We start from the raw sequence: 144,179 nt of genomic DNA, 5'->3' as shown, positions 1-144,179 counted from the left end.
TACTAATTATTTGTCATGGCGTTCAATTCAAGATGCCATTTGATTGAAGGAAGCCGAAATTGGATTCACGTCTAATGTTAGAAGGCAAGTCAAGTTAGACACACTACTTTGAGACCAAGCGTTGGATTCACGTCTAATGTTAGAAGGCAAGCGTTCGAGTCATCAATGTAGCACATTGCATTCCAAGGTCATGGTCGCCATGTCAAGTGGATAGCAACATTCGATTCCATAACATCCAAATCACAAGGCTGTAGGCATGAAGGGATGGGACTCGCTATATCTACATTTGATCCTATTGTGAGGGCACCACTTGGGTAATAAGAAGAGTCGATCAATACGCCACGTAATTTCCTCATAATTTTGGACCTTATTCTCATTCATTCTAATGGCAGCACATGTCACAACAACTTGCTTATGCAACTAATCTATCATTGTGGATCTACAACCATTACACCATCCCAACAATAAATCTTCTCATAGAATTTGTTCTCTACCTTCTATTGTGTATATTGATAATGAGCATTTGTAGTTGGACTTGCTTGTTCCACCATCTTTCTCCTTGTTGAGAGGAGCCAAAAATTAGAATCGAACACCTTGAGTTGGATGAAGCTTTGAGTCAGACCATCGAACCAAGTACAATTGTAGTTCTTATATTTCCCCTTGAGGAATTGAATGAATAGGAGGTTACCGCTTTTGTGAGAGTCAATTAAAGATAGAAGCTTGTGTCAAATCATAGCCTCATCTTCCTCCCAACACTCAATCCAAGATAATTCCTATTAGACACACCTTTGGGATACAAGTCTTGAACCTTGCTTTGTATTCTAATGATTGAACACATTGAAATCGATGGAGGCCTTTTAGAATGGTGCATGAGACTTGTCTCTTCACCTTGAGCTTACAATCCTTGCTCTTGAACCAATTGGACATAGTGCTCAAATGAGGGTAGTGTGATCTGAATGAAGTACCCAAGGAGAGGAAGCCAAACAAGCAAAGGAGAGGAATCAATGTAAAGATACTCTCCTTCTCCTTCCAGTTTTGAAGAGATCTAGGCTCTCGGACAATTGTGTGCCAAGAACTAATCGTGTATCTAAGGAAGGGAATTGGGCTATACATGTTGTTCAATGTATACAAGTATGTATGAATTTGAGTCTATCTTACTCGAATAGGTATTCAAGTCTTGTTCTCATGTTTAAACTCTATCCTCCATGTGGACCTTGAGATGGACCCACCCACATTCTTTCGAATGACCCACCTATATTGTAGGCAAAGGAAAATCTCTTCTTTTATTTGTAATAGCATTTCGGGTTAGTAGGGTTAACCAAACATGATTAAAAGTCAAACTTAAATATGCATCTCATGCTATGCCTTATGGTCCTTGTAAGTGTTTCAAGTACATATTGCCTCCTTGTGCTTATGACATTGGAGAGTGTCTCATTCTTTTCATTTGTTGTTCAAAGATTGACCCACTCATCTCAAGTCTCCTTGTTTGATTTTGATTATCAAGTTGAGTGTTTTGACCAAGTAGTCAAGGAACTTGACTTGCATCTCTCCTTGACCTGTGAGTTTTAGACCTATACCCAACCTTCCACTTTAGATTGTGCACCACAACAATTACTTGAGCCAATTGGCAAACTGAATCCACATCTTGAATCGGGACACCAGAGCACATGCGAATCCCATGACCCTACATGTCAATGCACACGAGATGCTTAACCTCCCTTCTCGAGTGTTCCTAGAAATGGTCTAAAATCTATTTGTAAAAATGGACTTGAATTCCTCATCAAATTCTTCTCAATCTTCTAAAACTAGGCTCAAAGTAAGACCCATGCTTGAATTCAACCAGATTAGGCCCCATCTAGCAAAGATAGCCTAGAAAGAATACTGATCGAGATTAAGGAAACTAATCTGGAGACAAGTCATGAAATCAACTTGACTGGGGAGTGAGCTAAAAGCAATAGATAAGACCCTAAACCTAAAGTAATGTGAACATTAAGAGCGATAATCTCAAGTGGGGATTGGACTAGTGATCTGAGAGGACTTGGCTATGCCCTATGTGACCCTCACAATGTTGAGATATCGAGCTCCACTCGTGATACGCCAGGGTGACCGTTGTGTATTTATGTCACCGACTTGTCAGTTGCAGACGCGGTTGGTACACCGCCCATGAATAATAGCTACATGATAGCTATCCTTATCTACTCTAGTTCGTGGCTCAGTTAGTATGCCACCTTAGTTAGTTAAGTTTGGTTTGAGACCCATATATAGGGTTCTTCTATTTCTTTGTATTAGAGTTCTTTTGGCTTCCACAACTAAGAAGAGGAAAACTGTTTTCAGCCTCCACCCTTGTGTATCTTCCCCCATTGTGCAAGCAAGAAAGCTACAAGTGAGACTCATTCCTTCTCTCCCACAATCTTGATATGGTATCAGAGCCTTGTTCGTGGTAAGGAGCTCAAGAAAGCAAGCCAAGCTCGCGGTGTTCTAGTAAGAGGAGCAGTGTTGCTTTCATTTTCTGTTTTGGGAGCAGATCTCTGCAGGTAGCACAGCCGGAAATTGCAGGAGTGCATTGTCTCAGGTTGAGACGCCCTTCGCGTTGAAGCAAGAGGGCAATATATGCTGCGGGAGAGATCTTTAGCTCTTGGCGACCCTGTTTTTTTTATTTGAGGCCATTTCGGGGCCTGTTTTGGAGACAGAAGTTTTCTGCACGCACTCAGGAAAAGGCCCAGTTTTATGCTGTGCAGCCACTGTTCTGCAGGTCGGTGAAAAGTTTCTGTAGAAATTGCATCGTATGCTTGTGCGCAGAGACATTGGGAGTTACAGAATCATCCCTGTTGCCTGTTGATGCAAAATCGTCACTAGGAAGTGACTGTGTGGTCAAATACCACTTTCGCCAGTTTTGCAGATTTACCCTTGTGAGGGTGAAGCTGTGTTTTTTGCAGTGACAGAATTTTTTGCAGTATTCTGTAATGGCATCTGATTCTCTCTCACAGATTGTCACTGAAAAGCTTTACAAGAACAACTTCCAAGCATGGAAGTTTAGAATGACGAATTTCCTTATGGGAAAAGGATATTGGGAATTTGTTGCAGGAAATGAAGAAGAACCAGTTCTTCCTGATGTTCCCAATCAATAGCAAATGCAGGCATTCAAAGCATGGCATGAGAGAGCCAGGAAAGTTATGTACTGGCTGTCTATCAGCATTTCAGACTCTATGATTGTGCATATTCAGGATGCAAGTACGCCAAAGGAGGCATGGGATACTCTGTCAAAGATGTATAGCACAAATACGCAAGCCAGGAAAATGCAGCTCAAGCAAGAGTTGCAGAATGTACAAAGAGAAAATATGAGCATCAATGACTACCACATGAAGGTGAAGAAGATTGCAGATGCACTTGCTTCCATTGGGTCGCTAGTGGAAGATGATGATTTAGTTTCTGTGACCTTGAATGGTCTAGGAAAGGATTATGCGCAGTTTCGGACATCCATTTCCGTCCGTGAAAGATTTCCTGATTTTGAGGAGTTGATTGCTCTTCTAATTTCTGAGGAGCAGAGAAATGGTGGTGCATCTTCTTCAGGAGGAACTTCAAAAGAAACTGTCTTCTACTCAAATGCTGGAAGAGGTAGAGGCAGAGGTAGAGGAGGCCGATTTGGAGGCCGTGGTAGAAATCAGAATATGCAGGAAACTCAAGAAAACCAGTCCTATGGAGGAGGACGTGGTAACTCTAGAGGCAGGGGGAGCCAAAGAGGTCGTGGTGGATGGCAAAGAGGCAAAAATGCAAACAGTAATGTTGAATGCTACTATTGTGGTAAAATGGGTCATACGGCTAATTTAGACTGCTATAAAAAGTAGAATGACATCATGAATGGAAAACTGCAACAAGGAAATTATGCATCTTCTAGTAGACAGGGTGATGACAGAAATGAGCATTTGTTTATGGTGCAGCACATGAACAATTCTGTGACAAGTGCAGAAGAAAGCAATGATGTGTGGTATGTTGACTCAGGTGCATCAAACCACATGACAGGTCATGCAGAATGGATGGAGGATGCAAGGAAAATGGAAAAACCAGGATTTGTGGAGACTGGTGATGATACTGCACATCCGATTGTGCAAATTGGAAAAATTCCTTTGTCTATGCAGGATGGGAAAAAGAAATACCTGGCCGATGTATTTCATGTCCCGAATATCACCAAGAATCTGGTTTCTGTTGGTCAAATGGTTGAACAGGGCTTGCAGGTCAGATTTAATCCTCATGGATGCTTTGTTGAGGATATGAAAAATAAAGGTCGCTTGATAGCAAAAGGAAAGAAGAAGGGCAGAATGTTTACATTGGATGCAGACATGCCTGAATTGAGTGCAGCAATGTTTGCACATGGGACCGGTGTAGTTGCAGATATTGATATCTGGCATAAACGCATTAGTCATGTTAATGTACAGCGACTTAAATCAATGCAGGCCCAAAATATTGTTGCACGATTGCCTAGATTCAAGGTTGCAGAAATGCATAAGGTATGTGAAGCCTGTCAGTTTGGAAAACAGGCAAGGAAACCATTTCCTAGACATGTTCAAGAGAGTAAGAAGCCATTGGAATTAATCCACTCTGATGTGTGGACTACTAAAGCTGCATCTCTTGGAGGCTGTCATTATTTTGTCAGTTTTATTGATGACTATAGCAGAAAAGTTTGGGTGTATTTTATGAAAAAGAAAAGTGAAGTTTTTGGGCATTTCAAAACTCTTAAAGCTATAGTTGAAAAAGAAACAGGCCTGCAAATAAAATGCCTAAGGTCAGATGGAGGGGGAGAGTACCTCTCAAATGAGTTTGCAAGGTTCTTGCAGGAGCATGGCATAAAGAAGGAATATTCATACAGTCATACCCCACAGCAAAATGGAATTGCAGAAAGAAAAAACAGACATATTGGAGAGGTGTCTCGTGCCATGCTCAATGAAAAAGACTTGCCAGATTTTTATTGGGCTGAAGCAGTTGCTACAGCAGTCTACATAATGAACAAGACTCCCACTGCAGCAATACATGGAATGACTCCAGAGGAGAGGTATACTGGTAGGAAACCAGATATTTCTCATTTGAAAATTTTTGGTTGCATTGCCTATGTACATGTGCCAGATGAGTTGAGATCCAAGTTGGATCCAAAAGCTGAGAAGTGCATCTTTATTGGTTACTCTCTGCAGCAAAAAGGGTATAGATGCTATAACCCTTCTACTCATAAGTTTACAGTGAGCAGAGATGTTGTTTTTGATGAGATGAGTAGCTGGTATAAACCAGTAAATGTGATTGATGATGTAGATGCACAAAATGGTAATGCTGCACAGAATTCACAGCAGCAGTCACAAAATATTAGTGGACCTGGAGCGTCCTCTAGCAGTGGTTCACATTCTTCGCCATGGACAGGTAGATTGAGATCAGGAGAATCTTCTCAAAGCAATGCAGATAGTGGTATGCAGGTATCACGAAAAGGAAAAGAGAAGGTTGATCAGCCCATGTTTGATGTGAATGCAGGTCACTCTTATGTGGATGGTGAATCCAGTGGCTCAGAACAGAGCATTGATGATGAGTTGGGTATTCCTTCTATTGTTACACCTGGAGTAAGGAAGACCAGGGATGTTTTGAGAGCACCTGGGAGTGAACCCACTTTGCGCAGGTCTACCAGAGTTAGGTATCCTGTGGATAGGCTGAAATATGATGGATTTACAGCCATTCACTATGCATATATGGTCAAGGTGATACAGGAACCAGAACCCACTTCTTTTGAGCAAGCCATGGGAAAAGAAAAATGGGAGAAAGCCATGGATGAAGAAATGGATGCCTTGGAAGCAAATGCTACATGGGAATTGGTACCTTTGCCTAAAGATAAAAATGCAATTGGCTGTAAGTGGGTTTATAAGGTGAAGCACAATGCAGATGGTTCTGTGAACAGATACAAGGCAAGATTAGTAGTCAAGGGGTATGCACAAACATATGGCATTGACTATGAGGAAACATTCAGTCCGATTGCAAGGATGGCAACCGTAAGAGCAGTCATTGCTATGGCTGCATCAAAGGAATAGTCTTTACATCAAATGGATGTAAAGAATGCCTTCTTGCATGGTGACTTGCAAGAAGAGGTCTATATGGAGCAGCCACCAGGTTATGTGCATGATGTTCATCCTGAGTTTGTTTGTAGGTTGAAGAAAGCCTTGTATGGCTTGAAGCAAGTACCTAGAGCATGGTCTGACAAGATAGGACAGTATCTTGTCACTATTGGCTTTCAGATTTCCAAGGCAGATTTCTCACTTTATGTGAGAAAAACAGAGAAAGGTATTATGCTAATTGTCATTTATGTTGATGATTTGATTATGACAGGTGACAGTGATGAAGATATCCTTCATGTGAAAATGCTATTGAAGCAGAAGTTTGAGATGAAGGATTTGGGAGAGCTGCGTTATTTCTTGGGCATTGAGGTGATTAGATCACCAAGTGGGATACAGCTCTTGCAGAGGCAGTATGGATTGGACATGCTGTCCAAATATGGGATGACAGGCTGTAAGCCTATTTCAGTTCCTTTGGAGCAGAATGTGAAGCTGAGCGCAGATGCAGGTGAGCTTCTGGAAGACCCTACTATGTACAGACGCATAGTAGGAATTTTGATTTATATGACTATTACCAGGCCAGATTTGAGCTATGCTGTTGGATTGGTAAGTCAGTTTATGCAGGCTCCAAGGAAACCGCATTTGGATGCGGCTAGACGCATACTCAGGTATGTGAAGTCCACATTGCAGTATGGACTATTTTATAAGACTGGGGTTCAGATGCAGCTGCATGGATACACTGATGCTGATTGGGCTGGTAGTATTTCTGATAGACGATCTACCAGTGGATATGTGTTCTCTTTTGGGAGTGCTGCAGTCACTTGGAGCAGCAAGAAACAGCCTACAGTTGCCATGTCGAGCACAGAGGCTGAGTACAGGGGTGCAGCAATGGCTGCATGTGAGGTAACTTGGTTGCATAAGCTACTTTATGATATGCATCAGTCTACAGATGGGCCAGTTGTCATTTATTGTGACAACATGAGTAGTATACACTTGGCAAATAACCCAGTCTATCATGCTAGAACAAAGCACATTGAGGTGCATTATCACTATGTGCGGGAGAGGGTTTTACTAGGTCTTATTGATCTAATTTATGTCAGCACAGAGGATCAGGTAGCTGACATATTTACGAAAGCATTGGGCGCAGAGAAACTGCGCAAGTTCAGAGACCTACTTGGTGTGTAGGAATTGGGATTGAGCTCGAGGGGGAGTGTTGAGATATCGAGCTCCACTCGTGATACGCCAGGGTGACCGTTGTGTATTTATGTCACCCACTTGTCAGTTGCAGACGCGGTTGGTACACCGCCCATGAATAATAGCTACATGATAGCTATCCTTATCTACTCTAGTTCGTGGCTCAGTTAGTATGCCACCTTAGTTAGTTAAGTTTGGTTTGAGACCCATATATAGGGTTCTTCTATTTCTTTGTATTAGAGTTCTTTTGGCTTCCACAACTAAGAAGAGGAAAACTGTTTTCAGCCTCCACCCTTGTGTGTCTTCCCCCATTGTGCAAGCAAGAAAGCTACAAGTGAGACTCCTTCCTTCTCTCCCACAATCTTGACACACAAGTAGTCCCAAGGGATTGGGTCACTAAGAAGGGGATAGCAAATTCACAAAGTGAACGGATGCATTAATTATGATTGATGCTTATTTCTACATTGAAATTGAAAGATAAACAGCTACTTGAGCATGATCACCATGGAACCATTTTCATTGCACTGAAATACATTAATTGCAAAAGAGCAAAAAGCCTAATTGAGCACATCACACTTGCACACACTAACATGAATTAAAAATTGGTTTCTTGAAAAAGAACAAAAAAACTAAAAAGATTAAATTAAGAAGGAGAAATAGAAGAGCAATTTTATTTGACTCATATGCAACACAATAAAACTAAAACAAGAAGGAAGACGAAAACAAAGGGATTGAATAATCATAGATTAAGAAGGGAAATGCACTAAAAACAAAATACCCACCATCAAAAATACCTTAAGAAGACAATCTAATCATCAATATACCTTAGCAATAAATGAAGGTTACCAAGATGAGAATTGGTTTGATCCCAAGTGACCAACATGTAGATCATTCAACAAACTCTAAGAGCAAAAGGTACACTAATAACTTAATTTTCAAATTGATGAACATTAGTTTGAAAGATAGAGAGGAGATTCATGATTGTATTATCTATGTTTGGATACTCTTTAAGATGATTTCGATTCTTGAATAACCTACTCAAAAAGCAATCCGCAATGGACTCACATTAACAAGACCAAGAATGAGGAACTCTATAAAGTGCTAGCAAGATATTTGAGTCTACAAAGAGATATGATAGTCAAAATATTCTAGGAGGCAATATATGTGGATGACCTACTAAAGGAAAGGAACATCAAGGATATTCAACCTAACATGTGCCATTACCATTCAAAATGAAAGATCCACAAGCACTCAAGACAAAGGGAATTAGATCTTGGAGCTTACACAAGAAATGGTAAATTTCAAGTTAAAGCTTGCAAAGCATAAGGATAGGTTGATACTACCTACCAGACCACACATTCAATGCATCCATGGCAAGAAAACCATGTTTTGTCAAAGTGCCCTTATCTATATCCATGCACTTGCACAAACTATGGAAGATTTGGATATGTGGCCATGCATTGTAAGCTGCCTATGAGGCTGCCTTACTCACAACCCTACTCTCAACCATTCTATCTAATGAATAGAAAAATCAACTAAGAAAAAGGAGCCCCACTAGCATTAGCTATATTCAATGAAGAATGACCTGAACCCATCATCACTCACCCACTTAGTGATGTTGGGAGAATTGCTAGAAGAAGAATACTGTGTGAATCCTTATGTCACTTATGATGCCTAGGAGGATATCCAATTCTAATGGATTTTAGGAAAATTCTAGTTATGGATTTGGAAAGGGGATGAGGTTGAGGTATGGGAGGAAGTCAACTATAGGAAACTCTCACGTATTGGATACCTACAACCACCCAAGCCACATCTCATCAAGAAATCCCAAAGAGGAACATGCTAACAAGGACAGAGCTTACTCAGTTACTAGTCAAACTTTTCAATGTCAAGACACTCAATGATTATGCTACTCTAATTCCTATGAACATGATGACTAGATCCCAAGCATAATAGGTGGGAATCTCAGCACAGCACACAAAAAACTTTCACTCAAGATGGATAGTGCTACAACACTTGAAAAATGAAAAAAAATCTCTGATATGCAAAAGTAGAAATATCTACTCCAAGGACAAACACTACAAGATACAGGCCTCATACCGACATTCAAAGAAACAAAAACATTCATAAAAACATTTGCCCCCATTGTAGCTAAACGCATTAGTATTAACATCTCAATGAAAGCATCGCTATTGGCCTCGATATGGATGTCAGTATTTTCATTGCAAAAGCGACACAAATAGTGATGCCACTAGTGACAATTTGCGACACGTATTGTGACACCAATAGTGACATGTGCAGTAAATTTGCGATGCTAATAGCCATGGTTACAGAGAATAAAAAATTATGGCAGGCAACACATGTAGCACTATGTACTGTATTTATATTCTACAAATGGATTACATGTTAAGTGTGCAATGGTCGTCAAAACGAGCACAAAATATACTTGAACCCACAAAAGTAATACATGGAATAAATACAAGATCACTGATGAAAACTCATGGAATCATGGCAAGGTGCAAAGGATGATAATAACATAGTATGTCGAAGATGCCTGCATAAATGACAAGACCAAAAAAGAAGAGGATGTGCACTCCATGAATCCAAGTGCGAGCTATAGATCCTCACCATCTGAAACCTCATCCCGACGCAAAGGATCATCAAATGGAGTTTGCAAAAAAAACAATTGCACATCAGTCCACCATACATAATGCATTTTAATAAAAATAGTAACTACAGACAAGAAAGATGAGTGACTTACTAGGCCGTCGCATACATACAATCTATCGATCAATGTAGTGAGACTGTGTCTCTCTACATATGGAGTCTCTAGGCGGGTGGGATCACGGTTTTTGAAATGGATTACTACAAAGAAAAAAAAATACAATTGTTAGAAATATGATTGTCAGTACAAGCGATACTGCAAAAAAGAAAGCAAGAAGAACAAAAGAAAAACTTACAAAGTCCTCCAAATAAGTCCTGTGGCTGCCACTCCCAAGATGATGGACCACCCCTACCTCCAGTCCTGCCCTCGCTGCCTTCCGTTGCTGTCTCCAGCCAACGTCTTAGAGAATTTGTAGTCTCCTCCCTGATTCTCTGCCAGTCATCTGCATCTAGCCACTCGAGATTTGAGGCACCACTCTTGAGTGCCTTGCATGTGTTCTCGATCGTCTGTGTGACATGTATGCACACATCTCTATCATCCAGCCTATGGAAAACTTCTCGGCCACAGTGGGTATGAGAAACTCCTCATGCAAGAATGCTACTATATGTCCTTGCTCCCCTCGAGTATGTTCTTCCAATGGTCCAAGACATTGTGCCAAAAAACTTGTTGGCACAACTCTCTCATACAAGGCATCACCCTCCTCCTCTCATCATTCATGATCACAGCTTCTATCTTGTCATCTACAAGGTATCCATATCCCTCTCGGGTATGTCTAAGATGTGTCATCTCCCACCTACTACCGCAATCCTGGGCATAACTAGGAGGCCCTTGTATATATGGTGTACCCATAGGAGTCACTGGAGTAAACGTTCCCATAGGTGTAATAAATCCTACATGTAACACAACTCCACCAATCCAATGAGAAAGAGACATTGCATCGATGCCTCCACAACAACTGCTTGAGCCACCCTCTCTCAAACCTACATGAGAGAGAGGAGTAGCACATGTATCTCAAGTCAACTACAGGCTCACTCAATACACGTCTCTGCAATATCCCCCAGAACCACTCCCTCCGTTGTTCGAGCCCTAGAGCGTTGACCTCGTCTTGGAAATCAAAGCATCACAGCATGTCGAAGTAGATCTAACAAAACGGCCTAATGGTTTCTGAGACAACTCTTGGTCTGCCATATCTTTGAATCAAGCCATCTGATCTGGAGACATATGTGTAAATATCTCCTGCAACTCCTTGTCTCTCATCCCTTGACTCATCGTGCTCAAAGATCATCTGCACGGATAGAAAGTGATGTTAGCATAATCAATATAAAGATTCAAGCAAAGCACAATAATATAACTCTTAAAAAAATGATGTTACTTAAAATACATATTCTAGAGTACTCTTATAAGTGATTCATCAATGAATTGAGTAGGCGGATTGTAATATATCAAATGGAATAATGCAAATTTTTTTATTTTCCCTCCCCAAAACCGACTGTCGTGCTGTAAGGGGAGGGAAATAGAATGGAGGACTAAGCTCCTTGGTGGAGCTCGGTGCCTTCCACCGCCATGCACATTGACACATAAGGAGGGGGAGGATTCCCCTCCCTCCCCTATTTAAGAGAGGGGTTGCTACCTCCATGAAGAGGTGGAGAAGACCACGTTGCCCAGACTCGCCGTACGGAGGAGATGAAGTGAGGAGGAAGAGGTGGACGAGGAGGAATATCGCTGAGAGGGCCGCCACCTACAGCCGTCGACCCCGGTTCACAGCGCCGCCTGCTTCAATACTTGCCTTTGGTAGAATTTGCATACAATGCTTCTTACCAGCAAAGCATTCAGATGACCCCTTTCCAAGCATTGTATGGTCATGATTGTCAAAGTCCCCTAAACTTTTCTGATCCAACCCTAAGGGTTGAAGCTTCAAGGCTAATGTTGGAAGAGATGGATGGCCAAATAAAGTCAATAAGACAGGACATACAAGCGGCCAAGGATAGACAGAAAGCATACGCGGATTTGAAGCGTCAAGAAAGGGTCTTCGAAGAAGGAGACATGGTCTTCATTCGCGTACGTCCTAAAAAGAGTTCCCTATCCTTAGGACATTGCAGAAAGCTAAGTCCAAGGTATTGTGGGCCATACAAGATCCTCAAATGCCTAGAACCTAATGCTTATAAATTGCAACTCCCTGAGAACCTAAAAGTTCATAATGTATTCCATATCAGCGTATTGAAAAAGTATGTACCTAATCCTAACCATGTACTTGACGATCAAGAAATTGTGATGCCTAGTCAAGGGGTCCTTGAACTAAGGCCTGACAGGATCTTAGATGTTAGGGAGAGACAATTAAGATCTTGAACCTTGAGAGAATGCCTCGTCCAGTGGAAAGTCTATTCCGAAGAGGATGCCACTTGGGTAGATGTAGGCACACTCAACCATCAATATCCCCGGTCTATCTCGAGATGAGGATGTCTCGATTCCTCTAAGGGGGAGAGAATGTAATATATCAAATGGAATAATGCAAATTTTTTTATTTTCCCTCCCCAAAACCGACTGTCATGCTGTAAGGGAAGGGAAATAGAATGGAGGACTAACCTCCTTGGTGGAGCTCGGCACCTTCCACCTCCATACACATTGACACATAAGGAGGGGGAGGATTCCCCTCCCTCCCCTATTTAAGAGAGGGGTTGCTGCCTCCATGAAGGGGTGGAGCAGACAACGTTGCCCAGACTCATCGTACGGAGGAGCTAAAGTGAGGAGGAAGAGGCGGACGAGGAGGAATATCGCTGAGAGCACCGCCGCCTACTACAGCCGTCAACCCCGGTTCGCAGCCCCACCTGCCCGTTGCCAACGTGGTGTTGAAATTCTTAAAAGAAGCTTCTTAAGGGGGCTAATTAAGCCCCCTTTCACCCCCCTCGTGTCCCCATTTAATCCCCCCCCCCCATTTTATCTTCTTAAGGGCCTTTCACCCCCTTGTGTTGCCCTTCATCTTTCCCCTCTGGGTTTTAAAACCCCTAAACCCTTTTTCACCCCCCTTGTGTTCCTTTCACCCCCCCCCCCCCCCCTTGTGTTCCCTTCACCCCCTTGTGTTGCCTTTCATTATTACCCCCTTCCTATACCTTTCACTCCCGTGTCCAAAGATCTCCCAAGGCCCCCTTCTTATGCCTTTGGAACCTCCCCCCCGCGTTTTAAGCCCCCTCATCCATGGGTGTTGGAACCCCGTAATTTAAACCTTTTTTCCCCCCGTATTTAGCCCTTAAACCCCTTTCTTTTGGGCTAGTTACTTCCCCCCCCAGTGTAACCCCTATAGGGCCTTTTCCTTGGGCTTTGTAAGCCTTTCCCTCCCAAAAGAACTAAGACCTTAAAGGTCTTATTACCCCCCTCCTCATGGTTAAACCCTTAATTGTTCCTTGCCTTTCCAAAATACCCTTGGGACTTAGTTTTTCCCCTACTCGAAAAAGAGAAGAAGAATATTGACGTGCAAGGGAGCGACAGTGGAATTCCGAAAAGGAGTGTAAAGCTGCTTCCACATTCGAAGGACTACAATCGTGATGCCTCCTAAGAAAGTCCAAGGAGTAGTTGCGGGAGGGTCATCTCTCGGTATCCATGTGGATATCTCACCCCAAACCCAAGTTTTTTCTTCTTATTTTTATATCGTTATAATTCAATCATGCAAGATGAATTGTTAGGGATAGGATATATTTTGTCCTAGTTGTTCACGACGAAGGAATTTAGTTTAATGGAACATGTAAAATAGATAAAGCATAAGCGTAATTTTTTTTTCAAATAGCTTTATGCATGGAAAATGCAAATCATGAAAGGACTCTTACGATGCATAAACTCTATGAAATTATCATTGTTAACTGGCATAACTTAGCAAGGAAAAGGTTGCTTATTTGGCATGAGTTTTGTTTGCAAGGAAAAAGGAAGATTAATTGAATTAACCTAACCTCAAATCGATAAAGTTTAGGAGTGAAAAATCAATTGACACATAGATAACAAATCATGCATAGGTGATCTCGATATTACCTTCTAAAGTTAACCAAGTTAATATAGACTTAGAAATACCTATGCTGCGAAATATTCATTGGGAATGAATTAAAATCCAAGAAACGTTTATACCTTAAATACTTGCCCACATTCCCTGATTGTAGGGTCAGTAAATTGTAAACATAAAAGAAACTAGGGTTTGTCCCTGCGTTTCTTAAAAGAAAATAATAAATCTAGGAAACCCTAGGTCTAACAACGTCAGCTTAAAGAAACTGAAACGGATTGTTTCGTAACTCCATTATCGCATAGTACGATGCAAGACTTGCACAGCAAGTACGAATTCATATGGTCTTGTGATTGAATCACAAGAAGAAAGGCTAAATTCTCGCAACAAGGATGGCGGATCCTTATGCAAGTTATCTTGCAAGAGGATGTATACTTTGATATCCTTCTGAGTAAGGAAGGTTAAAAACCAGAAACTGAAGTATCCAATGAACTTTAAGGTTTGACCAAGTTGGGTTAATAGGGTATGCCCTAACCCAGAATATAAGGGATCTTGCCAAGTTGCAAGACACCCCAGATCGAGTGCTGGATGCATTCGAAAGGAAAGATTCCTTTCTTAGCAGTTTGCCAACAACAAAAATGATCAAAGGAAATGTTTGTGCTTGCTAGAGATTTTAGAGCACTGTTTGACTTGTTTGACCAATGAATTACAAATTAAATAAATATCCATACTTCAAGTTGAAGGCCTGAAGGGAGAGGCATCTTCAGTTACCCCTGACTGCCTGCCTGACCCTAACCAAGGGGGTTGTTGACCGCGCCGGGAACATGGACCGATCCCGTTGCGAGAGGTCTCTCCGTTGAACGCTACTTGGAGCAAGAGAACACTTGGGTGCCAGGGGGGCTCTGGCCGTAAATCCCTCGCCTTCCAGGTCCTGCAGAAGAGGCTAACGTGACTTGAGATTGGATCTCGAGGCCCGCATACTAGTTGTCGGGCGAAAACTTGGAATAGTGATCCCTGTGGATTGCTGGATAGCCTTCGGGCAGATTGTGGATAAGCCTATGAGCGGAACTCTTGTATTTCAAAGTTAAATATGATGACCTATTAATAAAGAGCTTGTCTAATATTGATTTTCTATGTCAAGTGATAAGATTACATGAAAGAACCAGTGCTTAACGGGTTAATTAAAGAAGCTGGTTGTTACATGTCCAACTATTGTATTAGATAATTACATAACTAAAACAACCTAAGGAAAGTGTGAAGGATGGGCCATGGGTCCGTCCTACAGTTGGGTGGTCCCAGTTGGCCAGGAACTTTTCTCAAATCACGAAGAACAACGGGATGATTGTCAAAGGACACGAATAACAAAAGCGTTGACCTAGAGTTATGTCTTATCCTGATTTACGTTGTTTTAGGGGAACGGAATGGGACTATGCCTTATGGCAGAGAGGTTGAGCTTTGCATCCCTCTCATTTCCCATTCTCCTTGAACCAAGTGCAGCGTGAATCCACTTCGGACCTGTCGTTTCTGCGTAAAGTAGTTCGCTTGGGTTCAACGCTAGTTGCTATTAGGAAATGACCAATCAGGAAAACCCTAATTCAGGTCGATCCTAAGTGGGAACGGCTAGAATACTTCCGCTACGTGGCGGACGCGGAAAGCCCTAGATCGCAAATCCCGTAACATTCCATGGGAGTGCCGGGCGAAGCTTTCTAGACATCCTTTCCGATGGACTGCTAAGACGTGTCCTGGATGATACTAGTGGACACATTACACGGATGATGCAAGTATGACGTTCTCATGCCACTACACGGACACAGAGTGAAAAACTTTGGAGTGCATCATCATCCGACTTTCTTATTGATCAAGAGAGTCAATGTGATATGAGTCATTAGTACTAGTGTGAGTGGAGGGAATGGTACAAAAATACTAGATTTTGGACAATTTTAGCCTATTTTTTATATTATTATTGTAAAAATCCAAAAAAGTTAGAAAAGCTTCTAGATTATGATGATATGAAAAAAGCAAGTTGCTTTTTGAATCAGTTTTATTATGCAGGTACAACAACAACAATAGGTGATGCATGCTTCTACTCAAACACAAAGTGTTGTGATGAATGCTCTGCAAGCAATTGAGCGTGAGATGAAGTTATTCAATGGCAGGAATGTATCTGCATATGTAGATACCTATGCTCAAAAGATGGAATTCATTGGGGTGGCTCAACTTGCATGGAGCCGGTATTTTGTACGTGCTACTATACATGAACTCAAAGCGCGAATTATTGAATTATTCATGCAAGATGTTGACTGGGTAGCTTTCAAGAAGACACTTAGGGAAGAATTTTACACTGAGGATACCAATTTGATTACGTACAAGACTTTCCAGGAGTGGGTTTTACAACCCAATAAGGGTATTGTGGCTTCAAAATTATTAAGAGAATTTGAAAGTCAATTTGAGCAATTGGATCTTGTAGAACAACAGGATCTTGCAAGTCAAAAAATTGCATTGATTCTACAAGCAATAGATCTTGAGAAGCTTGATGATTTGCTAGAAGATCAAACTACAAAGATAGGTCTGAAAATAGAGTGGAGACATCTCAAGAAAGTTGTTACTGCACTTGTGAAAAAGCATAGAAGAAGAGAAAGATTGCATGTCTCTAGCTTGCCCACTGTTACGGGCAAAACAGTTGAAGTATCCAGTAAGCCATCCACTTTTGTGGCTAACCCTATGGCTGTACTTGCTATTTTTCCCTCTGTTAGGGCAGATGTCTTAGACTAATTGGTCAAAGGCATGTAGGATCTTTAATTGAAGATTGCAAAATTGGATGAAAAATGACAATAGGAAAGGGGACGAGCAACAACCCCTAAGGCAGGAAATAGATGTATGTGGTGTGATACTACATGAGAGAAAGGATTGTGCTGCCTATCAGGAGGCCTTGGCAATGACATATCATCTTTTGGGAAGATGGCAAGATCCATGACAAGAAACGCGATTGCCTTTTGCTTTTAATTTTGGAAAGGGAGGTATGCAGAAGTTGTTGGAAGAATTTGCTATTTGAAATGCTGATGAGGTGGTACATGCTTCTACTTTTCGGATAGAATGCATGGCCAAGTGTGTCCGAAGGCTAAAATATGGACACATGCTTTACATGCAGCTAAAAAGAGAAAGGTTACTGATAGTGAAATGTCTCATGCAGGGCAAGACATTTGTGAAGTAACTAGATGGGAATCACCGGTAGATGCATATTCAGTGTATGCATATTTAGCAAAGGTACAAAACATGGATGTACTTGTGGAAGAGAAACAAAAACGAGATGAAGATAATGCAGGGACATCTAAAAGATAATGCATCCTAGAAATCATGATACACTTCGAGAGTCTCCTTTGGCTCCAAATTCTAGGGAACTTAAAGGCCTAGATTTTCATTAAATATTGCTGTAATGTGGGGCTATAGTAGTGTTGTTCAGAGGATGTACTCATCTCTTGATGGAATGAATCATGTATTTACTATTGGTTATTCTCAGTGTACAACAAATAGTTCATGTTGGTTTTAGCCTATGGAAGCTATGTGCAAGGCTGAACGCATATCTATGAAATGGGTTACTAAGGAACTGAGAGCATTGGGGCTGTTAGCTGAAAATGAAGGCATTTCAGGCATATTTTATGGGCTGAATATTAATGACACTATGGCTGAAATTTCAACAACTATACATGTAGAAAATGAGGCTGAAAATAGAGTGTTGTCAGTATGTTCTTTGGACATGTATGATGTTATAGCATTGTTTGCTCAACAAGAAGGATTACAATGGGCTAAAGCACTTGTGGAGACAAAGTATAAGACAGTTGACAAAAAGGTGAACCCAATTGCTTTGCCACTTCCACTAGAAAGGGAGGGTATGTATAAAAAAGTGTCAAGGCAACCAAGCTTATAACGGGATACTAAAGAGATAGGTCATTACATGAATTGAAAGTTGGTGCAGAAGGGTTCCTTTTGCTTGCTAAAAGAAACTATTTTATGTAGATGTTGGCTAGGCATGGAAAGGCATTCGCATTTCAAACAATTGAAATAGGTTGTGTGGATCCAAATGTTGTCTCTCCTATGGTAATATTTACTGTGCCACATGTACCATGGAACTTGAGGCCTATTCTTGTGCCTAAAGCTTACTTGCTAAAGCTGATGGATTTGCTAAATGAAAAGATTCCCATGAAGATCTTGGAGCCCTCTTCAGTTTTGTACTTAAATCATTGGTTTACTATGCCCAAAAAGAATGGGGCTTTGAGATTTATTCAAGACATGCAACCAGTCAATAAAGTGACCATAAGAAATCTGAGTGCATGTCCTGTGGTTGATGAATTTACAGATGCTTTTGCAGGTAAAGTGATCTATTCTTTGGGTGATCTTTACTCGGGGCATGATCAATGTCAACTTGCAATTGAAAGGAGGGATATCACAACCATGAAGACTCCTTTGGGGTTAGTACGGATGTGTACTCTCCCATAGGGTACAACAAACTCAGTAGCACACATGACAAATGCTATGAATAGGTGTAACGTTCTAAAAAAATCTTTTTCGCGTGGACTACCTCTTGTTAGGAAATAAGGATAATGAAAAAAAAAATTATTCCCCTTATCCCCCAGCCGACTGACGAGCTGGAAGGGGAGGGGAATAGAAAGAGTAATTAAGCTCCTTGGTGGAGCTTGGAGAGAAGGGGAAGGCATGCGTGATGCCACGCAGGGAAGGGAGGATCCCCCTCCCCTCCCCTATTTAAATCAGGGGCCGCAGGCTGAAGGGGGGAGCCACAATGTTGCCGTGGAGGAGGGCCCTGCCATAGAGTAGGGCCAGAACGCCGCCAGGCCGAGAGAAGGAGAGGGGGAGCTGAGATCGGACGCCGCCAGGCTGAGGAGAGAAGAATTCTGCACCGCCATCAGACATCATTGCACATCGTCTCCTCTTCCTCCACGTGGGCCACAAAAGCTTCCAAGAATCTTCTTTGGAAGCTTCTAAGGGCCTTAGGAAGTCCCCCCTTCTTGTGGGCTTTCCTAGGGCCTTCTCTAAGTGGGTTTTATACCCCCCGAGATTTAAGCACCCATTCCCTTGCTATTTCCACCTAACCCCCTTTCCTATTGCCATTTAAACCCCGGGATATTTTAAAATCCCCTTTTATTTGCCTTCCCAAAGCGATATTTTACACCCCTTTTCCCTTGGAGTTTAAGCCTTTTTCTCCCCTTATATCCCCCAGAAATTAAACCCTTTCGGCCCTTGGTTTTCCCAAAAGACACCATAGCCGGGTTCTCTTTTCCCCTTCTTGTGGATCCGCAATAGCCGAGATTAAAACCCCTTTTTCATTGGCTCTACAAAGGGGTTTTTACACCCTCGGAATTAAGGCCTTTTCCTTGCATCCTTGGGAATTAACCTTTTCCCCCCTTGCATCCCCCAAAATCCATTTACCCAGTCGTAAACCCTTTTCATGGATTCACTTAAAGCCACACTAGCAGGTTTTAAACCCCTTTTCCCCCCTGGGTTCCAAAGCCCCTTTCCCATGGGCCTTTCCTTTTTCCCTTTCAAGTGGGTTTAATAACCCTTTTCCCCCTGGGATTTAACCCTTCTCAAGCAGTATTTTACACCCCCTTTTCCCCCTTTTTCAAATCCACTAAGTCCATTTAGAACCCCCCTTTTTCGTGGGGTTCCATCCAAGCCCCTCTAAAAGCCCAAGTCTCACAAGTACAACCTTTTAAAGATCCAAAGTTCCGTGAAGGCATCTCCTGCATACGAGGGAGAAAGGTAAAGATCTTGAGGCTACGTACCAAGGTGAGAAAATTCACCGAATCGTGTAAAGACAAAGGCAACCTGGAAGTCCAAAATTATGCCCACAATGGCCCAAGAGGTTGCAAGTCGGGCCTACACGGGAGGTTCTTCTCCTAATATTCATGTGGATATCTCCCTGAGCCCACAAGTCCAGGTATTTACTATTTTTTTTTATTCGTCACAAAAGTAAGGCATTATGCACGATAAATTCATGGACTAGGAAGCACCTATGCATTCAAATTCACCTAGCCTAGTTAGATGCAATTTGAAATAGATTGACTATTGAAATAATTAGCTCATGACATGAAGTGGTCATTGGTATTTCCAACATGATGAACAAAATAACGTAAATCATCTATGCATCTCACGATCTTATTAGTAGTTTCCCTTGCATGCTTATCAAAGTGACGGCCTAGAACACCTATTGCCTATCCTTATAAGGTTAAAAAATTTGTTAAAGTGCACCTTTGATTAAGCATGGAAAGATTAATCCCATGTTGCATTTTTAGACAAATTTTCATTGAATGATTCATTAGGGAAAGTCATTAGTCCCGTAGAAAATAGAAGAGCCTAGAAATAATTCTAGAAATTTGCGTGTGGCATGGATTGTAAATTGGAATAATTAGTTAACTCTAGTTTTTTTTTTTGTTGCATAAATCTCAATCAATTATGTAAGTAGTTACGAAAGTTGGTGTATTGCTCATTTAGCCTACGAATAATTCATTCAGAAATAAAATTAGGAAAAGGCTGGGAAATACCCCCACCCCAAACGGCAACTCGAGGCTATAGCCAAAGTCAAGGAGTGGCTCAAGGATGCCCAACAACACCTTAAGGACGTAGAGCCCATACTAGAAGACCAAATTGAAGATCTCTCTAGTGTGAGTACACCTGTTTCACCATCGCAATCTCAATCAGGGAACACACCCACACCACATGAGATGCCACAGAGGCAAGACCAGGAAGAAGCATATCAACAAGCTAACCAAGACATATGGCCAAAGAGTGCTGACCAAGGAGGAAGGAAACCACCCAACAACTGTTTTCTCTTGCATAAAGAGGACCATAAAGGGTCAAGCCGCAATGGAGTACTCACTTTCCTTATGGAGCTAGAGCTTATGAAATACCATCATTCTCTGGTCTAGTACATTCATCAATGACAACCTTGAATTAAGCATACAATTCATGTCCATATTGAACTAGATCCTGTCCATATCGATCAAACTTGATGACTTCACGTGCATCATGGTATTTGCTTCCAAACCATCGGTTTACAGGGGAGCTCGATGTGAGCGCATTCCCAGACGCTATACAGCAGATGGTGAGTAATTACGATGCGCATGCCCGGTACGAGCACCGTGGCAGGACGGCAGATGCAATCATTGCGGACCTAGAGGAGGAGAGAAGGCTATCCCACAAGGCATTGAAGGGCATAGCCATTTAACATAAACCCCAAAAGCCTAGTAGCATAAATCATGAAATGCATGTTTAGAAGGGTCAATGAAAATTATGTCGTAACTTAACCTATGCCTTGATCTTAACCAGGAAAGTTAGGGTTGGTAAATCTAATCATATACAGGCAATGAATCATGTAATTATGAGAATTGTATCGTAAAAATCTTCAAGAAGAGACAAGTAGATTAGTTCACTCTAAACATCTAAACCGCGACGGACTCGCTTGGAAATGGTTAAATCAAAGCAAACATATCCCAAGTGCTAACTAGGATTTAAAACGTTGAGGACGTAACCTAGTTGTTCTTATTGCCAAGTTGAAACTCTCATACCCTAAAGACCTGCCCACATTCACGGAATGTAGCGAAAATAGGACATACTTGCGAGAACGATCTAGGGTTTGTTACCCTAAGGGTCGCTCGCTAAAAGGATGAAACTCGGTTTGAATTGGAACCCTAGGACCGACAAGGTTGGCCTAGTGCAATCAGAAATGGATTAGATATGAGGACACCCTAACCCTATTTCCTATTAATCATGATTTCGTGATTAGAAGACGACATTCGATGGGAAAAATAGTCCCATAGGTTAGATGCAACACTTGTGCAACAAATTGCAAAGTTGCATGACCTTGTGGGTTGTCCACAAGAGAGTGGCCAATTCCTCGAAATGGGATTGGCAGATTCTTGCGCAAGTTTATCTTGCAAGAGGATGAGTGGTCATCCTGATATAACACCTTTCTTGGGAAAGGTGAAGAGGCTAATGTGACTCGGGATTGGATCTCGAGGCCCGCATACTAGTTAACGGGCGGAAGCTTGGAATAGTGATCCCTGGGGATTACTTGATAGCCCTCGGGCAGATTATGGACAAGCCTACGGGCGGAACTTCTTGTATTTCAAATATAAAATGATGAAATGTTAAAAAAAATAACTTGCTTGATATTGTTTTCTATGTCATGTGATAAGATTACGTGAAGGAACCAGTGCTTAACAGGATTAATTAAAGAAGCTGATTGTTATATGTCAAATTAATGTGTTAGATTACATAACTAAAACAAACCGAGGAAAGTGCGGAGGATGGACCATGGGTCCGTCCTACGGTTGGGTGGTCCCGGTTAGCCGGGAACTTTTCTCAAAAATCTCGAAGAACAATGGGATGATAATCTTCATCAAAACGAATAACGAGAGCGATGACCTAGAGTTACGTCTTACCCGATTTACGCTGTTTTAGGGGAACGGATTGGGACTATGCCTTATGGCAGAGAGGTTGAGCTTTGCATCCCCCTCGTTTCCCATTCTCCTTGAACCAAGTGCAGCGTGAATCCGCTTCGGACCTGGCATTTCTGTGTAAAGTAGTTTGCTCGGGTCTGACGCTAGTTGCTATTAGCTAATGACCAATCAGGAAAACCCTAATTCCGGTCGATCCTAAGTGGGAACGGCCAGGATACTTCCGCTACGTGGCAGACGCGGGAAGACCTAGATCGCAAAACCCGTAACATTCTATGGGAGTGCCGGGCGGAGATTTTCTAGACATTCTTTCCGATGGACTGCTAAGACGTGTCCTGGATGATACTAGTGGACACGTTACAATAGGGTACTTAGGGATTTTATACCACAATTGACAATACCCTTCTTGGATGATCTTCTAATCAAAGGGTGTGAAGTTGATGAAAAGAATGAAGAAATAGATGTGCATGGCTGAAAATAGTTTGTTGTAGACCATATTGTGGATTGTGAGACGATTTTGACGCGTCTAGAAGAGGTGCATTTAACTCTTTTTGGACAAAAGTTTGTCTTTGGAGTTGAAGAGGTTTTGATTGTTGGGTATACGTGTGGACCCTATGGGTGAATACCATCACCAAAAAAAATAGATGGGATTAATAGAATGCAAGATGTATGCACGAATGTATCAAAGGTACGTAGATTTTTAGGAGCATGCGCATTTTATTTGATATGGATTCCTCACTTTGCACATGTAGCTAATGCTCTATATCAGCTTCTAAGGAAAGGTCGAAGATTTCATTGGGAAAGGAAGTATCAGAAAGCAATGAAGAAATTGAACCAACTCTTTAAATTTGCTCCTACATTGAGAAAGGCTAGCTATTCACATGGAAAGCCTATCATTATTATTGTTGATACAAGCCCAATCGGAATTGGATGGGCAATTGGGCAAGATGATGAGGAAGGGCAAATACATGCAATACGCTTTGGTGTTAAAGTATTGAATGAACGACAGAGAAGGTATACACAGGTAAAAAGAGAATTATGGGGAATTGTGACAGCCCTTAAATGTGATAAGGAGTATTTTATGGGTGCTCATGTAGTCATTGAGACCGATTGTTTGCCGGTATTGGGTATGATTACTAGTTGTGATACCTCAAAAATTGCTATGCTACGGTGTATTGAATACATCAAATCTTTAATCCCTAAATTTTAGAATATTTCAGGAAGAGATAACCCACTAGTGGGCAGACATGTTATCTCGGGCACGCTATGAGAATGAAGATGGGATGATGGATGAGGAGGAAGATGATGAATTTCTTGCGGCTGAAAATGATGTTGTAAGAGTGAATTTAGCAATGCAAGGTGTTGTTATAGCATTAACAAAATCTTAGACAACAAAGAGAAGACACTTTAGATATTTTGTATCTTGTGTAGAAGTGTTTCTAGAAAATAAATATGTAGGAGAGTGGCTGAGAATTAGTCAATACCTCAGTACATTAATAAAGAGAGATGAATGGTCAAATGAGGAGTTCAAAAAGATCAAGAGGAAAGCCTATGGGTTTTTCTTGAAAGATGGATACTTATGGAAACATGCTAAAAGAAACAGGGTATACCATTATGAGTTTTGGGTGATAGAACTTCACAAGTAAATGTTATGCAAGAATTTCATGAAAGCTTGTGAGTTGGTCATAGAGGTGTCTGGCGTACTTTTGTAAATATCAAAGAAAGATATTGGTGGTAGGGTATGTATAAAGATGTTGCTCACTTTGTGAAAACATGTATGACATGTCAAACGTATTCATCTGTGAGACATCAGGATAGATTGCAACCCACATATCCATTGTCTGTTCATTTTAAGTGGATGGTGGATTTAGTCAAGATGCCTACATGTCTTTATTGGCAACTAACGTATCTTGTACTTGCCCGTGAAGACTTGACTAATCGAGTGGAAGGGAGAGCTTTACATACTAAGACAATAAATGTTGTGTGTACTTTTCTCTTAGAAGAGATATTTTGTTGGTATGGCTGTGTGAGAAAAATTACACCATATAGGGGTGAGCTAGATGCAAATGGGGCTCATGACTTCTTTGCATGGTTGGGGATAAATCTTGATTTAACTTCAGCAGCCTATAACCCTGAAGGAAATGGAAAAAGTGAAAGAGGTCATTCACTTATTGTGAAGGCATTGGCAAAAGCATGTGGAGAGAAGATAAAAGAGTGGCCAAAATTGCTCCCTTATGCCTTGTGACTGACAGAACAACTCATAGTGTTGTTATAGGATATATGCATGCAGAATTGATGTATGGTCAAAAACCTATCATGCTAATAGAAGAGATGACACTTACATGGAGTGTGCTACCTTGGGAAGAGGAGTTGAATCGAGAGGAGTTGTTGACCTTACACATTAGACAGTTGGAAAGAAAGTCAGAAGACATAGAGGCAGCAATTACAAAGTTAAGGGCAGCAAGGATACATAATAAGAAATGGTTTGATAAAAGATATAGATTGAGGCCAAGAACCATACAAGATGTGGATTGGATATTGGTTCATGATAGCAGCTTAGACAATCAGTATAGTGCCATGTGTAAAGTTTCCAAAAGATGGTTTGGACCCTATGTGGTAAGATAGGTGTTTGATAATGCTACTTATGCATTAAATGAACTGGATGGGACAACCATAAAAATTCTGATAGCAGGGAAAAGAATCAAATTATTCAAGAGGTGAGAATCTACTACCTATGAGTTGCTAGAATTGGAAGAAAATAGTGGCCATGATACAGGGGCTAGCCAAGAAGATATGGAAGATAAAGAAGCAAAGGATATGGTTGTAGAGGATGAGGATGACTCAAAATCTAATGAAAAGTAGGATTTTGGCACATACCGGAGGATGTGCAAGTTTAGAGGGGATGCATATCGTGCCACTACATGCGGATACAGTGTAAAAAACTCTGGAGTGCATCATCATTCAACTTTCTTATTAATCAAGAGAGTCAATGTGATCTGAGTTATTAGTGCTAGTGTGAGTGGCATGAATGGTCTAAAAATACTAGATTTTTGGATAATTTTAGCCTATTCTTTATATTATTTATTATAAAAATCCAAAAATTTTAGAAAATCTTCTAGATTAGGATGGTATGCAAAAAGCAAGTTGCTTTTTTTAAGCCAGTTTTGGGATTTTCATTTAAGAAAAATATAGGCAATATCACGCACATTGCGATCGCTATTCACAAGTTTAAAACTGCAAATTGAATTGGAAGAAGAGGAAGGAATGAATTGGGAGATCCTAGAGTAGGTGTCTTGCAATTTTACCCCCCTTTCAAAGCCAATAAAGCCATTGGATTTGGGTTTCGAGCAGTAGAGAGGGAGATGTTAATTTTGATATACATTTTTGGTCTACGAAGGAGCTCTAGCAGATCTGATGCCTGGAGATTACTTCTGAGTAGTGCTAGACAAGGGATTCCAGGTTCTGTCAATACATATTGATTCGATTCATTGTGCTTTGTCTTTATTGTGTTTACCTCTTGTCTATTCTTTTCCTTCTCTTTCATCTCATATCTCTACTTCCTTCTATCTTTGATCCCTGGTGGATACAACCTTTCGACAAAAACCCCTCCAAAAATGTAGCCGATGGTCCCATGTCCCACCATTGATAGCCACTGTGAAATATGCACTAACACCTCCCTCACCAACCAACCTTCAACCATACTACCTCTTGGCCGAGCTCATTGTTGCACAAAGCCTTTCATGGTTTTCATGAAGCGCTCTAAGAACACTACAAGATATAGACCTTATACCGACGTTTAAAGCGACAAAAAAACAAACAACAAAATTTGCCCCCGTCATCGCAAAAAGCGTCGTTATTGATGACACCATAGAAACGTCGCTATTGGCATCGCTATATGCATCGCTATATGTGTCGCATAACGACGCAAATAGCGACGCATATAGCGACGCAACCAGTGAATTTACGATGTGCATAGCGAGGCCCATAGCGACGTGAGCTGTAAATTTGCGACGCAAATAGCGACAGTAATAGGGAAAAAAAAATTTGTGGCTGTGTGCTGTATGACAGCCATACAAAATAGTTTCTGCACTACTGCATACAAAGCGCTTGCAAACAAAAAGAATGTATACTAAAATCATAAAACTGATACATGAAATAAATACATGATCGCATAAAATGCGATTGGTACAATCATGAAAGGATATCACTAATACATAGAAAATGTCTACATAGATCAGGCGACAAAAAACTAAAGGTGTGTGAGCTCCAAGGATCCAAGGGCGAGCTATAAATCCTCGTCCCCAGAAAGCTCGTCCCGCCGCAAAGGAGCATCGAACGGATTCTGCAGAAAAAGAAACAACATGTCAATCCACCATACAATAATGCATTCAAATATCTCATGGTAACTATGGACAAGAAATATGAGTGACTTACAGGGCCGCCGAGTCTATACAATCAGTCGATCAATGCATTGAGACCGTGCCTCTCTGCATATCGAGTCTCAAGGCCTTGCAGATCGCGATTTGTAATGGAGTGCTAAAAAGAAAACAAAATGCTAACTATTAGAAACATGATTGTCAGTACAAAGAATATTTCAAAAAAACAAATAAGCAAAACAAAAGAGAAACTTACAAAGTCCTCCAAATATGTCCTGTGGCCGCCACTCCCAAGATGATGGACCACTCCGGCCTTGAGTCGTGCCCTCGCCGCCTCCTGCCTGCTGATTCCAACGTCCTCGCAAATCTGTAGCCTCCTCCCTCAGTCGGCGCCAGTCATCTGCATCTAACCATTTGGGCTTTGCAGCCCCACTCTTGATTGCCTTGCGTGCGTCGGATCGTCTATGTGACATGTATGCACGTATGCAATCCATCATCCAGCCCATAGAGAATCTATCTACTGCGGCTGGCACCAGAAACTCCTCATACAAGGATGCTACTATGTAGTCCTTGCTCCCCTCCGGTATGTTCTTCCAATGATCCAGGACGTTGTGCCGAAAAACTTGTTGGCACAACTCTCTCATGCGAGCTATCACCCTCATCGTTCATGATGATGGCTCTTGACCTACTATCAACCAGGTATCCATAACCCCTAGGAGTCTGCCTAAGATGGGTCCTCTCCCATCTCCGTCTACGCTCCTGGGCATATCCAGGAGACCTCTCTACATCCGGTGTACCGAGGGGGTAACCTCTCTCGGAGTGGCACTCAAAGGGGTGCCACCAAAGGAGGTGCCACCTGCTGACGGCTGCGCAAAAGCCGGAGTAATTGGAGTAGACGTCCCCACAGGTGTGACAAATCCTGGAGGTGATGCAGCTCCAGCTGAACGACGAGACGGAGACACCACATCCGTGTCTCCACAGCAGCACCCCCTGATCTCGATGCAGTCCCTCCCTCTGGCCCAAGTCGTGAGCCTCGAGATCGTCTACTCGAAGCTGAAGCATCTGATTGCGCTGAAGCAGATCTAGCAGAGCGCCCTGACGAAGAACGAGACAGCTCTTGGTCTGCCATCTCTCTGAATCTCGCGAGCTGGTCTGGAGACATGCGTGCCATCATGTCCTGAAACTCCTCATCACTCATCCCTCGACTCATCCTGAAAATATCACCTGCACAAATAAAAAATGGTGTTAGAATAATCAATTTAAACTATACAAAGCACAGTAATATAAATCATTTTTGAAAAATCCCTCTTAAAATGCATATCTTATGTACCTTTATGGAAGATCTAAACAACGAATTGAGTAATACAATTCTCCAAGAATGAAGTATTCTATGGTCCCATGTTAATCTCCTGACACAACTCTGCATACACTGGAAGGTCGATTAGACATGTAACCACAAAAGAACGAGTCTGCCTCGTTCTCAAAAAATTCTTGGACTACTGTATTTCCATCATTGTTAGTCGATGCGGGCTCCAAGCTTGCGGTGGCCTCCACCCCTTGTAATATCGACCCCTCTATTTGCATATTTTCTTCATCTATGCCCGGAACATCGCTTTGATCATATACTCTCGCAGTTCGAGGAGTTGAAGGTATAGCATACCACCATCGAGGTTGTCGGGGGTTTGGATAGAAGATTACATGTTCACAAACACGTACAAAGCGAGTTCAAACCATTGTGACATAAACCATGTCGTATTACAATTAGCAAGCAAATGACTCTATGCACCTGTTCACAATGGGACGGCAACACAAAGGTGTCGCGCAAATCCGTCCATTTTTTTCGGAATCTATTTCGAGAAATCCAAATGGACCTCGTCAAACTGTTGCTCCAGCTCCTCCAAGTACCACTTTGAACCATTGCACATCGAATAGTATCATGGAGAAGCTACGGTAATCCACCGTAATAATACTTTGCAAGTTCCCAAAATACTCCATCTCATCCACAATCGTGTTCAGATCCGTTGCTCGTCGCCGGATCTCTTGCTCAAACCTTGCCATGACACCACAGTCCATTGTGGAGCGCATTTTGTCAATACGCTCCACGTGAAAATGCCGTCCGCGCAACCATGCGGCACTATATATTTTGCATTGTACATTGAAACACTCAAATTAGATGTCGCATATAAAATTTAGATACGACACATTCTAAACCCCTCATCACCTTTGGACTACATCCCCTCAAGAACTCCCACTCCTCCATTGAGACCTCTGTCCCTTCCCTGGATGCTGCGGTCAAGGCTCCATGCAACCATCGTATTGACATAAACCGTGGCATCTCCTCCATACCTTCGGGATATCGAATCGGTCGATGATGCATACTGCGTCGGAATTCAGCTCGCGCTTCCTCACGATCTTGCCTTGCAATCTGGTACTTGGCAAGCCACGTCTCCATGGAGGCATGGTGCAACATACAAAAGCGATTCACCTTCTCTTCCATTGAAGCATCCATTCTTTTTTCTACCCCATTTCCAACCACCACATCTCCAGTCAGTCTATCATCGTCCTTCAGCGTCCATAGCATTTCATTGTCTGGTTCCACCGTTGGTAGCCATTGTGAGATACGCACTAACGCCTCTGACACCAACCAACCTTCCGCCATGCTACCTTCTGGACGAGCTCGTTGTCGCACAAAGCCTTTCAGGGTTTTCATGAAGCGCTCCAGGAAGAACATCCATCGCGTATGGATAGGTCCAGCAATCTCCACTTCGTCCACAAGATGCACAAGAAGGTGAACTTGTATCGTGAGCATGCTAGTGGGCATGTATTTCTCAAAGAGACAGACCGTCTCCACTGCTCCCCGCCTTGCGGATTCAATAGAGGATGTCTTAATCTCTTTTTGTGAGATCCATTGCACCAAAGTCGACAACTTGTAAATAGCCCCGCGAATTTTTGAGTAAGGCATCCTGCGATCGCGATCGGTAGGACAAACTGCCACAAATGAGAAAGCATTATGAATAATGGCCACTTTTCAAATTGCAAAATGCCCACACTAATCACAATCCATTCTGTTCACAAACCTGACATATCTTATGCCAATCATGGGATTTTAGCCCCGACAATTGGTCATCTTTAGAAAATGCGGACCTGAGAGAACGCATCATACCCGTCGGAGTGCGGATAGACTTGATTACTTGCTTCACAATGCGCTCTTCTTTGGTGGACAAAACCCAAGGAGCGCGAGGAAGCTGCACTCCCCCTTCAGCACTCGACTGCGGCCAAAGCGCCTCCATCTTACCTACCTCCTTCAAATCCATTCGTGACCCTATAGTGTCTCTCTTTCCTGTGATGTGGTCCCATATCAAGTTGCCCACATTCTTGAAAATATGCATGGGATCCAACAAGTGGTCAACCTGTAATAGTGGGTCCAATATGGCAACTCGTAGAAAACTGAGAACCGTCGCATTCCATTTGGATGTGATTCCGGGTTTACCATTTTCAGCTCGTACCAGCTTGCAGTGTTCATACGTTTTGGAGGTCGTCCAAGAAAACCTTCCCTGAGTTCATGATCCTCCGGCAAGAAAGCGGCGTGTCCTTGATATACCATCTTCTTCATGGTTCGTGACCTTCGGGAGTCTAACTGTGGCCCACACAATGGACATGCATGATAACCTGAGGTAACCAGACCTGTAAGGCGAGTCACGACCTAGTGAGTACTTGATTGAATGAAATAAAATATAGATATTACCAGCGAGAATGGAGGTCTGCTCACCTGAGCACTCTCCCAGTCTCGGAAAGTCATGCATCGTCCACATGAGAATGGCTCGAATGTTGGCTGACCGCCGACCATCGCGCCTACTCATATCTTGCACAGTGACCCCCTTCTCCCACAAAATCTTAAGCTCATCGACTAATGGACAAAGATACACGTCCATATTTTTTACTTTGTAGCGGCCCGGGACGAGCAAGCTAAGGATGAGATGTCCTTTCTTCGTAGAAAGCCATGGAGGGATGTTGTAGTTGACAAGCACTATAGGCCACACATTATAAGAAGTCAAGCGCAGACCGAATGGGTTCACACCATCCATGGCGAGACCGAGCTAAAGATTCCTTGGCTCTCGCGCAAAGCTTGGGAAGGTAGAGTCAATGTGGCTCCATGCGCGTGAATCCACTGATATTCGTTGAACTCCATCCGTGGACCTATTCTGCACATGCCACGTTGTCAAGCTTGCCATGCCAGACGTGCGAAACATGTGGTTTATGCGGGGGATGAGCGGAAAGTGTCTGAGAACTTTTTGAGGGATGGTTTGCCCTTGCAAGTCCTGTCGATACCTGTGAGTACCACACTTTGGACATGTCTCCATAGTCTCGTATTCATCTCGAAATAGTATACAGTCGTTGATACATGCATGGATGTTATTGTAGTCCATGCCAAGCTTCCGTAAAACATGTCATGCATCATCACGAGACTTAGGCATGGTATTTGCAGGTGGTAATATATGATATTTCAATAACCTGAAAAAAATCATAAAACACCTTAAAAAAGCACAAATGTTTGCAATAATACTGTTAAAAAAAATCAATGAAGCCTATGTGCAAGGTACCTGAATAACTCAGTCACACTCGTATCACTCCAACCGTATTTTGCTTGCACACTTAAGAGTGCAAGCAATGTCTTCAACCAAGATACTCGGCACCCATCATATAATGGTATGGATGCTTTCTCTCTAAGTGGGCCAGATGTCTCAACATCCATGGGAATCAATGCATCGATCATTGCCTCCATCTCAAGCTCCAAGATTGTAGGTAGGTTGGGAAGGTTGTCTGTCTCCTCTGGCATTGACGGTATAGATGGGCCTTGCGAGTGGTGGATTGGCTCCTGCAATCCATCCATCGCACGTCCACGAACTCTTCTAATTGGTCGCAAAGGGTGCACTCCCCCTTGGGTCGAGACATCACCCCCCTGGATAGAAAATTTGCCAACAAGACCCAATCTTATTGTGTATGGTTTTCAATTAGCTTGCGAGTACAATGCATGCTTAATATTAACTTCAAATTACCATTTGCTGAAAATCCGCAATAGCCTGATCAATGATCTCAGATTGAAACTCGCCAAATTGTCGTACATGTTCTATAGACAATTGGCGTTTTCGTCTAATTTCCAACTTGCATTGAGAGCAAGGACATGGGACACGCTGATTAAGATACGTCTCGCGGTCTTGAACAATAAGACCTTCTTTGTTTTCCATCTTATCTACATTACAGCAAACGAAGCTTAAATGGATAGCTTTATGGAGATGTACATCAAGTTGCAAGTTGACCATAAATCTTGCATTGTACATAGTAGTTGAGAGATTTTTTGATGTTATATCTCGGCCTTGTATCATGCTCAAGAATTTGTTTGTCCCGATAGATAATTATTCGTTATTGTAAAAAACTGCACTAGAGGGCTTTGAGTATAAGTAATCCATTTATGAGCATCATTGAGGATCTCTTAGTCTAATAATAAATCAGTCTCAACAAAAAGCATCTTAGAAATGTGGTTTTTTGTCCTAGGATCGCGTATTAAAATTAATGCCATCTATGAAATTTATCAACTATAGTAATAAAATTTATTTCAATCAATTCTACTCATAGTCATAAGACCTGAGAGAAAATATCCTATACTCAATTTAAGGGATTCTTATTCTATAACAATACTTTTGGGTTCATTTTGATGAAGTACCGTAATGACGATTAGCTAGGGTATCATTTTCTTTTAGTCCTTCCGTTGACTAGTTGGCATGATTTCTAATTTGTTATGCCTATAAAGTTAATACAAAAACAATGAATTATGCATATCACAATTAGATCCCCTACTTGGACATTATGAAGGACATGACCAATTTTAAGCCATCTTAAAGAGTCACCAATGTACGTGGCCCATGGCAAAGCACATTGCATACCATTATCGATAAGTCTATTATCTTAAATTTCCTTCCCCTCCCTCTCCCTCTCTTTCTCTCCTTCTCTCTCCCTCTGTCTCTCTTTCTCTCTTTCTCTCTCATTTTCTCTCCTAAACAAGCAAAAAAGAAAGTGATTCAAACATTAAACAAGCAAGAGGGAGAGTGAGAGAGAGAATGCACTCTCCCTCCCTCTCCCTCTCCCTCTCCCTCTCCCTCTCCCTCTCTTTCTCTTTCTCTCCCTCTCTCATTTCCTTCCCCTCCCTCTCCCTCTCCCTCTCTTTCTCTCCCTCTCTTTCTCTCTTTCTCTCTCATTTCCTAAACAAGGAAAAAATAAAGTGATTTAAACATTAAACAAGCAAAAGGGAGAGGGAGAGAAACAATGCACTCTCCCTCTCTCTCTTTCTCTCCCTCTCTCATTTCCTTCCCCTCCCTCTCCCTCTCCCTCTCTTTCTCTCCCTCTCATTCTCTCTCATTTCCTCTTCTAAACAAGCAAAAAATAAAGTGATTTAAACATTAAACAAGAAAAAGGGAGAGGGAGAGAGAATGCACTCTCCCTCCCTCTCCCTCTCTTTCTCTTTCTCTCCCTCTCTCATTTCCTCCCCCTCCCTCTCCCTCTCTTTCTCTTTCTCTTTCTCTTTCTCTTTCTCTTTCTCTCCCTCTCTCTCCCTCTCCCTCTCCCTCTCCCTCTCTTTCTCTCTTACTCTCTCGTTTCCTCTCCTAAACAAGCAAAAAAGAAAGTGACTTAAACATTAAACAAGCAAAAGGGAGAGGGAGAGAGAGAATGCACTCTCCCTCTCCCTCCCTCTCCCTCTCTTTCTCTTTCTCTCCCTCTCTCATTTCCTCCCCCTCCCTCTCCCTCTCCCTCTCCCTCTCTTTCTCTTTCTCTCCCTCTCTCTCCCTCTCCCTCTCTTTCTCTCTCATTTCCTCTCCTAAACAAGCAAAAGAGAGTGATTTAAACCTTAAACAAGCAAAAGAAAGAGAGAGGGAGACTCACCGATGAGATATGGCGAGCGTGGGGTGTCTCCTCTTTGCGATGAAGGCTCCTCCTCTCCTTCACAAACAACGGCGGCGGCGGTGGCGGTGGCGGCAAGTCTTCTTCCTCTCCTTCTCTCACGAGGGTCGCTCTCTCCCTCGCTCTTGCACTCAAAACTCACAATGGAGCAAACGCGAAATGAAAACCGTGCTCGGTTTCGGCCGCTTTTTTTCCCTGTGGAGCATCGCTATTTGTGTCGCTATTTGCGGCGCAAATAGCGATGCTATTAGCGATGCCAATAGCGAGCCGCTATCCGCCGTCGCTAATTGGCGTCGCTACTAGCTCAAATCCTTGTAGTGTCAAAGAACATCCATCACGTATGGATGGGTCCTGCAATCTCCACTTCATCTACAAGATGCACCAGAGGTGGGTTTGTATCGTGAGCATGCTGATAGGTAGGTACTTCTCAAAGAGACATACCATCTCCACATTTCTCCCCACCTTGCGGATTCAATAGAGGATGTCTTGATCTCCTTTTGTGAGGTCCATTGCACTAAATTTGACAACCTATAAATCGCCCCACGTATTTCTAGAGTGAGACATCCTACGATCATGATCGGTAGTACAAACTGCCACAAATGAAGAAGCATTACAAATACCGACTAGACTCCAAATAGCAAAATACACATGCCACTTACAATCGTGGCAAGTACAAACCTGGCATATCTTATGCCAATCATGGGATTTTAGCCCTCATAATTGGTCATTTTTGAAAAAAGCGGATCTAAGAGAATGCATCATACCCATTGAAGTGCAGATAGACATGATAATTTTCTTCACAATGCGCTCTTCTTTAGTGGATAAAACCCAAGGAGTGTGAGGTAGTTGTAAGTGACCATCAATACTTGACTGTGGCCAAAGAACCTCCATCTTACCTATCTCCTTCAAATCCATTTGTGACCCTACAGTGTCTCTCTTTCATGTGATGTGGCCGTCCCATAGTAAGCTACCCACATTCTTGAAAATATGCATTGGAATCAACAAGTGTTTGATTTGTAACTCATAAGTGGGTCCAATATGGTAACTCATAGAAAAGTGATAACCATTGCATTCCGTTTGGATGTAATTCCGTGTGGACCGTTTTCAACTCGTACCATCTTTAGGCATTCATTCATGCTAGAGGTCATTGTCACAGCGCGTAGGGTTGAAGGTCACCATAGGGGTTTGGCAAGAGAAGAATGTATGGGGGTTCAAGAGCTTAGACTTCAGAGATGGTAGAGATAAGAGAAGGGTTGAAGGTTAAGCAAAGTTCTTGAAGATAAGAGACAGCAAGGTGTAGGTAGATTCAAGGAGAGGAGTAGACAGAAGAGAAGGGGTTTGAAGAGATTGAAAATGTAGAAGAATACTCTAAAAAAGAATTAGAAAATATAGAAGAATACTAATAGAGATGAAGCCTGTCAATTTCTTTCAGCATTATGAGAAAATATAACTCTAATAGACAAAAACGTGTACAAAATAATACCTTTCTCTATGCTGCTCAGATCGCCAATTTGATGCTTCCAATGGCTCCGAAAGGGAGGTTAAATACTAGGATACCTGCCCAAAATCTTTCCAGATCACTCCTTCTTCATCTCCCACTTTCGAAGTGCCGTTCATTGCCTGAAAACAGCGATTGCACATCACGCGATTTCGTTAATCTCTTTTTTTACATAAAATCCTCTCAAATTGGCTAAAAGCTACATGCTTTCCTTTACATGTCCTCCTAATCTAGAAGTTATCTATAGTTTTATGGATTTTACAAGAGATAATATCTAGAATATCAAAAATTAACTAAAAACTTGTCCAAAAAAATCTAATATTTTGAACCATGGAGACTAATACTAATGTCTAAAGTGGCATTGGCTCTCTAAATCTAAAAGGAAGCCACACTCTAGATTTTTTTTACACGATGTGCCTGTAGCGACACGACATTCACCCCCTCCTAACCTGCACATCCTCTAGCATGTGCCAAAGTCTTACGGATTTGTAGTGTCAAAAGAAGTATCTTCTGCCATATTAATGTCTTCATCTTCTGCCTCTTCTTCTTCCTCTATGTCTTCATGCTCTTGAATTATATTCAAGTCTTCTAGCTCATATATTGAACTTTCTCTTCGTTTGAAGAGCTTGATTCTTTTTCCAGCTATGGGTATCTTCATGCTTGTTCCATCCAATTCAGCCAATGAATATGTGGCATTTTCATGAACGACCTTTACCACATATGGGCCAAACCAACGCTTTACCGTCTTCCTAGAAGCACTGTATTGATTGTCTATGCTACTGTCATAGACAAGCACCCAGTCATTTTCTTGAATTGCTCTTGGCCGAAGTCGATGTCGCTTATCAAATCTTCTTTTGTTCTTTAGTCTTTCTATCTTTAGCTTCTCAATAGCTGCTTGAGCATCTTCAAGCCTTCTTTCTAGCTGCCATATGCGCAAAGTCAGCAACTCTTCTCTGCTGATGCCTTCCTCCCAAGGTAGAAGACTCCATGTGAGAATAGATTTTTCAATTGGCATAATTGGTTGTTGTCCATGCATAAGTTTAGTTGGCATATAGCCAATCACTAAACTGTGAGTCCATCTCTTGATCTAGGGCTATATTTTCAGTAAGCTTTGGTTGTTCAGATGTTCTTCTAGTTACCCTTTTTGAAGGGCCAAAAGAGGAAGGCCCTGGTTCATCTTCTCTTCTTCTCTTTTCTTCAACCAAGACTTCTTTATGATTGACATCAGCCAAATGTGAAAAGGCAGAAAATGAATCTATCAATTCTTTCGAACCAGTTATTCCTCGAATATATTGACTAGTGTTAGCCAAATCTTCTTTGGCTGCTTTACCACGTTCCATTTGATCTAGTGCCTGCATCCATACTTTAGACTGCACATTAGCTTTACATTCATTCAAACTTGATTTAATTGTCTCAATTTGCAGCCCATAGGTAGCTGCATCAATTGTTGCATAGGCATTCTTTACAGCTAAATCTTCTAATCTTTTATTCATTCCACCATTGCCAAAATTTGGCTCCAGTGGAAGACTAGTTTCAACCGCATGAATTTTTCCGTCTTTCCAAAAGACGAGCTTCTGTGCTTCAACCTCACAAAGGCAAAACACTCCCTCTTGTCATGTTATTGGCTATCACACCAAATACATCGCCTCTTAAAGCCTTCTCTCATGGGTCTTTGAGTTGATGCTCGTCCTCGCTCTTCGACTTTGACATCCAGCTTCTCTACTTTGGAACTAATTTCTGTAAGATTCAGATGAAGGTCACGCATGATTTTAATAAGTTCATCCATTACATCATTTTTAGAAGGAACAGAAGAAGAAAGAGCTGGTTGATTAGTCAAACGAATAGGAGATTTTGTGAAACAAGCTTCATCAATGGAGTTGTTGAAGTTGAAGTAGAGCCCAATCTTAGTCACATCCTCTCTCTTCGAGAAATCATGTTAACTGCATCAGTAACATCTGTCCATGCAATCTTGACTCCAGATTCGGAGGTAGCATCTTCTAGGCGATCAATAAGCTTCTCTTGCAAAATGGGATCTGCAGCCTTAAGGAATAATTCAATCTTCTGACCTTCCATACTTTGTTGGTCTTCAACATCAAGTTGTCTAAATTTACTTTCAAAATCATGGTATAGAGTTGTTGCAGCTAAACCTTTATTGGGTTTTTCAACCCATTCAGTGGAACTTTTCTTTGTCACTACGCCAGAGTCTTCTAAGAAGAATTCTTCGCATAGGGCTTTTTTGAATGCAACCCAATCTGCATCTTGTTGAAAAGGACCATGGATTCTTTCTTGAAGACCATGCTTGGCTAGTCTGGCAAAATAACGGCTCCATGCATGTTGTGATACACCAAAGAAAAGCATTTTTCAACATATAAGCGAATAAAAACAGAGACATTTTGACCATTAAATTGTTTTAATTCATGCCCAACTTCCTCTAGGGCCTTGATAGCTGTGGACTCAATCTTCTCTTCGTATTTTCTTTGTTGTTGTTGTTGTAACATTTGGATTTGTTGTTGCTGAGTCTGCTGCAGTATGCACATCAATTGTTGTAGAGTATCTCTTAAAGAATCCCCCATCTTAGAGTTCTCTTACACCAACCTTCACGTCGGGTACACCAATGTTGCAACACGTAGGGTTGAAGGTCACCACAGGGGTTTGGCAAGAGAAGAATGTATGGGGATTCAAGATCTTAGACTTCAGAGATGGTAGAGAAAAGAGAAGGGTTGAAGATTTCAAGTCAAGTTCTTGAATATAAGAGACAACAAGGTGTAGGTAGATTCAAGGAGAGGAGAAGACAAAAGAGAAGGGGTTTGAAGAGATTGAAGATGTAGAAGAATACTCTAAAAAAGAATTAGAAAATATAGAAGAATACTAACAGAGATGAAGCCTGCCAATTTCTTTCAGCATTATGAGAAAACATAACTCTAATAGACAAAAACGTGTACAAAATAATACCTTCCTCTATGCTTCTCAGATAGCCAATTTGATGCTTCCAATGGCTCCGAAAGGGGGGTTAAATACTAGGACACCTCGCCATAATCCTGCCAGATCACTCCTTCTTCATCTCCCACTTTCAGAGTGTTGTTCACTGCCTAAAAATAGCAATCGTGCATCGCACGATTTTGCTAATCTCTTTTTTTTACATAAAATCCTCTCAAATTGGCTGAAAGCTACATGCTTTCTTTTACATGTCCTAATCTAGAAGTTATCTATAACTTTATGGATTTTTATAAGAGATAATATCTAGAATATAAAAAATTAACTAAAAACTTGTCCAAAAAAATCTAATATTTTGAACCATGGACACTAATACTAATGTCTAAAGTGGCATTGGCTCTCTAAATCTAAAAGGAAGCCACACACTAGATTTTTTTTTACATGGTGTGCACGTAATGGCACAACATCGTCTAAGAAAACCTTCCTTCAGTTCATGACCCTCTGGCAAGAAAGATGTATGTCCTTGATATACCATCTTCTGTTGAGATATCGAGCTCCACTCGTGATACGCCAGGGTGACCGTTGTATATTTATGTCACCGACTTGTCAGTTGCAGACGCGGTTGGTACACCGCCCATGAATAATAGCTACATGATAGCTATCCTTATCTACTCTAGTTCGTGGCTCAGTTAGTATGCCACCTTAGTTAGTTGAGTTTGGTTTGAGACCCATATATAGGGTTCTTCTATTTCTTTGTACTTGAGTTCTTTTGGCTTACACAACTAAGAAGAGGAAAACTGTTTTTCAGCCTCCACCCTTGTGTGTCTTCCCCCATTGTGCAAGCAAGAAAGCTTCAAGCGAGACTCCTTCCTTCTCTCCCACAATCTTGACATGGTATCAGAGCCTTGTTCGTGGTAAGGAGCTCAAGAAAGCAAGCCAAGCTCGCGGTGGTCTGGTAAGAGGAGCAGTGTTGCTTTCATTTCCTGTTTTGGGGAGCAGATCTCTGCAGGTAGCACAGCCGGAAATTGCAGGAGTGCATTGTCTCAGGTTGAGACGCCCTTCGCGGTGAAGCAAGAGGGCAGTATATATTTTTTTGGTTTGAGACCCATTTCGGGGCCTGTTTTGATTTGAGGCCATTTCGGGGCCTGTTTTGCAGACGGAAGTTTTCTGCACGCACTCAAGAAAAGGCTCAGTTTTATGCTGTGCGACCACTGTTCTACAGGTCGGTGAAAAGTTACTGTAGAAATTGCATCGTATGCTTGTGCGCAGAGACATTGGGAGTTTCAGAATCATCCTTGGTTCCTGTTTATGCAAAATCGTCACTAGGAAGTGACTGTGTGGTCAAATACCACTTTCGCCAGTTTTGCAGATTTGCCCTTGTGAGGGTGAAGCTGTGTTTTTTGCAGTGACAGAATTTCTTGCAGTATTCTGTAATGGCGTCTGATTCTCTTTCACAGATTGTCACTGAAAAGCTTGACAAGAACAACTTCCAGGCATGGAAGTTTAGAATGACGAATTTCCTTATGGGAAAAGGATATTGGGAATTTGTTGCAGGAAATGAAGAAGAACCAGTTCTTCCTGATGTTCCCAATCAACAACAAATGCAGGCATTTAAAACATGGCATGAGAGAGCTAGGAAAGTTATGTATTGGCTGTCTATCAGTATTTCAGACTCTATGATTGTGCATATTCAGGATGCAAGTACGCCAAAGGAGGCATGGGATACTTTGTCAAAAATGTATAGCACAAATACGCAAGCCAGGAAAATGCAGCTCAAGCAAGAGTTGCATAATGTGCAAAGAGAAAGTATGAGCATCAACGACTACCACATGAAGGTGAAGAAGATTGCAGATGCACTTGCTTCCATTGGGTCGCCAGTGGAAGATGATGATTTAGTTTCCGTGACCTTGAATGGTCTAGGAAAGGATTATGCACAGTTTCGGACATCCATTTCAGTTCGTGAAAGATTTCCTGATTTTGAGGAGTTGATTGCTCTTCTAATTTCTGAGGAACAGAGAAATGGTGGTGCATCTTCTTCAGGAGGAACTTCAAAAGAAGCTGTCTTCTACTCAAATGCTGGAAGAGGTAGAGGCAGAGGTAGAGGAGGCCGATTTGGAGGCCGTGGCAGAAATCAGAATATGCAGCAAACTCAAGAAAACCAGTCCTATGGAGGAGGACGTGGTAACTCTAGAGGCAGGGGGAGCCAAAGAGGTCGTGGTGGATGGCAAAGAGGCCAAAATGCAAACAGTAATGTTGAATGCTACTATTGTGGTAAAATGGGTCATATGGCTAAAGACTGCTATAAAAAGCAGAATGACATCATGAATGGAAAACTGCAACAAGGGAATTATGCATCTTCTAGTAGACAGGGTGATGACAGAAATGAGCATTTGTTCATGGTGCAGCACATGAACAATTCTATGACAAGTGCAGAAGAAAGCAATGATGTATGGTATGTTGACTCAGGTGCATCAAACCACATGACAGGTCATGCAGAATGGATGGAGGATGCAAGGAAAATGGAAAAACCAGGATTTGTGGAGACTGGTGATGATACTGCACATCCTATTGTGCAGATTGGGAAAATTCCCTTGTCTATGCAGGGTGGGAAAAAGAAATACCTGTCCGATGTATTTCATGTCCCGAATATTACCAAGAATCTGGTTTCAGTTGGTCAAATGGTTGAACAGGGCTTGCAGGTCAGATTTAATCCTCATGGATGCTTTGTTGAGGATATGAAAAATAAAGGTCGCTTGATAGCAAAAGGAAAGAAGAAGGGCAGAATGTTTACATTGGATGCAGACATGTCTGAATTGAGTGCAGCAATGTTTGCACATGGGACCGGTGTAGTTGCAGATATTGATATCTGGCATAAACGCATTGGTCATGTTAATGTACAGCGACTTAAATCAATGCAGGCCCAAAATATTGTTGCAGGATTGCCCAAATTCAAGGTTGCAGAAATGCATAAGGTATGTGAAGCCTGTCAGTTTGGAAAACAGGCAAGGAAACCATTTCCTAGACATGTTCAAGAGAGTGAGAAGCCATTGGAATTAATTCACTCTGATGTGTGGACAACTAAAGCTGCATCTCTTGGAGGCTGTCATTATTTTGTCAGTTTTATTGATGACTATAGCAGAAAAGTTTGGGTGTATTTTATGAAAAAGAAAAGTGAAGTTTTTGGGCATTTCAAAACTCTTAAAGCTATGGTTGAAAAAGAAACAGGCTTGCAGATAAAATGCCTAAGGTCAGATGGAGGGGGAGAGTACCTCTCAAATGAGTTTGCAAAGTTCTTGCAGGAGCATGGCATAAAGCAGCAATATTCATGCAGTTATACCCCACAACAAAATGGAATTGCAGAAAGGAAAAACAGGCATATTGGAGAGGTATCTCGTGCCATGCTCAATGAAAAAGACTTGCCAGATTTTTATTGGGCTGAAGCAGTTGCTACAGCAGTCTACATAATGAACAGGACTCCCACTGCAGCAATACATGGAATGACTCCAGAGGAGAGGTATACTGGTAGGAAACCAGATATTTCTCATTTGAAAATTTTTGGTTGCATTGCCTATGTACATGTGCCAGATGAGCTGAGATCCAAGTTGGATCCAAAAGCTGAGAAGTGCATCTTTATTGGTTACTCTCTGCAGCAAAAAGGGTATAGATGCTATAACCCTTCTACTCGTAAGTTTACAGTGAGCAGAGATGTTGTTTTTGATGAGATGAGTAGCTGGTATAGACCAGTAAATGTGATTGATGATGAAGATGCACAAAATGGTAATGCTACACAGAATTCACAGCAGCAGTCACAAAATATTAGTGGACCTGGAGCGTCCTCTAGCAGTGGTTCACATTCTTCGCCATGGACAGGCAGATTGAGATCAGGAGAATCTTCTCAAAGCAATGCAGATAGTGGTATGCAGGTATCACGAAAAGGAAAAGAGAAGGTTGATCAGCCCATGTTTGATGTGAATGCAGGTCACTCTTATGTGGATGGTGAATCCAGTGGCTCAGAACAGAGCATTGATGATGAGTTGGGTATTCCTTCTATTGTTACACCTGGAGTAAGGAAGACCAGGGATGTTTTGAGAGCACCTGGGAGTGAACCTACTTTGCGCAGGTCTACAAGAGCTAGGTATCCTGTGGATAGGCTGAAATATGATGGATTTACAGCCATTCACTATGCATATATGGTCAAAGTGATACAGGAACCAGAACCCACATCTTTTGAGCAAGCCATGGGAAAAGAAAAATGGGAGAAAGCCATGGATGAAGAAATGGATGCCTTGGAAGCAAATGCTACATGGGAGTTGGTACCTTTGCCTAAAGGTAAAAATGCAATTGGCTGTAAGTGGGTTTATAAGGTGAAGCACAATGCAGATGGTTCTGTGAACAGATACAAGGCAAGATTAGTAGTCAAGGGGTATGCACAAACATATGGCATTGACTATGAAGAAACATTCAGTCCGGTTGCAAGGATGGCAACCGTAAGAGCAGTCATTGCTATGGCTGCATCAAAGGGATGGTCTTTACATCAGATGGATGTAAAGAATGCCTTCTTGCATGGTGATTTGCAAGAAGAGGTCTATATGGAGCAGCCACCAGGTTATGTGCATGCTGTTCATCCTGAGTTTGTTTGCAGGTTGAAGAAAGCCTTGTATGGCTTGAAGCAAGCACCTAGAGCATGGTCTGACAAGATAGGACAGTATCTTGTCACTATTGGCTTTCAGATTTCCAAGGCAGATTTCTCACTTTATGTGAGAAAAACAGAGAAAGGTATTATGCTACTTGTCATTTATGTTGATGATTTGATTATGACAGGTGACAGTGATGAAGATATCCTTCATGTGAAAATGCTATTGAAGCAGAAGTTTGAGATGAAGGACTTGGGAGAGCTGCGTTATTTCTTGGGCATTGAGGTGATTAGATCACCAAGTGGGATACAGCTCTTACAGAGGCAGTATGGATTGGACATGCTGTCCAAATATGGGATGACAGGCTGTAAGCCTATTTCAGTTCCTTTGGAGCAAAATGTGAAGCTGAGCACAGATGCAGGTGAGCTTCTAGAAGACCCTACTATGTACAGACGCATAGTAGGAAGTTTGATTTATATGACTATTACCAGGCCAGATTTGAGCTATGCTGTTGGATTGGTAAGTCAGTTTATGCAGGCTCCAAGGAAACCACATTTGGATGCGGCTAGACGCATACTTAGGTATGTGAAGTCCACATTGCAGTATGGACTATTTTATGAGACTGGGGTTCAGATACAGTTGCATGGATACACTGATGCTGATTGGGCTGGTAGTATTTCTGATAGACGATCTACCAGTGGATATGTATTCTCTTTTGGGAGTGCTGCAGTCACTTGGAGCAGCAAGAAACAGCCTACAGTTGCCTTGTCGAGCACAGAGGCTGAGTACAGGGGTGCAGCAATGGCTGCATGTGAGGTAGCTTGGTTGCATAAGCTACTTTATGATATGCATCAGTCTACAGATGGGCCAGTTGTCATTTATTGTGACAACATGAGTAGTATACACTTGGCAAATAACCCAGTCTATCATGCTAGAACAAAGCACATTGAGGTGCATTATCACTATGTGCGAGAGAGGGTTTTACTAGGTCTTATTGATCTAGTTTATGTCAGCACAGAGGATCAGGTAGCTGACATATTCACGAAGGCATTGGGCGCAGAGAAGCTGCGCAAGTTCAGAGACCTGCTTGGTGTGCAGGAATTGGGATTGAGCTCGAGGGGGAGTGTTGAGATATCGAGCTCCACTCGTGATACGCCAGGGTGACCGTTGTATATTTATGTCACCGACTTGTCAGTTGCAGACGCGGTTGGTACACCGCCCATGAATAATAGCTACATGATAGCTATCCTTATCTACTCTAGTTCGTGGCTCAGTTAGTATGCCACCTTAGTTAGTTGAGTTTGGTTTGAGACCCATATATAGGGTTCTTCTATTTCTTTGTACTTGAGTTCTTTTGGCTTACACAACTAAGAAGAGGAAAACTGTTTTTCAGCCTCCACCCTTGTGTGTCTTCCCCCATTGTGCAAGCAAGAAAGCTTCAAGCGAGACTCCTTCCTTCTCTCCCACAATCTTGACATCTTCTTCATGGTTCTTGACCTTTGGGAGTCTAACTATGGCCCACACAATGGACATGTATCATAACCTAAGGTAACCAGACTTGTCCCAACACCTCTATTTAGTGAGCACAAACTTAAACAAGCTATGATACATATGACCAATGAGAATGGAAGCCTACTTACTTGAGCACTCCCCGAATCTTGAAAAGTCGTACATGGTTCACAAGAGAATGGGTTGTATATTGGCAGACCATTGACCATCGTGCTTGCTCATATCTTCCATGGCAACCCCCTCCTCCCACAAAATCTTAATCTCATCGACTAATGAATGGAGATATACATCCATATTCTTGACTTTCTAGCAGCCAGGAACAATCAAGCTAAGGTTTAGGTGTCCTTTTTCATAGAAAGCCATGGTAAAATGTTGCAGTTAACAAGGACTACATGCCACACACTGTAAGAAGTTGAGTGGAGACCGAATGAGTTCACAACATCCATAGCAAGATCGAGCCAAAGAATCCTTGGCTTTATGTAAAGCCTGAAAAGGTAGAGTCAATGTGGCTCCATGCATGTGAATCCACGGATATTCATTGGACTCCATATGTGGATCTATTCTACACATGCCACATTGTCAAGCTTTCCATTCCCAACATATGAAACATATGACATAGATGGAGGATAAGTGGAGAGTGTCTAAGAACTTTCTTAGGGATGGTTTGGCCTTGTAAGTCTTGTCAATACCTACGAGAAACACACTTTGGACATGTCTCCATAGTCGCGTACTCTCCTCGAAACAGTGTGCAATCATTGAGACATGCATGGATGCTATTGTATTCCATGCAAAGCTATCGTAAAACATGTCGCATATCTTCATGAGACTCTAGTATGGTATTTCCAAGTGGTAATATATGATACTTTAGCAACCTAAAAAGAAATCATAAAATATCCTGAAAAAACACAATTGTTTGTTATAATTATGCCAAAAAGAAATCATTTAAGCATATGTAGAATGTTCCTGAACAACTCGATCACATTCGCATCCCTCCACCCATATTTTGCTTGCACACTTAGGAGTGGAAGCAGCATCTTCAGGCGAGATACTCGAAACCCATCATATAATGGTATGGATGCTTCCTCTCTTAGCGGATGAGATGTATCGGCATCCATGGGCATCAATGCATCGATCATTGCCTCCATCTCAACCTCCAAGATTGGAGGAAATTCTGAAAGGCTACATGTCTCCTCTGGTATTGATGATATAGACTGGGTCATGCCTTCCAAGTTGTGGATTGGCTCAGGCACTCCATGCATCACACACCCATGAACTCTTCTAACTGGTTGCAATAGGTGCATTCCTCCTTGGGATGAGACATCACCTCCATGCATAAACTTTACGGCCACGTCATATATTTTTGTATATGATATTCAATTAGTTTGCAAATATAAGGCATGATTGATACACATTTTTCTTACCCTTTTTTCAAAGTTTGAGATTACCTTATCAATGATCTATGATTGAAACTCATCGAAGTATCATATGTGTTCTATAGACAAGTGATGCTTTCTTTGATTACCAGCTTGCATTGAGAGAAAGGACACCGGACATGCTGATTAAGATATGCCTCATGATCTTGAATATCACAACCATCATCATTCTCCATTTTGTCTACGTTAGGACAAACTACTGGTTTTTGTTATCTTTTCTTTTTCCTTTTTAATTTGTTTGAAAATGGATTTCTTCTCTTATAACTCAATAAAATTAACGTCAACTAAAACGTCTTGGTTTACAACACATAACAAATTTAGATACATGGAAATTAGACACATTAACATTGTGGTTAACCATAGATTCCTTCAAAATAAATATTAAACAACGTTTAGATTTTCTATCCACTATATCTACTTAAGGTTAGTTCTAATATAGGAAAGATGATCCGCATTGATAAAGCAACATATGCCATTCCATATCCAATACCTTTCATAATGTAGAAAGATCATAAAGTCAATATAAGGTGTGCACACATTGATCCCTTTTCATCCAAATTCTAGAGAGTGTATGGCCTTGTGAATCTAGAGACTATAGTCATATCTAGATGCATATCTATATTTGTAACACGTCTATCCACCGAATTCTAATGGCACAAACTTATCAAGAGGTAATCAATGTAACTTCCGCTCAAAACTCCCTTGTAATAATTGAACTATATTACCTCAAACTAGTTAAGTCTACCTCGTAGGGAAAGTTCCACGTCGACCCCACAAGGATCAACCTAAAGCAAGCCTTAATCGTGACTATAGTCTCGTACCACGGTTATCTAATATTAGCTTAAGATAACTACTTTGCTATCATCTCTCAAACTTAAGTAGAACATTGCATTTGTTTAAAGAGAGTGAGAAATGAGGGGAGTAATATGCATCAACCACTTTATTAATAAGGTATAGTCTCAACTCAGGCCCCCTTAAATAACATTGATTTGGATCTAGGATAGCACACTAGGATAGTTGACATTTGATCATTCCTAACTTGACCTAATCTAGGATTTCAAATTTTTAATAGAATTCTCTTGGCTAGTCAAGACTACTTTACTATATAAAAAATCCATGGGCAATTTAAACACCCCCTTCACTCGAAGAGTAGCTTTATTTTTTTAACTAACCTAACATAATTTATCCACCTCTCTTTGTGCTCTTCATTTCATGTTCTCTCCCCCTTCTCTCTCTCTCTCTGTCTCTCTCTCTCTCTCTCTCTCTCTCTCTCTCTCTCTCTCAAACTTTGTTGCCCCTCTCTTTGTTTCTCTCGACCCCCTCATTTTTTCTCACTCATTCTCCTCTCTCCCTCCCTCCCTCTCTTTCTCTCTCTTTCTCTCTTTATTTGTTATCATGTTTATTCTCTCTCTCTCTCTCTCTCTCTCTCTCTCTCTCTCTCTCTCTCTCTCCCTTTTCCTTTATTCTTCTCCCTCTCTCATTTTCTCTCTTTCTACCTCAATGCACCTCATTCTCAAGAAAAACAAACAAAATAAAAGAAGAAAGAACAAGAACAAATGAAGAGGAGGCAATGTACTCACCACAAAGGCCCGAGGATGGATTCTTCATCTCCTCTTTGCGAGGACCCCTCTTCTTCCTTCATACACTTCCTCCTCTTCTTCGCAAATGGTGGCGGTGGCGATGGTGAGAAGCTCTCATTCTCTCTCTTTCTCTCTTCCTCTCCCTCTCCCTCCCAAAGCCATGATCTCTTTCGCTCTCTCTTAAGGAAAAATGCAGCGCTTGGTTTCACCCACGTTTTATTTCTCAGAGTACCATCTGTGTTGCAAATGCCTGTCACTATGCCCCTATATCCTTGTAATGAAAGGAGAAAGAAAGTGTGAAGACTAGGGAATATCTTAATTCTAAGCAAAAAAACTGGACATAGTGGACAAGATTGGAATCTCAGTAAGAGAGGCACAAGCATACCTTGAGTATGTTGAGCCAATTCTAGATGATGAGTTGCACGAGCCTTCAAGGTTGAGCTCATAGGCTTCAGCTGCATATGTAGGAACAAAAGGAAATCAAATGCCACAAATTCTATCTCACAATCTAAATAGTATAGCCATGGCAAATCGTCTAGCTCAAGAGCATGGAAGATGGAACTACAAATAGTATGCAAAAGATAAACCAAATGATAGCCTATTAGCTACATTGATCTCAACCTTAGTACGTCTATCATTGGGAGAGTTGTTGAAGCAAATCCCAATGCTCTAGAAAGATCTAAAGCAAAAGATAGAATTATAAATTCATCTAGAAGAAGTGATTATGCAAGGCCATGATGTAGATAAATATATATCTAGCTTAGCCCTAAACTCTATGGTAAGAACTCCACAGGTAAGTGCCCTTTGGAAAGAAATTGAGATGCATGCGCTTCTACCTATCATCGCATTAGGAGATTCTGCTAGAAAGAGGATTATGGACACAAGAGGACAAGTATGTGTCCTTAGCCATACAATTTTGCAAGCTTGGGGTGATCCACCTCTAGAAATTGTGTGCTTTAATGTCATGTTGGCCAATGCAACAAAGGTTGGACTATTTTGCATATTGAAGGATTTCCTTATTAAGATTGTAGACATCAGATTTTGAGTCAACTCTATCATTATGAAGGGAGTCACCCATGACATCTTACTTGGTTGACCTTGGATGAGGAATGTGCAGATAACCGAGGAGGATTGAGGTAATGGCCTAATGTTCTTTAGAAACTATAGAGAGTTGGTATATCCCAAATGTCCGATTGCAAGGTTGTTTTTATGAGTTTCCCACAAAATCTTCTTATTCAACTCCTAGTTTTTTGCTCGGGTAAGTTACTTATGAATATATGTGTGCATCACGTGAGTTCAAATAATGTATTTTTAAAATATTACTTTTATATATTTTTTACATATAGAAGGGTGTAATATAAAGGGGTTATTTACAAATTGAATAGAAAAGGGTTATGTTTTATTCAAGAAAATTTCACTGATAAGGGTATTTATAAATAGGCCTTCAATGCATGTGATGTAGAGGATATGCATATAGTGACTTCCCCGATGTTTTTTGATACATAAAGCCTTTGATGATAATAGAGTAGCTCATTTTTTGTAGGAAATAATTCTTGAATTTGGCCTTCTCCTTCAAGATCTTCTTTTCTAGATAAATAATCCTCTTTACTTCTAGGTAATCTAGATCTTTAGGACCTTGGTAGCCATTGCTTCCAAAATGGGGTTAGTAGGCATTGAGATGAGGCTTGCAAGACTCTCTTACCTTATGGGGTCTTCAATTATTAGGGTGCGTTGGAAGTCCTTATGACTAAGGGCATTAGCTATCACATTCTCTTTGTTAGGGTGATAACAAATCTTGAAGTTAGAACTCTTGTAGGACTTCTATCCACCTTCTTTGCCTTATATTGCGATTTGGCTAGGTGAAGATCTATTTTAGGCTTCTATGATTAGTGATGATGAGGGTGAATTTTCAACAAACTAGATAATGGTGCCATAATTTAAAAGCATGAATAACTGGGAGAAGATCTAAATCATGCGTAGCATAGTTCTTCTCATAAGCTTGAATGTTCAAGAAGAGCATGCTATGGATCAATGTTCTTGTGAAAGCACACATCCCACTACAATAATGCTAGCATTAATAAAGACTTCAAATTCTTGAGAGAAGTTAGGAATCTTCAATATTGAAGTGGTAATGTATTCCTTTACCTTATCAAATATATTTTGCTCTATAAGAATCCATATTATCTTGATCTGCTTCTTGAGAAGTTCTGTCAAGGGAGTGGGAATAAGGGCATAGTCCATAATGAAAATGTGATACTATTCTGTGAGCCCCAAGATCCTCAAAATTTTTGGATGCTCCAGAGAGGTGGCCACTCTTGGACATACCTCTATTTTACATAGTCAACCAAGATTCCCTCAGTAAAACAATGAATCCTAGATTCGCAATCTTCTTTTTGAAGAAGATGCATTTTCTCATCTTTACATAGAGCTTATTTGTTCTCAAAGTATCAAGGACATTTTTGAGGTGGTGGGAATGATCTTTCTTTTCGTTGAAATAAGACAAAATGTCATCAAAGAATACAAGAATGAATTCATTGAGGTATGGTCTAAAAATATCCTATACTAATCTATTAAAGGAGTTGGTGCATTAGTCAACAAAAAGGATATTACAATAAATTCAAAATGGCCATGCCTCACATTAAAACTAGTTTATAAAACATCCTTGTCCTCAATCTGAATTTGATAGTAACTTGACCACATGTCTATTTTGGAAAATAGTTTGGATCCTTGAAGTCTATCAAGTAACTCATCAATCTGTGGGATGGGATATTTAATTTTAATGGTTTATCAATTTAGCCCATAATTATTGATGAAAATCCTTAAAGTTTCATCCTTTTTCTTTTGAAAAAGTACAAGAGCACCTTAGGTAGTTTAGTTAAATATTTGGAAAACATATATACATACTCACTAAGCCACAACGATTCCTCAATATCCATAGGTAGATCTACCTTATTTAATGTGACTAAATAAATGGATAGTCCCTTCCTTAGATCTTTAAGTAGCTGACTTGCTTTTATAATAAGTAATATGGATTTTCTTGCCTTTCCTAGGCTTAAACTAAAGTTTTATCAATGTTGTTAAAGGTGATTGTCCCTTGTCCACAGTGAATACTTGCCTGATTAGGACCTAGCTAGTCCATACCTAAGAGACAAGCATATGTTCCTAAGGATAGAACTCCAAAAGCTTGTCCTTGTGTATTGATTCTTCAAATGAAGACCAATTTTTTTATAATTTGATTTGATTATACTTCTTTTCCTTTTAGTAGTTTAACTACAAGTACTATAGTGGGCTCAGGTTTCAATTGTAATTTCTTCATGTCCTTACAAGATTTGAATGAATGAGTAGCACCACAATTAATAAGAATTTGGAAAGGTTTATCTTGGTGCTCCATAGACACTTGCAGGATGGTGAATTGGCATTCAGTGTCTCAGTTATTGGCCATGTGGATAGTTTCTCTCTCCAATTCTTTGTAGAGAGCAGGATCTTCTTCCTCTTTCATCTAGAAAGAAAACAAGCATGGCCACTTGTCCCCATCGTGGATTGTTCAAGTTTTCCCCAACTAGAGGGTTATGAGGAGGATTGGCATTGTTTGTACAAATAAGACATGGAGCCTTGAAGTGGCGAAGTTGGTTTCATTTAAAGCAATGATCGGGATTTACAGGGTGAGGATTTTTGTTATTGTTGGGTTGGTTGAGGGCATCCAATTTTGATTTCCCATCTAAAGATTGATCCTAGCTTTCTTTAGATATAGGAAAATCCATGGTTCGGGTAGTAAGGGGTAGCCCCAAGGTTTCTTCTTGGGAGTGATTCCATCAAAGGTTGAGCCCTAGCAATGCATCTTCAAGGTCAGAAGGTTTCATGGCCTTCAATTGCTCATTTAGGGGTGGATTTAAGCATTGATAGAAGCATGCTACTTGTTCTATCATAGTCATTTTTTAGGCTGGCGTACTTCAAGAGGGAGACAAAATGGAAGTAATACCCCTCCAAGATTAGGCCATGTTGCCTTAGACTAAAGAAATCATCCATTCTTATGAATTTGATAGGTTGGAGACATTTATCTTCTTTGGATAGCTACCTTGATTTGTTCCCATTTGGAGTGTCATAGTAAAAAGCTTATTGCAACACCATTTTTTCCACCATAATCAAGCTTCTCCAATGAAACATAACTAGGCAATCATAGCCTAATTGGCTATGCTCATTCCAATGGTAGAAAGGTAGTATTCCATCTATTTGATCCACATCTCGATATTTATTTCTATATTTAAGCCTTCACCATTAAATTCAATTGGTTTAACTTGCTTTGATAGAAATTTATTTTCCTATTGATTACCCAAAGAAATTTGTGGCAAGGATACCTGAAAGATGTATAGTAACCTTAGAAAACATAATTCATAACAAGAGTTTTCAACTAATATCAAAAGCTCAAGTTTTATTACTTCAAGATATAAATTATGTAGCTTTTCTATATGTTAAAAAAGGCTTTTAGTTGTGAAATTTCCACATAAATATTTCTTAATATACAAGTGGTTTGTCATGGACTATAAGAAGTCGATAATGGCTTAGCTAATCAAGAAATCCCTTGACAATGTAATCATTACTTTTTTATTTACGTAGGTAAGTTATTCTGTCAAGCGAAAAGACATTGGTAACTTTATCTAAATATACCAATCTTGATGGATACTTTTACCTTTCATAGTTATAATGGTTTTTACTCATGGCTCTTAAAACATAATTTTCGTAACAAGTTTGAGTTCCTCTATCCAATAAATTCTTTTCAAATTAGTTTTAAGATAGGCTAGCCTTTCGGCATCAATAAAGCAATAGTTGTTATGCTGGGTCCATTGTCTTTCTTGATAGTATTTGAGAGGACAATACAATCTTTCCAAGATCTTCATGAAGTCTTTTTGCCAAGCATAGTCCAACAAATGCATAATAGATTGATACATTGTGTGAAAGACCAAGAAGTCATGCCAAGGTTCCACCTTAAATCTATATCTGACAAAGTGGATTAATTTAACACAATTTTATATATATATATATATATATATATATATATATATACTGGATAAAATAGCTTAATGAAAACGAAAGAAAATTAATTATATTACTCTTTATTTGTATACAATTATTTGGCTCAAAAGTTGTATGATATACAAATCAAACATGAAACTGTTGAAGGGAGATAGCTTTATATTCAAATACTTGACTATGAATATCTAGAGCTAGATACTCAACAGGAAGATCAAAATATCCCTCCACCTAATAACCAAAAGAACAAGATCTATGTGCACTTGGTTTATTGATCACACGCTTAAGTGTAAACACTAACTAATCCATTTAAAAACAATTGTTTCTTATATTTATTATCATATGTACACAATTGCTTCAAAAGTGAGCCAACTTAAAACCAAGTTACCATCCTTGTCATGTTTATCCCTGGATTTCAACACTAAACCACATTGGGCTCATATAGATTTCCAACCCTACCTTAGGTCTAGGATAGAGATTACAACTCAGACTAGAGTCTTGTCAATTCTTGCTTGTTGCCATAAGGTTAAACCTCATTATACAAAAGAACAAAAGGTATCTAGTAGTGGTCAACCACATTGCGTAATATACAAGTAATCAATTTAAAGAGTCATTGAGGTGGTCCTAAGGTTAGCATCACACCTCATTCTTATCTAGAGTAGGACTATAATAACCAAGAATACACAAGGCTAAAATATGTTTGGAGTCCCATGCAAGGATTTTGTTTTCCTTCTCATGTTCTATCAATATATTGTGCTCCTTGGAGAAGTGCTTGGGCTTTTTCTACCAAGAAATCATCTAAACTTATTGATATTTGGACTGTTTGGACTCTTTGTCTTGGATGTACATTAGAGTTTAGATGTAATATAGGCAGAGTCTAAAACATTGAGCTTTGTATTTATCTTGTGTAAAGACTTTGAAAAACTTGGTAGAAGGTTTTGGGATTCATTTGAATCTCTTGCCTATTATTTTTCTTCTCTTATATCTCATATTCTCTACTTTCTTCTCTCTCAGACCCGTGGTGCATATATAACCTTTCGACCAAAACCCCTCCTACCTACAGTGTTGTTTGTTGCTTGAAAATTGCAATCGCATGTCATGCAATTCAGGAGCCCTTATTTTTTATGAGATTTTTCAAAACTGACTAAAAAGCCACTTACTTTCTACATGTCACCCTATTCTAGAAGTTTACTACACCTCTTCTAAGGATATTTATAAGAAATAATATCCAAAATATCAAAAATAAGTTAAAATCATCCAAAAATCCCATTTTTTTGAGCCATCCATACTATGGATACTAACACTAATGACTAACATGATATTGACTTTCTTGATTAACAAGAAAGCTAGATGATGATACACTCTAGGGTTGTTTACACTGTGTTCATATAGCGGCATGACATCCACCCCCTCTGAACCTACACACCCTCCGATATATGCCAAAGTGCTAGTTGTCACCAGATTCAGAGTCCTTCTCATCACTATAAAACTCCAGCCAACAATATTCCTTTGGTAAGATCCTTGGTGACTACATTTTCAAGGGTTTCATGTGCTTGAGTTTGGGAAAAAAGTGAGTTGGCACACAGCTTTGACAAGATGTACTTGAAGACATTCCTTCCAGAAAAAGATGCTAATATTTTTAGGCTTCTAGTACACCATAACCTATGGCAATAGGGTCCTAAAACGTGCCAACACCTCATTGAGACTATAAAAAAGGAGGTATCTTGTCACAAAATTCAAATTTACTTCCCCTTCTCCCAATTTTCTCCCATCATAGCTGCTAACTTGCATTGAAGCCTTCTTATCCAAATACTATTTTCCATCTTTTGAAATAGACTAGGATCTAGAGGCTGATATGAAATCATGCATAAACTAGGAATAGGAGAGCTATCCTTGTTGAATCCATAACTTATAATCACATCCATCATATAAAGTATTTCTAGCTTTTTCCCTCTTCGAAAGTCCATGTCAAAGTTCAGGTAATCTAGATCAATGAGATGAACATATTTGAATTGCTTACATTCCCACAACCATCAAATTGTGCAACATAAATAGCATCTTCATGAGTATTTGCATCTGAGACAAAGCAAGAGTCCTACACTGTATATTTGAATCTGATATTGGTTTCATGTCAAATCCATCATCAAATGGAAATCCTCCATCTTGAAAGTTGGGATCATCAAACTCTATAAAAGTATCTTCAAAAGGCACTTCCAAAACAAAATCCAGACTTGGTTATTTCGATTGTGTTGAAATTCTATTGATGCTGGGAGTAACAACAATAACACCAGTCAAACATGTCAGGGTGCTCTACAACTCTTCAAAAATTTTTCTATGAATGCCATTGCTAGAGTCAAAAATCATAACCAAATTCTTTTGAACTTGATCTTCAAACCCTTCAAGATATGCTTGAATTGCTGGTAGTTTTGAGGTAAGTTGCTAGGTACTTCGATTGTAACAACTCATAGAAGCTTTTATGTAGTCAATGGCTCTTGGATTACCAAGGTCATCTCTTAAGAATGTAAGAGACTCATTCTCTATAGAGATATATTATCTTGAATCTGTATTTCACCGTCATTAAAACCTAGATTGGATGACTCTCCAACAACCCAAGCACATCTATGTTCAATTTCCTAATGCAAGTCTCTTCAACTGATTCATGATCCAATTGTTACTTCTAGGTAGCTTGTTTCTTGCCGAGGGAAAACTCATCCTTCAAACTGGATATTTCTCAGTTGACAAGTGATTGCATAGATCCTAAAGTCAAGGAAATATCAAGAGATCCACTCACACTGAGAGTCTCCACTTGAGAAACCTTCTCTATGGTTGATTTAACAAGTCCAATTAAGAGTGTCATGTTCTTTACCTGCTTTAACCCCATCTATTATACAATTTGTAAAAGTAGACCCAATAGGAAGAGATTTTGACCTCAATAAAGCTTTTGGAGATCCGCCTGTGTCTTTGATCTTCTCGCTAATCCTTATGAAAGGATGTGTGTCTCCATTAGTAGGTACTGTTCTTAGATGAGCATCCTCTTTTAAGTTTGCACATAAGTATGTGTGTCGGTTGCGATCATGACCAGTTATGTAGTGCTTTCTAGAAGTTTGTAAAAACTTAGATTTTGGGCAGAATGGCAATTACCTTCTACGTATCTTTCCTTCATCAGTTTTATTTTTTGCTCTTATAGTAATAACTTTTCTAAGCATTCTACACTAGTTGCTCTTATTTCACTAGGCATGCTTCTTGCATCACTACCCTTATCAACATAGGCCAATTGAAACTTGTTGTCTAGTTGGGATGACATAAGGTTTTATTCAGGTGGTTTAGCAATATTTGGCTACATAGAGACTTCTCCTTTTCTATTGCGAGCTATTGAAATCCCCAAATCAACCAAATCTCTTGTGACATTTTCCCTTACCATCCTTGCAATTTCTTGAGCAATCTATCTAGGATCCCTTAATATCCCCTTATCAAGTTCAACACTGGTAATCACTTGCATGGTTCTTCAGTCATGGCTAGGCTTGAGGCCACAATCATTTCCAAGCTTTTCCTTCATATTCTCAAAAATATCTACACCATGCTCCTACAAAATTTTCTTTCTGCTACTATCTTTGAGGGAGGTTCCGTACATAGGAGATGAATATTGAATGAACCTCACTTTCCCATGATGTGGCTTCAAGACTACTATCCTAGTAGGACTTTCATTACTCCTTCCCACCATCACAATAGTAGAGGCAATGAACCTTTGTTGTCACGAGACATAGTATTTCAGTGATTCTTTAGTCCCAATGAAGGACCCACTTACAATTTTCCTTTATAACATACTCTTTTCACTAGCGGACAACTCTTGAAAATGATTCTCAGTTTGACACTTTCTCTGAAATTATGTTAATGATCTCATTATGAAATTCTAACTTGGTAATGCCAAGAACCTCTCCCAAGGTGAACTCCACGCAAATGCTTAAAATCCATTCCTCAAGAACCTTCTTGAGATCCCTGGTTGTCTCAATATCATATTATTGTAGCTTATATCTTGGTTGCTTGCCCTTCTTTTTGCCCTCTTATTTGTTATCATGTTTTCGCTCTTGCCCAACCTCTTTAGTAACATGCTCAAGAGGTGGCTAATTTGTAGCTTTAGGCTGATCCACACTTATTCTTGTCACACTCTTAGATGTCCCTATATTATCCATCTCTCTTCCCTTTCTCTTCCACAAGTACATCCATCTTTTGCACTTTTTCTAAACACTAATACACCGAAAATGCGTCTACTTGCAATTCCCAACCACTCATGTTAGGAATGTCTTGCCTTGCAGCATGAGACATTTTAATATCTATACCTTTTATATTTTTATCTAGATACAAAGCATGTGTCCCTATTGCATACTTCAAACCAACCATCACTTGGCCAGGCATTCTATCCAATTCTAGGCCAAAGGTAGCATCATGTATAGCCACATAAACATTTCGGATAGCCAAGTCTTTCAACAACTTTTGCATACCTCCCTTTCCAAAATTCAAAGCAAGAGGCAATCCAGTTTCTTGTGCATGGATCTTGTCATCTTTTCAAAACATCACAACACATACATATTTTCCCTAGTTTAGGGGCTACTACTCGCATCCCCTTTTTCTTGTCCTTTCTCATCCAATTTTGCAACCTTCAAACTAAAGATCCCACATATCTTTTACCAATTCATCTAATATCTTCCCTAACAATGGGCAGTAGTTGTAGCCATAAGGTTAGCCATAGAAGCAGTGGCCTATTGGATACATCAATTATTTTGCCCGTAATAGTGGCTGTTTACCGCAACACAGAGGAGCGGGAAAATGGAGTAGAGGAGCAGGAAAATGGAAAAAGGAGATAACCGAAAGGGCACAAGACAAAGGAAGGAAAAGGCGCCCTGGATGGAAGTCAGACCCTGAAAAATTTGAATGACGACCTCTGCAGAAGGTCTCAATGTCAGCTTGAGAAAAGAAAAGAGTAAAAGTGCACCATTAATTGTGAAACCGCTCTCGAATCCTTGTAAAAGAGTACCAGGCTCACTCCTGTGCAAATTGTATGCACTAGTTGGGAATGGGATAAGTTAGAATGGTGGGAAATAGGAAAAGAGGGCCTAGGCTAATGGCCGACCATGTAAAAAGTGGGGATGATCGCCCAAAAGTAGGGCATGTATATAAAGTTCAAAAGTGAATGAGAAGATCATTCTTGTGTGTGACCAAAGCTTCTTCTTCTTCTTCTTCTTCTTCTCTTTTTTCTTGCCTTCTTGCTTGTGCTTGAGTGAGGGATTGAGGGAGTGTGAGGGAGTGAGGGAGTGAGTGTGTGAGAGTGAGAGATCGTGGAGAAGAAGCTCCCCATCTTCTGTCTTCATCTTCTCTTCTTCTCTTCTCTTCTCTTTTCTCGAGTGGCTATGGAGGATGGAGCTTGATGGAGAGGGCTTGAGGTTGCTTGAGCTTGCCACAAGGATCGTGGAGCTACCAGGGTGCAAGAGAGAGGAGGGAACTCGATTGAGCATCAAGGTAAGCTCACTACACCCGTAAGGTAGGCATTGCGCGTTGGCTATGTGAGAGGTAGCCATGGCCACTCGGCTTGAAATGCTTGATCAATAAGTAGTCCGTAGGTCTCAGGGTAGAGCTCCGTAGCTCCCCTTCATTTTGGTTCCGGTGCCGGGACCGATGGAATCAAGCCTCGAGTGCTGCATGCATCGAATCGAGCAGCATAGAAGTAGGGTTTGCAGCCCAAACCGGTGCTCCAGATAGTTAGGAGGTTTTAATCCTTGGAGCAAGTAAGTATTTTGATTTTTTGTTGAATATTAGAGTAGGACCATCCATCTCCATCTTTGTTTTTTATTTTTGTTGCATTAGGTTAAGATTAGGATAGGAAAAAGAAGAAAAACAGAAAGGATTATACTACTGCTGAAACCAAGAAAATAGGGGCACAAATTCTGGAGTGCCATTCGATTTGAGCACGACAGTGATTCCAACTATGTCTGGCATTTCCTTGTAGTGTTTTATACCTATTTGGAAGGCATTGGATGATTCCATGGAGTAGGCACTGAGCTTGAGTCATTGCGCGCAACCTTCGGGTTGTCATCTATGTAGTCGGACCAAGTTGTGTGGGTCTGATTCCCAGAATCGGACCACCCAATTTCTGGAGTCAGACCATTCGATTGCGAGAATTGGACCACCCCGTCAGACTGCGAGAATCAGACCACCTCATCCGACTGCTAGAATCGGACCACCCTATCTGATTTTCACATTCGGACCACATTGTTCGATTTTCACAATCGGACCACCCTGTCCGAGTCTCACAATCGGACGAGCCCATCCGAGTCTCAAAATCAAACCAGCCCCCGTCCGAGTCTCAAAATCAGACCAGCCCGTCCGATTCCCAAAATCGGACAGTCCTGGATACCCTGTTCACATCTTTGACCCTCCCTGGAAACCTAATTTAGCCCTTAGAAGCCAGAGACCAGACAGAATAACAGAGGATTCACCCCAAACAGCTAGACACTGAGCAGACCGAATTTAGAGTTTGACTTGACTTTCGGTAACCAACCAACCAACCCTGAAGCAGAATAGAGAACGCAACATGGACTTTCAGTAAGACCTTAGATCAGCCAGAACCTGCGCTTAGAGCCATATCAAGCTATGAACGTGAGGGGAAGAGTGGAGTTTGCATTGAGCATTTCCTACATCTGCACCTCACTTTTGACTTTATCACTAAAGGTGCACTACAAGAAAAGAAAAAGCATATTTTCGTACTGAGCACTAGAAAGCACGAAGCACAACTTGTGAATAAGATTGACAACTGCTTTCAATAACAAGGAACTCATTAGGAGATATAATAACATCAAAGAACCCACTATTAGGAGAAGATCCCAAAACATAGTTGGGTGCCTAAGAGCCCCGTCAGTAGGACCTTAAGAGGACATGAAGATCCAGAAGGCGACAACATAGAGGATTGGACACTGTCGGAGCTACTCAAATTGATCGATGACCTTGTGGAGCTCGAAGTGGGAGCAATGTCAAGATCACGAGGTGGACACGACTGGACTTGGGAGAATTCCCAGTCTTAGTGCAAGAGTTAGTCAATGAGTACAACTTGTTGAAACTGGGATGGTAGTTCAAGGTAGATCAGTAGAGGAAGTGGTAGCAAGCCTAGAAGAGGGAAGAAAGGCAATTAGAAAGATGCTAGAGAGCATAATTGCCTATAACCATGAGAAGAAGGCTAGGAAACTCCAACAAGATGTAGACATGTACGAGGCCCAGAAGGCTAGGAAACTCCAACAAGATATAGACATGTACGAGGCCTAGCCTTGGCTGGTGCAGCCAAAGCAGGGCCAAATGCAAAGAGAGAACGAGCAGCAGAGGCTAACTTATCGTTGAATGAACTCATAGTCAAACAGCTCATGGAAAATACGTCCGCTGAGCAGAGCGCAACAGCCTTAGCCACCGCATTGCTCGCGGGATTAGGGGTCACACAAGGGGCAAAGGGGCAATCTAGAATCCTTATTGTAGCAAAGCACCTAGACAAGTATGAACCTAGCAATGACCCATATAGGTTTGTGAGAAATTTGAACAAGTTTGCAAAGCAAATGGTCTCACGGACCTTGCACAAGGCTCTCAAGCTTTCGGTCTATGCTTAGGTGATAAGGGGAGAATTTGGTACACTAGTCTAGATGCAGTTGAGCGCACGAACTTTGCTCGTCTTAAGGACCTCTTTATCAAGAGATTCTCTGAGGCAGGGTACTCTGACAATCTCATCGTCTGGTTGATGAATGTCAGTCAGAGGGAAAAGGAAGACGTAAGGGACTATGCCACTCATGTGCGTAGCCTCTTCAAGAGGATCCTTGCAAATGAGCGACCTAACGAGAAGGCTTTGTCTACCATATTTATAAATGGAAGTCGAAGCGAGGAGCTCTACAAGGCTTCGGCTAGTAACTCCACTCTACACCGAGATGTGTTAGCTAGAGTCTTTGAAGAGGCAATAAGGGTGGACGATCAGCTTAGGGAGCGAAGCATGAGAAACACCAGTCGGGACAGTACAAGTCAGAGAGCTACAGAGCGGTCAATAGTTTCAGGAGAGAGAGAGAGAACTCTAGCATACAGGATAAGGGAAAGAGTATTGACCAAGGCTAGGAGCTGGCTGAGGTGAGAATGGAGCTTGCACAATTACAAGACCAAATGTGGAAACATGTGCGGTTGCATGTGCAGTGTATACACTGTGGCGGTAACCACCTCCCAGTTGAGTGCCAAGATCCTAGATCTAGGCCATGCTTGAACTGCGGTAGGTTCGGTCATGACACATTACATTGCAGACTACCAAGGAGATTCCCATATGCGTAGCAATACAACCCTCCATACTTAGGCAACATGCCACCTAACCTCTTTGGCAGGGGAGCCCAGTTGGCGCTTCCAGCACAAAATGATGCAAGACCGGCCATTCCTAGGCTAGAGATGAACCCCGCAAGCATACCCAGACCACCATGGCCCTATGTAACCCATCCACCAAGTGACGCTCCTGTTCACTATGTGGAAGAACCTACTGAAGAGGAGACCTACGTGAACCCATACATATCCTATGATGAGGAAGGAAATCTAGTCCTGATGGACTACGGACTAGTATCGGTGATGGCGCTAGGTAGAGGAAAAGGCAAAGGCTTTGGAGGACCAAGCCAAGATCCAAACTCATGTTGGACTTGCGGTCATCCAGGCCATATTTCATCACGCTGCTCGGAAAGGGAACAGGTAAACAAGGACAAAGCTAACCTTCGATGCACCAAGTGTGGAATCACACACCTATTTTCTAACTATCCTAGATGGAAGCTATCAACTAGTTCTGCCAACGTGCCCTTGGTACCCTTGAGGCTGTTCGGTGAGGAGACCTTTGACAGTGAGGATACACCCATCCCACTACATGTCATGACGCGAGCACAAACAAAACAGGTAGGCATCTCATTTCTTGGGCCAAGTAACTTGGATGCAGCCCCGTTGGGAAAGAAAAGCCGGAGGAAAAGGAGAAAGAGAACAGACGCAAAGATTATCCTTAAGATTGAGGAAGCTACAATGCTAGTGACAGGAAAGAGGGTCACTGATGCAGAGGCAAAGACCTTAGCTCCTAAGACAGCAGAACTAGGGAGTGCCAAGGTAGGGGAATACTCCCAATCAATCCCATCATCCCAACATAAGGGGAAGGCCACCGAGACAGTGGCTGATGTCAAGATGGAATTAGCCAAGTTGCAAGACATGTTGAGACGACCAACGCGCCCGCACGTCCAATGCGTGTACTGTGGCATTGAGCGGTTTTGTTAGATCTACTTTGACATGCTGTAATGCTTTGATTTCTAAGAGAGTCGACGCTCTAGGGCCCGAACAACGGAGAGAGTGGTTCTAAGGGATATTGCGGAGATGTGGATATAGTGAGCCCGTAGTTGACTTGAGATACATGTGCTACTCCTCTCTCTCATGTAGGTTTTAGAGAGGGTGGCTTAAGTGGTTGTTGTGGAGGCATTGATGCAATGTCTCTGTCTCATTGGTTTGGTCAAGTTGTGTTACATGTAGGATTTATTACACCTATGGGAACGTTTACTCCAGTGACTCTTGTGGGTACACCAAATATACTATGCCCAGGATTACGGTAGTAGGTGGGAGATGACACATCTTAGACATACCCGAGAGGAATATGGATACCTTGTAGATGACAAGATAGAAACTCTGATCATGAATGATGAGAGGAGGAGGGTGATGCCTTGTATGAGAGAGTTGTGCCAACAAGTTTTTTGGCACAATGTCTTGGACCATTGGAAGAACATACCCCAGGGGAGCAAGGACATATAGTATCATCCTTGCATGAGGAGTTTCCTGTACCCACTGTAGCTGAGAAGTTTTCCACAGGCTGGATGATAGTGATCCGAGTTTTTTACAAACCGGATTTCAGCCACAAAATTTGGCCAAAATCCCTATCTTGAGCTTTACCATATCACTTTGGGTTTACTCTTCAAGCACTAGATATGCTACATTGCTTCTCGATTATGATAACTCTAGCAAATGGGGGGAACAAGTTCTTAGGAGGGATATCAATGTAGAGGGTAAAAGGGAAGGTTATCTTAGTGAAGATAAAAATGGATTACACCTAGGAGTTGAGTGAGTACATAGATTTTTCAAAGGACTAGGTCGTAATTCAGTAGGTGTATCCGTCTTAAGCACTGGAACTTCCAATGGTTGCGCCACTCCTGTCTGCTCGTAATCCATGGCTCCTATGTGCTCCAACTAGGATCTATCGCACTCCATCCACATGACTCTTTCATTCCAGCCTGCCCTTTTCCTTCTAGGCCTACATTCTGCCTTGATCTATTCAATCATTCTCCCTTCAGTGTCATATTCTATCGTGTCTAACTCTTCTTCACTCTCGTCTCCAATAGAGCGGCGGTCCTCGTACTCCTCATCATCAGAGTCTTGCTCCTCTGACTGCTCATCATCCCCCAAGCTTTCCTCTCCAATCTCCTTTTCGTTAGTGACTAAAGCCCAATTGTATAATAGGTTCAAATTATGAATTTTGGTCCATTTCCACTTAGGCTTAGCCAAAAGATCACTTAGGGGTTTTATATTGGCAGCCATATTGCCCTTCAGTTTATCGGTCAGATACTCTATGATTTCCTAAAGCTTGAGCTTGTTGGTGGGGATATGGAATGAGACCGGTTTCCCTGGGTTACGTGAGCTTCTTGCCATCATGCAGAGTGGCACGATGGGCTCCGTTGCTGGCATGCTTGGGGATTTAGTAGCTTGCCTATATAGCTCTTCCTCATCTGAGAACGGTAGGTCAATGGTTGCAAGACATGCATCCAATCTCGCTCGTCCTCAGGGCAAGGGATGTACTTGGTCAATGACCCATAGGGTTTGCTTGCATGTGCATCACCTTTTAGCATGGTTTAGATAGCATCAAGGTCGGCTGGGGTAGTCTTCCAAGTATCCATCTCAACCCTTACCGCTTCCATTCTATTCCCCAAGAAGATGAGATTGTTACCCCAATCTTCAATAACTCGAGCGTTCCTCATCCAAGGTCAGCCTAGCAATACGTCGTAGTCCACTCCCTTCATGAAATGAAGTTCACGGAAAACTGCACCCCTGCGACCTTCATTGACCAGCTCTTTAGGACCTCGAATGGTCTGACCTTCATTCCGTTGGCCAATGTGACATTCAACCTAGCTGTTTCCACGGGTGGGTTTCCCCAGGCCTATAGAACTGCGTGGCTCAAGATACTGACACCGATGCCTGTATCTATGATTTCTTTTCGTGTTATATCCCCCAAGGCTAAGATAGGTAAGATTGTATGCATCTCAATGCCTTCCTAGAAATCATTGACGTGCAGCGACCTTGGAACTGAGTGTAGCGTTAGGCTTGGAATCTGCGTGACTATGTCCTGCTCTTGCAAGTTAGCAGTAGTGTGCTCCTCTTTTCCCTCCGCCCAGTGCTTTAATTCTTGCCATAATTAAGGGTGCTGCCGAAGTAGATCTCCTAGGCTCAAGGTTACTGGCATGGTTACTAAAGTAGTGAGGAGATTGCTGGGTGGTTGCCTTCCTCCTTGGTCAGCACTCTTTGGCTATATGTCTTGGTTAGCTTGCTGACATGCTTCTTCTTGGTCTTGCCTCTGTGGCATCTCATGTGGTGTGGGTGTGTTCCTTGATTGAGGTCGCGAAGGTTGAATGGGTGTACTCACACTAGAGGGATCTTCAATTTGGTCTTCCAGTATGGGCTCTACGTCCTTAAGGTGTTCATGGGCGTCCTTGACCCACTCCTTAACTTTGGCTATAGCCTCGAGTTGCCATTTGGTAGAGTAGTCCAAAAATTATTACAGAATCTAGAATCTCGGTCAGAAATAATAACTTTTGGCAAACCGTGGTTAGTGAAAACAGTTTTCAGAAATAATTGAGCAGCTTGAGATGCAGTTAATGCTTTCTTGCATGGAATGAAATATGCTTGTTTGCTAAACCGATCTACAATAATCTAAATCATATCGTGATTAGCTTGAGTGTTAGGCAAACTAGTAATAAAATCCATTGAAATATGTTCGCATGGTCTTTCAGGAATTAATAAAGGCATTAACAAACCATAATGCTTACCATGGTGTCACTTAACTCTTTGACAAATTAAACACTCAGATACAAAGTTAGAAACATCAAATTCCATCTGTGGCCAGTAGAAATCTTCAACCAAAGTACGTAAAGTGAAAATAATACCTCTATGGCCTTGATATGGGGGACAATGAATTTCGTGCAACACAAATGATCTAAATGGAACAGTTACATATAACCTTTTTTCATAAAACATAAATCCATCAACATAAGACAATGAATCAATTGGAATCCAATTATTGGCAATTAATTTATTCCATTCAGCTTGAAAACTATGGTCTTGATCATAGGTATCTTTCATAGGAATAAGGAAATCAAAAGAGATCATAGAAATGTTATGAATAGTTGGTCTTCTACTCAAGGCATCGGCAACAAAATTTTCTTTTCCGGGTTGATATTGGATAAGTGGATGAAAACTTTGAATAAAAGCAACCCATTTAATATGATGGTCAGAGATTTGTGGCTGACTTAGGAGATGTTTGATACTTTGTTGGTTAGTTTTAATCATGAATTCAGAATCCATTAAATAGTGTTTCCATTGACGTAAAGCTTGTACTACTACTAGCAATTCCTTATCATAGGTAGAATACTTAAGTTCAGAGGGTTTAAGCTTGCAGCTAGAGTAGGCTATGGGATGGGAATCTTGCATAAGGATAGCTCCTATTCCAGATCCACTAGTGTCAGTGTGACTACTAGGAAAAATGGTCTATTAAAGTCAAGTAGTTGCAATACAGGAGCATGTATTAAAGCATTTTTCAGTAAATCAAAAGACTTTTGCTGATTTTCAGACCAATGATACACAATATCTTTCCTTAATAATTTTGTCAAAAGTAATATAATTAGCAATGAAAAATTTCTCACTAATTGTCTGTAAAAGCTAGCAAGACCTAAGAAAGAATGTAATTCATGCACATTTTTAGGTATCCACCAATTTAAAATTTCTTCTATCTTTTTAGGATCAAGTTTAATACCTTCAGATGAAACAATATATCCTAAATATTCAATGTGGGTTTGGAAAATTTTACTCTTTTTAGGATCAGTGTATAGTTGATTCTCTTTTAATAATTTGAAAACCAAGGATAAATGTTCATAATGCTCGTTCTCATTCTTATTGAAAACCAATATGTCATCAAAGAAAATAATGACACAATGTTGATGCTTCAAAAATATGCGATTCATCATACGACTGAATGTGGGGCTGGTATATTAGTTAAACCAAAAGGCATAACAAGGAAGTCATAATATTCAAATTGAGTTCTAAATGCAGTTTTGAAAATATGAAATGTGTCCAATCATACTTGATGGTGTCCAGAGTTAATATCTATTTTGCTAAATATTGCAGCCCCTTTGTAGTTTATCCATGAGGTCATCTACCCTAGGGATCAGATATCTATTCTTGACAGTGATATTATTTAGGGCATGATAATCAATGCACATTCTATAGGTATTGTTTTTCTTTTTAACTAATAGGACAGGTGCACCAAATGGATAACTACTGGGCCTAATGAGTTCTCGAGTTGACAATTCTTCAACTTGAGTGTCAATTTCTTTCTGTTCAATTTGATTATGTGGATAAGGTGCTCTACATGGTGGTTGCGAACCTAGAATCAAGTCTATTTTATGATCTTCAGGACGTGTGGTTCGTAAACGAGGTGGTAAGTCAGCAGCAAAATAATCTTTAAATTATGAAAAAATTTGTGCGTACCTAGGATGCATCTTCTTTTCCTTAACTTCAATTTCATTCACCCATATTAAGTAGGATTTGCTACCTTTTCTTAATGCACGTTTAACCTGTGTATGACTAAGCAATGGAAAATTATCAAAAGTGTGCATACCATGCATTGTGATTTGTTTTCCATTAGAATAAATCTTCATTGAATGCGTGGAGTAATCTATATCGGGATTATATTGATGACGCCAATGCATTCCTAAGATAATGTCACTAGATTGTAGAGGCACAACTAAGAAATTTCTACGTTCAATTTAATCACCAATTTTAATTTCTAAGTCATGCACTTCTTGTGTTCCATTGTATCTAGTGCCTAAGAATGCATCCATGATGCGATAATGAGTGGAAATAGTATGTAAATTCAATTCTTTGACCAATTTTGCAGAAATAAAATCGTGTGCTCCCGTCATCATGTAAAATAGTCTTTTCTTTACCTTGCACAAGACATTTCATCGTTAATAAAGAATGGGGATTTGGTATACCTAGTAAAGTATCTGAAGTAGTGTCGATATTGTTATCGTCTTCCGTCAAAATTTGGCATTTCTTCATGGTCTTCATCTTCAATCACTCCCAAGTAATTGATGTGAACAATTGTCTTTTTGGATTGACAATTCACCACTAGATGTCCAGGTTGATGGCATTTATAGTAGACTACGGATTTGGCTAGAAAGGTGGCTTAGGATTTGGATTTGTGTTTGATGGTAAAGCAGGGGGTCTTGTCCAAGATTTATGGAATGAAGATGGAACAAAGCGATTTTGATTGAATCTTTGAAAGTTAGAATTGAATTGCTTTGTACCGTGTTATTTGAGAATTATTGTGGTCGCTTCTCTCATCCTCGAATTTTGTCTTTAGCATCATGGGCCAAAGAAATCACATCCTCGAGAGTTGTTGGCTTGAACATGTTCACTTCTGGATAGAAATGACCAAGGAAACTAGACATAAACTTGTGCTTTTATGAGTTACCTCAGGTACATCTTCGAGCATCCAAAGTTATAATAAAGCATTCAAAAAATGCTTGGTATATTATGAAATAGGCTCGCGATCTCTTTGTTGCAAAAGTTCCCACAGTTTGATTGCTTTTTTGTGGAATTGAGGTGGAAGAAAATTCTACAAAATTTTCTTTTGAAAATTCTCCCAAGTAGTAGAACAGTCAATGCCTTTGCGGACAACAGTCCACCATAGCAATGCTCTGTCCACCGAATGATTAGTGACACACTTAATTTTGTCTTTTTCAGCATACTGTTCTTCATAGAAATAATCATCAAACTGATTGATAAAAGCGAGAATAGTCTTTCCATCGCGTAACCCATTGAAAGTATGGAATTTGACATTTATTTTACTTATCTTGGCTTCTTTTCGAACAGATTGTGCTTCAAGTGTCGCATCAATTATACGTCGTATAACATCTTTAGGTTGTGGTTCATCTTGATTGACGATACATCGTTGAAGAGTGGCCAATTGAGCTTGCAAAGTTTGACGTGCTCTTCGTTCCTCTTGAAGCTGCATCATAATTAGGTCCAATTTTTGCTCCATCGTTGGTTCTAGTAAATCACCTTCGGCCATAAAATCTTTCATATTTTGATTGATTATCCTACAAAATTTCCAACAACCTCACACACTCGAAATCCTATTAGCAGGATGAGCGTAGCTCAAAGTCGAGTTTACAAGGCTTGCTCTTTTTTTAAAAAAAGTGGCTTTTTAGAAATCTTTCTTCTTTTCGGATACGGAAGTTTATGAAATCCTTCTTCAATGAATTCTTTGCCCGTGAAGACCATGTATAGCAATTTGCTTGCTAGAAATGATCTCTATCACAGCACGGGTGTGAACACATGCTTGCAGGGATGTTGAGACGAGTTTGGTATAAATTGAGTGTGAATGCCTGCTTAAGAAGAGATTCAAACTTGGAAGTTTTAAGCCTTAATAGCTTAAAAGAAACTTAAGATTTAATTAAAAAGCTTATCAAATGTTTTGATGACGACCACGATGGCGGCAACTTTTCAATGACATCATCATCATTGAGTACATCCTCCTGCAGCAATTTGTCAAATTCTAAAGAGCTTAATCAAAGCTCTAGCTTTACAAAGCTTAAAGCTAATATTAATGAAGATTTTGCTTACCGCTATCTTTGAGAAGAAAACATCTTCCAAAGGAACTTCCCAGGTGGTCCTTCGTTAGGAGAGGTTGGTCCTTCACGATCCAACAACACAGCAGGGTGTTCTTCACTGCCAGGAACACGCTGGTATTGACAGATTGTCGTGAGACTGACTATAGATCCTGTTCATTCCAAGAGCTTTGCCTTCGCGTGAGATGGTAAGCGATTGGAAGCCCTCGATCTCAGCTTTGCTCTTATACCACTAACGCGTAAATCAGATGCCGTATGCGTACATAGCGAGCACCGAAAGGTCCCCAAGAACAAAGAACTCTACTTTAAGCTCAAAATTCAAGAGAATAGACTTGCACGACATGAGGCAAAAAGACCAATTGGGTACAATCTCTCCCCATGCCTTGTGTGAGCGCTCCACAAAGCATGTATTTAATATTTTTTTCATCTCCAAGCTAAAAAATAGCCCAATTTTACAATTAGCATGCTTTAACTTTTGTGTTTGCTTTTGTCCAAATAAAGAATAAAGCAGTTGGGCGGCCCAAGATTTGTAATATCCCCGTGCCCATGGGACCCCTCCCCTTTCTTTTCTTTTTTTCAATTTTTTTTTCTCTCCCTCCCCCTCGATTGTACGTCGGGGAGAGAGAGAGAGGGAGTGAAGTAGGAAAGGGGGGTTGCATGCCGCCCAGGTGGTGGCATACCACTGCGTCCCCCTCTATAAAGGTTGCACCCCCTCCTCCCCGTCAGAGGGAAGCGCCCCCCCCCCCCCCCCCCCCCCCCCCCGCGTTGTTGCAGAAGCTCCCCCCCCCCCCATTCGTTGTTAGCTACGCCATTTTCCCCAGTGAGCATCGTGAAGGGAAGGAGGAGGGAGAGAAAGGAGGAGAAGAGGGAGAAGAGGAGAAGAAGAGAAGGAAGAGAAGGAGAAGAAAAGAAGGAGAAGAGAAGAAGTGAAGAAGAAGGAGAGAGGAAGAAGGAGTGGGAGAGAGAAGGGAAGAAGAGGGAGAAGGAGAGAAGAGGAAGGAGAGAAGGAGGAAAGGGAAAGAAGGAGAGAAGAGAAAAAAAGAAGGAGAGAAGGGAGGAAGAGGGAGAGAAGGAGTGAGGAGATAGAAGAAGGAGGAGTGAGGAGAGAAAAGAAGAGGGAGAGAAGGAGAAGAGAAGGAGAGAAGAGAAAGAAGTGGGAGAAGGAGAAGAAGAGAGGGGGAGAGAGAGAGAAAGTAGGAGAATAAGTGGAGAAGAAGAGAGAGAGAGTGTGTGTGTGTGAGTGTGAGAGAGGGAAAGAGTAGGAGAATAAGTGGAGAAGAAGAGAGGGAGATTAAGTGAAAAGAAGAAGAAGAGAGAGAGGGAGAAAGAAAGAAGTGAGAGTTGGTGACTGCAAGGAGCCACACCCCAAACCACCCTCTCGGAAAAGGACCCCCATCCAGCGATCTTTTCTACCAAACCTGTCAACCCGATCCGGACTGCCCAACCTCTGCGAGGCGAATGGCTCCCAAGAAGAAAGTCACGGGAAGCGTAGGTGCCCAAGCCATTGGTAATGCAGGAGGGCCGAGCGGAACAACCAACGCAGCACACATGAATCAAGCCCAGGTTCTAAACATTAAAAATTAATTTAGAAATTATTTCTCGGGGAAGGGATGAAAGGATTGATGTCGTGCATAGGGTTTTATTTACTCTAGGAACTAAGTTGCATGTGTGGAACGACAGAGTTTGGAATTCGCACAAGATTTTAGGCACGAAATGATAGCTTTTACTCACATAAAATGATAAGGTTATCACCTTACTTCACATAAAATGGTAGCTTTTTAACCAGTTCAGTGCATGAATAGTCATTTAGAATTCACGTTTCACAATCATGGTTAAAAGGAACACATGAAATGTTAATTTTTGTTCACGAGATACACTTGCATCATTAGAAAAAACCCTAGACTTTCATAGACGCAAGTCACATGTGATCCGGGCTTTAGGAATAAGTATAAATTACCTGCGAATTGTTTCATCGATCTTGCTGTGGACTATTGCAAATGGATATGCCCCTAGCTTAGTTGAAGCTAGTGACCTAACCCTAAATGGATTGTTGACCCAAGTTATGCTTGGCGGTTTGAAAAGGTTGTAAATCCCTTAAGAAAGTGTTTTGATACATCCAGTTAAAATTCTGATTGTGCATGCAATGGGATTGCGAGGCCTTGAAGCAAGAGGTTGTGCATTCAATTGTTTGTTAATGTGGTTTTGGGATGTTAATCCAAGTGGGGAGTGTTTGATGATTTCATGGCCGAGTCTGAGATGACTGATTTCCATCGAAACAAAAGGGATGTTTTCCCTAGCAATTGTTACAATGCTGGTTTCTTCAGCTATGGTTGATTTCCCAAAGGGATAATTAAGGAAGGATGGCACTAGCTAACCCCCGTGAGCCGCCAAACCCTAACCAAGGGGGTTATGCATCCGTGCTGGGAATGTGGACCGAACCCGCCGCGAGAGGTCTTTCTATGGAAATCACTTGGTATAGGAGGACGCTTGGGTGCCACTGGGGGCTCTGGCCGTAAATCCCAATGCCTCCGGGCCCTACACAAGTGTTCTACGTGACTCGAGATGGGATCTCGGTGTAACGTGTCCACCTGTCGACTTGTAGAACACGTCTTAGCAGCCCATCGGGAAGAGAGTCCAGAAAGCGTCGCCTGACACTCCCATGGAATGTCACGGGGTTTGCAATCTAGGTCTTCCCAAGTCTGCCACAAAGCGGAAGCATTTCGGCCATTCCCACTTAGGACCGACCTGAATCAGGGTTTTCTAGTGGTCAAGTTCCTAGAAAGTAACTAGCGTCGAGCCCCAGACAAACTACTTTACGCACAAAACTTCAGGATCGAAGCGGATTCATGCTGCACTTGGCTCCAGGAGAATGGGAAACGAGAGGGATGGGAAGCTCAACCTCTCCACCCATAAGGTATAGTCCCATTCCATTCCCCTAAAACAACATAAATTGAGACTCTAGCTTCCTAGATTCTAGGTCATCATTCCTTGCTGTCAATTTCCTTTGACAAAAGTTCCCGGCCAACCGGGACCAACCTTTTGTAGGACGGACCCATGGTCACATCCACCGCACTTCCCTAAGGGTTTCTTTAGTTGTCTAATTACCTACCACATTTAGTTTGACAAGCAAAAACAGCTTCCTAAATTAGCCAATTAATCACCACTTCCTTCATGTAACTTAAGCACTGACATAGAAAAACAATGTCAAGCAAGTTTCTTTTCAACAATTGATCTTATTTATCAGTCTTTGGAATATATCATATAATCAAACCCGAAGGATAATCCATAATCCACCCAAAGGCAATTCCATAATCCACCCGAAGGCAATTCCAGCAATCCTCGGGGATCACTATTCCAAGTTTTCGCCCGTAGACTAGTATGTGGGCCTCGAGATCCAATCTCGAGTCATGTCGGCTAACAACCCCCTTGGATAGGGTCGGGCAGACAGTTGGGGGTAATTGATGCTGCCTCTCCCTCCAGGCCTTGAACTTGAAGCATGATTTATCTTTCCATCTTTAGTTCCTTGAGCAAAGAAGTACAAATAGTGCTCCTAACTATACAAACACAATCAATCCAGTGGTCGTTTGTTTGACCAACTGCTAAGGTGTGAATCCTTCTCTCCGAATGCATCCCGCATTCGATCGAGGATCAATTGCGACTTGGCAAGATCCCAAGGGTTTCGTAAGCTATGTTGCTAGTTTACCCTCTTTCTTCGATTAGGGATTATACTCTATTAACCCAAATTAACAAACACCTTAGGTTCCTTAAATTAAGATAGTAAATCCTGGGCAACCTCATCGCCCTAACTTGATTGGTCAATTGCTTGTTAGGAAATACATAACTTCCCTATCTTAGCAAATCAGCCCAAGGAAGGGTGATGTAGCAGGATGACCACTCACCCTCTTGCAAGTTAGACTTGCACTAGAACTCACCAACCTTGTTCTAAGGAGAGGCAATTCTACTTTGTGATTTAAACACAAAACCCTGTGACGTTGCAACTTGTTGCGTAGGTTTCGCACCTGACTTATGGGATTATTTCTCCCATCGCACGGTATTCCCTGGTCAAGGATACCTTGGTCAAGATGTAGGGTTTGGGAGTCCTCTTGACTCAACCCAACCCTAATCTTACTAGACCGATAATGTTTGGCCCTAGGGTTTCTAAATCCATACGGAGGTCTAGTAAGATTAGGGTTTTGGAGTCCTCTTGACTCAACCCAACCCTAATCTTACTAGGCTGATAATGTTTGGGCCTAGGGTTTCTAAATCCCTATGGAGGTCTACACACAATGCAAATCATGGTCGAAATAGAATATCACATATCAGATTTAGCATAACAAAACTATGAAATACAAGGTAGATAGTGCATCGAACCAAGTACAACTAGAACTAGGTAAATTTTAGCTCCATTTTGCAAGCCATTGCTATCAAATACTTGAAGGTCTACTGGAAAGATAACCCAAAACTAAGCTCCTTACAATCTACAACCAAATCTAAGCTAAAAACATAGATCCAATTGCAAGGTAGCTTCTCAAAGTGTATTGTTGACATTAAGATTAAATGCATCCTTATTGTTGCGGATCCTATGAACAAGTACCATATATATGGGCCTAATTGTGATACATCAGGCATGAATGGCTAAACTTTGACAAGTCTTTGGCTAATTGATCCTTAGGGTAAAACCCCAGATCATTCTTGCATAGGCGTTCAGCTAACCCTAACATTCTATGAATGTGGGTAGGATCTTTGGGATCAAAAGTCTTGGCTTGGCATCCCAAGTGCGATACTAGGCAGAATTTCTAACGTACTAAACCCTACCAAGCACTTTGAGGTGTTCGTCATACCAACTATTTATGCTTTTATGAATCCCATGTGGGTTATGCCATCACAAGTGATTTGCCTAAATCGATCTATTTATCTTGCGACAAGAGGTGATCTTTTTTTAGAGACACTAATATTTTTCCTAAAAGGTATAAATAGTTGCAAGACATAACATTACATGCAAATATGCGATTCATTGACTTTTTCCTTCTATGCAACTATAAAATGTACAATGACCAATTTTTTTTCTTGCCTAAACTATAATGATTGACACTTAGGGCTAACTCGTATAAAAACCTACGTTGAACTTCAACAAGAACTATGCCCATAACCCTTCACTTAATGCATTGAATTCAAGCTTTAATATGAAATGCATCCTTTTCTAAAACAACTTCGATAAAAGAAGTCCATGCATGAATATGATGGGGCTATTATTGATTTAATTTGTCCTTCGGCACTTAGCCCAACCTCGGATGTAATTTTCAATGCATGCAATAAATCCTTTTCATGCAATACAACTACTTGGACAACATCTAATGGACGTCAACGATTATTTCCTACGAATCACAACTACGAAATCATTACCAATGTGCATTATGCGTTGTTATTTTTCGCGAGGAAAACAAGGATGCATTTAGACAAATCCACCTTTTAACCTATGCAATAGGATTGCAACGTGGAAGTGCAAGCAATTTCAAATGCATATCATGCAATTAAATTCTTGAGAATTGGACGATCAATTAAAATTTCCAAGTGTAACTAAACTTGCCTACGAGAATTGGACATGCCTAGTGCATTCTTTTCATGCGGAATCAATTTTTTAGAACCTGGGCATTGAGGTTCGGGGTGTTGTCTACACGTGAACTCGGAGTAGAAGCTCCCGCATGTGCGCCTCGCGTCTTTTATTTGGGGGCCATTTGACGATCAAATCCTAGTTCAAAAAATTTTTCTTGGTTCCTTCATGCATTACGAATCCTCTCCGACCGAGTTCTACTCCTCTGCACAGGACACAGCTCTTACAGAATGCGGTTTTACGAAACCCGAGATGGTGTGGATGAACGAGGCTTACGGAAGCCTTGTTTTAGAAGAAGCTTCCAAATTTCTGTGATAGAAAACGTGATGTGGAGAGAGAAAGTGGATGATGGAGGAGATGATGATGAGGATAATGATGATAATGATGCTGACGATGATGATGGTGAAGCTGGCATGGCAGCAGCGGCCTGGCACGGTAGCAGCGCGGCGTGGCAGCTTTTCACGGCGTCCTCCTCAGGCGGTAGGGTCACGTCCCTCCCTCCCCTGCCCCCAAGCATAAGGCGGAGGTTATATAGGCCTTTAAAGGGGGGAATAGCCACCCCCCGTGGCTTACTTGCATGCGTTCTCCCTCCCCCATGCTCTCCACCTCTCAAGGACTTCTCACACTCCCTCTCCCCGCCATGCATCGGCTGAGGGGAGGTCTTAATAATAAAAAAAATTTGCACAAAACTTAACCATTATCCTTTTTCCTTATCCCATGAAGGGTGTTTCCGCATGGAACCACGGGTTTCAAGCCTCAGCTCTTGTGCTCCATGCAGCTAGAGTTTATTGACGCGCGCGCGGGGTGAGCACTTATCCACCAACATTTTACATGTGGGAGATTACTTTGGGTTGCATTTTCGTGCAGGGTACATGATCTAAAATCATTAATATTTTGTGGGGAAATATTATATTCTCTCCCCCTTAGAGGAATCGAGATGTCCTCATCTTGAGAAGAACTGGGGGTATTGTTGGTTTAGAGTGCTTTCATCCATCCAAGTGGCATCCTCTTCGGGATAATCTTTCCACGTTCTGGATCTCAAATGCCTCTCCCTAACATCTAAGATCCTGTCAAGCCGTAGCTCAAGGATTCCTTGGCTAGGCATTACAATTTGTTGATCATCAAGCACGTGACTAAGGTTAGGTACATAATTTTTCAATAGACTGATATGAAATACATTATGAACTTTTCTCAGGGAGTTGAAGTCTGTAAGCATTAGGCCCTAGGCACTTGGCAATCTTGTAGAGTCCACAATACCTTGGACTTAGCTTTTTGAATTCACCCAAGGATAGGGAACTCTTCTTTGGACGTACTTGGCAATCTTGTAGAGTCCACAATACCTTGGACTTAGCTTTTTGAATTCACCCAAGGATAGGGAACTCTTCTTTGGACGTACATGAATGAAAACCATATCTCCTTCTGTGAAGGATCTATCTTGACGTTTCAAATCCGCATATGCCTTCTGTCTGTCCTTGGCGGCTTGGATGTCCTGCCTTATTGACTTGATTTGGTCATCCATATCTTCCAGCATCTGCTTTGAAGCTTCAACCCTTAAGGTTAGATCTGAAAAGTTTAAAGGACTTCGACAATCGTGCCCGTACAATGCTTGAAAAGGGGTCATCTGAATGCTTTGTTGGTAGGAAGCATTGTAGGCAAACTCAACCAGTGGCAAATACTGAATCCACTTTTTGGGCTCGCGGCAGCAGTGTGCCCTTAGCATATCCTCAATGACTTGGTTGATTCGCTCCATTTTACCATCAGTTTGGGGATGGTAAGCTGTACTGAAACAGAGTTGAGTCCCAATGGCCTCAAAGATAGCCCTCCAGAAGTGTGATGTGAAGAGAGAGTCACGATCACTAATGATTCTTCTGGGTAACCCATGTAATTTGAAAATCTCCTTCATGAACAACCTTGCGATGTCTGAGGCTTTATAGTTTGTCTTAACAGGAATAAGATGTGCAACCTTGGTAAGCATATCAATCACAACCATAATGGGATTGTAACCTCCTTGGACTTAGGGCAGGCCAACAACAAAATCCATACCAATGAATTCCCATTTCATTTGGGGAATGCCAAGTGGTTGCAATTTCCCTGGCATTTTGACATGTTTGGCCTTAATGCATTGGCAAGACAAACATTCAGTGACATATTTAAGAACGTCACCTTTAGAAATTTCCCAATAATAGCTCTTTCTGACTACATTGAGGTTCTTGGCATAGCTTTCCAAAGCATCTTCTGCTTGAGTGACTGGCTTGCCGGTATACATAATCTCGCTCTATAGTAGACAAGTCCACTATTGATAGAGAATTCTAGATACTTTGTTTGTAGCTTTGGATCCTAATCCTTGATAGGGATCTCCCTTAGCAATTTCTGATAGGTTGGATCATGGCATGCCTCTTCTTTAGCTAGCTCAAGTATTGGGTTGTTTGGCATGGATACCTTTGTGGCTAGAGATCTAGCCATTGATGGATCTTGCAAAATCAAAGAATTCAAAAATGCCTTGCGACATCTGAGTGCATCGGCAACTACATTCTCTTTTCCAAGCCGGTATTTGTTTTCAAAATCATATTCCTCCAGCACTTCAATCCATCGACGTTGCCTCATATTGAGCTCATTCTGGGTAAAAATCCATTTGAGACTTTTATGATCTGTCACTAAGGTAAACTTGTTACCCAATAAGTAGTGTCTCCAAAGCTTGAGAGCATGGATGATAGCTAACAACTCCAGATCGTGGGTAGCATAGTTCCTTTCATGGCTTTTCAATTTTCGTGAAGAGTATGCTACAGGATGACCTTCTTGCATAAGCACACGTCCTAAGGAAAGTGTGCTAGCATTATCTATTACTTCAAACTCCTTACTAAGATCCGGAAGTTTCAGGATAGGTGCTGATACCAAGCTTTGCTTTAGTTTATCAAAGCTGGACTATTCAGCAGGTGACCATACAATTGATGCTTGCTTCTTTAGTAGATCAGTCAGAGGTGCTGCAATCAAAGCATAGTTTTTTATAAAGACCTTGTATCATCCTATCAATCTAAGAAAACTACATATTTCTTTGACAGCTGTTAGTGTTGGCCACTCGAGAACATCTCTGTATGAAGTCATCAAGATATGGTCTAAAGATATCCTGCATTAGCCTGTTGAAGGTAGTAGGAGCATTTGTCAGCCCAAATGACATGACTAGGAACTCAAAGTGTCCATATCTTGTGCTGAATGTTGTCTTTGGGATATCTTCTTCCTTGATCCTTATCTGATAATATCCAGACTTGAGATCAATCTTGGAGAAGATCTTTGCACCTTGAAGACGGTCAAGAAGTTCATCTATTCTTGGAATGGGGTATTTGTTCTTAATGGTCGATTGATTCAACCCTCTGTAGTTAATGCATAGCCGAAGCATTCCATCTTTCTTCTTCTGGAACAGCACTGGAGCTCCCCATGGTGAACTGCTAGGACGGATGTAGCCTTGGTCTAATAGTTGCTTGAGTTGCTCCTTCAGCTCAATCGCTTCCGGGATGGACATCCTATATGGTCCCCATGGTGAACTGCTAGGACAGATGTAGCCTTGGTCTAATAGTTACTTGAGTTGCTCCTTCAGCTCAATCGCTTCCGGGATGGACATCATATATGGTCTCCTTGCAATTGGTGCAACTCCTAGTGCTAGCTTGATTTCATGATCAACTTTCCTTTGAAGAGGAAGTTTTGTCAACTCCTCACGAAATACGTCTGCGTACTCCTTTAGCCATGAAGGTTCTTCCCTAGACTCTTGATTCTGATCTAGCTTATTTAGCTTAATCAAATAGATAGGTAGCCCCTTTCTAACTCCTTTTATTATCCATGATGCTTTGGCTAGTTGAATTTTTGGCTTTCCGGCCTCTCCATGAGTTGTGACCAATTCCCCTTCAGAATTTCGAAAGGAAACTTGGCCCTTTCCACAGTGAATGTGGGCATCATTGGGTTTAAGCCAATCTATTCTGAGCAAACACTCATGGATACCTAGGCTCATAACCCTGAATCTGATCGAAGTCGACTTTCCACCCAGTAGGAATCTCACCTTAGCAGTTTGCCTGACACAAGTGACCTCACGGCCATTTTCTAATTCCACAAGTAAGGTAGGTGCATCTTTTGTGGCTATTCCTAATCTCCTTGCACAAGCTGGTGAAATAAAGGAATGCGTACTGCCACAATCAATCAAAGTTTTGAAGCTTTTACCTTGATAATCCGATGGTGTCTAAATCACCGAAAATTGGCAATTTGGGCCTTTCTTATGAAGGGCGACATGAACTGTTGCCCTCTCAAAGTCAGTTTTCATGGTTGGGTCTTCTTTATCACACAGCTCCTTGTTGGCAACATTGGCGGTTCTCCCTCTAGCTCTGGCGGCAGCTCCTTGGCCACTGACGGTTCCTTGGAATGGTCCTTGACGTTGTCCTCTGTTAAGCTTGGGACACTTCCTTTTAAAATGACCAGGCTCGTTGCAATGGAAGCAACGAAGATTGCGGCCATTACCTTAGGTAGGAATGAAATTATTGACAGTGGTGGCCCTAGCTTTCTTCCTTTGTCCCGGATTTTGGCCTTGAGGTCTCTTCGCCTGGGACCTATACACTCCTTTGTTCTGATCCTTGTAAGACCAAGTCTTGTTATTTCTTGGCCCGATTTGTACTTCCTGTATTATGGGCGCAGCTCGAATGAGCGCATTCTGAAGGTCTGTTGAGCGCATTGATTCGAGGCAAGTGTTTATAGGTGGGTTTAATCCGGCACAAAACTTCGACACCTGTTGGGTCATATCCATTTGTGGCGCATACTTCAAAAGAGAGACGAACTTTGAATAGTAAGAATCAAGAGATAGAGTAAGCTGCTTTAGCTCACAAAACTTGTTTATCTTCTACGTGCGGTAGGCAGGTGGTAAATATCTCCCTCGCACAGCTCTTTTAAGCTTCTCCCACGTAACTGACCCTTTCGAGATCCCTTGGTCTCTCCACCATTGCTTCCACCAAAGTCTTGCTTCACCGGTAAGCTTCAGCTTGGCAAGCATTGCTTGGTTGGCGGGCGCAGTACCTGCTGCTTTGAAATAATCCTCAATGGATTCGATCCAGATCTCGGCATCAGTTTGGACGGTTCCCTTGCCATCAAATTCTGGTGGCTTGATTTGCTTGAGAAGAAACTTCTTCTCCTGAATCACGGTCGTACTTGGTGCAGAGGTTGGACTAGGAATCTGCACTTGAGGTTGTGCTTGGGCATTGAAATTCTTTACGTTAAAAACTTACTAAAGATTTCTCACATTACATTACATTACATGCCCAGTTCAGCTTTTAGCCAAGTGACCTAATCACATAACTCCATTTACCACTACTTACAGCCAAGATAGTCATTGATAAAAAAAAGTCTATTTCATTTATATGGGCATAGCCCTTTCGGATACAATTATTTTTGGAAAGATGGAACAAGCTAATACATTAATTTGGGGAGAATAAAATTGTGTTACATTGAGCTACGGGAACTGAGTAATAGTATGGATTGGGATCATGGATTTTCAGGAATCGATAGGTCATAGGAAGATTAGGTTATCCCTTCCTTTGATACCCATTCTTTTCATAATGTCCCAACACCTTGATTCTATCGGCAGGGATTATTCAAGTTACTTCCTCATACACATATGTGTCATGCTTGACCTTTCGACCGCCAACGTGTAGGGTTGCGTTTGTGTGAGCCTCAACAAAGATGAACAGCTTCACGATCTTTAAGTCCTCCATCCACTTGATTCTCTTCAAGTTGATCCGAAGGTACGCAAGTCGGTGGGCAGCTATGTAGTAAATTCATGAATCACCCTTCCATCTCCATTCCAATTACAGGGGTGAAGGATTGTAGATGAGGTCTAGGATATTTATCATATCTAGCCTCCATCGATAATCTGAGGCACGTATCGTAGTCATAAACATAACTTGGAACACCAAGAATTTGTTCCATGCTTCACGATTCTGCAGGCCAACATCGATAAGTAAGTAAGGGGAATGTTCTTAGCAGCAACATTTTCTCTACTTCACCTCATTAAGTTTCCTTATAAATATTAGATCCTCATTGGTTCACTCTGATAGCAACTGTAACGTGTCCACCTGTCGACATGTAGGACACATCTTAGCAGCCCATCAAGAAGAGAGTCCAGAAAGCACCGCCCAACACTCCCATGGAATGTCACGGAGTTTGCGATCTAGGTCTTCCCGAGTCTCCTACGAAGCGGAAGCATTTCGGCCATTCCCACTTACAACCGGACTTGAATCAGGGTTTTCTAGTGGTCAAATTCCTAGAAAGTAACTAGCGTACACGCAAGAACATCAGGGTCGAAGCGGATTCATGCTGCACTTGGTTCAAGGAGAATGAAAAACGAGAGGGATGGAAAGCTCAACCTCTCTGCCCATAAGGCATAGTCCCATTCCGTTCCCCTAAAACAACATAAATCGAGACTCTAGCTTCCTAGATTCTAGGTCATCGTTCCTTGCTGTCAATTCCTTTGAGAAAAGTTCTCGGCCAACCGGGACTACCCTTCCGTAGGACGGACCCATGGTCACATCCACCGAACTTCCCTCATGGTTGCTTCAGTTGTCTAATTACCTACCACATTTAGTTTGACAAGCAAAAATAGCTTCCTTAATTAGCCAATTAATCACTGGTTCCTTCATGTAACTTAAGCACTGACATAATCCATAATCCATAATCCGCCCGAAAGCAATTCCAGCAATCCTCGGGGATCACTATTCCAAGTTTCTGCCCAGTAGACTAGTATGCGGGCCTCGAGATCCAATCTCGAGTCACGTCGGCCTATTGTGCAGGATGCGGAGGCAAGGGATTTATGGCCAGAGCCCCCCCTTGCACCCAAGCATCCTCGTGCTCCAAGTAGCATCCACGGAGAGACCTCTCATGGCGGGTTCGGTCCACGTACCTAGCACGGCTAACAACCCCCTTGGATAGGGTTAGGCAGACAGTCGATGGTAACTGATGATGCCCTCCCTCCAGGACTTCAACCTGAAGCATTAATTATCTTTCCATCTTTAGTTCATTGAGCAAAGAAGTACAAACAGTGCTCCTAACTGTACAAACACAATCAATCCAGTGGTCATTTGTTGGGCCAACTGCTAAGGTGTGAATCCTTCTCTTTGAATGCATCCTGCATTCGATCCGCGATCAATTGTGACTTGGCAAGATCCCAAGGGTTTCGTAAGCTATGTTGCTAGTTTACCCTCTTTCTTGGATTAGGGATTATACCCTATTAATCCAAATTAACAAACACCTTAGGTTCCTTAAATTAAGACAATAAATCCTGGGCAACCTCATCGCCCTAACTTGATTAGTCAATTGCTTGCTAGGCAATACATAACTTCCCTACCTTGGCAAATCAACCCAAGGAAGGGTGATGCAGCAGGATGACCACTCATCCCCTTGCAAGTTAGACTTGCACTAGAACTTGCCAACCTTGTTCTAAGGAGAGGCAATTCTACTTTGTGATTTAAACACAAAACCCTGCGATGTTGCAACTTGTTGCATAGGTGTCGCACGTGACTTATGGGATTATTTCTCCCATCACACGGTATTCCTTGGTCAAGGATACCTTGGTCAAGATGTAGGGTTTGGGAGTCCTCTTGACTCAACCCAACCCTAATCTTACTAGGCTGACAACGTTTGGCCCTAGGGTCTCTAAATCCATATGGAGATCTAGTCTTTGGCTAATTGATCCGTAGGGTAAAACCCTAGATCGTTCTTGCATAGGCGTTCAGCTAACCCTAACATTCTATGAATGTGGTAGGATATTTGGGATCGAAAGTATTGGCTTGGCATCCCAAGTGCGATACTAGGCAGAATTTTTAACGTACTAAACTCTACCTAGCACTTTGAGGTATTCGTCGTACCAACTATTTATGCTTTTATGAATCCCATGTGGGTTATGCCATCACAAGCGATTTACCTAAATCGATCTAATTGTCTTGCGACAAGAGGTGATCTTTTTTTAGAGACGCTAATATTTTTCCTAAAAGGTGTAAATAGTTGCAAGACATAACATTGCATGCAAATATGTGATTCATTGACTTTTTCCTTCTATGCAACTATAAAATGTACAATGATCATTTCTTTTTCTTGCCTAAACTATAATGATTGACACTTAGGGCTAACTCGTATAAAAACCTACGTTGAACTTCAACAAGAACTATGCCCATAACCCTTCGCTTAATGCATTGAATTCAAGCTTTAATATGAAATGCATCCTTTTCTAAAACAACTTCGATAAAAGAAGTCCATGCATGAATATGATGGAACCATTATTGATTTAATTTATCCTTCAACACTTAGCCCAACCTGGGATGTAATTTTCATCGCATGCAATTTACAAGGTACATAAGTCCTTTTCATGCAATGCAACTACTTGGACAACATCTAATGGACGTCAATGATTATTTCCTACAAATCACAACTAGGAAATCATTACCTATGTGCATTATGCGCTGTTCTTTTTCACGAGGAAAACAAGGATGCATTTAGAAAATCTACCTTTTAACCTATGCAATAGGATTGCAACATGGAAGTGAGATCGTAGTTGTGTCTTTAGGAACTAGTAGGTCAATCCTCCTGGAGTAAGGCTAGGCACTTTGCATATGAGGTAAGGTTAGGGAACACCTAGTCATCTAACTCTAAACATGCCAAGTTAGTACAAATGGTGGTGACTAGGAATGGTCCTTAGACAAATACCAAACTACCCTCCCTAAGAGATTAGGATCAAGTATGTTCCATATATCTACCCCTTTATACCCCAAGTCTCTCTTCACTAGTATATGACCTAGAAGAAAGTTTATAGTTTAGCCTAAACTATACATTGCTCTCACAATCTCTCATCTCTTACCCTCTTTCACTCAAGATCACTCTGTCTCATTCTCATTCACTCATTCTCTCATACACTCAAAACTTTCTTCTCTCTCTCTCTCTCTCTCTCTCTCTCTCTCCATGTTCTTCAACTATCTCTCTCACCATCTCTTGCATACATTTTATGCTACAAAAAAGTTAAAAATGGTAAAGGAAACTTTAAAAGAAACATAGCAAGCATTAAATCGCTCATCTTCTTTCTCTTTTACCTCTTCTCTTCTTTTTCTTTTACATACAATCTACATCAACATCAAAGCAAGAATGGTATAAAAATATATTATGTCGATACTTCTCCTTCTTCTCTCAAGCTTGTATACTCATATACACTTTCCCACTCAAACTATAGCTCTCACAAGCATGGAATCTAGTGTATAAAAAGCCTACAAATTCTACCTAGAAGCCATGCCTTCTTTGCAAGAGACTTTGAGAGACTGAGAGAATGTGTGGGAGAGACAATCAACCAACCAAAGATAAAACCAATCTAAAATAGTGGGAGACAAGAATTTTTTTGTTGTAGTATATTTATTACGTTTTTATGTGCACCCAAAAAAACACTGCTATATAGGTTGGTATAAGCATTCATATATGTCTCTTTAGAAGTATCGGTATTTTCACCACTATGTCTATCATAGTTTATAGAAGTGCTCATAGCAACCCATCTACCAACACATATCTCGATTTTTATATTTATGGCCACATTTTTTGCAAATAGTATCAAAACCTTATGTCAAAATACCCCTCATCTCTTATGGTAAGTGGCAAGGAAATGGCCTCTATCAAAACTATTGAAAAAGGTAAAGTTGATTGAGACACATAGATAATTGAATCCAAATTACAAATCCTACCATAGGTTACTATCATATGATGTAAACAATAAGCATTGTAGGTAAGATCAAATAAAGGATATAGCTAAGGTGTGGAATGTGTTAAAGTATGTGACACTAAAGGATGCATTGTTTGAAGGTATTATAAAGCTAAAGGTCTAGAATGTATGACATTTTTTTACTAATATAAAACCTGCATTTCCTATCTAACAGCCTATATCATACATTAAAGTAGTCATAAAGAAATATATCATTATGCACAAAGGGCACCATTTCTTGCACATGAAATGTGTTGCTTGTTCTTTTTTCTAAACAAAGGTATCACATGGCTGCTTCCCTTTGCTCATGAAAATGAGAAGCAACGAGGCAAACATAGCCTCTTGAGCTTCATAATGATACTAATCACATGAAGTTTGGTTATCAAGCTTGGCCCAACCAATCTAGCTAGTTCTTAAACTAAAACACAATAAAGATAAATCATCTAGCATGAACATCCAAAATAAATTAGAATAGTAAAACACATCAACATCTAAACTCACTCACATAAGCATAAAGCAAAACATATGAATATTCCCTATGGATGCATAGCACCTACACTCAAAGTAATCAGCTAGTGCCAATATCCTATGCATCCTAGTCACCATTACAATAATCCCAACATCACAACTATCTAATGTTATGAAAAGCACAATAGGGTAATTTGGATACTATGAGGAAGTGACAAATCCTCTAGAAATCTATTGGGATTACTAGTTTAGATCCAATTAGCTTGAAAACAATTCACAACCACTACAATGGATGAAGGTTATTCTAACACTAGCTTTCGATGCAATTGGCAAACATTTCACACCATCAGTACATGCATCCACATATATTAATGTAGTCTCAAAGACTTACCAAAAGAATATCAGTGCTATTACCAATGGTGATTATATCTACATTAGTTGAAATTACCCAAACCTACAAGCTCACTTGCTTTGCTCCTTCTTTGATGCCATTGTTCAAGGCAAGCCCATGAGCTTTTGTATATTCTTTGGTTCAATATCATTCTCTCTCTCTCTCTCTCTCTCTCTCTCTCTCTCTCTCTCTCTCTCTCTCTCTCTCTCTCTCTCTCTCTCTCTCTCTCTCTCTCTCTCTCTCAAGCCCATGAACTTTTGTATGTTCTTTGGTTCAATATCATGCTCTCTCTCTTTGTCTCTCTCTCTCTCTCTCTCTCTCTCTCTCTCTCTCTCTCCTTGTTTCTTGGTTGCATTTGAGCTATTATGCAATGTAAGTAGGTTTTAGGAGATATTTTTGGTAATTTCAAGTGTGTGTATATGTATGTGTGGAGATTTTTTCTTGTTTCTCAATTGCACTGGAACTATTATGCAATGTAAGTAAGTTTTAGGAGATATTTTTGGTAATTTCAAAGGGTGTGTATGTGTGTGTGTGGGGAGAGAGAGAGAGAAAGACAGAGAGAGAGAGAGAGAGAGAGAGAGAGAGAGAGAGAGAGAGAGAGAGAGAGAATAAATTATAGAGAGCATGCTTAATGGATAGATAATCTAATGGGATATAACATAAGAAAAGAAACATCACTTTGAGTGTGTTTTGAGGGCAATTTAATCACATAGTGAAACATGGGTAATGCTTGAGTACCTTGACACAATAGACATGATGAAATAAAGGGTGAGGATTAGGATCAAGATGATGCAATGGCAAGGAGAGGGAAATTCAAATGGGTGGTGGACATCATGGGAGGTTTTTGAGATGTGGCATTCTTGAGTGCCTTGACACACGATAGATCACAAAACATAGGGTGAGGCTGCCATGGCAAGGAAAAGGAGATACAAATGGGTGGTAGTGGTCGACATGGTGGGAGGAGTTGGAGATGTACCATGCTAATTCATCCTCTTGTTGTGCTCAAGTGGCTCGTGAGAACGATTAAGAGCTTATAGAATGCCAGCTTTTGGGGTGTAGGTTATTACACACACATTCTAATGAGATACTAGTTCACCCTCCATGGTCCACTTGCACATTGCACACTTTTCTGGATGACTCGTTGTGTGCTATTGTTGAAGCTATTCAACTTTTGCACCTATATATATAAATATTGGTGGACAAGACTCACTCTGTAGAAGTAGGAAGGGAACACAAAGACAAGAATCCTTCACCGAATAATGACATGTTGAATTGAGATTGTGTGCCATAGTTGGCATATTAATATACATTGATGGTGCGACTACGTCACTTCAGTTAATCAAATATGTCTTTTGGGAAATATAACATTTTTTCACTTGTTTAAATGACTTTATTATAATTGAACTTTACAATATTTTTCATGCCTCCTTAATAAAGGCCTCTTGCAACATTTTTCATGTTTATCACAAGTGATTTAGTCAAAAAATATACCCACATAGAGTTTCTTGAAACATGCTCCAAAGTTAGTTTCTTTGATTCAACCATCTCTCGGATGAAATGGTACTTGAGATCCACATACTTCGTCTTCTCAAAATGTTTGGGATTACAAGCAAGATAAACACAAGAAAGATTATCACAATAAATCTTTAAAGAAGGTGTTGGAATTATTTTTAATTCTTCAATCATCATTTGAATCCACAAGCCTTCTTTTGCCACCAAAGCCACTGCTACATATTTTTTTTCGATAGAAAACAATGTTACTGCCATTTTCTTGTGGGATTGCCACGTAATGGGTCCACCAGATAATGAGTACACAAAGCCAAAGGTGAATTGCCTAGTGTCAATACCCCCCCCCCCCCCCCCCCCCCCCGCGTAAGGGCTTTGTAGCTGTACCATGCCGTTATCACCAAATGCACCTATATAGGGAGTAGTAGCGACTCAAAGCCCTGCCTTGTTTCCACACTATGTGTGATTCCCTATAACCAGTGGTGAACCCTCTTATGTGTGGCATCATGAGGGTGTAGTCCTGGGATGTGTCTATGTTGTCCCACTTTTTGGGTTGAATAATACAAGAGTATACCTTGAGCACACATATCGTGTTAACTTTTGGTGCTGTGTTGAGTGTGTAAGGAGTGTTGGTGCATCACATTTGGTATCAGAGCAACTCTTGCTCGGAGTGAAGGAGCATTCACGGAAGCAGGAGAGAAGATCTAGTGCCCCAAAGAGAACGAAGTCGTAAAGACCCACAGTGCGACGCCCCACATCACATCGACCCCCATCGCGACGCCCTCGTCACATCGGTCCTCGGCATGAAATCCCAACCCCAACACCACCCACCGCCTGAAGACATGACGCGGCTTTCCCATGGCATGACCACTTCCACCACAAGCGAGACGCGACTTCCCCACGTCGACAACACCAGCAACCACATGGAGGACAAAAGGGAGAATGTCATCCTCCCAACAATGGAGGAGAGGAAGAGGAGTAGAGGGCAAGAATGGAGAGTGGCCCAAGAGGAGAAGGTAGCCGGACTGGAAAGGCAGTTAGAGGGCATGTCAGGCATTGTGGAGTCAATATGGAGGAACATGTAGATGAAGGAAGAGGAAGAGGAAAGGAATAGAAAAATAGAAGTGGAGCACGGCTATAGAGAATGGGTAATACAACAACAATAAGAGGAGAAAAGACACAAAATGCAAGAGGAGATGGATAGGATGGTAAGAGAGGAGACGTCTAGGAGGGCGCAAGATACAAGGAAAGAGAAGGAGAATATAGTAGAAGCAGGAAGCAAGAAGAAAGACAAGAAGAAGAAGAAGAAGCACAATCGAAGAGAAGAGGAAGATAGTGACAGTTCAGAAGATGACTATGGAAATTTCAAGATGCCCCAACCAGCCAAGTACAAAGGAGAGAGAGATGGACTAGTCCTGAAGAAATGGATCGCATAGGTGGACATGTACTTAAAGTATTCCCAAATAACTGAAGATAGGAAGGCAGAAATGAGAGCCATTTACTTGAAGGAGGACGCTACTAGTTGGTACATGCTGGAGCAAGACAGGGCCACACCATCTTTTCGTGGGAAGAACTCCAGGAAGAACTGAAAGACTACTTCATTCCAAAGATGGAGAAATTAAAAGTGAGAGACGAACCTCAAACAAACCCAAGGGAAGATGAAAAAATACGTCAGCAAATATAGGTAGATTATGTTGCAGCTACCAAACATGGACACAAACACCAAATTACATGGATTTTTGTTTGAGATGCAAGAATGGGCTAGAAGAGATGTGGACCTAGAAGGCAAAAGAACGGCCTAGGGAAACCAAAGCACGTTCAACACCAACTTCAACAACAACAACTCATGGAACCAAAGGCCCAATGCCCCTAGAGGGCCATTCACAGATACAAGGAGCCAAAACCCCACCACCACAATGGCCGTGTCGCAAACCCCATTGGTACCAAGAGAAGCAGCAGTAAGATGGGGAAAAAACCATTACAAGCCAACCCCTAGTACATCATATGGACCTGCAAGATCAAATACATCATGGTGGAGACCCCCAAGTCCTTCCACCGGGATCAGATGCTTTAGATGTGGGGGCCCACACTACCAAAATAGATGCCCAGTAGAAGATACAGCCTCATCAAGTGGGTCGAGGGTGAATGGGACTAGTGCATATGGAGGAGAAGAACCACAACAACCATGTATTCAAGAAATCCCAAGCGCGGAGGTGAGGAAAGCATGGACCAACCAAGGGTAGGGACAGTTAGCACCCGACCCCAATGCATAGCGGCCAAAGTAGCAATAGTCCACCACCTATACATCAAAGGCCGAGTGAGCAAAGGAAACCAATCCATCATGGTGGACACAGGGGCCACACACAACTTCATTACCCCAGAGTGCACAGCAAAACATGGATTGAAACTATCTAAGGCCTCAGACGGGTTAATAGTAACATTCGCACAAGGAGAAGCCAAGAAAGTGAAACAAGTCTTTACAGTCCAAGTAGAAGCTGGCAAGTGGAAAGCAAAACTAGTAATCCCCATGGATGATTTTGAATTGATCCTAGGCTTGGAATTCTATGACAAATATGTCATTGCGATGTTACATAAAGGTGTAAATGAAATGATGCTAGATATGCAAGGAGAAGGCGTCCGAGTACCCTGCGAAAGAATGCAATTGCCTGGTAGGACCCCAATCAAAGTGCAAATGAAGGAGAGTAAACAAGGAGTGTCATGTCAAATAGTGAAGCCAAATGCAACCCAAGCAAGAGGCCAAACCCAAATAGCATCGGTCCAAGGGACCCTTATCAGGCCATGCATCATGATGTGTAGTACCAAGCAGGTAGAAAAATCAGTCAAACAAGGAGATATGGTCTACTTATGTATGATCCAACCAATTGAAGAAGAAGATGGCAAAAATTCCAAACAACGAAGTAAGAACATAGAAGTCATAGAGATACTTGAAGAATTCAAAGATGTAATGCCAGTAGAGCTACCCAAGGGTCTACCACCCAGACGGGATGTGGATCATAAAATTGAATTGATTCCAGGGTCTGCCCCACCAGCCCGAGCACCCTATCGCATGAACCACACGGAGCTCATGGAATTGAAGAATTAGCTACATGAACTAGAAGAACAAGGGTTCATCTACCCTAATAAATCCCCCTTTCGCATCCCAATGTTATTTGTCAAGAAGAAGGATGGGGAACTTAGATTCTTTGTAGATTATAGGTCCCTTAACAAAATCACCATAAAAAACAAATACCCAATGCCCCTAGTGGAAGACCTCTTAGATAGATTACACGGGGCCAAGTACTTTAGCTGCATTGACCTTAGATCAAGGTACCATCAAATCCGCATAATAGAAGAGGATATCCCTAAAACAGCCTTTCGTACCAGCTATGGTAGTTTTGAGTGGCTAGTATTAGGATTCGGCCTAAGCAATGGGCCAGGTACATTTTTCGGCCTCATGGATGGAGTCTTCAGACTTGAGATAGATGTCTTTGTCATTATCTACATCGATGACCTCCTAGTCTATAGCAAAACCTTAGAGGAGCACAAGCAACATTTACGTCGGGTTTCTGAGAAACTGCGGCATCATCAGTTATATGCCAAGCCTGAAAAATGTGAATTTGCAGTGAAAGAGTTGGAATTCTTAGGCTTTATTGTAGGATCAGCTAGAATCAAAGTGGATCCTAAGAAAGTGGAAGCTGTCCAAAGATAGTGTGTACTGAAAACTGTAAGAAAAGTGTAGGAGTTCCTCAGTTTCATAGTATTTTGCCGAAGGTTCATCAAAGATTACAGCCTCATCACAGCCCCCCTCTCCCACCTCACCAAAGAAGATCACTCTTTTACATGGGGGAATGCGCAATAGGAAGCTTTTAAGCAGATGCAGAAATGCATGAGTCAAACTCCCATCTTAAGGGTGCCAAATTTCACCAAGCCCTTTGAAATTTCTACAGATGCCTCCGATTATGGTATAGGAGGTGTACTGGTGCAAGAAGGTCACCCCATAGCTTATGAGTCCAAGAAATTTACCGATGCTGAAACAAGGTGGAGTACACATGGGAAGGAAATGTTGGCAGTCATCCACTGCCTCAAGAAATGGAAGCACTATGTTCAAGACAAGCACACAATAGTCTTCACTGACAATATCTCCCTCAAATACTTCCAATCACAAGCCAAGTTATCGGCAAAGCAAGCCCACTGGCTAGACTTCCTAGCAGAATTTGACCTGGAGTTTAAACATAAGCCCAGCTCCACTAACAAAATAGCAGATGCCTTGAGCCGGAAAGCTGACCTGAAAGCTGTCAGTGTGGTTAGTAGCAACTTCATAGAATTAGTCAAGGAGGCCTTAGAGCAAGACCAAGAGATGCACAAAATAATCAAAGATGTGGAAGCAGAGAAGAGCCCGCATGGAATGTACACCCTTGAGGAGGGTATCCTAATTTTTAGGCAAGAGATTGTATATCCCCAACAATTTGGAGTTGAAGAAGCTCATCCTACATAAGATACATGATGGAAAAATTGGAGGACACAAGGGCAAATAAAAACCTTGGAAGCCCTTAGGTAGCAGTTCTTTTGGCCCAATATGAAGGAAGAAGTCATCGACTACATCAAAATCTGCCCCACTTGCCAACTGGTCAAAGCACCACGTTCAAAACCAGCAGGATTACTACAGCCATTACTTGTATCCAACCACCCATGGGATGTCATCAGCATGGATTTTATTGTGGAACTATGCGAGTCCCATGGGTACACAATCATGTTTGTAGTGGTGGACTATTTCTCCAAGCAGGCCCGTTTCATCCTAGCCAAACCACTAGTGAATGCCAAGGAGGTAGCATGCCTCTTCTTCACACATGTATTCAAACTCCATGGCTTACCACTAGCAATAGTATCAGATAGAGATGGAAGATTCATGAGCGATATGTGGAAGGAACTCTTTAAGACCTTGGAAATGCAATTGAGATTCTCCTCATCCTTCCACTCGGAGATAGATGGACAAATAGAATGAGTCAACCAAGGCATCGAAGACTATCTCCGAAGCTATGCTCGAGTGGACCAGAAAGACTGGGCCTTGTATCTTGATGTCTTGGAATTCCACTACCACAGCTCCATCCACTCGGCAACGGGGTACACCCCCTTTGAAATAGCCACAGGCAAAGAAGTCATTACCCCACTGGCCCTAGCATCCAGAGTAGCCAAAGCAGAAGATCAAGATGCAGAAGAGTTCGTGAAGAAATGGAGAGATCAAAATGCAACTGTGTAATGAAAGAGACCTAACTGACCTAACTAAGGGAGAGAAGAGAGAGAAGGACTTCAACAGAAGAAGAAGAGGAGAGTGAAAGACAGGGAGAAGAGAGAGAAAGAGGGGAGAGGGAGGAGGAAGAAGAAGAAGCCATGAAAGCTTGTGAAGGTGAAAAGAGAGATTCTTGATAATTCTGTGATGCCTCAAAATACCCTCTTACACCTTATATACCATCAGTGTGATTGGTATGTTCCCATGCCAAGTTCCCGTGATCCCCGCTCATTACAAACCATCCCATTTCATAAAGTTTTTGTTCTCAAAAACAAGGGATATTGTCCTGTCCCGTAAGAGTGTGCTGTAGGAAATTAGCCATAACTTTGTGTAAGGAACTCTGAATAGGACAAGTGATGTATCGTTACGGAGCCCACAAGATGTACTTTCAGCCCATGTGGGTGAGGGGGGGCTACAAATAGGTCAAGACCAAAACTGTTGCAAAATAGAGGGCTGTCCAGGAGTTACTAGTGTGATGTCCACAAGATAGTATGGCTGGAGAAAAATAGCCATAACTTCCTCTAGGAAACTCTGATCGGGGTAAGTGAGGTGTTGGCACGGAGCACTCGAGGTATAGTTTTAGCTATGTATGGGAAATGGGGCTGAAAATGGGTCAGGACCAAAATTGGTACAAAAGAGTTGGCAATCTAGACGTAGACTGCAGCCCAAAACAGGTGTGTGTCATGGTTAAGTTCTAGCCAATATAGCCTCCTTGAGGTGTGGAAATTCATCCAAGATAGATGTTGGGTGCCAAGAAGCTTCCTTTATTAGTAGGCCTTGCCATTTTATCTGGTATTCATGGATGGAACGGGTGCGGAGTTGCTTTTCACGCTGCCCAATGACCGCTTCAGGAATATACTCGATAAGGCCCTCCTCATCTATGGGAGGTAGCTCCTCTACATGATCTTTGGGAGTGCCAATGAAAGGTTTCAATTGGCTCACATGGAAGACATTATGGATCTTAGTAGTGGGAGGGAGTTGGAGACAGTAAGCCAATTCCCCGACCTTCTTAATGATTGTGTAGGGCCCATAGTAATGGTGTGCCAACTTGTTGCAAGAACCGTCCTTTAGTATAACATAATGGGACTTGGGGACCTTGACGAGTGCCAATTCACCCTCTTGAAAGTCAAGGGGTCTTCTTTTTGCATCAGCAACATGGAGCTTCATGCGCTCTTGAGCCCTTTTGAGGTTTGCCTTGCATTGTTGAAGTAAAGCTTGCATGCGGTCCAACTCTTCTTTTCCAAGGGGGTTGAGCTTTTCATTGAAGATCACAGTGGGAAGGGGCACCCGATAACCATACAATGCTTTGAAGGGGGAGACTCCAATGCTCAAATGAGTGGAGTTGTTGTAAGAAAATTTAGCCAAGTACAGCCATACATCCCAAGAATTGTGCACATCATGACAAAAATGTCGCAAATAAGTTTCAAGCCACTTGTTGACTCACTCGGTCTGCCCATCCATTTGGGGATGATAGGCTATAGACAGAGCCAATTTGGTCCCCATGAAGCTGAAAATTGTCTGCCAAGACTGACTCATAAATTTGGTGTCCCGATCATGTATTATGACGTGGGATAAGCCATGCAACTTAAATATATGCTCCATAAACTGAGTGGCAACTTGAGATGTTGTAAACTGAGATTTTGTGGGGATGAAATGGGCTACTTTAGTGAGTCGGTCAATTACCACATAGATGCTATCCCAACCCTTCTTGGTTGTAGGTAAACCAGTGATGAAATCCATGGTAATGTGGGTCCATTTTCCTTTGGGGATAGGTAAGGGCTGCAACAATCCACCTGGCTTAAGAGTTGTATCTTCATTTTGTGCATACATCTAGACACGAAGTCTTTAACATCTTGCCATAGGCCTTTCCAATGGAAGCTTTTAGAGATGCGGTCATATGTTTTAAAGACCCCTAAGTGGCCAGCAATTGAGGAAGAATGCATCTCTTCAAGGATCCTTTGGGTAAAAGGAGAGGCATGGGGAATCACAATATGACCATGGATCCAAATGAGGCCGTTGTGGAGCTGATATTGAGAGTTGTCATCCATAACACCTTGCTGCAATTTCTAAAAAAGAGGGATGAATTTAGCATCAAGCAAGTAGGCCTCTTGGAGCTCTTCAATCCAATCATGGTGGAGTTCAGTGATAGATGAAACCTTGCATGCCTACATGCGAGAGAGTGCATCAGCCACTACATTGTCCTTGCCACCCGTGTGGGTAATCTCAAAGTCATAGTTTTGTAGGGTAGCTACCTATCTATGTTGTTTGGGAGTGAGGTTGGGCTGAGTCAAGAAGTATTTGAGCACACGGTGGTCACTTTTTACCTTAAATTTACTGCCATACAAGTAGTGGTGCCACTTTTTAATAGCATGATTGACTGCCAACATCTCCTGATCATAGACATGCAACTCTCTCTCTTTATCATCCAATTTTCGGCTCTCAAATGCTATTACCCCATGTTCTTGCAACAAGACTGCACCAATACCCTGTCCATTAGCATCACACTGGATGGTAAAATCCTTTGAAAAGTTGGGGCATATGAGGATAGGGGCTGAAGTGAGCAAGTCTTTCAGTTTGCTGAAAACTTCGATCAGCCAAATCATCCCATAGGAAATACTCTTTTTTTAGCGTGTCCGTTAATGGTGCTGCAATTGTGGCATAATGGCGAATAAATCTCCGATAAAAAGAGGAGAGGCCAAGAAAACCACGCAAGGAGGTAGTGGTAGTGGGGCGAACACACTGCACTTTCTTAGGATCAGCTTGGATGCCTTTTTCACTAACAATGTGTCCCAAGTACTCAACCTCTGTTTGCATGAAGTCACACTTGCTTTCCTTGGTAAATAACCGATGCTCTCTTAGTATATCAAAAATTTATCTCACATGTTCAAATGCTCATGCAGTGACTTGCTATAAATGAGTATATCATCAAAGAATACCAACACAAACTAGAAAAGCCATGGCTACAATATTTTATTCATTAAGCTCTGAAACGTGGCGGGTGTATTAGTGAGCCCAAATGGCATGACAAGGAAATGGTACAAGCCATGGTCAGTTTGAAAAGCTGTTTTAACTTCATCACCCACTCTCTTTCTGATTTGGTGGTAGCCAGATCGCAAATCAATCTTGGTGAGGTAGCGTGCTCCTTGGAGCTCATCAAGCAAGTCATCAATTCGAGGGATGGGGTATCTATTTTTTACGATGATGTTATTGAGATCACCGTAGTCAATGCACAACCGGAAGGATCCGTCATTTCTCTTAACCAATAGAACCGAGGAGGCATAAGGGGAAGAGCTAGGCTCTATGAATCCCATTTCAGTGAGCTCCTTGACTTGCTTAGCTACTTCCTCTCTCTCACATTTAAAGAGCCGATATGGGGGTTTATTGATGGGCTTGGCATGGGGCTCCAAGTCAATCGAGTGATCCATTGATCTCTAAGGTGGGAGAGTGGTGGGACGCTGAAATAGGTCCTCATATTCAACCAAAAGTGCTTTTAGTGCTGCATTTCGCTTCCCTAAGGTGTGTTGGTCATCATTATCCTTATGCAAATGCAAGACAAAAATCTGGGAGCATTTCTTGAATTCCTTTTTGAGTTGTCTTGATGTTATAAACTAAAAATTTGTAATTTCTTTGATGCCCTCCAAATGTGCAAGATGCCCATGCATTACAAACTCCATATATAGCTGAGGTCCATAGAGATTTTCCCCAACTGCTGAAGCCAATCACAACCCAAAACAACATCCATTGGGCCCATATCAAGGGTAATTAAGTCCACCTTTGCTGTATAACTTTCGACTAGCATAAGAGACACTTATGTGTATACATAGGAGCTTATTTCCTCATTTACATTGGCCACTTGAACCCTAATAGGTTGCTATAATTCAATAGGAACACATGTCAAACAGCCAAGAGTCGATTTATTCACAAAACTGTGTGTGCTGCCACTATCTATGAGAATGTATACATTCTTGCCATGAATGTTACCATGTACCCATAGGGTGTTTGGGCTCCTAGAGCCGGTCCATGCATCCATGGAGATTGAGCAAGCTGATATAGTGGTAAATGTGGGGTGCAAAGGGTCATTCTGAAGCATGTCATGCATGGAGCAGCCATCGGGGTCAAAAGAAAACCCATCTGGTAAGTCATAAAATTTATTGGTGTCAAGATCCTTTTCATAGTCAGCATTTTTAGTAAGTGTCATCATGGGAGAGTTGTCATGCAAGTCCTCTTCCAACTTGTCACTATCTTCTAGCACATACATGGTATTAAACTTGACAATGGCATTCTTAAAGGGGCATTTGGATGCATGATCAGTCGTGTACTTATCCCCACATTTAAAGCACAAGCCTTTAGCCTTGTGATCCTTAACAAGCTTCAGGAGGAATAAATTTTTGACCGTTAGGATTCCGTGTCTTATTTTTAGCATACTTTGGGTCACTTTTGGAGGGGGTGTTGTCCCAAAATTGCCATATTTCCTTTCAACATTAAAAGTGGGGTAAGTGGGGAATTTGGGACTGCCATTCCCCACATTGTTGCTGCGATAATTACCAACATATGGGGGTTTCCTGATAGGGTATCTTTGCTGTCCTGCAATGGGGTGCATGCCCTCATTGCGACGGTATTTTCGACCATATCGTTCAGCCAATTCTATGGCTGCAAACAAGGTGGCTGGCTTTTGAGCTATTACATCAGCTGAAAGATGCGCATCTAGCCCATAAATGTACTTATGCAATTTGGCCTTATCTCACTGACTGCCTCAACATACATGGACAAGTTCATAAACTGGTTGGTATACTCCCTCACGGTGAGATTTCGTTGATCAAACTGATACCATTGCCTAGCCAAACATTGTTTCTCTACCGGGGAGACAAAAACTTGGATCATGTGCATCTTGAAATCTTCTCAATCATGAAACTGTGGATTTTCTCTTTGAATAAATCTCCACCATGTGTGGGCAAAACCTTCCAGATAAAGGGAGGCAAAAATAATCTTTGTCTCATCGGTACGGGGGTAAATGAGAAAATAGGCTTCCAATTTAGAGGTCCATTCCTCTAATTCAGCTGGTGATGAGGCCTGCCCATAAAACTTAGTAAACACAATCTTGTCACGCAACTCATTTGGGCCTTATTGTCCATGAATGCCATGTGCTACATGCTGCCCATACATACCTTGCTGTCCAAACCTTGGCTGTCCAAAATTTCCATGGGGGCCATGCTGCCCATGCATTACATGAGGGCCAAATTGCACAATAGGACCTTGCTGTCTAAAATGACCACCATGCTGCCCAAAGCTGCCATGTGCATGCTGCCGATTGCGATGTACATGATGTCCATTGCCATGTGCATGCTGCCCATTGCCGTATGTATGCTGCCCATTGCCATATGCATACTGCCCATTGCTATGTGCATGCTTCCCATTGCCATGTGCATGATGCCCATGCAGCCTAAGATTTGCATTAGGCCCTTGCTAGCCATTCCTATGAGTATGCATATAGCTTTCGTTACGCGGGAGTTGTGGTCCCATGGATGGGCTTGAAGGATTCATAATGGGGGAGGGAAGGAGGGGTTCATCATGTAGAGTGGAGGGTTCACCCATCTCATAAGTGCTATGGGGAACGCCATGGGTACCACAAAAACCTTGTGAGCTATGCCTGGTCTCCAAGGGGGGAGGGCGGTTAGCCTCACGGGGAGGGACATGCTCCTTGGGTCGATCCGAGAGGGGTGCAATGGTGGGGATGAGGGCGCCCATGTGCTCGATGAGTAAGTCCATCTTGGCCATCATCTCGAAATGACGGTGATCTTGGCAGGTTTCCATCTCCCTATGGCGATGTTCCATCTCTTGATGTCGTTCAGCATGATGGGTCTCATGTTGGCATAGAGTATGGTTGAGCATAGAGAAGCGGTCTATCTCGAGGGCACCTTCTTCAAACATATCTTCACGATCCTCTTGGGCTGAGCTAGAATTGTTCATTGAGGCATGGTAGTCCCTTATTTCACACTAGAACTCCTCCAGGGCCTTTGCTTTACCCTTGTGGCTTGCCATCCCAAGTGCAGTCCACCAGACCCCTTGTTACAGAAATGACAATATCTTGAGCTAGGACCAATCGCCAAAATTTTTGATTCAAATTAAAGTTCTCGATCCCCTCTACGATGCTATGTAAAAATATCTCTGATAGTAAATGATCAGGGCTTTTCTGTAATCACTTGTTGTGGGCTGACCGTGTAGGACTGCTGACTGTCCCACAGTACCTCTGAGCACAAAATTGAGCGTATCTCCCAAACCGTAGGGCGGAATGGGGAGATTTTTGGTTTAGATTGAAGGGGGGGATGCCCTCTTCGAGTCGAGATATAGGGCCTATGCTTACTCACACAAAAAGTCTTTGCTGTAATCGACTTTTGCGGGCTGGCTGTGTAGGATTGGGCTGTCTACAATACCCTGCAAGGATTCCCTCAAGGAGCATACCTTATCCCAATGATGAGGTGCTTATTCCAAGACATCCAGGGCCTCAACGGTGGTTCTCAATGCCACATAGAATCATACATCATTTGCATCCATAGTTCTATTGCTGAGACCATTTCCATGACTGCATACCTTGCCCTTCTTGCATGCATCCACCATACATTTCCAAGTGATACATGACATTACCAATGCATGTAAAGGGTTGTAGACTCAAATGATCAGGGCTTGTGCTATTCCTTTAAGTGTACCAGCACTTGCAAGAACATTTGGGCAAAATGCGCCGCCTTTTTCGGGCTGCTCCCTGGAGGCTCCAGACAAGTCAAGCAGGGCTCAAGGCTGCTCTATATGCTGAGCAAGGTGAGGGGGAAGCTCTGGGACAAGTCATTCCTACTGAGGAAGAGAAGGGAGCAAGATCTCTGAACTTCTAGGGGCTGAAGGTTCCATGGCAACTTGAAGGAAGAAGGAGAGAGAAGGTCCTCTTGAAAAAGTAACTGTGCTTTTGGGCTTCTCTAACTCTGCTACACTCCTTTTGCCCAAAACCCTCAAGAAACTTACATGAAAATTAGTGACGACCTGTCAAATTTGTCTGCTCGCCTCCACATGTGTCCATGGTTCTTGGGAAAGCTCCAAGAAAGGCTACTATAGTCTTCAAGAGGGCTGACAGCCTACCTGAGTACTCCTGTGTACCTATGAGAGAGAGATGTAACTAAGGTTTTCTAACTATGGAAAACTGTGAGAACCCTAAATCTATGGGAAAAGAAAAGGATCAAGGACAAAGCTCTAATACCACTTGTAATGAAAGAGAACTAACTGACCTAACTAAGGGAGAGAAGAGAGAGAAGGACTGTAGGAGGAGAAGAAGAGGAGAGAGAAAGACAGGGAGAAGAGAGAGAAAGAGGGAAGAGGGAGGAAGAAGAAGAAGAAGAAGCCATGAAAGCTTGTGACGGTGAAAAGAGAGATTCTTGATAATTTTGTGATGCCTCAAAATACCCTCTTACACCTTATATACCGTCAGTGTGACTGGTACGTTCCCATGCCAAGTTCCCGTGATCCCCGCTCATTACAAGCAGCCAAGCATAGCCTAGAGCAAAGCAAAATCACCATGACCGAGCAAGCCAACAAAAAGAGGAAGGCCGTACTATTCACCAAACGAGACATGGTCCTAATCAGCTCTAAGAATATGTTACTTTCCAAAAACTTGACTCCCAAGTTCAATCACCGTTACTATGGACCCTACCGAATCACCAAGTACTGAACGAAGTCACCTACAAACAGGACCAGCCAGACAGTGTTTGTGTTCATAATGCTTTTCATGCTCGTCTTCTGCACAGGTTCTATCGAGACAACCAATGGGGACAGCGCGTACCAATGCTCCATTCCAACAGTCCCTTAAGCACTCCTCCGACGTCGGAAACAAAGAGGATTCCCCGAATACATCACCAAGTGGTGCAGGCGTCCACTCAAGGAGGCCACTTGGATCTTAGAAGCAGAGGCTTGCGAACGCGCAAAGACACCTTTGCTCTTTGGCTCGAGGAGAACCCCCCTACTCCTTCCAACGACCCTTGAGCCTCTCCAAACCAAACAAACTGGTTCTTAATCATAGACCCCAATATGCCTCCACTCCTCAAATGTAATTGAGTCGAGGGTGGACCTGCATGGTGATCCCAGCATCAATAAATCCACCAAAGCCCCCAAAAACCAGTCTAGATGGGCAGACACTGACCAGCTTACTAGAAAAGGTTGTGTTAAGACCCCCAAGTCGTAGTGCGGCAGACATTGGCCAGTCTGATAGTATAGACTGTGTTAAGACCCCGCAGTCACATAGACCGGCAGACACTGACCAACTTGATAGAAAAAGCTATGTTAAGACCTCAGATGAGTCAAATAAAGTGCTACCCTTAGATTGCTGAGGACAGCAATCTAGTAAGCGAGGGTGAGGGTAAGGGCTTTGTAGCTATACCATCCCGTTATCACCGAATGCACCTATATAGGGAGTAGTAGTGACTCTAAGCCCTGCCTTGTTTCCACACTATGTGTGATTCCCTATACCTAGTGGTGAACCCTCTTATGTGCGGTGTTATGAGGGTGTAGTCCTGGGATGTGTCTATGTTGTCCCGCTTTTTGGATTGAATAATACAAGAGTATACCTTGAGCTCACATATCGTGTTACCTTTTTGTGCTGTGTTGAGTGCGGAATGAGTATATATGCATCACATCCCCCCCCTTGCCCCCCTCCCCCCCCCTCAACCCCCAATTTGAGTCAGACCATTGGAGAGATGACACAAGGAATGTTCCCAGGAGTATTGCAGCTCCAAAGTGGAAGTATAGTTAAGATAATAAAGGACGCGGAGTAAGGGTTTCCAATGTTTGAGACCAGGGTTTTGCATGAAGTGAGAGAGATACTTCACAGCAAAACAAAGATCAGGACGGTTACCGGTAACAAGATATCAGAGTTTACTAATGAGGCGGTCATAAGGGAACTGTTGCATATATTGTACTTCATGGAGTCGCTTAGGACAATCATCTAATGAGAGCTTGTAGGTCATGGGAAGGGGATTCGGAACGAGTTTGCACTGTTGGAAGCCAAAATATTTCGATATATTATGAATGAATTTATTTTGATGAAGGAGGAGGTGGCCAAACGCCCTATGGCGGTCAACTTAGAGACCGAGAAAATAGGTTAGGGGTCCCAAGTCAGTAATGCCAAAAACAAACTTAAGCTCTGCTTTGGTCGGAGAGATTGGAAGTGATGTGATTGGAATATCGTCTACATAAAGAGCAACAGTAAGGTGAGTGGAACTAAGATGGCATATATAAATATTGGGCTCCGTTGACCACAAGCGAAAGGGTACATTATTTGATCAATTCAATAATCTGATCTGAAAAACAAATTAATCTTTTATAAAACGAATCACACTCCTTCATATACATCGGGAGTCCATTGATGAAGAGGGAGCAAGGATAGTTTGAAACCAATTCCTATGATGAGATTTTACATGATAAAGGTATATATATTGCCGCATAATTATAAAATAAACAAATTAAATTTATGAGAATTCACATGGTAAGGGCTAGCAGGCAGAGCGTGAACAGCAAGCGGAGGCACAGAAAGCAGAAGGGGATCGGATTAGAGACACGCCAAGTAACGGAGGAGGGAAAATTTTGTCGCTCAGAGGGGGAAGATCATGATCATCTAATTTTTGTCGGTGTCCTATAGCGACAAAGGAGTACACGGACAAGCCAAAGATACACATGCGAGCATAGCTGGGAGGTTCACTAAACCATAGAGTATATGGTATGCCATCAAACAGAAGAGTGAAAGACATGATTTTGAACGAAGGCCACCATTAAAACAGCCTCATCCCAGAAGTGAGTATGAAGACTAGTGACTTTCTAACATGGAGAGAACTGTGTCCATGAGAGTGCAAATTTTCCTCTCGGCTAAGCCATTTTGTTAGAGGTACAGTATATTGGTGATGAATCCCGTATTTTGAGCAATGAGCTTTCAATAATGAATTCACATATTCATGCGCAGTGTCTTGAGGCAAAGATTAAGTTGGTTTTCAAAAAGATTCTCAAAGTGGCAGAAGGATGAAAATACATCCGATGATTCTTTTGTACGAAGAAGAGCTACAAATGTGAAGTGGAAATAATCATCGATGAAAGTTACAAAGTATTTATACTTTGAAATAGATTGAACAACTACTGTTGCACACACTCGGGGAAGTTACTATATGTATATCCTCTACATCACCTACTCTCAAGGCCTATTTATAAATATATTTATTTGTGAATTTTTCCTAAATAAAACTTAACCCCTTTATATTACACCCTTCTGTATGTAAAAAATGTATAAAAATGATAGTTTAAAAATACTTTATTTTGAACCCACATGATGCACACATAGATTTATAACTTACCGAGTCTACATAATTCGGAATGAACCAATTGTAGAGGGCTTGAACTGTGCATGTGGCTTGGACCATAGGGCTGATTGGTCATCTTCCCAAAGATACAACCTTCGTAGAGAAATAATTGTCCCATGGATAGAAGATGAAAGTGTGTGACTAATTTTTGTGTATGCATATGATGCATGAAGTGTGGGTTCACATGGGCAAGCCTATAGTGCCATAATAGCATGTTTTCATCGACGGAATGGGAGGATTCAACCAAATAGACTTCATGGGATGAAGGTGTACATCCAAGGAGGCACAAAGCGCCCAATCTTGGGACACGTGGCCAAATAGGTCTGATCATCAGGTAATCTATGTTTAATATGACAAGAATGTTCTTTGAATTCAACATATGTATGATTAGAAGTCAAGCGGCTGACACATATTGAATTCTTAGCTATATTAGGTAAGTAGTACACATGGTCAATGGTCATCATGGAAAGTTCGATGGTGGATACCCACATCTCAAAGCAGGTTGGGCCATGTTATTTATGAAGCAAATTTTGAATGGATTTTGCAAAGGATGGTAATTTTTGAGCCAATAAACATCATGTAAGATGGCATGTGGCACTGTATCTAAAATTCACATATAGGATGGTGGTTGTGTGGACAGATCAAAGGCCATGTAGGCAAGAAGAACCTCCTCTTCCTCTTCTTCATAAGTCTTAGAGTAATCGAAGTCTTCCTCCTCTTGCTCAAAGGTATCGTCCTCCACACAGTAAGCTTTCCCTTTAAAAAAGGGTGCCTTTTTTTTACTCCTTTTGTGGGGCCAACAATCCCTTGTCTGATGTCTAGACTTACAACACTTATTATAGAAGTTCCAATGGACAATAAAACATCCCAAACCATTTCGAGATGAGAAATTGTTATAGGATCACATGGCTTGACAATGGGAAGGAATTTGTGGTGGTTATTAATGGAGAGCATAGTAAATTGTTATTTTTTATTTCCAAACTTGATACTTACTATCAAAAATCTTATCTAGTTTATATGTTTGGGTTGACATTGCAAGCACTACCATCGTTGATGCCATCTGGACTGACAAGAAGGAGGTGGCCTATTGCAAAAATAGTGTGTACTTCAAAAGGTTAGCATGTCAAATTGCTTGGTGTTGTTGAGATGGCAAGCTCAACACATGTGGACTTTCATGATGGACCGCCAAGCTAGATGGCTCTGCATAATTATACTTAGATGGTCATTATGATCTTCATATGGTCATCGACTTATTATATTTAGGCTATTGCACCTACCTAAGTTGGCATAGTTATAGTGCCAGTCGATTAATATAGTCTGTTATGTATTGTTTGACTTAGTAGGCCACTTTCCTTTATGTTATATATTATCTACACTTTGCGTACTTTGTATTGTGTGTGGAAGAAGAAGAAAAAACTAGCAAGAAAACATTTTGGCCTCCATCTCTCTTCTCATGTCATTGAGAGAATTTCCTCTTTTTTGCATGCTGTGTGTTTAGCGCAGCAGCTCAAGCAAGTCCCCCCACCACGCGATTCTTGACATGGCATTAGAACAGTGCCACTGAGAGAGGCTAGTTTTGAAGGTTGAAGTGAAGGAGAAGCAAGGATTCAAGCAAGCAAGCAACAAGTAAGAAACTCTCCCATTCTTCCACTTCTTCTCTTGGATAGTGCTTGTGGAGGCATCGGAAGCAGAGCAGAGTGAAAATCTCAAATTGCTGTGAGATTTGATGTGTGAGTAGAGCATTGTATATTCTACAATTAGACCCTCTAGGACATTTTAATTAATTTTTTGAGCATCTGAGGCCATTTCGAGTTCTGTTTCACAGCTGCAAGGTTGCAGACAATAGCTTCAGGGTATACTACGATTTCGGCTGTATAGACCAAAGTGGGTGCATAGGTTGCAAATTTCGAATCTGTAATTTTTGAGGTGTTTACTATGAAGTAAACATAAGTCTTATCTGCAAACATGTTGTAGATTACATACTGTTGAGCAATCAGTGAAAAATGTTACTTGGTGTATTATTTGCACTTTTTGAGAAAGGTTACAGAAGACTTGCTTGCTATTTTATATTATTATTTTTTATAATGGTAGAGAATAGTGGAAATCCCATCATTAAGAAGCTAGACAAGAACAACTATGCTTCATGGAAGTTTCATGTGACAAACTTCCTCATTGGAAAGGGCCTTTATGAGTTTGTTTTAAGTTACTGCAAATAAATTAAAGGCGTGGAAAGAATCGAATGTAAAAGACACAAAGGTGATGTATTGGCTATCTACAATCATTGATAATACTATGTTGGGACATATTAAAAATATAAAAACTTCAATACAGCTTGGACAATTTTTGAGAATATGTTTTTGGTAAATATAAAGGCATAAAAGATTTAACTCAAGCAAGAGTTAAATACCTTAAAGAAAGGGAAAATGTTTGTCAATGAGTATGCTTTGAAGGTGAGGAGCATTGCAAATGCTTTAGTAGTGATTGATGCAATGCTCGATGATGATGATTTGGTTTCATCTACTTTGGGTGGCCTTAATAATGAGAAGGCTTGGAAATTATTTGTCACTTCTGTATATGTATGGAAGCTATTTCCAAATTTTGATGAGTTAATTCCTCTTATGATTATTGAAGAGATCAATATGCAAAGTGATTCATTTGAAAGAAATGGTGAACAAGTTGAAGCATTTTACTCAAGTTCAAGAAGGGGATGTGGCAGATCCTCTTCCAGAGGCCGTGGTATAGGACGTGCTAGTGATAACTAGCACAATAGATTAAATCAGTAATTTGGTGAAATGTAGCTTTTAGAAAGCCCTAGAAACTTTAGAGGCAAGGAGAGCTCTAGAGGAAGAGGTTGATGGCAGAACATAGATTTTGAAAATTTTGCTATTGTTTACCATTATTGTGGCAAAACAGGTCACTTTGTATTCCATTATTATACTAAGAAAGATGATATCCACAGTGGTAAATTGAAGCAAGGAAACTATGCATTATCTTCACGTTAAAATAAAGACAAAAATAAACGTCTGTTTATTATGCAATATATGATGAATACTGTTACGGGAAAAAGAACATATGATGATTATGGTATGTTGATGCAAGTGCATCTAATCATATGACCAGTCATGTTGAATGGTTTGGAGAGATGCAGGACTTACAAAATCTAGGTTATGTGTAAATGGGCGATGACTCATACCACCTGATTTAATACATTGAAAAGGTTCCCTTATCCTCGCATTATGGCTAGACAAAGAGTCTATCAAATTTAATGCATGTGCCATTAACCACAAAGAATTTAGTATTTGTTGACCAAATGCTAGAGTAAGGATTGTAGGTTCGATTTAATGCAAAAGCTTTTTTTGTAGAAGACTTTAATGATAAGTGTAGGTTATTGCAAAAGAAAGTAGAGTTGGTCGCAAGTTTACTTTAGATTCTGGAATTACTGCATTGAATCACATACTAGTGGTCATTATGATCCTTACATAGCCATTGACTTATCACTTATTATATTTAGGTTATTGCACCTACCTACATCTAGCATAGTTATAGCGCTAGTCGATTAGTATAGGCAGTTATACACTATTTGATTTAGTAAGCCACTTTCCTTTATGTTATATCTTATCTACACTTCGTGTACATTATATTGTGTGTGAAAGAAGAAGAAAAAAAAACTAGCAAGAAAATGTTTTGGCCTCCATCTCTCTTCTTGTGTCATTGAATGAGCTTCCTCTTTTGTGTATGGTGTGTGTTTGGCACAGTAGCTCACGCAAGTCTCCCCCACCATGGAATTCTTGATAGGCGTGACAAGATATAGAAGTAGGAAGGGAACATAGAGACAAGAATTCTTCATTGAATAATGAAATGTTGAATTGATTATATATGCCATACTTGGCTTATTAATATACATTGATGACATAACTATGTCGTTTCATCAAATATGTCTTTTGGTAAATACAACATTCAATCACTTGTTTAAGTGACTTTATTAAAATTGAAGTTTACAATATTTTTCACACCCCAATTGACAAAGCTCTCTCCTAATAATCTCTTTCCCTCTCTCTGCCTCATGCCCCTGCACATCCCTGCGTTTAGCTTGTTGTGTAATGAGTGATATGGCGAGATATGCCTCTTTAAGGATTAAGACACTCGAGTCATGTGACCTTTGGAGCAGTGGAATTGGAAGGTCAAGTGCGAGGGGTGAACTTCGTGCGAAAGCCATTGATTGAGTGCGTGATTGGCTCGATAATATTTGTAGATACTCAAGGGGTTGTGGCGAAGGTTGTGGGGAGTGACAACGTAGAGGTGGGTAAAGGGGATGAAGTGGCCCGAGCAACCATTCGGATCTGAGCCTGAGAGGAAGCGTTGGGGCTAAGGACGGATCTGATGGGATGGGGCGGGGCACTCAATGCAACCCCACACCGATGCCCTTGCAACTTCGGTAGGTGGTTGTTTGCCTCGAAGTACTCGATGTGGGCTCAGCACACCAAGTCCTTCGCGTTGACGTATAGGTTCAACAACCACGACATTATCTTACAAAACAACTCACTCTCCTCTCGCGTCCCGCCTTGTCACCTCATCCTCCAGCACACATGTGATAGCCAGTTTGCCACCCTGTTGTGCACCACATTCACAACCTTTGATATTGTCTGCCCCGTATGACCTGAGTCACTTGCCACCATCAGATGTGACGGGTTGAACAAATGCACCTCAAGGAATGTGCCTTCCTCCCATAACTTCCTCGCTATCGGTAGCCCTAGCTTTGCAGCTTTCGAATGCCCTGCTATTGCGACGTTGGGTTCTAGCTTGCATAGCTCCTTTTTCACCGCCTCCAATCCTATATGATATCTGCAATATAGCCAACCAAAGAGTCCTATAATAAGTTCCAATAGTCATGCCTATTAGTTTTTAAGCCCATCGAAGTACATCACAAGTACAAAAGTGATGAAGCCAGTAACAAGTGCCACATGCCCTCTTTAAGTACGAGATCCCATGCACAAATATATGGCGTTTGAGAATAGTTTTCTTATAAATAGTTAGGTGAAATATGTGAAACACTACACAAAATTCTAGATCTACCACCTGTGATCCTTCCCATGTGCAGTGTTGCCACATCTTGCAAAGAAGCCATCTCATAGTTAGCATGTAGCAATGGAGAGAAAGGACTACGAGTGCTTCTAGGCCTATGATTTATGGCCCCAACTACAATAGGCTAGTTATAAAGGATAGATTCCTTACAACCAAAAATTTCAAATGTTGGTTACACATTAAAATTTGTAACACCTCATTTTCTTTAAAAAAAAGGGGTGCTCACAACATGTGACCCACATGTAAGTTACCTTTTAGTACACCTTGTTTTTGACAAGTGGAGGAACCCCATCCAATTTTAGAATTAATTGATTGCTTGTGATGAGAATAGGCAATAAATCCTATAACTTAAAATTAGACTAAAATAGATGCACAAGAGTCAAGTTGCACAAGGTGGTTGTAGAGGGAGTGGGGGGTGAGTTAATCCCATTGTCACCATGTTGGGCATGGTGACATTGAGGATTCTAGGGATTTCTTGGCCCTCCATCATCACTATACCAAAACTTGTCAAAAGGGGTGTGCTTTCACCATATTAGAAGTGCTATTGAATGGGCTTTGAAGAACAATGTGAGAGATAAGTTTGGACCAATTGAATAGCACAACATATCACCTCTATCATTATTGTTATGAGCTTGGTATACTAAAACCCTTATGGAATCAGAAAGCATTTGCAATACATAAAATCTTGTCTAGGCCTTGTTCACCATAATGCAACCTAGCTCTAGCCTCTCTAAGGAAACACTTGGCCATTGTGCCCCATTGCAACAAGCTAGAAATGGGTGGCAACTCCCTTGCGATGCTCATGATGTGATTGGAGAGTTTGGTAACTTAGGATTATTGAGTGGAAAGTTCTTGTGAAGTGTCATGCCTAGGATTTAGGGAACCGGGAAAGTGCTTGTAATGTTTTGGCGTGGTGCTTGTAATGTTTTGACAAGCCAAGCGCTTGCATGGCTAGGCTATTGGAGTGGACATGTGGGAGGCAATCAGTCTGGTTTCCCCATTCCTCACTACTGTCTGCAACAAATCTTGAGCCCATGCAATAACAACAGGAGGGGGTTGTGATGCACCTGCACTTGTCACTCACTCAATACGGCACAAAAAGGTAACACGATATGTGAGAGTGAGGTGTACTCTTGTATTATTCAATCAAAAAAATAGTACAACATAGGCACATCCCAGGACTACACCCTAGGTTCACCACTAGGTATAGGGAATCACACATAGAGTGGAAACCAAGCAGGGCTCAGAGTCACTACTACTCCCTATATAGGTGTTTCTAGTAGCAACGTCATGGTATAGCTACAAAGCCCTTGCATTCACCCCCGCTTACTAGATTGATGTCCTCAATAATCTAAGGATAGAGGTTATTTAACTCATCAGAGGTCTTAACACAACGTTTGCTAAAAGCTGGCCATTGTCTATCGGTCTAGGACTTGGTGAGACATTTGCAAGGTCTTAATGCAGTCTTTACTATCAGATTGGCTATCAAATTGGCCAGTGTTTGCTGCATTAGGACTTGGGGGTCTTAACACAGCTTTTTCTAGCAAGCTGGTCAGTGTTTGCCCATCTAGACTTGGTAGGGGCTTTTTAATTTATTTTTTGGTTTACTATATGCAAGTCCACCCTCAAGTCAATTACATTTGAGGAGTGGAGGTGTTATTGGGCCTATGATGAGGGCCTTTTTTTTTGGGATGACTCAAGGGGCATTGGAAGAATTGGTAGGATTCTCCTTGATCCAAATGGCGAGGTATCTTTGCCACGTCTGCATCCCTCTGCTTCCGAAATACAAGTGGCTTCCTTGAGAGAATGCCCATGACACTTGGTGAGATACCCAAGGTATCATTTTTGTTCTCGGCACCGGAGGAATGCTTCTACTTCAAAGGGGCCATTGGAATGGAGCATTGGTACGTGCTGCTCCCATTGCTTGTCATGATAGAACTTGCGCAGAAGTCAAGCATGAAAGGCATTATGAACACAAATACTTTCTAGAAAGTCAAGCTTGTAGTAGGTGACTTCATTCAGCACCACTTAAGTAATGCAATAAGGTCCATAGTAGCAACGATTAAATTTGGGGCTCATATTCTTTGAAAGTGACATATTCTTGGAATTGACTAGGACCATGTCACCCTTGGTGAAAAGTATGGCCTTTCTCTTTTTGTTGGCTTGCTCAGTCATGATGATTTTTCTATGTTCTAGGCTCTGTTTGGCCATCGCATTTCGTTCTCTCCGTTTCTTCAAGAACTCTTCTGCATCTTGATCTTTAGCATTGGCTGCTCTTGATGCTAAGGCAAGGGGGGTGATGACTTCTTTTCTTGTGGGCAATTCGAAGGGTGTGTAACCTATGGCAGAATGGATGGAGATGTTGTAGTGAAACTCCACTACATCGAGGTAGAAGGACCAATCCTTTTGGTCCACCTATGCATAACTCCTGAGGTAGTCTTCAATGCCTTGCTTGACTTGCTCTATTTGCCTATTTGTCTTGGGGTGGAAGGATGATGAGAATCACAACTGTATTTCCAGGGTCTTGAAGAGTTCCTTCCACATGTCACTCATGAATCTTCCATCTCTATCTACACTATGGCTAAGGGTAGACCATGTAGCTTTAACACATGAGTAAAGAAGAGATGCCCTACCTCCTTGGCATTCAATGGTTGCTGTTGGCAGGGATGAAGTGAGCTTGCTTGGAGAAATAATCCATCACTAAAAAGATGATGGTGTATCCATGGGATTTGGGGAGCTCCATAAAGAAATCCATTCTAATTACATCCCATGGGTAGCTAGGTACTTGCATTGGTTGGAGTAAGCATGTTGGCTTAGAGCATGGTGCCTTCACAAGTTGGCACGTCAGACATGTCTTAATGTATCCTATGACTTATTCTTTCTTTTTTGGCCACAAGAACTAGTTCCTGAGGGCCTGAAGTGTTTTGCTCTATCCTTTGTGTCCACCTAGTTTCCCATCATGTATTTCATGTAAGATGAGTTTCTTCAGCTTCACACTGTTGGGGATGTACAATCTCTTTCCTATGAATAGGATTCCCTCCTCGAGGCCACACATGCCATGCTGTGTCTTGTCAGCTTCCACATCTTGTATAATTTTGTGCATGTCTTGGTCATGTTCCAAATCCTCCTTCACTAATTCAATGAAGTTGTTGCTGACCACATTGGTAGCTTTCAAATCAGCTTTACAGCTAAAGGCATCTGCTATCTTGTTGGTGGATCTTGGCTTGTGTTGGATCTCCAAGTCAAATTCGGCTAGGAAGTCTAGCCACTGGGCTTGTTTAGCAAATAGCTTTGGTTGGGATTGGAAGTATTTGAGGGAGATGTTGTCGATGAAGACTACTGTTTGTTTGTCTTGAACATAATGCTTTCATTTTTTGAGGCAATGGATTATTGCGAGCATCTCCTTCTCATGTGTGCTCCATCTAGTTTCAGCATCTATGAACTTCTTGGATTCATAAGCTACGGGGTGGCCTTCTTGCACCAACATGCCCCCAATGACATAATCCAATGCATTTGTGGAGATCTCAAAGGGCTTGGTGAAGTTGGGTACTTTCAGGACGATAAGGGTTGACTCATGCATGTCTTCATCAGCTCAAAAGCATCCTGTTGATCGTTACCCCATGTAAAGGTGTTATCTTCTTTGGTGAGGTGGGATAGTGGTGCAATGATGATGCTATAATCCTTGATGAAGCTTCTAAAGAATTCTATGACGCTTAGGAACTCCCGCACTTTCCTCAAAGTCTTCAATACTGGCCATTTTTTAATGGCTTCTACTTTCTTGGGGCCCACTTTGATACCGACTGCTCCTACAATGAATCATAGGAATTCTAACTCTTTTACCACAAACTCAAATTTTTCTGGTTTGGCATACAGCTTATGTTGACATAGCTTGTCAAAAACTAAGCATAAGTGTTGTTTGTGTTCTTCTAGGGTTTTGCTATATACTAGGATATCATCAGTGTAGATAATGACGAAGACATCTATTTCGGGTCTAAAGAATCCATCCATGAGGCCACAAAACATGCCTGGCCCATTACTTAGTCCGAATCCTAAGACTAACCATTCAAAGCTGTCATATCAGGTTCGGAATGCTATTTTGGTGATATATTCTTCTGCTATGCGAATTTGATGGTATCCTGACCTAAGGTCTATGCGGCTAAAGTACTTGGCTCCATGTAGCCTATCTAAGTGGTCCTCCACTAGAGGCATGGGATATTTGTTTTCGATGGTGCTTTTATTAAGGGCCCTATAATCTACACATAGCTTGAGTCCCACATCCTTTTTCTTAACAAACAACACTGGGCACCAAAGAGGATTTTTCCGGGGCGGATGAAACCTTGTTCTTTTGGTTCATGCAACTCCTTCTTCAATTCCATGAGTTCTGTGTGATTCATATGATAAGGGGCTCTAGCTCGTGGGGTGGATCCTGGAATGAGTTCGATCTTGTGGTCCACATCCCTTTTGGGTGGTAGTTCCTTGTGTTAAAAGATGGGCATAGAAACCCACTATAAGCAAGGGAGTATAAGGGCAGATGGGTGTGAATAGCCCTAGGGGCAGGGAAAACCCTAACCCTAGCTGGCAAAGGGCTATATAAACAGCCTATGGGTCACTATCATTTGTGAGAGAGTGTACCCAAGTTGTACTCTAAGCAACTTAGTAAGCAAGATTTCATTCTTGTACTTTGAGCTCTTCTCTCCCTCTTGTGCACACATTCTACTGCTGCAAACTCTGATTCTCAACATGATATCAGAACCATCTCTGATCTCCTCAGCTTCCCTCAGCATTAGTCATCACTAAGTGCACATGAGCTGTCATTTTCTTCATCCTATCCTTCTTTCTTCCATATCTGCCTGCAACCTACCTCCATTGGAGGACTTGAGGGGGACAAAGGAGGCCATATTAGCCTAAGCTTTCTTCTGGAGATCTTTTCCCCACATCAGGGCACAGCTCCTCGTTAGTTCAAACACTGACATTGTCCATGTGTGAGGCCAACATTGTCAAGATCCCAGAAACGGCGCAGCTTTTGATACCGTGGCGTCTCCTGACCTGGCACGGGCAGCAGGCGGTGCAATCTCAGCCACTAGCATAGGGGTTTGATAGCCCCCCAACTGGGCTATCCTCAGCTAAGAGGGCTCTGAGAAATTCTTCTTCTGTTGGCTGCTACAAGCCAAACCCTAACTGCGTCTTTTTGGGCAGCCATAGCCAACAAGCTCCAAGCTTGACATTTTGGCATTTTTACACTCTGACCTTCATTAACAGTGATTCTAATCACTGAAGCAGATTCTCTGAATCCTATTCCAGAGTCTAAAGCTCTTAGGCATGCTCAACAGACATCACCAAGCATCGAGAAGCCGACTTCCAACCGGGTTCCATTCAAGCACTTCACTAAGCTTGACAATAGTGTTTTCTTAACACTAATCATAAATCATCAGTTGGATATCTTGCTGGGCATTCACTAAAACCCAGTGAGTTTTTTTATTCCTCTTCATATACTGTTATAAGGTTATGTGTAAAATAAACACATGGACCATTATGCACAAGAAGTGTATTGCATACCGTAAGTGGCATTGTCTCGAGTACATTGGTCAGTGAAATCAATAGCATGAGTGTCATCATACTCTCCTCGGAATCATCAGCAACAAGCATTGAGATCATAGACAAACCATGTCCAACACAAGCTTCATCCACTAAGCCGTACCATAAGGAGGAACCTGAAGTCCAGTCTAGGTTTACTTCATTAAAACCTAAATAGACTATTAAACCACGGAAGAAGCTTGCACATAAGAAAGGACCACCAAAGTCATACTTTGAAATACTACACTTATATGATTTTCAGCCTTTCTCTTCATTGCAATTTTGACTTCACTGTGTCTAATTTGCTTCCGCATTCAGTGAAAGGTTTGTAAGGGACTAGACACCGCCCTTGTCCTAACAAGTGGTAAGACCTTCCCAATGACCACAACATATGCTGATGTCCGTCCTCAAATTCGAAAGTTTGATGGTAAGGATTTCCATCCATGGCAGGTACTTATAAAATACAAAATGATGGAGAGAGGGTATTGGCCTCTTATTCAAGGCAGTAGAGATGTAAACTCTGCAAATGTGATTGATATAGAGGATGACCAACGTGCTCAAGAAATCATAATGCTACACTTAGATGAATCCCTGATTCATCATGTTGATCAACTAAACATTGCTAAAGAAAAATGGGATGAGCTTGAAAAGCTCTATGGAGCCACTGGAAAGAATACTAAAATCTTCCTTAAAATTGAGTTCTTTAGCTTGGAATATCGTTCAGGAGAAGATTTGGGAAGGTTCATTTCTCATATGAAGGGACTTATGGCATAGCTTGCTTCTGTACAAGCTCCAATACTTGAAGAAGATGCTATAGCTATTCTCCTAAAAGCTGTAAAATAGGTGTTTCCTACTCTTGTAACCACTCTCACCAACATTCCAAATCCTACTTTGGCAAGTACCATTCAATCCTGTTTGGATACAACAACAAGTGCTGCTCTTTACTTGTTGCCCCAGTGAGGAGCCTCTCTCACTCTGTGGTGACCCATACAATGTTCAAGTGGATGGGACATCAAAATCAAGTGACATGTGAGCTCTTTAGCCTAGGAAGAAGCCTCACTTGCTTAGTGCTGACCCACACTGCATTCAAGTGTGTTTAAGGCCTATGAGTATTAGAGAATTTGGTAAATTTTTAAGTCCAATTTTCAAATAAATGATAAGTATTTGACCACATGAATAAATCTTGATCCATATTTAAAAGTGGAATTTTTGGAAGGTAGGTTATGTAGTATTTAGATTAGACTCCACCTTTAAGTAAGAAAACAAGATTTGACCATGTGATCAAATAATAAATGCAAAGGGTATTCCCAAAGTGCATGGAAATTCCCAAATTTCTTAATCTAGTATTAGAGCCCCCTCTCACTTTGATGCTCACAAAATTAGAAATAACACAAAGTTAGAAGTAGCCCACACATGTTATGTTGTCGGATGGCATCGTATGGCACGTTATGCAAAGAGTTGGCATCTATTGCTAGATGGATTGGTTCCTTGATCTACCAGGTTGAGGGAGTAAGGGTGGTTGAGCAAGCCTGAAGAAGAAGCGAGACAAGAGTAGATACACTAGATACAATAAAGCATGCATAATCAAAGGAGATTGAGAAAGCACAAGTGTAAGGCACACCCTTGTAGGGGGAGCTCATGCGCTCTACTGCCAAGACCCAAAAACCTCTTATTTCTTCAAGAATTTCAAGCAAGCACAAATTGCTATCTCTCACCTAATTGATATTCCTTTGATCCCACCTTTGATCCTATGGCGGTGTAGTGAGCTTACCTTGATGCCTAAATGAGTAGCCTCCTCCCTCAAGCAAGCTGGTAGATCCACGATTTGAGATGCAAGCTTAAGCAACCTCAAGCCTCCTCCTTCAAGCCACATCCTCTATAGCTACACGTGAGAAGAAGAAGAAGAAGAAGAAGAAGAAGAAGAAGAAGAAGAGGAAGAGAAGAGATGATGGAGAGCTTCTTCTCTAAGATTCCTCACCCTCACACACCGTACTCACTCCCTCACTCCCTCACACTCCCTCTCTTAAGCACACAAACACAAGCAAACAAGAAGGACAGAAGAAGACAAGAAGAAGAGTCCACTTTTGCCACACACCAAAGAATGAGCTCCTTGTTCACTTTTCAAGTTTATATACAAGCCCTAAATCCCTTGGCCATCCATCCCCTTTTTTACATGATCAGACATCTTGCCAAGGTCCTCTTTCCTATTCCCTTCTAGTTGCCTTATCCCTTCACGTATGCCCGTTTAGACTTTACAACTTGCACAAGAGGGAGCATGGTGCTCTTACAAAATGAATTACATTGTACCCTGCGTTTTCCTTATGAGAGTCCTTGGAGGTTCTCCTTCATCATTGAGAGAGCCTCCTTCATCCTTGAGAGGACCTCCTTCATCCTTGAGAGGATCTTGCTAGAATATTTGGTGGTCTTTACTAGAATATTTGGTGGTCTCCCACATTGTTTTGAGCTTATCTTCTCCTCCACTTTTCGTGCCTGGGCAGAATGAGCTTCTTCATTAACTTTTGACTTGGCTTCCTTGGTCTTCCTCTGCTTCCTTTTGGCTGTATGGTTTGTGTTCGTGACATGTCTTGTACCATTTCCCCCTCCTAGATGAGTGCCAATCCCATGGCACTTGCGGATTTGAGATGATGAAGATTTGATGATTTGACACATGACCATGTGAGTTAATGATGATGGGGCCTTCAAAGTTGGAGGTTTGCATTTCTTGGAGTTACCTGTAAAGAAAAGAAGGTGCACTACAGGGGGATGTGTCTACCTTACCGTGCGATGCATTGTGCTCATGCTAGTGGAACTGGGAGCTGGGTCGCACTGGTAGAACCAAAGGTAGGCTTGGGTGTTGTCCCACACTTGAGGACCCTGTTCGTGCATAGGGGGTGCGATGAGTGTGGCTTAGGAAGACATGTCTAACCATAGGCAAGGGTGACCTCCCTAGGTATGCCCTACCCTTGATGTCCCCTAAGTGTGATGTGGGGAATCAAAAATGGGCTATGGGGTTAGGGATGGAGCTAGCTTTCCAAAGCCACCAAACATTCCTAACTTGAGCACCCTTAGATGCAGTGATTGTGGCTTGCATAATGAGATCATTCGATTTCTTTCCCTGTGATTCCCTTCTAGTGATCTCATAGTATTTCTCTTTTCTTTTTTCATTTTCTTTGTCTTTCTCTTCTTTTATTTTCTTTTTATTTTCATAGTTATGAGAGGGAGGGGTTGGAGTCTTAATGTATTTGCTACGAAATTTTCTACTTTGTCTACTTATGAGAGGGAGGGGTTGGAGTCTTAATGTATTTGCTACGAAATTGTCTACTTTGGATGTATCCTTTTAGGACTATTCGAGCATTAAGAGGAGTGGTAGATAGGAAGGGATGGTTGCAGCTAGTGAAACGACTGTTGTTCATTTCCTCTAAGAGGGCTATGCAAAAAGATGGTAGGAGGGAAGCACGCATCATTAGCATATAGCCATTGCATAGCTATCTATATCAGCATTGAGATAAAAAAAGAGTGGTGTGAGGTGGTGCTCCTGTGGCATAGGCTCCTGTCAAAGTAATACCCTAAGTAATCTCAGATAATTACAAGTAGTAATAAATGTAGGATTTGGAAAAAAAGTGAACTCGTTGAGAAAATGGGAAATTGAGTCCTATGGATCAATTTCGAAGAAGGTCAAGGCGTCCTTCGGCTTGGTGGTATTTATGTTACATATCTTTGGAAAATCATATCTGCCATGGATGTCAGGATTGAAATCCATCCCTACCCTTCTTGGATATGGCATATGTTTGGCGTCATTTCTCTTGAAGGATAGTGTGTTGCAAAATGACATCCAGGCATCCATGTTGTTGTCCCAAATTCTCCTTCTCCACTTTGGTTGGGACTCATAGCCTTGAACTGTCCACGGCACCTCCACAACTTTGTATTCCCAGTATTTGTGTGCTTCCATTCCCCACCACATTGGGTCCTTTTCCCTTTCCTAATTCCACCTACTACCAAGCCGTACTCCCACACTTATTACCTCCTCCACCACTTTGATCAATATAGCACTTTTCATAGGATGGAGGGGAATTTGAAGGTGAAGTCAAAGGGTTGGCAGCCATTTTCTTTTTGCTCCCATACTATGAGCTGCGCATTCCAATACACTAGGAAGTAGTCTGCTCATGGTGGAATGGGCACTTTAGGGGCTATTTTTGGCTAGGATTTTAATCTTCTTTTTTTCTACTCCAGCATTCTCACCCTTTTCTTCTTGAGTTCTACTCTTCTCTCAACAATGGTGTCCAATTCTTGCTGCATTTCTAGTTGTGGAGAGGGAGGTGGCGGTACTAGTTCCTCTTCTTGCTATCCCATTTCAAACTCTAGCTCAACTTTTGGGAGTGGCCTTTGCCTTTCAGCTTCACTCCAGATTTCTTTCGGTTCTCCTTGCTTGAAGCTTACTAGGTCAGCCTCTTCGATAGTTAGTCCTGCCCTTAGCAAATAATCTCTTTGATCTTGTCGGCATCCCTTCACCTATGTCCGTTTAGACTTTACAACTTGCACAGGAGGGAGCGTGGCACTATTCTAAAATGAAATACATTGCACCCCGCATTTTCCTTGCAAGAGTCCTTGGAGGTTCTCCTTCATCCTTGAGAGAGCCTCCTTCATCCTTGAGAGGACCTCCTTCATCCTTGAGAGGACCTTGCTAGAATATTTGGTGGTCTTTGCTAGAATATTCGTCGATGGTTTCCCATGTTTGTTATGAGCTTGCCTTCTCCTCCACTTTTCCTGCTTGGGCAAAATAAGCTTCTTCATTCACTTTTTGAGTTGGCTTCCTTGGTTTTCCTCTACTTCCTTTTGGCTGCATGGTCTATGTCCGTGACATGTCAACCCTAAACCATAAACTGTTCACACATAGATACTTAATGGTCCCTCTTTAAATGATAGACCCATAATAATGGAGGCATCCCTTTTTAGGATTCTAATTTCTTTCTTCCTTTTCCTCGATGATGACTGTGGGCTACAACACCATCTCCCATGAGGATCAATGGCCCAAATCATTCAATGGAGAGTGATTCATAGCTCATTTTTTATATTTGAGAGAGCTTCAAGATGGGGTGCATAAAGGCAACATCTCTTCATATAGAGTGGTAATCTCTAGTGTTACATTTCATTACTTGATTACACATTCATCATTGTATATGTGCTTCTATTACTAACATTGGATGAAGAAAGTAGGTCAATGGATTCTCTTGGAGTCCATTGAAGACATGGGATAAGCATTTGATATTCAAATTCATATGCCAGGTGGAATGATCAAGTCAATTATAGTAAGTGATTTTTGGAGTCTCCTAAATCTATGGGATCATCTAGTCTTCATGGGAAGCATTCATATAGAGAGCTTCAACTTTTGTATTGGTGGTAGAAAGATGAGCTTGCTTAATATTGAAATTTTTTTATTTTGGTTAGGACATAGTAGTTCAAATATTATTAGTTTTTTTTCTTTCAGATGGACAAAAGAATGGAAAAGAATTCAAGTGATTTGCAACAAGTCAAGATCTATGTATAAAATAATATATTAAAAATTAACAAGGATGAATAGATCATGGGATTTTATTTTTTAATGCTTTATACATATTTTAGATTCTCTATCATTCTATATTTTAACTTATTTTGTGATTTTTAAAACTACTCAAAACTATATTAATAGAATTTAATGGATTTTTAAAAATGAAAACTCTAGGTCTATGGACTATAAAAACTAGTGACTTGGTCTCATTTTCATTTTCTAACTTTCCAACCACTTCTCTCCCAAGCACCCTTGCACTTACCTCATTCAACCCTTCTTCCACAATTGATCACACTCTTAATAGCTTCATGTAATTCCTTTAGGGCACAAAAGCGAGGAGATCAAATCTTTAGAAGATCTTTTTTCTCAATATCAATTACTATGATATGGTATTGTGGCATGGTCCAAGCTTGCAATACCCTATTGAGTATATGAACACATACTTATGAGAAATGGGTGCCATGCAATCTCTTGAAGTACATCAATGGTCGGGAGGCATTTTAAAAATGACTATTTCATTTTTGTGCAAATTTCACCCCCACCTACTTCAAGCACCTCACTCCTCAACAAGCTAGGGAATATGACTACAAATCTCACCCCCACCTACTTCAAGCAACTCACTCCGCAGCAAGCTAGGGAATACGACTTTGATCAGTGTGGTAGTGACTACCTCTCATCGATTGCCACTTTCATTTTTTTACTCAATGAATGTGAGGACCCACTTGTGGTCATAATGGGTGATGAATAGCATGTGGGAGACTTACTAAAGGATGTTTTTGATCCAAATCCTTCACCAATGGAAAATGCTAGAGAGGAAGCAGAGGTTGTAGAAGAGGCAAAAGCTCTAAATCTTATGGTCATTAGAGCTATAATTACTATGGATAACACCTTATGAGGTGGCTTAGGTGAGTAGGAAGTTGCCCCCTCTACTTCAATACACTATGCCACATAGATAGCATGAGAAAAGTCTTTATCATCGATAAATACTTTGTGTTTCTCTATGATGTGGATAAACTTTTGGGAGTGAGAGAGGATGAGGTGTTGTCAATGCTGGCAATTGCCAATCACTTCCCCCCATGTTTGATGATCTGCTATGTAGTACAACAACCTGAAGCTAGAAGACATAAACGATGCACTTAGAGCTCTTAGAGATGTTGTGGACTTAATGGAGCATGCCATGGTTGGCACCCAAGAGTTTAAGGTAATGTAGGCTAGCTTGGTTGTAGGATAGGCGTCCTTGGAAGAGTAGCAAGCCCCCTCGATTTGACAAGTCTAAGTCAAGTGTGAACTTGACCAAACCCTCAAAGATTGTCGCCGCTGATGCCAAGTAGGAAGTAATTGTATTAACAGTATGTCTAGATACTTTATTTTACTACATATACTATTTTTGGCTAAATTCTTGTCAATCTAGGCCGTGCTCAATATCGATGATTTTTCAAGTCACTAGAAGGGCTAGGGAGCATTCAAGGATACCTCCATAAGAGGCACTACATTCCCAGGATCCCCATTGCTGACATAGCCATTGTCCATGCCACCTTCACCCCAAATGGGTGGGCTCACCTCTCTATCTTGAAGGACCTATCAAAAGTGCTATGTGCATCCACCATCACCTCAAATGCACACAAGATCATTCTTGTTAAGAAGGAGTTGCTGAAGCATGTATTTGGTACATGCTTACATGGAAGGATACTATAGGCTATGGGGATTGGCACAACCATAGGAGCCAGCTAGGCCACCATGCATGAGAGCATCAAGGCAGGGTTGTTGCCAAAGGCCAAGAAGAGATGAAAACAGGCCCATGAGAAAATCAAGCACCTGAAGATGGCCTAAAAATTGCATTGGGCTCTAGGATTCTAAGCATAGTCTTGTAAAGGAAAAGCCCTTTATACTTTTCACTATAATACAAATATATTTTTAGTGCAATCTATCTCTTGAGTATATTGTCTATTTTTTAGTATTCAACTATGATAAGATTGAAGGATTTTATAAACCGATGTTATGTGATACCAGTGTGCATATTTTTGAAGTACAACAGATGTGTAAAAATAAAACTAAAATTATTGATAAAAAATTTGTGTTTTGATAAGCCAATTACTTAGTTTTGGCATAAAATGCCATAAAAAATTTGATCTAAGTTGTCATGGAAGTCGTGGGGACGTTACAGTTCTTGGCATCTCTAAGCTCTCTTCCCTCTTATCCATTTATCTAACTGGATGTCTCTTTGCATGATGGTCACCTACTTGGCATGAATTGCGCAGAGATATGTGTTCTCAAAAAGGGTGACAAGGTATGCTTCTGCAGCTTCATGGATAGCCTCCACTACAGTCCCTTGAAATTGATATCCATAAGAGTGAAGGACTTCCTTCACTAAGCATGCAAAAGGGCACTTTCCTAATTAGTAGATATATGCTCTTCTAGTACTTGTGAATCTCCCTAAGAGCCGCTAGGTGATAGTTCTTTCTCCATTTAGTATTTGGCCTTGAGATTTGTCTCGCTAGGTCTCATTGTGATTGCCATCCCTTGTGCTTGTTGGGCTTGGGGTTGGGGCTCGGGTGGGGGTTGATCTATATAGTGGTTGGTTGACAGGGGCTGGTTTTGGAGTAGGGAGGAGGGGTATCAAAGGAGGAGGAGGAAGTTGTTTGGCTCACTTTGTTTTAGCTTGGGGCATCACATAGGGCCCTTACCATCTGTTAAGTGCCCCTCAGTTGCCTCTCCACTAGCCTCTAGCTAGGGTTTAAGGAGGGTTCACATGTGGTTTTATATACATGCCCTTTTTGACGCTTTCCTTTACCTTGACATGTACCATGCTACATGTGTATTCATGGTAGATGTGTTTCACCACTTTTTCTTATAACGCACATGGATTTTTTGCCTAAGAGATTTAGCCAATGCAGTACCCTTAGCATTCTCCAATGTGATGGAGTGATTGAAGGTGCATCTATAAAACCAATAGCTTTTCTTAATATGACCACCTCCATGACAAGTGTTCTTGAAATATGCACCATGAGTTCGATAATGAGACTTTTTCACAACTTGGGTGTCCCAGATTTCCAAAGACCCATATTTCTCCAAAAAATACGATCCATGAGCATTAATATTAGATTTGAAGCATCAATGTATCCAAAGATTAAAGAACATGCGAGCAGTAGAGTTGAAGGTGTACCATGTAGTGGCTAATGTTGGTTTCTCCCCATGCATTGACAACTAGCTTTGTAAAATCATTGATCACTTTATGAAATTCAACTTGAGTGGAATGATGCATTAATGGTTTTAGCCTTATACACACTAACTTATCAACAGAATGGCATTTTTAAGGCTAATGATCCTCCCTTGTATGCAGCATTATCTACGGCCTTAGGAGGATAGTTTGTTTTCATGTAAAATGGACAAGGAAATGATGTTGATGCCTTAGTGTCATGATTGAACATACACTTTAGAGTCTTGAGATCGCCACCCAAGTGCCAATTAATGTTGAATTCTCTGACTGCTTGTCCCCACTTGTTTGCTTGGAAGTTATATTTGGATATGGAGTACATTGAAAGATCCAATAGAGAATATTATGGGTCTCCTTGGGTACTTCGGCTACTGCTAGCCACCAAATTTTATTTTTTGATTGCACACTAAACAATTGGATAAGCATGCTATCTTTTGCATAGGCCATGGCATAATTTATCAATGTAAGGCCCACACTGTCCAACTTGTGTCCCTTTACGATTTGGGATTCGTAAAGCTTGATAATAAAATCCAAGGTTTGAAACAAAACTTGGCAATCATAGTTGGTATAAACTTAGGATAAACAATTGTACTATATTGAATCCATCATATTAGATTAGGACAAGTCAATATCTTTCAGGCATTGTACCTTGAAACGAGCCATGGCACATTCAGCTTAACCATATTGAATCCATAATGTTAGATTAGGACAAGTCAATACCTTCTGAGCATTGCACCTTGTAGAAACGAGCCATGGCACATTCAACTTAACTAGATCAATTAAAATATTATTAAAGTTATCATAGTTATAAGAAATCTTTTCAGCTTTAGCTCCCTCCACTTCCATTTTTCAGTGATAAAAATTTATTTTCCTGTTGAATCAACAATGGATATATTTTGTGCTCATCTTACAGCTCTCAATCAAAATAGATGAGGCAAAATCATGTACTTCATTTTACTATGAGCCAATGCAATTGCTATCATATTGTATATGGCCTCATAGCTTTGTCGACTATAACCGGGGTTATATCACATGCTATTTGAACCTCTTATAAGAATAAAACATTGAGAACATATGCAAGAACCTCATTCAAAGCAACAAGTTGGAGGGCTTGATGTCAAGGGTCTCCCAAAATTCCAATCAAATGCTTGCATTTTAAGAATGTCTTCAGAAGCTCCATTTGTTGACTCTCATATTAGCCTCTAGGATCATCAAAAAAGTTCCTAACAAAAAATAGATCTTTTTAATGAATAAAGTATATTTAGATTGTCCTTCAATAGAAAATGACAAACCTTAAGGCTTACACATGTCTCTTTCGTGACCATTCAAGGATAGTGATAGCATTGGAAGTAATTGCAGTTTTCTTTCCTTATAAGCCATGGGAGTTTTCTTGCACCTTTGCAACTTTTCTTTTGCAATGTTCTTATCCTTCTCTTTGCTCCAAAGGTGATTTCAATGAAGTGTTCTTCTTCTACAAGATTGATTTTCTTTGCATGTCCGTGGCCATGTCTTGTCCCTTGTCTTTATATTGCTTCAATTCTTCTTCAAGCTTCTACACTTTGATTTGTTGAGCATGTAGGGCTTTTTGCAACATATTTAAAGAATCCTCGGATTGTAACAAAGATTGATGAGTGCTATATAACATTGATTGATAATATTGATGCATATGAATAGTTTTGCCTAAGCATTTGCAATAACCTAGTAGACCGTTTTCACCATCCCTCTTGACAAATGTAAGCAACGAAGAAGTGGAATTGAAAGGTGGATTTAGCCTAGTCCTAAGATCATTAGGATATAAGAAACCATCCATCCAAATATCAATATTTTTATTTCTCTCTAGATAATATTGGGAAGAAGTTATTGCATCTAGCCCATGCTTATTATAAGCGGACTTTGCAATAGCATACTCTTCATCTACATAAACATGCAAATCTATCTTTCTTTTATGATTGCTTATGTCCCTAAGTGGTTCCATTAGAGAATGAGAATAAATAGAGTAGATTAATTTTTCATGGGATAATACTGATTTGCAAGTGTTGGAGGGCAAAAGAGAGCATAAAAAATGCTTTGATGCATATATAATATGGTTAGGCACCACTAGAGATGGAAAAGACCATGTTTTAAGAAGGGAGGAAAAAAATCATTTTTGGGGCTATAATTAGTCCATCCTACTAATGTGGTAATTAGGGGTAGTGGAGTATAAAGTAAGTATGTTACTACCTCTACAGGGTCTAAGGTATCATATATACATATATTAAAAAATATGAGCTGATTTTGAGGGCCTTCAATGCAAAAAACTATATAGAAAATGAGTATTTCAACTTGAAATATGATTGGGTACCTTCTTTTGAGAAAAAGAAACCTATTTTCTATGAAAAATTTTAAGAAGTCATTTTTTGGGACAAAAATAACTTTGAGTTGTTGACGTGGCACTTTTGGAAGAGTGGTGGTCTCTTCTTGGAGGATAAACTAATGTAGATGGCCTTTAATGCAAAAAAGGATAAAGAAAATGAATATTTCAACTTGAAAAATGATTGGGTACCTTTTAAGAAAAAACATAAATTTTGTGAAATTTTATAAAATATCAATTTTGAGGTAAAAATAAATCCAAGTTGTTGATGTGGCACTTTTGAAAGAGTGGTGGTCCCAACTTGGAGGATGAAAAGGGCTAGTTATTAGGGTGAAAAGAAAGAGAGACCCCCTCCTTTCTAGGTAGGATCCACCACAAAAAGTGGATGGAGCCTAGGAATGTAGGGGGATCAAGGGAAAAAAATGCATGCAATGATGACCATTGAAGAGGAACTAATCTAGATTAAGGATTCCTAATGAATTTCTTGCAAGGCCCTTTTTGAGTTCATATTCCCCCTAATGGCTCACCTTGATAATGAGCTCAACCTCATCCTCAATGAGTGCACAGTGGTGATGGGGGAGGTAGTGGCCCCTGCCCAAGTAGGTGTACAATTGAGAGGGGAGCGATAAGTTGTGGAGTTGAAGGGCATTGATATTGGAGTGCTTGATTGCCTTAATGATGAGGAGTTGACCGAATCCATCCTTCTTGCCCTCCAATAATAAGTGTTCAATGTTTATTTTTTGGGAATCTCAATCCATAATCTCATTAGTATATTGCATTAATAATCTTTTTCATGCCTCTTGCTTTTGATAGCTATGTAATATCACTGCTACCACTAGAGATCCATAGATTTATATATTGTCTTGATCTGCTACTGTCGAGTCCTCCATAAGACAATGATGTCTCATGGATGGATGCTTTGAATGATGTGCATCAAAACATTTGTTATTTTACAAATATTGCTAGCAGAGAGGCTACCACAAAAGAGCTCGATAGTAAGGATCTATGCCTCTCCTTTGACATTTAGCTCTTGATCTTTGAAGATGTCATCCCTAAACTAACTTCATGTATGTCTCTAGGGCTGGTGGGCACAAACTTGTGGCTTGCATGGAGGGCTTATTTTTGTAAAAACCCTTTTATGTAACTTGACTACAAAGATTGTGTGAGTCCCACAACAAGGCCCTCAAGATTTCAATTATTGTGAATGGAGAACATGCCTCAACGTGTTTCTCCTTCTAAAGGTTCTATACAATCTTTCAAATCTGAATGGTTTTTATGATATAAGCTTGTTTTGCTAGTAGTCGAAGCTTGCAGTTTGTAATTCTTTGGTGCATGATATTAATATGAGGAGCTACTTAGAGTTTAAAGACAATAAATTCAAATTTATTATTAAAATATTGAGGATGCATGCTAAGGTGGATCACTGATGAGTGTTAACCGGTAGATGAACAAGGTGGAAAATCTGGAAAAGCTAAAGCAGACGACAAAGGCCAAGGCAAAGTGAAACAGAAGACAAAGGCGCACAAGAAAAAGTGCAAGTCAATACTTTTGTAAAAGAGTGCAAGTGCATCATGATTTAATTTAAGGAGCACCGGGCTCTCACCCGTGCAATTTGTAAAGGTAGATGGGCGAGAGGAAGGAAGCTAGGAAGATAGAAGGGCAATGGGAAAAAGGGCCTAGGCCACGGCCGGCCATGTAAAAAAGGGGATAAGGGAATGACTGCCCAAAAGGGATTTAGGGTTTTGTATATAAAGTTGAAAAGTGAATGAGAAGCTAATTCTTGTGTGTAGCCAAAAGTGGCTCTCTTCTTCTTCTTCTTCTTCTTCTTGCTTGCTTGAGCTCGTGCTTGAGAGAGGAAGTGTGAGAGTGTGAGGGAGTGAGTGTGCCAAATACAAAAGAACTTATGTAACTAAGTGATATCTAAGTTGGTTGTTGGGTAACAATGACTGAGTTATGTATGCAAGTTCCTCATATAAATCCTAGTAAAGTTCTTCTGTGTTCATAAGAATCCCATGATTTATACTATGAACAATAAACTCTTTGACATTCACCCCCTCCTAACCTGCACATCCTCCGGCATGTGCCATTTCACAAGATTACAGGTTTAAGGAGGGTCTTCTTCTGACATATCTTCATCTTCATCCTTTAAGTCTTCTTCTTCTTGATTGTCTTCAAGTAGATGGCTCATATCCAAGTCATCAAGCTCATAAGTTGAAGATTCTCTCCGTTTGAAGAGCTTGATACATTTATCGGCTATTGGTACTTTTATCATGGTTCCATCCATTTCAGCCAAAGTATAAGTAGCATTATCATGTACTACTTTCACTACATATGGACCAAACCATCACTTGGCTAGCTTCCTATGAGCACTATATTGATTGTCCAGGCTGCTATCATAGACAAGTACCCAATCATTCTCTTGAATAGCTCTTGGATGGAGTCGATGATGCTTGCCAAACCTCTTCTTATTCTTTAATCTTGCTAACTTCAGCCTTTCAATGGCTGTGTTGACAAGTTGCCTTATGCGCAAAGTCAGCAACTCTTCTCTATTCATGCCTTCATCCCAAGGCAAGATACTCCATGTGACAATAGACTCCTCAATAGGCATAATATGTGACTGTCCATATATTAGTTCAGCCGGCATATAACATGTTACTGCACTATGGGTAGTTCTATCAGCCCATAATGCGAATAATAGCATTCTAGGCCATTCCCTCATCTTTCCTTTGAAAGATTTCGCCAATGCTTTAAGAATTGGTTGATGACCCCTTTCGCTCTTACCATTGCCTTCAGGGTTGTAGGTTGATGTAAGAGATAGCTTGATTCCCAATTGAGCAAAGAAATGGCGAGCCTCATCGGCATTCAATTCTTCTCTATCAGCAGTTACTTTGGCAACACAGCCATACCTGCAAAATACTTCTTCAAGTAAAAATCTACAAACGGCTTGAGTAGACTTTGTTGTCAAGGCTTTTCCTTCCACTTGATTTGTGAGATCTTCTCTAGCAAGTACTAGATATCTCATGTTCCAAATTCCTGTAGGCATGGTTACTAAATCAATAACCCATCTATAGTGAATGGATAAAGGAAAGGTAGGCTGAAGCCCATCTCTATGCTTAACCATAGAGTACATTTAACAAACATGACAAGACTTAACAAAATGCTCAATGTCTTTATACATGTTTTGCCACAAAAATTTCTATTTTATTTTGGCAAATGTGCCCCATATTCCTCTATGACCAGCCAATAGGCTTTCATGAAATTATTGCATGACCTGTCTTTGAGTCTTTTTGTCTCCTAAGACACAAACAGGCGCCCTTCCTTTCTTTTTCGCATGCCTCCAAAGGTAGCCATCTTTAAGAAAAAAGCCATAAGCTTTTCTCTTGATTCTCTTAAACTCTTCATTAGTCCAATCTTCCTTCTTTGTCATAGTGCTAAAAAGTTGGCCAATTTTTAGCCAATCACCTGCATAATATTCTTCTTTAAAGTGTGAACAAACCATAACAAAACATTGAGCATGTTGTCTATCAGCTGCCCACTGTCCTTCTATGGTTGTTTCTTCCTTCTTTGCTTATGTAAAATTTGTTTTAGTAGTTGAACCTATTGTACTTGCTGTAATTAATGTTGTACCTGCATTTTTGACAGCTAAGCCATCATTAAGTACAGTTGTACTTGCTGTTTTCAGATCTGAACCTGCAATTACAGCATCATTTTTAGCAAATATAGACTCTGATTCTTCCTCATCCATCATCTCTTCTTCATCCTTATATCTGGCACGCGAAAGCATGTCAGCAACCGGATTATCTCTTCTTGCAATATGTTTTAAATCTGGATTTAAGGATTTAATATAGGCTATCCATCTTAGCATGGCTATGTCGGGAGTGGAATAGTTGGCAATCATGCCCAAGAGTGAAAGACAATCTGTTTCAACTATTACATGTGCACCCATGAAGTATTCTCAGTCACATTTCAATGCAGTTACTACTCCCCAAAGTTCTCTTTTAATTTGAGCATACCTTCTTTGTCGTTCATTAAGAACCTTTGCTCCAAAGCGAATTGCATATCTGTTGCCTTCAAGGTTGTCTTGACCGACTGCCCATCCTATTCCAATAGGACTTGTGTCTACTGTGAGTATGATAGGCTGTCCATTAGAGTAATTAGCCCTCTTTAAGGTGGGGGCTGAAATCAGCAATTTCTTCAATTTCTGAATAGCTTGAGTATGTTCTTTTTCCCATATAAACCTTTGGTCTTTTCTTAGCAGTTGATAAAGATTTTCAGCAACATGAGAAAAATGTGTGATCCAAATAAGGTAGAAGACACATGCTCTAAAAAATCTTCTCGCCTCCGAAACATTTGTGCATATTTTCCGCATTTTGCTGATAGCATCAATCTTGGTTGGAGAAGGCTTTCGGCCATATGGACCACACATATGCCCTACCACAAGAACTTCTTCGACTCCTAAAATAGATTTAGCACCTAAAAGAGTAAGATGGACGTCTTCTAATTTAGACAAGATTTGAGCACAATCATTAATATGATCGGAAACAAACTTGTGACATCCAAGTTCATTGAGTTCTTCATTCTTCTCATGAACTTCACATCCTTTGATTGGTACATCATCAATGAAAGGAAGAGTTAGTTGGGGAATATAATCTCTCAATACTTTATGCATGGCATTCATCATGTGAGCTACTGAATTTGTAGCTCCTTGAGGTAGAGTACACATACGGACTAAACCAAGAGGCATCTTCATTGTGGTAATGTCTCGGCTCTCGAAAGCAAGCTGAAATTGGTCATACCCTAAATATAAATCTCCCATGGAATAAATTGCTCTATCTGCAAAAGCCTTAGCAAGCAAACTCATCAACAATTGGCCCCGAACCAACATTTCTAATAGTGACTTTATTGACACGCTGTAAATCTTGAATGAATCGCAAAGATCCATTCTTCTTAGGCACGGTAAACCATCGGTTGGAATATGGAGCTAAGGATGGCTCCAATATTCGCATTTTTATCTTTTCATTTAAAAGCTCCAGTAACTTAGGCAAATGAGCCCTTGGTACTAGAATTGGTTTAAGATTCCAAGGAATGTGTGGGACCGTGAAAATCACCATTGGTGCCACAACACTTGGATCCACACAGCCAATTTCATGTGGCTGAAATGAAAAAGCTTTGCCATGTTTCTTTAACATCTGCATGAGGATTTACTTTTCAGCCTAGCAAGAGAAAAGATTCTTCACCAATTTTCAGCTCTTGTAGACTTTTTGCTGTAAATTGGTGACCAATATCTTTGGGATCACAAAGGCTTGGCTATTTGGATGCCTTTTCTGCCAGTCCTTCACTTTCGGGTGCTAGAGGAGTAGCCACCAGCTTGACCTTTTTGTCAACTGTCTTATACTTTGTTTCTACTCTTACCTCATCCTTGTTTGGCTATCCAAAAGCTTCTTGATCTGCAAATTCTTGAATTATCTCAAACATATCTAATGTGCATACCTGAATGGACTGATTTTGAGCTTGATTTTCTGCATGAATAGGTACATATATTTCAGCCAATGTATCATTATAAATCAGCCCATAAAATAGCCTTGAAATTTCTTCATCTTTAGGCAAAACATCAATTTGCTTCAGTTCTTGTTCCACATGACATAAATGCTTTCTTTCAGCCCTATTCATGGTTGAAAACTGTTTATAACAGCCCACACTGTTGGCCGTAAAAACCTGCAAGTCAGCTTTTGGCATTGCCCCCTTTATATGTGGAGGCAATTTTTTATGACATGAAGCACCGCCATAGCCTCCACTTATAGTAGTGCTACTCGAAAACCCTTAAATTCTCAGGCATTAGGAGGAACAGGATGATCTCTCAATCGATCTCTATTCCGGTGATGCTTTACGCATACAGTCAAAAATTGGATAGCTTTGTCATTATCCTTACTTATTATCCGATCATATGATGAACCATCATCAAGGGCCTTTGTCTCTAAACGAGACTCAGAAATAAAAGGTTGTCCAAGGATGATAGGATAGTTGCAGGAATCTTGAACAAAGAAATGAAATTCATCTTTTACATTACCAATAGTAACTTGTACATAAGGGCATGCTGCATAAAGATCGCCAGAGGAGTTATTGGCTGCTTTCATGCGCCATCTTGGGTCCACATCAATGGGCCATCCACCATTCTCGTAGAGACTTCTTGACATGACATTAATTTCCGAGCCATGGTCTATAAGGGCAATGCATGAAGTCTCTTTTTCTCCAATCTTAACAACGGTTTCGGTGGTCACCCTTGCCCAAGGGGTACGGGAGTAGTGACTACTAGGAATAAAGTGAGCATCACTTTCTTTTTGCATGTTGTGAAGATGAACTTCTTTCTTATGCATGGGCTGCACTTTGGATTGAGAAGACCCCACCATAGCATTTTCTGCAATAGCTTCTTCAGTTTCTGCTTCATTGATGTCTTCATCTTTGGTTTCTATGGCTGCAATCAATTCTTTGATTGCCTCCAATCGAATCCCTTGAGTTTTCAACTTCTCTTCATCCTGCAAGTACACATGAAGTGCTTGCAAAAAAGCATGCACGGATTCTTCAGTTTTCTCACCAACATATTGTCTTTTTTGTTTAATTACATCAATTATTACATCATGAAATCCTTGTTTTGCAATTCTGAGAATTTCACCTAGTGTAAATTCAATTCTACTTCCAAGAATCCTTTCTTCTAGGATCTGCTTAAGATCCGTTGCAATCTCTATGTCAGACTGCAACTTGTAGCTGGGATGTTTGCTTTTTCTTTTTTCTTCTGTCTTCTTTGCTTGAGGGGCATCTCCCATATCAAGCTCTGGCGGTGGTGGATTTTCAGCAGCCTTCTGCTGATCTGGTTTACTTCTTGTCACGCGTTTAGTTGGCCTCGAATAAGAGGGACCGAAAATATCTTCATCTCTTCTTCTCTTTTCTTCTATCATAGCTTCATGATTATTAATTTCAGCTAACCGAGCAAAAGCTGAAAATGAAACAACTAGCTCCGTCTATCCGGTTCATCCTTGGATGCATTGACTGGCAGTAGTTAAATCATCTTTAGTTGCCTTGCCTTGCTCCATGCGATCTAAGGCCTGCATCCAAAATTTAGATTTTGCATCAGTTTTACATGCTTTAAAAATTTCATTAGTTGGCTCAATTTGCAGCCCATAAGTTGCTGCATCAACAGCTGCATAGGCTATTCTTGTTGCCAAATCCTCTAATCTTTTCTTCATGCCACCGTTACCAAAATTTGGCTCAAGAGGAAGCCCGGTTTTGGTTGCATGAATTTTACCATCCTTCCAAAAGACTAATTTTTGTGCTTCAGCTTCACGGAATGCACTGTACTCCCTCTTATCATGCTGTAGGCTATCACACCAGATACATCGTCTTTTGAAGCCTTCTCATACAGGTCTTTGGGTAGTTGACCGTCCTCTTTCTTCCACTTTCACATCAAGCCTTTCCACTCTGGAATTAATCTCCATTAGATTAAGATGAAGATCCCGCATGCTCTTAATTAGCTCATCCATGACATCCTTCTTTGGAGATGGAACAATAGGATTTCTTGGTTGCTCGAACATAGAGACAAGAGGTCGAGAAACATGAACAGGCTCCTTCATGGATTCAATTGGTGCTGAGATAGTTCCCCATCTTAGGCGCAATGGCTCTCTTCGAGCAATCATATTAACTACTTCAGTGATATCACTCCAAGCAGTCTTCAATCCCGTCTCAGAGTCAGGATCTTCAAGCCGATCAGTTAGCTTCTCTTGAAGGAAAGGATTTGCAGCCTTTAGAAATAATTCAATCTTCTGGCTTTTCATACCCTGCTGATCGTTAGGATCTAATTGAGAAAATTTACTTTCAAATTCACGGTGAAGAGTAGTGGTGGCGGTTAGACCCTTATTGGGCCTTTCGACCCATTCAGTGAAAACTTTCTTCGTCATAAAACTAGAATCTTCAAGAAAAAATTCTTCTCGAAGAGCCTTTTTGAATGCGGACCATCCTGCGTCTTTTTGGCAAAGATCATAAATTCGGTCCTGGAGGCCATGCACGGCCAAACGAGCAAAATATCAGCTCCAGGCATGATGAGGAACTCCAAAGAAGACCATCTTGTCAGTATAGAGGCGGATAAAAGAGGACACATTTTTCCCATTAAATTGTTTGAGCTCTTGCCCAACTGCTTCCAAAGCTTTAATGGTGGCGGCATCATTCCACTCTTCTTCTTGTCTCTGTTGTTGTTGCAATTGCAACTGTTTCTGAAATTGTAGCTGTTGTTGTTGGCTTTCTTGCATCAAACGAACCAACCGTTGCAAGGCATCTCCTCCCGAACTTGACGATTCTCCCATTGTACTTCTTCTTCCGTAGCGGACCTTCACGTCGGGTTCACCACTATCATCGTGTTGGGGGTTGAAGGTCTACCATCGGGGTTTAGAGAAGAAGAAGAGTATGGGATTCAAGGTTTGGAGAAGGGGGAAAAATTGGGGTTTTACAAGATTCGGATTTTAGAAATGACTTAGTTAAAGAAGAAGATATCAAGCTTTTTCTATTTATTTAGGATAAATGTATGGAATGAAAGACTTTGTCTTGATCACATCAAATGCATTTGGGAATAATAAGCCATTACATAAGGGATAATCTCAGATTTAAACCAAATGCATATTCCAAATGCAAGTTCAAATTGTTTTTGTTTCATGTACATGGATGGATAACAACTCCAGGAAACAAGTATTTTGATGGTAGACTTAAGTACATTCAAGGCATAGTTCAAAAGCTCATGAAATGCATTGATTAAGCATAAATTTAACTTCAACCTTGTTTTAAAACAATAATTTCCAGCCCATAAACAAGCTCAAAAAGTGTACATAAACTCAAGAATAAGCTCCTCTAATCATTCATGAGTAAAGCCCTGATGTTAAGAGGTCAATTTCTTCTATTACAACCACATGGATCACTTGTTTGCTCATCAAAATGGACAAGAAAAGTGGGCTGCCCTATTTATGACTAGTTTTTTCAGCCCATAACAGCCCATTCACCTTCAAAATCCTCCCCCTTTGCTTGCCCCAAAGTCACTCAAGTACTTGGGTACAAGATGGGCTTCATTGGACCATGAATAATGTAAAAAGATGAGAGAAGACGTACATAAGAGTAGGCTGAATACTTTTCTCTTAGGTTTCCCCCTTTTATAGACTGTCATACCATTAATTTTCGTCATACCAAATGGACGCGTAAGAGGAGCTCTCACCTTTCTTGTTTGTATCTCCTTCTTCAGCTCCAGTTTGCCTTCAATTTGCATGCTTTGGAGCATGCACCATAGCTCACAGTTCTTTTCCAGTTGCTTCAGGTATGTAGGCTTTCTTTTTGCACCAAAAAATGCAGGTTGCATCCTACTCAGCTCTTCCCACTTATCTTTTTGACCACTTTGGTCACTTACAGGTCACTTAAGTTCATTATTTCAGGTCCCCCATGAACCTAGTGGACTTTTGGCACTTTTCTTGAGTTCTAACCATATTTTCCACTTTAATCAATGTGGTTTAGCCTGTAGACTGTCAATTACTTCCAGCTGATCAAGTTGTAAGCTCCCATAGACTTAATTTTTTATCAATATACATGGTACAACTGAAAATTGTATGCCAAATACAAAAGAACTTATGTAACTAAGTGATATCTAAGTTGGTTGTTGGGTAACAATGACTAAGTTATGCATGCAAGTTCCTCATATAAATCCTAGCAAAGTTCTTCTGTGTTTATAAGAATCCCATGATTTATACTATAAACAATAAACTCTTTGACACCGCACCTCCCCTGAGTAGGTTGGAGAGAAAATGCGCACCATGATAGGTCCTCCAAAATAGACCCTAGTGTAGTAATGGCTCTACATGAGCATGGATCCTCACTTGCAAAAGAGCAAACAAAATCCCATACCCGAACAGAGACAAATAGAGACCCTACAGCCTCAATGGGCCAATCTAGCCAACAAGGGTAAAAAGGCCACACTGCAAAAACACATACATGTTGCGTTCGGACTGCATCTAGTCAAAGCGGAAAGCAACAACATCAAGCTACAATAGTGAGAATGAATAGATATGACAGTCTTGACGATAGATGCTCCTTGAATAGCACTGCATTGACGATCCAAGACACCATTGGAGAATCCACATCTGGTTGTGTAGCTCAAGGGCATTTGCCAGAAGGCTTAAAATTACAAGCCAAGACCCGGAAGACGAAGACTTAGTACCACCTGCTTATCTTAGGGTCAAACTCACCGCGAAAAGAGAGCATACCATCGATGCTCTGATTGATGAAGGAGCAGATTTCAATATCTTGACCTATGAAGCATGGACCCTACTAGGCCAACTAGAGCTCACACTGACTAATGAAACTCTTAGCCCTTATGGGGGACACCCACACGCACTCATAGGGAAGTGCAAAATCCTTGTGACAATTGAAACTGAAAGCTTGCCTATCCTATTTCACGTTCCTCCAAATAGTGCTAATTACGAGAAGGAAATCCTCCTAGGAAGACCCTTCAAAAGGGCGACCAAGTGTGAGGCCGACTATGTAGCACAGAGGATACACCTAACACTACTAGGTGTGTGGATAGTCACAGCCTTTAGCAAGGGTGACCTCATCCAACCTCGAGGGAAAGGCAAGGAAGGTGTTGACATAACAGCCAAGCCTGCTGACGAGAGCAAGGACTTGTTGGAAGAATTGATATAAGCAGAGGTCGAACAACGAGAACCAGTGAGTGAGGCCATGCCTAAAACAAGAAGGTCAAGAGACAATGCCAAGGATGGGCTTTGGACTTACAAATATCATAGAAGACCCCAAAAGAAGCCCAAGCCTTATAGACGAAGGAATCGATGGAGGGTCAGCACAACGCCGCGATGGATATCCAAAGTGTTGGTACGTGCTCAAGGTTATTACGCAGATAATCGGTGGATTTGGGTACCAAAACCCCCTGCTAAACCTCCTTTGTCGACTGAAGGCCAGATCATATCAAGAGAAAAGAAGTGTAGGAGGAGATCTAAACGAAAAACCAAGTCTCGAGTCAAAATCATTGGAGTGACCGAGCCCCTCACGGTCAAAATCAAGAAACCAAACAGGACCAATCGGAGGGTAGATCGTCAACCTAGTGTGCTTGACAAGCAGATATCAGATGTAATCATTGAGGATATGCAAAAGCCACTAGTGCCCAAGGAGCCTTTGATTCCCGAAGAGGATAACAAGAATCATAGGCACAACGCTGCTCATGGCAAGGTTAAAGGCTCAACAAAGCAAATGGTAAAATCGTCTAACAGCCATGAGCAAATCTTCCAGCCAATAATGGAGCCACTTAGGAGTCCCAAGTCTCCTATACCCTCTTTCCCTAAACGGACATAGGAAGCACAACAACAGTCATCAAGTGTATCTGCTCAATCCCAATCTCTATCTCCATCTAAGCTTCCAAATGTCCAAGAGGTGGGACATGACACCATCTGTAGCTCTCGGCCCAAGGATATGCCTATGCAACCTAATGTGACTAGATCAACTCATGCTCGATCTACACAAGTGAATGCTCAAAGGGAAAAAAAAGATATGACCACTTCCGATCACCCTAGGGACTTGACACTACAATCTACTAACAATAGCCAGTCCATTGAAATAGTTGCTACTACTTCCAATCAGGGATCACCGCAGTCACAACCCCTGGCCATGACAACGCCCCTTGTGGAATGTGTCCTTAACAGTTCACCTGTGGAGGAGGTGCCGCAACCAGCATCCTTGACAACTCCAACACTTCCAAAGTTCTTAAAGCCTAAGATGGAGGAGTTAAATAGAAGGTAATTGGCTAAAGAGCTAGACTCTCCAAAAAGAGAGGCAGTTGTACCCTCACAACCTAGCGAGGCTATTCAGCAGGCCACGGCTATGCCCCATGAGGACACACTAGAGAAAGAGAATGCTGAGGCCTAGCCAAGAATATCAACGACTGACATAGTTCAAGGTCCCGAGTCTTCAAGGGATACACATTTATTGCCTAAGAAAAAGAAGAGAAAAGAAAGAAAACAACAACGGCAGTTGCAAGTGGCTGTAGATCCTAGGAAGATTGAAACCGAGAGTGCCGAAGAGCTGAGGAATAAAGCATCGAGACCATCCACCAATGAACCCATTGATGTCTCTGCTAATAGCGGTGAAACTTGAGACACATCCGTGTGCTCTGAAAAATCAAAGCAGCCGTTACCATCAATGGTTTCTTTCAACACTCAATCCATCGACAATAAAAATCGCATTGACCAATCAAGAGTGGATACAACGCTATCACAACAGGGTGACAAATTTATACCATTCACATCCAAGGAGAACCATGACACAATAACAAAGCCTCAGGGGAAACATGGAAACCCTGAGAGCATAAGAAACCCTAGCGTTGACAAATCTTGCTCATCTAGGCTTGAAACCCTAGTTATGCTAAAGCCTAGGGAAACTCCTAGAACCTTGCATGAGATAGCAACCGAGCAAGCCCTCGTTGAACATAGAAGTGTCGCAGAATGCTTAAGCAAGTTGGATGCTAAGCTCAAAGTGTTCGCACGTGTCTATGTCCTGGCAGACATGGGCGCATTCCCTAAAGAGCAGCTTGAAGAATACTTTCCATTTTCCTTATCTTGGGAAGAGCAAGAACATCTTGACGAGCACTATGACAGGCTCCTGCATGAACGCATGTGACTCACCTCTGACGAGAAAGCTGACGAACTACGCTTAACTGTAACATTCAATGATGTGCTCTGCCAACCAAATCTCTTAGAGACAAAGCAACTAAAGCGACAATCAGAGGGTCAAGGTCAATTTGAACAACGTTGGTTTGAAAACCGTGTTGCAATGGCCGAACTAGTAGTCCAGATCATGACAGTCTTAGAGGAGTGATTGGCCAAATGGCGGTCTCAAAGAGACCCAACCTATGTGGCACCCCTATCTATCTCTATCATTGTCATTGCAGTAGCTATGTATCTCTTTATAGGAGTAAGGCTAGCTTCATTTTATGATTTTTGAGTCTAGATGGACTTCTTAGGTGATGATTTTTGAGTCTAGATGGACTTCATTTTACGATTTTTGAGTCTAGATGGACTTCTTTCATAGTCCAAGCCTTGATTTTAAGTGTATCTCCTTGAATCTTGCAAGTAGACATCTACTATCTTGTAGTTGTGTAGTCCTCAAAGGTAGCTCTGCTGAGCTGCTAATAGCCACGTAGATGCACATCATTATTTGGTATGTCTTTACACATGAAGCTTTTCTTTTCTTATTGGGACCTAGCTAACATTAAGAGACTACTTAGAGATAATGTGATGCAAATAATTACTTTGATCATGTGAATGTAAAGCAAGATAAGTAATACATATTTTTATCATCAACATAGAAGCTAAATAAAATAGGAACTTGGATGTCTTCATTGTGCAAGTATGTGCTCAATTGCCATAATATGCACATTGACCATACCTTCATAATGATCAAACATCAATATCTTGTAATGAATTCCCATAAAACTCCCTCATTTCTTGGTCTATTGATACCATTTTTCCACAAACATGGTGCCATATTTTATATAAAAATGTCACGATGAAGTTTTGAGTGGCAATCATATACTTGTAGAGACAAGAGAATCTAGTTGCACCTTGCAAGTGACTCAATCTTATACCTTTGTATCTCAGCCTGCATCCACAAACTCTAGGATATTGTCTACATCTAGATGCTTCACTATAGGAACATGGTTCTTAAGGTTCAGACTTTAATGGTAGAGAAGAACTCCATAAAAATGGTAGGTATAAAAGTGGATATTTTGCTTTGCCTACAATGTTGGGCTTTAGGCATTTTTGTACCTCGTGAAAAATTTTACACATGTAACTCTCTCTTATTCTAAAATCTCGTAATGACCGCTCTCTGCTCTTGAAATATGAAAGGGAAAAGCTGAATAAGGCTTCCCATTGCCCATTGGAGAGAGGTGGTATGTAAAAATGGTTGTAAAAGAACATGCCTCTCTCACAGTCAGTGTCACTTTGGTCCTTCTCTTGTAAAGCTCTTTGTCAATAGAGCCGTGGATGACATCCATAACATTTACCACACATTCTACTGGTTGCCACTCTTGGATGCTTGATGGATACAAGTCTATTATTACCACCAAATGGTCTTGTCAGTGAAGCTGAATAAGAAACACGGACCTTCACTCATACTAGAAAGTAGATGCAACCAAAATGCACCAACAATTGGGAATATGGAGAGGGATATTATAGGTAGTGGGCTCAAGGTGAAACTCATTATGCATGAAACCATACTACACATACACTTATTTGATTGTCTTCTTAGAGCCACCAAGCCTAAAATTTATTACCCTACCCTTATGGCATAATAAAAAAGGATTGACTATTGAAGATCTCTTCCACTTTCTTCGCTACATGATTATCCTTCTCTTTGTTATGGTCAAGGAAGCCCACATGTCATGCTCATCAAGAATGGAAGCACTAGCTTTTTTGTACCAAGAATATGTCTCCATGGAGTAGGAAGATAGAGGGTAGAAACATGTGGCTGAGTGGAGAGAAAACAAGTAGAAACTCCAAAGGGTGCAGAGCGGAGACAAGAGAAAGGAATGAAAATTTACCAATAAAATATTTCAAACAAGGAGAGGCTTCCATCACCTTTTTTTTCCTTAGTAAGAGAAACTGATGAAATATGATGGCATAACATTACTATTGGAAAATGGTAGTCACTCCACTTTATTGCTTAAAAGCGATAATTACTCTACTCATTTCAATAAAACTAATAATATCCAAAATTCCAATTTATTTTTTGAACTAAAAAATTATTATTATTTAATTCTTCTCCTCATTGTTGGAGTGTACTCTCTCTCTACATGCTAAAAGGTCGAAAAATGATCTCAAACTCTTGCTAATGAGATACATGTTAAATCTTGGCAAGAAGCATTGGAAAGCAGTAAATGGTATCTTAAGGTACTTGACTAGTACAAGAGATTTGTGCATATGATTTGGGAGAAGTAGCATTGATATCCTTGGATATACAAATGTAGACTATGCACGAAATATTGACAATAGAAAGCCAATCATAGGATGTATTCTTACCTCGTATGGTGGTACATTCTCATGGATCATGTCTCACTTGAAAAAATGTGTGGCATTATCTACCACTAAAATTGAGTCTACTGTAGCCACACATGGATATAAAGAAGCCACATGGATTGCTTGTCTAGTAGGAAACTTGGTTCTCATGCTATAGGCATACCCTTGTTGCATAGTGATAGTTAGACTGCCATCATATTGGCAAAGAATCCTATATTTTGTGCAAAAATGAAGCATATAGAAGTGAGGTATCACTTCATTTGTCAATTACTTGATGATAAGTGACTTGGTCTTATCAAAGTTCATACTAATTATAACCCTATAGAGTTTCTCACTAAAAGTATACCCTCCAAAAAGTTTAAATGTTGTTGGGGACTTGCTGGGCATTGGGTGAGAGTAACTTACATGTATCATATCTCACATATTCTCTCAGTTTTTGTTCCCCTTTCTTAAAAGCACATTGGCATTTTAAGTGGAAGGTTGTTAGGGTAAATGACAATGTGATTGGCTATTCATCTTTGAGTGATAAGATAATAATGTGCTACTAATCATAAGTGAGCCATTGAAGGCTGCACAAACATAATATCTTCTCTCTCTCTCTCTATACATACATACATACATACATACATACATACATACATACATACATACATACATATATATATATATATATATATATATATATAGTTAGGGTAAATGACAATGTGATTGGCTACTCATCTTTGAGTGATAAGATAATAATGTGCTACTAATCATAAGTGAGCCATTGAAGGCTGCATAAACATAGTATCTTCTCTCTCTCTCTCTCTCTCTCTATATATATATATATATATATATATATATATGTATATATATATATATATATATGTATATATATATATGATCTCCATTCTCCTTGAAGCTCTAATAAATGGTTGCTTGGTTATGGTGTGAGTGTGGATAACATTGTTCTTCGTGATCCTAAGAAGGTAGTTGCTATTGTAGCAATGAGCCCATCCACTAGTCTTAGGGAGATTCAAAGCTTTGTTTCATCCATGGGTTATTATCACAGGTTTATCAATACATTGGTTGTGTTCATTGCTTTGACAAAAATTTTCTCACATAAACATTTTTTTTAGTAGACAAAACCGTGTAAGGTGGTGTTTGAGGATGTGAAGATGGAATTATCTAAAACACCCATTTCAAAGACTCCTAAAGGGGTAAAGTATTGTATGTCTTTTCAAATGCAATAATGCAATATTACTTGTTGTTAAACCCAATTTGAGATGGCGGAAATATGAAGCAAAGAGCAAAAAAAGGACAGAAAAAGAAAAAAGGCACAGGGGCGGCCCCTCAAGCTAAGCTGAGGCAAAAAGCACAATTCTAAATGGAAGGCACCTCAAAAAACTCTAAAAACTCTTGTAAAAGAGCGCCAGGGTCCCTCCTCCGCCATTTGTAAAATAATAGACGAGTGTAGGCTTAAGGTATGAGGCAAGAAGAGGTAAATAGGAAAAAGTACATTGTCACAACGGCCGGTCATGTAAAAAGGGATGGGTGCCCATGGGATTTTAGGGCTTGTATATAAAGTTCAAAAAGTGAATGGAAGCTCATTCTTTGGTGTGTGGCTAACAAGAGTCCTCTCTTCTTCTCTTCTTCTCTTCACCGTGCTTGTGTGTGTGCTCTTAAGAGAGGGAGTGTGAGAGTGTGAGGGATTGATTGTGTGGGAGTGAGGGATCAAGAGGGTGAAGCTCTTCACAATCTCCTCTTCTCTTCTTCTCTTCTCTCGCACGTGCGCAGCTATGGTGGATGGAGCTTGAGGGAGAAGACTTGAGGATGCTTGAGCTAGCATCTAGGATCGTGGAGCTACCAGTGTGTGTGAGGGAGGAGGCAAACTCATTTTGGCATTGAGATAAGCTCTCTACACTCATAGGTTTGAAGGCACGTCGGCTATGCAAGAGGTACCCATTAGAGCTCGCTTAAAATGATTGAAGCTATAAGCGGTCCGTGGGTCTTGGCGGTTGAGCATGAGCTCCCTCTACAGTTGTTGTCTTTCCTAGATTTGGAGGGCACAATTGTATCATCCTATCACTTTTACAAGCTAAAAGTTAGGATTTTTAGAGCTTTTTTATAGTTATTTAGAGAAGGTCTACTTGGGCATGGTTTTTGCCACCAAGAATTTCATGCATTACATGTTATATAGAAGGTGGTACTTTTTGCAAACATTTATCATTGAACAATCTTCAACCCCATAACTGCCTAGCCAAGTGGTTGATATCTTTAGAGAAATTTGATCATGAGGTTTGGACTAAGCCGCCAAAGTTATAGGTAATTTGGATTGTTTAGTAGATTTTATTGAGCCTAGAAGGAAGTGTAGGTTGATATAAGTGATTATGAATATTTGTGCAAGGTTGATGCAACCTCTATTCCATCGTGGTGTGCCTCTATCACACATTATCTATCCACAAGCAATTTAGTGAAGAATCTTCTACAATATCATGATCACTTTGTTGGATGGCTTGTCGCCCAAAAGGCTTTGCATGTGTTGCATTTTGGTGGCCAATTTTTTTCGAAGATTGTTGTGCTACATGAGCTTAATGTTGTAAGATATTAGATACACCCTTATTTCTTCAAGAACTTCAATGCACGAGAATCAACAACTACCTCTCACATAGTCTCTCATGCATGGATGTAAACATTTGTTTGTATTGGCATGGCCTTCCTTCAATCCCATGAAGGATGTACTTTGAACACTCCATGATCCAAGTGAGTGCTCCTTGGACTCTCAACCCTCTACGATCTCCACATGCAAAAGAGAAGCATGAGCATAGCAAGAAAGAATGCTTGGAGAGAAGATGAGTAGAGCTTCACCCTCTTGATCCCTCACCCTCACTCTCTCACTGTCTTTCTCTCAATATCTCACTCTCACCCTCACTCACTCTCTCACAATGAAAGTAGGAAGGCAAGTGCACAAAGTTTTCATACATGTGAATAGCTTGCTCTATTCATTCTCATCCTTGTTATGCATGATTTTTAGGGTTAGGGTTTTCTCATCCCTCTTGGGCATCTAGCCCACTTTTGGACCTCAAGATCAATCATCTCTTATTTCAAATGTTTTTCCTATGGTAAAAATGAACTAAAACATTTGTGGCTTTTGCACAGGAGCCTATGCTATCATTACAAGTTGCACACTACCAACTTGTGGATTTACATGATAAATCAATTCAATTGTTGTGCAACCTTTTGGCAATACAAGGATGAAAGTGCTTCATGCCCATTAAGTTAAGGCTAATAATTCAAAGATTAAATTTGAAAATTTAGGCTCCTTGTGCTTGCTTGCATGTTGCATGCTTTTTACTTCTTGTAGTTAATAAAGATGCCTTTGAATATGTAAAGTGTTGTGATGTTCATCAAAGACATGGCACAATAGAAAACTCTAAAATATCTCTTAGCCCCATTTTAGTCATATTTCCCTTTGAAAAATGGGGCATAGATTTTGTTGGGGATTGGTGCATTCTTCATCCACTGTATAAAAACAACATATTATAGTGGAAAGGTAGCAATAGACTACTTTATATAAAGTGGTTCAAAGCCTATACCATGATGGACTAGTTTATACTTGAGAAAATTTTATGCTATTTTGATTCAACCAAAGAGCTTATTTCCGATTGAGAAATGCATTTTTTGAAAAAGGTTATAGAGGTGTTGATTGAAGCTCTAAAAATTAAGTATACCACAACCAAACCTTATAAGCTCCAAGCAAACAAACAAGTAGAGAAAAATAAACATCTTGTGGAGACTTCATCTAAGATGGTATTAGAAGCTTAGTTTGATTGGGACAAGAAGCTATATATGGCTATTTTATAAAAATTACACGGAGCAACGAACAGAATCCGAGAAAGAGATAGAGATAGAGAGTACACAATAGATAAGAGGAGAATTAGAAAATTTCTTCAGCTCCAAACAACTGATACAGACATGGCTTTGTCCACCCATGTGCTTCCATTATGAAGCTTAGATGGCGATCTAGATAGAAGATAGGTAAAGAGCTTAAGGCTAGCTGGCAAAACTCTAACTAGGTGAAAGATAGATGATCGATGGTGGCTGTGAAGGGGTTTAGCTTTTATAGCCTGCGAAGGCGGTTAGGTCGGCATGACCGACCTACCATATGAGCCTCCACTAGTCGGCTAGAGAATATTCCCTTTACTATCAGGCCGGGGGCGCTGCCCTTGGACCCTCACCAGGGGGGCCGTTGGCCCCCCTGGGACCCCCCAGCCAAGGGCCTCTTCCACGGCCCGTGAACCCCAAAATAGAGGCCCCTTTTAACTCCCTTACCCCACAAGTCGATGTAATGTGCCTTGAGTTGCTACCAGCTTAACTACTTAGTCGAATCCAAAGATTAGACCCACAATGGTCCCCTTTTTTCCATTTGGTCACATAGACCTCATGTTCCATATGCCAAGTGGCTCCAGATCCAAGTGTTGTATGTTGGTTTGCTACTCCATGGCTTCAACTTGATTCACATATGCTCCAAGTAATTGTAAATGAAGAGTAGAAGAAGAAAATGGGACAAGAAGTGGAGAATAGCTTCTCCAATGGTCTCTAAGTCTCCCTCACATGCACATGCGCGCGCACACACACACACACACTCTTTCTCTCTCTCTCTCTCTCTCTCTCTCTCTCTCTCTGAGGATGTTGTAATGGATAATATAGAATCAATAAGAAGAGCTCTCAAAGTTGGCGTACATAGGAATAAGCTCCTCTATTCACTTTGTAGTTTTTATGCAAACAAGTCAGGACTCAACCAATATTCAGGCTCACATTTGGCTTCTCGTCATAATGGGGACCTTAGAACTTTGAGCACCATGGATCATTGGTCGCACCTTATGAGGGTGGGGCATTGAGAATATCTAACATATTTATGCTAGTAATAAAAATTTAAAAAAAGTCATAGTTCACACTCTATTTATGTTAGTATATTAGTAGGAATGTGTCTTTCCCGTAGAAATTGAGCTGCCTATGATAAGATTTGCAATGAATCATTCTTTGGGTAAGGATGAAGCATTACACAAATCGTTGATTTCTCTAGTACACATTTATGAGATTAGGTTGTAGGCTTTACTATATTAGGAGGTAAGGAAGCAGCAGTAGATATTAAGGTCTATTGCCACCACTATCATTGGGTTCTTTCAAGCATCTATGTTGAGTTCAATGAGAAATGAGAAATTGTGCCTATTTCACTTCCTCTCTCTATTTTAGTTTTTTACTATCATAACTACCAATAGGTTGATCCATCTGGAGTGGTGCATCGATAAATATTTGGTTTATATATTGTATTTTAGTGGAGCTTCTAGAGGACTAGCTAGGCATGTGAGTGTTGGGATTGTCCTCTCAAAGACCCTCACCATGAAGTCATAATGAAAATGAGAGTTTATCTAGGTACTAATCTTATTAACAACATGGAAGAATACAAGGCCTTATTAATGGGCTAAATCTGGCTAAACATAGTGGTATTCATCACTGGTTGTTAGTAGTGAAAGGTAACTTGCAGCTAGTGATCAAATAGTTAAGTGGGACCTATAGTGTGCGAGATCCCATTTTGCATATGTAC

This window comes from Lygodium microphyllum, chromosome 4, assembly GCF_053477565.2.
Source record: "Lygodium microphyllum isolate KBCC chromosome 4, Lygodium_microphyllum_v1.1.10, whole genome shotgun sequence".
Classification (NCBI taxonomy): domain Eukaryota; kingdom Viridiplantae; phylum Streptophyta; class Polypodiopsida; order Schizaeales; family Lygodiaceae; genus Lygodium; species Lygodium microphyllum.
Note: the sequence above shows the minus strand (reverse complement) of the source record.